This window comes from Pinus tabuliformis, chromosome 4_2 (assembly GCF_031772625.1).
Source record: "Pinus tabuliformis cultivar Carrire ecotype Pingquan chromosome 4_2, CPIR1, whole genome shotgun sequence".
Classification (NCBI taxonomy): Eukaryota; Viridiplantae; Streptophyta; class Pinopsida; order Pinales; family Pinaceae; genus Pinus; species Pinus tabuliformis.
Window position 1 is genome coordinate 1,091,968,324 of NC_142304.1, and position 144,179 is coordinate 1,092,112,502.

Consider the following 144,179-nt stretch of genomic DNA (forward strand, 5'->3'; position numbering starts at 1 on the left):
AACAATGGGAGAGTCTCATTGTAAAAGTTTTCCATAGGTGACTAACTATATGAATGAATTAGGGATAACAAGATAAAGGATCGGGAGATTTTATTATGTTGATGTCTTAAAACAGGAAAAGAAAAGTGGATTACATTTGGCAGCCATCTTAATGAATTTATCAGGTATTACCCAAGTCGGGAAATAGTAACAACATTTCCAAAGTATATCAGTGCTATAGGAGAAAATGAGAAGAAACCACAATGACTGGAGGTGAGAAATTAAAGTCAATTTAATAAAATAGAATGAAGTGAAGAAACTTCCATTTTTTAAGCCAGTAAACATGGAATAGTAGGAAATCAAGACAGGGAGAAAAATAAAAATATATCTATGAATATCAGGTAGGAGGAAATGACAGAATGTTATATCAAGAAGAAAGTTCTTTTAAAGGTATTCATGAGTGGAGTGAGAAACATGATTGGTAATGATCATAGTGATGATCTACATATTTTAAAAAATGTGAAGGTGTGAAGTTGCATGATGACCAAGTGATAATAAATGAGGAAGATATAGGAAGGAATGTTACTAGAAATTTTATAAGGATACCTTGAGAAGGATTGTGTACATAGTGACAAAAGAAGTGAAAGTCAATTAATAGAGGTTGTACTTGACTAATTTTCACTCACTGTTCATGAGTAGGACTTCCCATCAAGTTAAAAGAGGTTTTTTCCACATAACACCTCACATTTAAATTTTTCATGGACAATGATAGTAGTAGTGTTTCCGACTCATGAAAGCAATCAAATGGTATTGAGATATGAACATGACAAACTCGACGAGATAAGAAAATATTTATGTGGATGAAGTGCTAATTGTTAAATACGTTAACATGGATCAACAAATCCTCGTGCAAGTAAATTAAGCATGATATAAAATTAAATCATGATGAAATAATGTTTATATGCAATTGCATATAGCGGTATTGGAATCAGTAAGCCAATGGGTAAATGGATGTAAATCAAGGAATTTTAATTTTGAAATAGATGATGAGGGAATAACTAGTAAATATCTTAAACAATGAATTTCAACAGAATTTCCTTGGGAAAGGAAGAATATATAACAAGAGATTAAGACCCAAGATGATGAGGCTCATGTGAAACTTAATGATGTACTTAGATGATTATATCGTTGGTGTAAATGATCAACTACCTAGTCGAAAGAAGTGGAAATGATTATTGAAAAGTAATTGACAACTTGATGAAAACATATTGACGATGTTTCATGATATCATGGTAGGAGGATAATGATGCACATATGGTTCTTATAGTGTTAATGTATCCATACGATGATAGCGATATGCATAAGTCAAGGTATATTGACATATTCATTTACTACGTGATGATAAGTATTTAATGTTGAATACTCATGATGGATATGATATGCATAATGTAGCATAAGAGTTATGATGCTGTAATATGAGGTTTATTGACATGTGATTCATTTATGTGAAGTTATGATATGTCTTTGATGCAAATACGTTGATGATCTAACTTACGATGGTATTTCATGAGGTGAAGCATGCGATAGTTGCGTACAAATTTATGATATGCATGAGCATGCAGTTCGTTATTAGTCATAATGTTGCCATTAACATTGATGAATGTTCTCATGATGACATGCAAGACTTGGCATGTGGATTATTTCCTATGATACTATGATGGTATGGTTAATGCATTGGTTGCATATTGGGGTGTGATGATTCACAGGACTCCACAAATGGGCCGAGAGGGCCGGTTTATTTGATGATCTCATGCGAGCCAATACACACGAGGGAGAATAAGTAACACCATATGGGCTGGGGACAAAACTCAATCAACACTACATATGCCAGTGGTTCCTTTGTCTTGTTTAGCTCTTGATGGATAGATCTTCAAGGGCTATGGGACCATCTTGAGGAGGCCAAGTGCCTGATGTTCTAGGCTAGGTGCCTGTTATTGGATTGGGATGCTGAAGTCTAGAAGGGATGTAACGGACTTCGATGCCTGTGGCTGTGCGCCTTAGTAGTTGTGGCGGGAGTGGGCCAGCCTTGCGAGATGCCCGGAGTCATTGAGTACTGTATCGGATGCCTACCTTGGGGCAAATGAGGTCTGAGTCAGGCGCGAGCCTTGGGGCCAGCCTTGGACTAGGATACAGACCGGGTCAGGCTTATGCCTAGTACCGAAAGTGGGAAAAAGGACAGAGATTCCTTGAGATTTCTCGGGGTGTTGGGGACTTTCGATGCCTGCTAGTTATACTAGTTCAGTAGAGGGTGTTGGCAACATGAAGTAAATAAAAATAAATGTAACAATCTAAAGTAAATATAAAGTTAATTTCCTAATTAAAATCATAATCAAACAAATAAGCACATACCTATATTACCTGTGATTGAAGTCTGTCAGATGACAACAAGGTTTTGGAGACGTCTCTCCACCCAACCATAGGCTCAATTGTGCAAGGATTTGCTACAACTAGCCACCCCCAAGCCCTCAATCAACCTACCACTGCTAGTGGCTCCTAGGTCTTAGAACACCATTACACATCCTAAAACACAATTCATATAATATTCAATATCTATTTTGTTTTTTCTTTAATAATCTTCTTAATATGTTATAGTTATTATTTTTGTTAATTAATCTGGACTTTCTTATAAGTGATTGATTTGACTTTCATTCTCTAGATGTACATTTCTATCTCGAGACATTAGTTGGTACATTTTTTTATTTAAAACATAAATTTTCGGTTTAGTTTTTTAATAATTATGGTAAAACTCAACAAACTCGTTCACCAATTACTCTGCAAATTGTGAAACACAATTCATATAATATTCAATACTTATTTTGTTTTTTCTTTAATGATGTTCTTAATAAATGTGTTATATATATTTTTTTTAATGATGTTACCTTTATTAGTTAATTTTGATTTTTTGAAAAGTGGTTAATTTAATTTTCATTTTTGAGGTATATTTTTTTATCTCAGAACATTACATTATACATTATATTATATATATTTTTAAATTTTTTAACAATTATTGTGTTGAGAGGTGCTTTCTCTCAGTATGAGAGATGATGTAATGTAATATTTAACATTTTAATCAAGTCAAATTACATAAACATAAAAAAAAATTAACAAATTAATATAATGTAATGTAAATATTTTAACTGACTCAAAATAAAATAAAAAATATATAAATATCAAAATAAAAATAATCTTAGAAAAATAAAATGGCCCATTGTATTGAAAACTTATGGTATTGACCCATGGTATTCATGTGGAATATGGCCTATTTAAAGGGGGAAATTAAACCAGCCTAGATCCATCTTAACTTTGAATTTATTCCTCTCGACACTTGGTAGATCGAGAGTTAAAGATAAATCTAAGCTGATTGTAACAGTCAATATGTGTCTTGCTTTTTTAACAATATTCTCAATAAATAAGTGGATTTTGTTACTTTAGTCTTAACTTTAATAAAAGTGATTAAATTCAATTCAATTCTAACTCTAATAAAAGTGATTAGATTAAATTCAATTCTATCTATGATGGGTTTACTATATTTTTTTTACCCCATGGTATTGAGTGACACATAATATTTTTCCATAATATTTAATATGGCCAAAGATATTTAAAGATTTTGTATTCTGCATTGTAAAATGTTGCAAATAGTAATATACCATAAGTGGCCTATGGTATTTGAAATAGCGAAATGTATATAAATATTTCGTATACTCCATGGTAAGATGTTGCAAGTAGTAATATTGGCAAGAATGAGGAAAGGATATTTACAGTTTTCACATATTCCATTATATTCCAGTGGTTTCAAATGTTTGATTTTGGAGCTGAGAATGAGGTGGTAACATAATGATCTAAGGATATTTAAAGATTTCATATATTTCATTATATTCCATTGTAAGATGTCGCAAGCGGTAATATTGGCCAAGGAGAATGAAGTTATTTTGGAGTAAAAGTTTGCACAGTAAGTTTAAAGTAAAAAGTTTTCATGGTAAGTTTTTGGTAAGTATATTTAATTAATATTTACAAATATATTTTGTATTTTTTATATTTTTTTTATTATTCTCATTTTAATAGTTTAAGTATTAATTATATTTTTATTTTTTAAAATTTTTTGATTTTTCTATTGTTAATTATATTTTATTTTTGGGTTTTTTTATTAGGGTTTGGCAATATAATAGTGGGTATGTGGATCATTTTTGCAGTTTGATGCCTTAGCATCTTATCTAAATATGTATATACCCTAGGATTTACCAGTTGATTATTGGCTATCTTTACCCTTATTGTACTTTGTAACTTTCTTATATGTATATTTATGTATTATTATGCACTTATATAATATGATAAAACATTGTTCGATATATTTTTAATGTTTGTTATGCATTGTGAAATTGTTTTGTTCCATGAACTTTAAGCAACATTCATTTTTATCATAGAACAACCAAGACTTATACAACTAGTGCTAGTAAGCATTCAAAAATTGACCATTTTCATTGTTTCAAGACAAGAATTACAAGGATCTTACAAGAAAATAGAGAACATATAGAATGTAAAAATATAATGATTATCTAGGTGACTTTAATAGGAATCAAACGTGGGGAAAATAATTTGGATGATGAGTGAATGTCATCTTGGCACTCTGTAGAATGAAAAGGAAGATTAGTTTGTTGTATTCAAAATATTCTATTAATAACAATTAAACTAATGTTATAATAATGATCTAAGTATATCTCAAGAAGATGGTGGGAATTCAAACAGGGAAGGTGATCCATTAACATCTACATCAAGTACATCTCCCTCACCATGTCCATAAAAACAACATACTTGTCTTGATCTATTTTGTGCATCATCACCTCAGGATTATTAAATATTAAATAAAATGTTGTGGTGCAAGATGAAAAATGGTCTTGTTTTAATTGGTAATAGTTCATATTGTGTTCCCTGTTTTTGAAATTTCTACTCCAACATTTAATGGCATACATTTATGCGTGAGTTTTGGAATTTCATTTTTTACATGGTTTAGATCTTTTACACAAACTTCATCAGAAACATTAGATTAAAATTCATTAGTATTTTTTTTGTGAATTTTAGTAAACATCCAAACAAATGCATTTGAACTTCTCTATGTTGACTTGTCTATTTGAATATATGTGTGTTAATATATTTAACTCCTTAAACTCTCTCAAAATAAGCTACAAACCTTTATGCAACAATTCATTGGCCTCCCAAACGTAGTGAAGCATAATGTGATGGGAAAACTTAACTTGTAGGTGTGAATATGTGATGGGCAATGAATCTCAATATTTTGAAGACTCTTAGGAACAAGTGGATGGGCCCTTGTCAACAAATACTTAAAAACCAAGCTTATGAGGACAATGTTGAATGAAGAAATGGCATCCTCTAATTGTCTAATTGTGATTAGATTGGTGGGAATGCACTTGAAAAAGAAGTGCATCAACCTTCCTATTATGATCCAACATGCATAGACTTCGATACACCACTAGATGGGTATATTCAATATGTAAGCACTTGGACATTTAAATTACGTTTATGCCCTTGCCTAAAATGATTACTTTGTTTTCCTCTGATTTTTACTTCATTTTATATAATGAGCTTTTTTCATTTATTAGTTTCAGAAGCTAGACCATAACTCGTATAAATAAATTATACATTTTGTTAAATTCTATTTTAATTTATCCAAACTAACTATTGTATGTAATCATTTGCATATTTGAATAGGACATTCATGGAAGCCATTTTGTTTTGAGAGCTCCATATTGTTTATTTTGTGTATGTCATGCTTGAAGACCATTATGTTTTGAAAGGAGTTGGATATTGTTTCTCTGAATAGGTCATACTTGGAGGCCATTACGTTTTAAAAAGAGTTGGATATCCAATCAACAAATTTAATTTATTATTTTAATTTACATGGTATTAAAAGTCATTCAATATCTTCAAATATAATATATAATATTAATTTTGATTTCTTTCTCTAATATATAAATACATTTTATATAGAAAGAAAAACATACCTCCATCCCCGTTTTTATTATCTAAAAGTAATAACCTACCTTGAAAATAAAAATAATAACCTATTTTTAGAGTTACTTACCTCTTCCATAATATCATTAACTACTTCCATAATATCCTTCTCCCAAAAATGAAAGAGAAGACTTGAAAGTCTTGTCCACCTCTTCCATAATATCATTCTCCCAAAATGAAGGAGAAGACTGGGAACTCTTGTCCAAATAGAATAGTCTAAATGACCATCGAAATGAATTAAACTCAAAAAAAATCCAATTCTTACCGTTTCTATCGTCGGTTTTTTAAAGTAAATTAAAAACAAAACTCTGGTGCAGAAATTGGACATTCTTTTTTGGCATTAATGTATTTTCCCAATGGATCTCCATTTAGTCAAGCCGGTTGAACTACACAAATAACATTTTATGTGTGAATTTGGAGGCCTTATTAGGCAATGTCACTGGGAACACTAGAACCAACCACAAGTTTTCAATGGTGAAGTTGCCCCTGAAACAGCGGTCGTTTTGCACAAAATGTCAACATGTCTATGCGCCGTGATTAACTATGTCCCACAGACACAAATTTGTGCCATTAAACAAGGGAACCTTTAATCTCAATGTTAGGAAATTCTTGAAAAGCAAGAGTTAATGAAATGTAATGAGTCTTGACACAAGGAAGAAAGGGATGCCTAGAAAAGGCAGAAAAGATCCCAAGTCCTCTTAGCTAAGCCAATAAAAGAAGCAACGGCCTCTACCCCATCAGCACTAGCAGAGTGGACCATGTCAACTCCATTATAGCCACATCATCTTAGACATAGTGTGGGGGAAACATTGCTAGCGTTCTTGATTAAATGAGAGCTCCAAGTAGTAATGGAAGTAATGAAGATGACAGTCATGATTAGACTGTGAATGTTATATTAGCAACCAAAAGGTTTAGAGCTAGGATTGTACAGCGATGCTGTGATAGTGACAAGTAATACTGTAAACCGAGCTGGTAGTGAGAGATAGCCTAGGTATACCAAAAAGATCAATACTTACCAAGGTAAAAGTGGGTTGCATGTCACACAAATTTCTCAAATGAAATCGGGAGTTTTATTACCCATGAGAGATTTTTTCAGTTCAGTTTTTATTTTTCAGTTGTTAACTGTGCGCATTATTGTTGTCATTAATATCGGTCCTTATTGTTGTCTCTTGTCGAATCAGCCCGAGCTACAAACAAATCAAACACAGAAGTGTTGAATTTTAAATCCTTAAAAATTTGAAGATTGTTTGACAAATTTGTTTGAGTACCCACTAGATACGAGGTAAATAGATCTGTACAAGAGGGATGCACCATGTCTTCCTGCAAGTTTCATTAGTGTTTCTGTACAACAAGGGTCTATGTAGCATGCATGCCAATGATTTATCTACACAGCGAGGCAATTGATTTATATACCAGTGAGTTAGATGGCCTAATCGATTTTTCTGCTTATCATGGAAAGGGTGCCCCTTGGCATACTATCTCCTTGATCTCACTGCAGATGCCCTTGTTATTTTGTTGGATGTCCACTGTTTGCAATGGTTGATTGTTGATGTAGACTTCCAAGTGTTTTTAAAATAATCACTTTGTAGATGACTATTTGTTATTCGTTGTGTTATAGATAGCTTGTCCATGTTTTGCCAATGCCCCAAGGTTATGGTTAGTGACCAAGAGATTGATTACAAATTGGTCGGCCTAGATTAGCCCCTTAATTGTATTCTTCTCACTTTGAGATATCTTAGCATCATTTTTAGTGTGGTGTTTCTCTCGAGTAATTACGTGGTGTTGGTGTTAAGAGTGTTTTCCTTCTACCCAACACTATCACCCTCTTCTTCTTAGTCAATCCTACTCTGATCATAAGATTCTCCCCTTTACCACGAGGGAAGAGATATTTTTCCTTGCATAGGGCAAGTGGATTTTCTTTTCCGTATCTCTCCCTACTCCCTTCGAGATAGATCTCACCAGAATTCCCTTCACCCCTGAGAACAAGCTAATAATAATAATAATGTCCTCAAGATGTTTTTCTTATAAATACACATATGACAAGCATATACTGCATATTCAATGAACTAAAACCATTTTCATAATGTTCTCTCAATCTTTATGTATAGCATCATTTCCTCTCATGTGTCTCACACAGATATCTTTGCATTTTATTTTCAGTCTCTAATTGATGCTTACATGGATATTGACATTAGACAATGCATGAACATACTAACCCCACTCCACTGTAGCTTATCCTATCAATCAATTATTAACAACATCTAACCCTAACCCTTCCTTCGGTTTACATTTGTGGTTTATATATGGACTAGGTGTGTTGGTTAGAGGTGTACCCATGGTGTGTGGATTAAAAGTGTACACAAATAACTGTTGTAAAATATTACACAAACAGTAAACTAACAAATAATATATATATATATATATATATATATATATATATATATATATATACTATTAATGCAAAAAAATAAAATGAAAAAATACGTATAACTACTGAAGTAATCAACAGTATAAACAATGAACTAACGAGTAAAATCAACTTCCTTGCCATTAAAAAAAATACCTACTCATTTAATTTCACCCTTTAAAATATAACTTCACTGCAAATTTTTTCCCAGATATACAATACTTCTCTACGTGAACTTAAATTGAATAAAATGCAATACCCATTAGATGTATACCTAAACGAATTTCAACCATCCATCGAGCAAATTTTTTCCCAGATATACAATACTTCTCTACGTGAACTTAAATTGAATAAAATGCAATACCCATTAGATGTATACCTAAACGAATTTCAACCATCCATCGAACAACCAATCAAAGAAATTATAAATACCAATTTTTATGTAGGGGCTCAACTGATGTATGTTATAGGTTAGTGGTTTAACTGTTATCTCTTGTAGTGTACTTTCAAGATGAAAAGCTGCAACTCTTCGGCAAAATTTGCCACAACTTTCTATTTATGTGAATCAATCTGAATTTCATAATGTTGGAAGGAGATTAGATCTCATCTTCCATATATCGTATCCCCTCCCATAGATGGCTACAAGGCAATGTTGTTGCTCCCTTCTCTTTCCGACGTACCCCACAGGCGGGAGCACAATACCAGGTTTTATTATACTGGGAACCAGTGTAAGAACAGTCAACGAAAAGTTCTTGGTTAACTTCGAGGCTACTACCCTACTGAGCCCTTCTTGGCCTCGACGCTCTCCAGCCAATATGATCAAGGGCTCAGCAATGTAGGATCTGGTCATTCTATATTCTCATTTCTACACAAGGATTTTGAACATTATTGTTCCATGTTTCGGGGGTTAGCCTTTTCCAGTTACCTTATCATGCTATCTGTTTTATACTCCTAGTTTGGATTCGTTAACCAGGAATATATGTTTTATACTTATTGTTTGTTGTTATTGTTGGTTTTCAGAGCACAAACACGATTTAGCAGAACAATAACGCAAAAAGAACTATAATAGTACCCAAGAGTTTCCGTAGTACAACCTGACACTTTGTCAAAGAAACATCCACGAGCAAAGCAAGGCAAAGGTTTTATTGCGGGCGAAATAATACAATCAGGCTTACACCCACACAGCCTCCTAATATCTAGAAATCATATAAAAAATATAGGCACTGTTACAATAATTTTTTATAATTATCTTATGACCATCAGAATGACCACAACAAAATAGCTAAACATAGTTTTACATTGACATTTTCTTTTAACATATTGTTATCATATTCTAACAGTTATTTCTCCTTTCATAAACCATTTTCTATGCCCATTTCTGGAAACTAGTAATTTCATATCATCCAATATGAGACTGATATGAGGGTTTTAAGAAATGACTGTTCTCTATGCATGTTATTGATAATATTACGACTTTATATTTCATACATGCGTTGCAAACAGTGAAATGATTCTGAGTAGTCTATGGCATGCAGAAAGAAAACAACAATAATTTGAACCCTTCAAGGTAACAAGTTCCCAACAATTCTCCAGACTAGTACTGAATTGCACACAGTGGTAATGGCATTCTTAAATATAAATTATAACTGAAAACAGGCAATGACCATATTAGATGGACCCTATTTTTCTGTCTTTCTATATACACTGTTCATATAATAGAGATAAATATCAAAATCAATAGATTGCTAATTTATTAGATGGACCCTATTTTTCTGTCTTTCTATATACACTGTTCATATAATAGAGATAAATATCAAAATCAATAGATTGCTAATTGCTTCCGAAGACGGCAAAAATAGTTGAGAGACCCCACTTCACCAGACTAATTAGTTCATTGGCCCAACTTCGGTGTTTTACCAAGTTGCAGACTGTCATTTTGGGAATATAAATGATAAATTATAATTAAGCAAATGCTGGCACACATGTGACCATACTATATCGGTCCATTTTTCTGTTCCTCCATAAATAGTGCTGATATACTAGAGATAAAAATGAATATCAATAGGGTATTTATTACTTCCGAATTCGGTGAAAAAACTTTTTAACTGTTTATTGATTCCAAATGTAAATCGAAACAGTAAATCTGTAGATGGATATTCAACTCCTTTGAAAACAAAATAGCCTCCAAGCATGACCTGTACAAATACGCAAATTATTAGATACAACAATTACTTGAAATGAATTAAATTGGAATCTAGCAAAATACATAATCTTGTTAAGGGTATTTGACTGGCTTCTGACCTTAACATGCATGAAAAGTTCATCATATACTTCATTGGCTGTTACCAAAGTTCTCTAACCATCCTAAAAGGCTTTCCTGGGAACTGAACTGTGAATCCTACAGAATAATGAAAGTTAAAAAATAAAAATCAGAGGGAAAAATGAACTAGATATTGCAGATGAGGACGTCAAGTAATTTATATCTAAGTACTTACAAATGCAATAGGCCCATCAGGTGGCGTATCAAAATCTAAGTTTGCTAGATCATAATATGAAGTTTGATGCATTTCCTTTTCATGTCCATTCCCTCCAATCCGACCACAATCAGACAAACCAGGGATGTTGTTCGTTTCTTCAACATTCTCCTGACAAGATCCGCTTCCAAGTATCTCCTCGCAAGAAAAATGGCCAACCATCTGCTTCTGTGAATCTTCGAAACACTGAGATTCCCCTGCCAACCATGAAGTCACGCCTTGAATATAGATCTGTCCATCACATTCTGCTTCAATAGGTTTCGAAGGAAAATGAAATTTTGGATCAAGATCTGCAGCCTATTTCCAGAAAGTTTAAGAAATCACAAAACAACAACTGTATCAATAAATTCATATATTGAAGGCCATTTGAAAATGCAAATTGATTTGAAAAAATCAACTAAAATTTATAAATAAGAACCTATTTTTTAGTATAATATTTTGGATTGACACTGTCAACGACCTAGAAGTATATGAACAATGGAATTCCCAAATTTTCTAAACTCAAACAATGTATACCGTCAAATGTTGAAGTGACAATTTCAAATGCCAACATGGAACACAACCATGAACTATTGTCAATCAGAGCAAGACCATGTTATTTAATATTATTCAGCAGTGGTTATACCTGAGGTGATGATGCACGGAACATATGTTCTTCCTCAATTCGATCGAGACAAGAATGTTGCTTCTTTGAACATGGTTGGGGAGTACTTGTTGTAGGTGTTGATGGATCACCTTTGCTGTTTGAAGTCCCAGCATCCTCCTCTTTGGTATGCCTGGAACACTTTTATCACAATGCTTTAATCGTATTTTTGACACAACAAACTCATCTTCTTTTTCATCCTCAGTCCCAAGATGGTATTGGTGCATCACCCAATTTGTTTTCACTGATTTTGAGCCTTTTGAAGGAATCGTATAGAGGACCATTCTTTTTTTGCAACCAATCTGTTCCCCATTTTCACATACCTTCTCTGTTTCTCCTGTCTTGTGCCAACGAAAATTGTCAACCTTTCGACGCTTACGAGTTCCAGTTGTATAAGCCTTGCTTGTCCTGTGAAAGAAATGGGTGCTGCTTCCGTCTTGCTTGACCCCTATTCTTCCAATAAGACAATTGTACAAATGAATATTACATATCAAAAAATAATGGGATATTGAGCAATGTTTGACCCTATTATACAAGTTCATAATAAATGCATACATATAACATGCATGCATAATTAATGCATGCATAAAATATATAAGATAGCCAACAATCACCTGGCAAATTCTCAGGGTGTGTATAGCAAATGCCATCACGTTCCTCTATTGTCAAAATGAATTCATTGATGAGTGGGTGAGGGCTTGATTTTCCTATTCCAACTTTTGCTGCTAAATGTCCTACAAGCTGTTCGTCACTAGGCTCAAACTTTACACCAGAGGGAAGCCCCGGCCACTCTTGAGTCACCTGAAAATAATAGGGTCAGAGCATAGCATATGCAAGGAATGAATTTTCAATAAATAGCACTTCAACTATTTAATCGTGATTTGTTTCAACTTTCTTCTTTGTAGAAGAAAGAGAGCTATCATATAATTCAGCTATAAAAGCAAAGTGATAAAAAGGATCAGCAATTAAGTGCATCATATATTGGCGTATCTCTTTCAGATTTTCATAAAAAATTGGATCAGCAAAACCTTATAAATCTGGGCGTGCTTTGGATTCCTCTACCTTCCCTTCATTGAAATTTGGAATGACGAGGGATTCTGATGTCCGTAGTCTGCACAATGCATAGGGCCTTGGTAAACTTTATTCTAAAATGTCAAGAGATGATGGACCAATTTAAATTTATGCCTATTTATATTGGAGGAATCTTTTCCTTCATTTCCGGAACTTCTTTTTTAAGCTCTGGGCTACATGTCTCAGATTTATCTCAGGTTGTTAAATTTGGCAACTAGGGCCAATCATCACTTTGAGGAATCCAAGAGGTGTAGTATTGATCTAAAGATCATCCCATTCTGACTTGTACAAATGAAGTTATAAATTTATTTTGATTATGGACAAATTGTCAAGGTTGGCCAGCCATCAAATTAGCCTCCTCCAGCCTTCAATGTTGCATATAAATACAAGGTGCCTCCTCATTTCGGCATCTCATTTCATTCATCTTTCTCTCTCATCTTGATTGGGTACGGATTTTTGAGCCTCTCTCTCTCCAAACATGCGAAAGGAAGACTGTCTTTTCTAGCTGCTGCATTGACCAGATTTGACCGAAATTTCAGGAGGCCGTAATTTCAAGACACTTTGACCAGTGTTGACCTTGTTTGACTTCGGTTTTGTGAGGGAAACTTCTATTTGGACAGGCTGCTGTTCTGGGCACAGAAACCGAGGCAGTTTGACCCCTGTGTTGACCAGCATTGACTACCCTAACTCAAGTTGCTGCGTTGACTTTTGTTGACCAGATTTGACTGGTTGTTTTCACACTGTTTTGGGCTGCATTATCTTGCTGTTGGAGGCCGAGTTGACCAAGGTTGACCGAGCTGTTTTGGGTCAATTTCAGCCCTGTTGACCAATGTTGACTTTCTGGTTAGGGCTGTCTGTTTCTGCTGTTTTGACTCATCATTTTGGGCAAGTGAATATTGTAAATTGTACTCTCTTTCTACTGAACTTTTGAAGAATTATAAGAAGAATTTATCAAGGGTTTCCCCACATTGGGGTTTGTCCCTGGTTGGTGCCATATCTTGTGTCCTCTTGTGTTGGTTTGTCTTCTACTGTTATTGTTTATGTTCTATCTGCATTTTACTATCATGTTGATGTGACTGCTATACTGGGTATGATATTGGGCTAATAAAGAACATTGAAGTAAAATTGCTCTAAGCATAAAACATACCATTGTTATCCTAGAATTAACATGGTATCAGAGGTGAGGTGAAGACAAAGCCCAAGCAAGAGTGAAAAGCAATCACTAAGAGGAGCAATTACTGATCAGGAACAAGTCTCAATGGCCTCCACATCCTACTTCAAGTCTGATGATAAGCTTCATGATAAGTCTGATTATCATGCATGAAAGATGTCTCTTGATTTGACTTTAGAAGAGCAAGATGTCATGGATTATGTGCAGGGAAAGATTCTGGAACCTCCTTCAAATGCATTGGCTACTACTAAGACATAGTACAAGAAGGGTGAAGTTAAAGCCAAGAAAATCATGAAGGATTCTATTCATAAGCACTTAGTCGCTTACATCTCTGATTTAGCAATGCAAATAAAATTCTTTTCCTCAAGAACAAGTTGAAGCATATAAAGAAGGGAAAAGGTGAAGATATTCAATCCTACTTCATGAGGATTACCGAGATAAAAAAGGATCTTCTTTCGATTGGTGAAGCTATTGCTGACAGGGAGGGAGCTCACTCTCATTGCCCTTGGAAGTCTTCCTCCTGAATGGCTTGTGTTCAACACTACTATTCTCAATAACGACAATTCCAGGTTTAGAAGAATTGATGACTAGATGTTCTCAAGAAGAAACAAGGATGATGGAATTGGAGATGCCTTCGAATAGGAATAATCCTACCGTATCCTCCGCTTGTGCCAAGAGGAAGAACGATGCAGGTTCAAAGAAGCAAAGACAAGGAAGACTGGGATCCAAAAATGGAAGGAAGGGAAGATGCTTCGTTTGCAACAAGCTTGGTCACTATGCCAGGGAGTGTCCAAATAAAAGGGACACATCTCATGATGATGATCACAATCATTCTAGGGGCAACAACAACAATCAAAGGAATGGCAGGTTCAACAACAAAGGGAAAAGGAATGCTTCCGCTACTCAACTTGGAAATGATCGAGCTTCTAAATTCTAAGCAAAAGGAATTTTATCTTATATCTGCCCTCTTTACTGCCTCTCCTCCGAATACTTTGGGAAATTGGCTGATTGATAGTGGTGCCTCAAGGCACTTCACCCGGTACAAGGAAGCTCTTTCGAATTTGATAGAGAAGGATACAAATTTGGAAAGTACCCTTGGAGACAATGCCACCTATCTTGTGAAGACAGTTGGGAATGTTAACCCTTCAGTTGAATCAACATAACACCATTCATCTTCAAGAAGTACTATATGTACCTGATCTAAAGAAGAATCTAGTGTCTATCTCGGCGATGGAAGACAAAGAGGTGGCATTCATCGATGGAAAGGTACGTGTGTGGAAAAGAAATTTCAAAGAAGCATTTACTCTTGGATTCAAGGTTGACAGTTTATATCAAATTGGAGTTAGTCCACTAGGAACCATGTCTTGCAACACATCACTTCAATTTGAACTATGACATCAGACGTTTGCTCATCTTCACCTAAGCCTCTACTCGATGCAAGGAAGATCGTTACAGGTATGCCTGAATTCAAAATAGAGCATGAAGGTGTATGTCAAGGATGTGCCAAGGGAAAACATACAAGAGGACCATTCCCCTCAACTAATAGCAAGACCAACACACATTTTGCAATTGGTTCATTTTGATCTATTTGGTATGTTGCCTGTGACATCATTAGGAGGATATTTATATTATGTTGTCTTCATGGATGACTTCTCTCGCAAAACTTGGATATATTTCTTGAACAAGAAGGATGATCATTCTCATGGTTTTGTGCCTTCAAAGCCTTGGTGGAAAATCAAACAAGGAAGAAGATCAAGATATTGAGGAACCGATAATGGAACCAAGTATGAGTCAAATGAATTTAATGACTATTGTAGAGAAGCTGGCATTAAGAGGGAGACTACTACTGCATATACTCCTGAGCAAAATGGTGTGTTGAAAAAAAGAATCGTTCCATTATAGAAACCACTCGTGCCATGCTTCATGATTAAGGACTTCCAAAGTTCCTATAGGGAGAAGCTGCCAGCACTGCTGTGTACGTTCAAAATCAATGCCCTCATCAAACATTGGACTCCAAAACTCTTGTAGAAGTTTTCACCGGTAAGAATCATGATGTTTCTCATTTTAGAATTTTTGGTAGTCCCGTATACTTTCATGTGTCGAAAGAAAAGGGAAGTAAATTGAGGCATCTAGGAAGAAAGGAACTTTTGTGGGCTACAATGAAACTTATAAGGGATATAGAATCTATGTGCTTGGTCAAAGAGAAGTAGAGTTGAATCATGATGTCACCTTCGATGAGGATGTTGCCATGAGGGCAAAGAAGCAAATGCAGGAAATTAGGGTGATTCGCAAGATGAGCCAATGAAAACCGATGGATCCCATTGATCCTCCTCCTCCTCATGAGCCCTCCTCCAAAAGGAGACCCTCATGGTTGAGGGAAACTCTCAAAGATGTCGAGAGACATGTTGCACCGAGGGGGACATTTCGTGAAAGCAATAAGCCTAATAGGTACCAAGGGTACATAACTGCTATGAGCACCATTATTCAGTTTGAACCTTGCTCATTCGAAAAAGTTGTGAAGCAACAAATATGGAAGGATGCTATGAACGAAGAGTACGCATCAATTATGAAGAATGATGTCTAGGATGTGGTCCCTAGACCCTAGGACAAATCTATTGTCACCTCTAAATGGATCTACAAGATCAAGCATGGTGCTAGTGTAAGTGTTGAAAAGTTCAAGGCCAAATTTGTTGCTCGAGGCTTCTCCCAAAAGGAAGGTGTATATTATGTTGAGATATTTGCACTCGTTGCTCGCTACACCACCATCCATTCGATTATAGCCCTTGCTGCCTCGCAAGGATGGAATCTACACCAGATGGATGTCAAGACTGCCTTCTTGCATGGTTCACTTAAGGAGGAAGTCTATGTGGAACAACCTAAGGGGTTTGAAGTTCAAGATCATCAGACACATGTATGCAAGTTGAAGAAAGCCCTCTATGGGTTGAAGCAAGCACCCCGAGCTTGGTATGAGAGGATCGATAGCTATCTGATGAAGCTGGGATTTACAAGAAGTGAAGTTGATCTAAACCTTTACTTTAAGGTTGAGAATGATAGACCTCTCATCTTGGTACTCTATGTGGACGATCTCTTTCTAATAGGTGCAGACCCTCTTATTCATCAATTTAAGGGAGATTTGGCTTCTGAATTTGATATGAAGGACTTACAACTAATGCATTATTTCCTAGGGTTGGAGGTTTGGAAAAAGCCAAGGGAGATTTTCCTTTTTCAAAGGAAATATGTTGTGAAGATACTTGAAAGATTTAGGATGGTGAACTGCAAATCTGTGACTACTCCGTTGGAACTTAACTTCAAGAAGTTATGCAGAAGTGTTGTAGGGCCCGATTTGGGAAATCCTTATGAGTATCGTCAACTCATAGGGACCCTGATGTTCTTGGTGAACTCCTGTCCGGACATATGTTTTGTAGTGAACACATTGAGTCAGTTTATGGTCGAGCCTCATCATATACATTGGATGTCTGCCAAGAATCTCTTCAGATATCTCCGGGGCACAATCACTTATGGACTAAGATACATTGTCGGGAATGTGAGGCTCCATGGTTACTCTGATGCAGACTAGGCTGGCAGTGTGGTGGATCGCAAAAGCACATCAGGATGTTGCTTCTCTCTAGGTTCTCTTTAAGGCCCACTTTGGGAATTCCTTCTGAGTATCGTCAACTCATAGAGGCCCTGATGTTCTTGGTGAACCCCCGTCCAGACATATGTTTTGTAGTGAACACATTGAGTCAGTTTATGGTCGAGCCTCATCATATACATTGGATGGCTGCCAAGAATCTCTTCAGATATCTCCGAGGCACAATCACTTATGGACTGAGATACATTGTCGAGAATGTGATGCTCCATGGTTACTCTGATGCAGACTGGGCTGGCAGTGTGGTGGATCGCAAAAGCACATCAAGATGTTGCTTCTCTCCAAGTTCTACTTCAATATCATGGATGAGAAAGAAGCAGGCGTCGATTACTTTAAGCACTGCTGAGGTTGAATACATCGCTGCTAGTTTGGCCCCCTGTGAAGCTGTCGGGTTGAGGAAGCTCTTTAGGGAGCTATTTGGAAGTGTTGGATTCCGTGATCTTCAGTGACAACCAAAGTGGGATTCGTCTGTCTGAGAATCCTATGTTTCATGATCGCTCCCAACATATTGATACCAGGTACCACTTTATTTGGGATATGTACAGCGGGGAGCAATAAGACTCCATCATATTGGGACCGATGAGCAGGTCGTCGATATTCTTACAAAGTCCCTCGGGAAGGTCAAATTCTTAACCTTCTATGAGCGACTTGGAATTGTGGAGAGACCCTCTTATGAGGGTCTTGTATGATAGTGAGCTCTAGGAGCTCTGCGGGGCTTGGGGTACTTCTTGGAGCGATGAGCGACCATAGGGTCACTCACCCTCCGTAGATCTAACCCAGAAATACTATAGATCTGATATGAAAATATAAGAAAATGCAAATAAACCCAGAAATAATATGAAATGATTCTTTATTGATCAAAATCCTTAAGGTAGGGCAACACCATACATTCACTCCTTAAGGAAGGAGAACACTCCACAAGCCATATGTCTGTTCATACAATATTCCTTGACATGGAGTCTCTAGCCTCTATATAGGCATCATACATACAATACCATGGGTCATTACCATGGTTCCCTCATACCATCAACTAATACCATGGGCCCATTACATTATTATTAACTACTTGTGGTCTCTTACATGATATGGGTTAACCACCTTATTTATTACTATGGCCCATCCCATTATTACATTATTACCTTGGGTACCTCCCTTGGTACCCCATATTATCCCCCCTAGGTATATAACATTCCACCCCCCTAAGCATGTTTCATCCCCGAAACATGGGAAGAACATAAATAATAAGATCTACTCAAAAGAGTAGTCCACTGGTACCATGCACGTGCATCTAGCCATCCAAGAGAAAGGTGAACCCTCGATCTCGCTGGTGCCTCGCTCGCTTGAGATGGAAGTTGACCGTGGCAGCTCTTCTGTGTTGATGTGTAGTAGGTGGATCTTCTCTCCTCGCTATCCGTCATACGGGGGTTGTTGTCCTTGTGACTATTTGGTTTCCATCTTGATGGTTGTCTTGCGGGGTGATGTGGGTGATGATATGTTGAAGATTTAACCCACAATGTTTTTTTCTTTAATTCACCCCTTACTGGAGCCCGATTGTTATCTGGTGCATGTTGTGGTGCCTGCTGTGGTGTCTTATCTTTCAATATTACTTCAACCACTGAGCCCTCCTCTGATGTATCAGCACTTGTAACCTTTTCTTCTTCAGCCTCTGTTTGTGTTTGATTGTCGATCATCACTTGCTCATCATCTAATATGTCAGTCCCTGGAACATCTTCTGCATCAACCTCTGTGGACTCTACCTGTTTATTGATGGAAATATCGTGTAATGTAATTTTCTTCTTTTTATACCAGAGCTTCAAGAATTTCTTCTGTACATTAATATTGATAGTACCCACTAATTCCATCCAAGGGTATCCCAAAACAACATCCATGTTATCCATATCTGAAGCATAAAAATCACCATGCAACACATACTTATCCATAGAAATCTTCAAATCCTTATACAATAGAACATCCTCATCATCCACCTGTGTGTTTTCAATGTGTTTTTCTGGAACTTGCAATTTTTTTACCAAATTAACATTGATAAAATTATGCTTGCAACTAGGATTTATAGAAACAATGATCTTCTCTTTCTGAATCAATCCATGAACCTGCAATAAGGATATACCAGTAGGAAATAGCCCCACATGTTTCTCTTTATCTTGTTTTCTGGCATGAGACCATCTGTCTAAAAGTAATTTTTCAAATTCTTCATCGGGCAGGTCGGAACACTTCTTTTGGTTAAGTAATCCCCACCATGTGGCTGCCTCATCTTCAAAATTAAACACTACAAAAGTTCTCCAATGATGTGTCCATAATAACTTGTGTGTTTTTATGCATTCTTCAATAGTAGGACCATTTTCTTTTCCTGTAAAACATAGAGCCTTGCTAGAAGCCATGAAGAGAGTTTTGAAAAAAAAACTTACTTGGCGAAAATTTGAAATTGTCACAGTTTCGTCAATATTTCTCAGAATCCCTATTATGACCTGTTTTCAGAAATGGAACAATCATTCTGCATCTACCCATGTGATAGAAATCTTGATCCCGGCACTTAAAATTTCAGATCTGCGCTGCAACTCTCCCGCCGTCACCAAAATTTCTGCAAAAAAGAGCTGATTTTAAATCAGCGATATCTCCCTCATCCGGACTCTGATTCGACTGATTTTTTTTGAAATTAGGTATTTTTTCACAAAGATTCCAGATCTACAATTATATTTTGCAGATCGTGCACCAAGACGTCCAGATCTGTGCCGCAAACTCGCTGCCCTGAAAAATTGTCTGCAACCCCACTGATTTTTAGATCAGCGATATCTCCTTCATCCGGACTCCGATTCAACCGATTTTTTTTTGAAATCGGCTATTTTTTCACAAAGAATATAGATCTGCAATTAGATTTTGCAGATCTTGCACCAAAACATATAGATCTGATCTGCAACTCGCCGCCCCCGAAATCCTGCAAAAAAATTAAAAAAATTCTCCACTTTTGTGCCCAAGAAAGTGCTCTGATACCACTTGTTGTAGATCTAACCCAGAAATACTATAGATCTGATATGAAAATATAAGATAATGCAAATAAACCCAGAAATAATATGAAATGATTCTTTATTGATCAAAACCCTTAAGGTAGGGCAACACCATACATTCACTCCTTAAGGAAGGAGAACATTCCACAAGCCATATGTCTGTTCATACAATATTCCTTCACTATATTCTTTGACATGGAGTCTCTAGCCTCTATATAGGCCTCATACATACAATACCATGGGTCATTACCATGGTTCCCTCATACCATCAACTAATACCATAGGCCCATTACATTATTATTAACTACTTGTGGTCCCTTACATGATATGGGTTAACCACCTTATTTATTACTATGGCCCATCCCATTATTACCTTGGGTACCTCCCTTGGTACCCCATATTATCCCCCCTAGGTATATAACATGGTGTGTTGTGTACAGGGTGAATGGCTCAATTTCCCCAGTGATACCCCATGGTGGCATATGCATAGACTGAGTGGTTCACCCTCCCCTATCGCATATAAGCAGGATGAATGGTTCACCTTCTCCTATCGGCACATCCTACCCATGCAATTCGGGACTCATGGGAAGTACCTCTCATCTGGTCAATGAGTAAGGAAATGAGGATAAAGACCATAGTACTACTTATGGATGCATCGTGTACTACTGTACTCCTTATGCTAGGATGTTGATATTGATCTAGGATCAATGGACACTGACTATGGGTCAGTTAAGAGTGGTATGACACACTCTCTGTTGTTCGAGACTAACTTCAGGTCAGTGGAACGAAACTGAGAAAAGGAGAAAACAAAACAAATAAGAAAATGGACCCGAAGAAAAAGGGAAAATGCAACCAGTGTAAGGGATTTTAACACAGTTCTTGACACGAAAGGACAGATAAAAGATTGCATCCAAGCGTGGTGGAAGGAAGAGCAATCACGCAAAGAAAAAGAGAGGATCAGGATGGATAAAGAAAAACGAAAGAATCGGAAAAAGAAACACTTGAAAACATTTTTTAGCAAAAGGAGAGAGAGAAAGAGGTATGATATCTCAAAGATGAAACACTGAAGATCCTACAGCTCCTTTACTCGTCAAGGAAAATGAGTTTCAAGATAATGCAGATAAACAAAAAGGAAAAAGAAAATACATTCTGGAAACAAAAATCAAGAGTCACTTGGTTAGGGGAAGGAGACAAAGAAAATTATTTTAAGAAATAGGGGTCAGAATGGGAAATCACGAATCCAAAATGCTAATGGTGTTGTGATGACAGATTGAAGATGCAGCAAGAGACCCTCTACTGGTTATCGTCGAGCAAAATTTGAGGTTATGGAGAAAAAGCTTCCCTTGAAGAAAATGTCATCTTTGATCTAGAAAAGAACAAAGCTACAAGACCAGATGGATTTCCACTTGATTTCCTTCCCTTTTCTACAATATAGTGAAAATACATGTATGAAAATCATCAAAGTTAAAACAATCTAGACAACTTCTAAACTCACATAGGTCCACCAGCACCTTCATTGATCTAATTCCAAAAATGTAGGTGCATACTTTGGACAGCATTTGCACTAAGTTGCAGGAAATGCCCAGACAACCCACATACCATTACCAAAAACGCAGAGAAATGCCAAGAGAGCTATAAAGTCCCTTGGAAACGCCTTCCCTCGAAGAAAAAGGTCATCTTTGATCTAGAAAGGAACAAGCTACAAGACCAGATGGATTTCCACTTGATTTCCTCCCCTTTTCTACAATATAGTGAAAATACATGAAGTAAATCATCAAAGTTAAAAAAAATCTAGACAACTTCTAAACTCACGTAGCTCCACCTTCATTGATCTAATTCCAAAAATGTACATGCATACTTTGGACAGCATTTGCACTAAGTTGCAGGAAATGCCCAACCAACCCACATACCATTACCAAAAACGCAGAGAAATGCCAAGACAGCTATAAAGTCCCTTGGAAACACCCCCAAGTCTTTGGAAAGACTGTACAGTATAGCATTGCCCTAACTTGCAGGAAATGCCCAACCAACCCACATACCATTACAAAAAACGCAGAGAAATGCCAAGACAGGTATGAAGTCCCTTGGAAACACCCCAAAGCCTTTGAAAACCATCATGTTTCGACATGTTTTTTAAGTTCTTCGTGTTCATGCAAGTTCTCACAAGGAGTGTGGGATCCATAGGAGATCTAAAAATCTCTAATATAGGAGCTCCATAGGTGATCCAAGATTGAATGATAGGAATTGCAGATTTAAGTAGTTTTGCCATATGAGCAACACCTCAACAAATGCAACATCTCTCCTTTCAGATGCAACAAATGCATAGAACTATTCTTCTCTAATTCACTTTCTACAACATTTGCTTGTTTCTTTCTTAACTGCCCGCGGTTGTTTTTTTCATCCCACAACCCTTTTCTATAATTTTTTCTAATATGAGCAAATTTATGAACATAAATTCCATTTTATTCCTGTGTTGTGAATTGGAGGGATTGTGTTTCTATTTGTAATTGGAAATTTCCTCCTGCGGAGTTTCATCCTAAATTTCCTAGGGCTCTTTTCTCTGTGTTTATTTCTGGTTGTCTGGGCAAACACTATGGTGTACCTATCACTCTGGTTTAATTCCTTTTTTAAGAAATCTTGGCAGCTCTGTTTGTTTCCCATAGGTTGCAGGAAGGCTTAAGACTTTTGAAGAGCCTTCCCTAAGCATGAAGAGACCATTCATGGCAACAGGGGCTTCCATTTTTCCAATCACCACAAAAGTTCATGAAAATGAACATCAGTGAGCAGCTCAAAACTCCATAATCATGACAACTCTAGCACAACATAACCAGGAAACATATTCTCCGGAAAGGGAATGCAAGATGCTCAGGAATTTGGTAATTAATTTGAGTAAAAGTTCTCAATCTATGGCATCAAGTTTCAGGATCTCTACCAATTCAATTCACTTGCAGGCCAAGGAGGAGGACACTATTCATCGGATGCTTATCAAATCTTGTGGCTGGAATAAGCATAGACTTATCATGCCTTTCGTTAATTTTTATGTTTTACAAAATATTTTGTAGCTTGGGAATCTTTCTATGAAAGTAAACCAGTAAGAAGAATTGGGATATTCTTTCTGAAGACTAAATATATGTATGCAGATGATAAAGAGCAGACTAACTATATGTATGCAGATGATAAAGAGCAGACTAACTATATGTATGCAAATGATAAGGAGCAGGCATTTTTGCTTGAAATCTACAACTAGCAATTTTTGTAAAATCTGTTGTTAAGCCTCAGCTACAGCCTTTTATCTAATATAATTCTATCCTAGTTTCTGTAAAAATAAAAATAAAAAGAGAGAGCTCTCTCAATATCTAAGCATTAGATCAAAAGACAAACAACCTTGACTCTGTCCAAGTATGTATCCTAATTTTCTAAAGAAATAACATATATATTTCATATAATGTATCTGCACCTATGCAAGTTAGTGCAAAAGGCTTTGCTTAGTAGGCATAGGTGAATTAACAAAAATGTTGGTTACAATTTGAATGGTGGCAAATATGGCAACCTTCTTTGATTAGAAAATTTATGTGATATGGAAGCAAAAACATAACAGCCCCAAGGGTTCGATATTGTAGATAAGGAGTATCTGTTGAATATATTGATAACAATCCTTTAGAGGTTGAAACAAGCTCCAAGAACCTAGTATACAAAATTTGAGAAAATTCTTATAGCATCGAGAGTCAAAAGAAATCCTTTTGATCCAAACCTTTATGTTAGAAGCATGGACAATGACTCGTTGATTATACTGGTTTATGTGGATGACATAATCAGCATATGCGGTGAGGTTGACATAGCTCAAAAGGTAAAATCTGATTTGTTCTTAGTTTTTCACATGACTGATTTATGCCACCTTCATTACTGAGGTCAAAACTGTAGAATTTTCTGAAACTAATGGATGTGTAATTGTGTTAAAAATCAAGTATGCCAAGAAGAGTTACTTAAGGCCGAGTTTGAGCAGTGTTTTGACTTGTTGAAGCCTGTCTTGGTCATCTCAAGGACTGCAATTTGAAGCAGAGGTAAGGCTTGTCTCTGGACTTGTTGAACAGCTATTGAAGGACAGATCTCTTGACAAAATCTGAAGCAATCAGTGGCAGAAAAGGCACACCTCTCATCAGCAAACTAAATTAAGGTATGAAACAAGCTTTTGTAAATTGTTCAGTTTGTATTAGTGTTGAATGTTGAGGCAAGACCTGGATAAAAGATTAGTAGGCAGACCTACAGCAGGATACAAGAACCAGTTTTGAAATTTGATATCTCAGGTAATAAGTTTGTAACAGTTTGACAATTTGACAAAGTTGATTGACATTATACCATTACATATCTGACATACATCAGCAGAGACAACAGTAAGGGTTTATTTGTATATCATTGTAAGTGGGTCATTGTCCCTAGTACAAGAGCCCACATTTATTTTTCTATCTTTTATTTTCAAGGTGCTTGGGTGGTGCAAGGCAGAGATTGGAGAATCCTCAAGTTGGAGCCTGAGAACACTTCAAATTGGCAGGGTGGTGCTACGTCAAATTTGAGCTTGCAGGGTGTTGGAGCATCCTTTCAGTCGGAACTGATAAAACCAGTGTGTTGGAACATCCTTCCAGTTGAAGCTGATAAAAGCAAGGTGTTGGGGCATGCTTTCAGTGGAAGTTGATAAATGAGGGGGTTGGATTTTCCTCCTAGTTGTTGGAGAATCTTGGAAGTTGGAACTTCCTGTTGATGTAATTTTCAAGACATATATTAAAAGTGTTCGGTGGTTTCTCTCTTGGAAGGGTTTCCACCTAAAAATCCTTGTGTATTGTTCATGAGATGTGATGCATTATCTTATTTGATTTGTGGTTATAGTATTTAATGCTCTGAAAGAAATTAAATTTAAGTGAAATATTGATTCAAACCCTCCCTAACACAAACAAGTGCACCTTATATCTTCCCTTCATTCATCCGTCCAACCCAAAGAATATGTGGGTGGGAGGTGAGAAATGCACAAGGGTTGATTTTTTCATCTAATTCTTTAGTGGTCATGTTGGGTTCTGTTACTCCTCATTTTTACTTTAGTGTATCTCATTTTCCTTGCCAGATATGACCAACATATAAGCAAATCTTGTGCCTAAAGACATTAACATGTTGAGTAAAAGTTTCAAGCTTTCAAAATTTAGCTTTCACTTTTCCTAATTTTCAATTTTGTAGCTACAGTAAAAACAAATTTATTCTTGTCATCATATTCAAGCATGCAAAACTCGCTAATGTTGTAGTCAAGCTTTTGTCTAGTTTCTTCTTCAATTTGTAGATTTTCCACAGAATTCTGATCTGCTAGTATGAACAATCTGAAAACAATTTTTTTTCCACATAGACACATAATTTCTCTACCAAATAGCAATGGAATAGAACAGAAATAATTGCACAAATTCACACAAGAAAACAACACAATTTTTCTAGGAAACCCAACAGGGAAAAACCTTTGCTTGCTCCAGAATTTTATTAAAGAATAATAAGATACAGATCTCTTACTACTGGCTTGTTTCAATCAGAAAAAATACAATATTCTGTCTGCCATAAACTAGGCTTGAAACACATGCTAGAATACTGATCTGCTCCTCGAAAACTGTTCAAAGCTGAGCTCCAAATTTATGTGCATTCCTTAGGAAATATGTCCCTATTTCCTAGCGCATTCCTAGCTCCTAAAAAATAGGAATTTCCTCCTATTTTTCAGCACACTGCTCAAAGCTGCCTTCCTTCTCCAACTCGCACAAGAGAAAAATTCTTGGCTCGTTCCTCTCACAACCTCACTTGCTCACAAATTCATGCTCAATAAATTATTAATACAAAGTGTGCCTTCGATCTCCTTATAAGCAATTTGATTTGGCTATTGTTAGTGAGTTTCTAAATTAGGAAGTTGAACAAAAGTCAACACACTTAGTTAATTGGATCCTTCTAAAATTTAGGAGGCTAACTCCACTTAGGCATTCAGTTCCCAATTTAACTCACACTAGAAGACAATTAACTTGTTCTACACAAACTCGCACTAGTCAAATTGCTTCTTGAACTCGTCCTCATCACTGGAACTCGTGCATGATTAAGAAGATCAAAAACTTGATTCCATGAATTAAGGCACAAATCAAGGAATCAATTCTTTCACTACTTTTCAACACTCCCTCTCAGCGAGGAAGGAATTTTGTACAACTCCTAACTTATGTATGTGATGAAAAAAAGTGCTTCTTATTAATGCTTGGTTAAAATATTTGTTGTTTGCTCCCCTATTGGAATTTATAGTGGCTTGACTATCCCCTTTTGTACGCAATCTCTAAGATGGTGATACTGGATCTCGATATGCTTTGAACGATCATGAAACCTTGGATTCTTAGAGAGTTTAATGCAACTATGATTATCACAATGTATCATGGTAGCCTCCATCCTTTGTCTAAAAAGTCCAACAAGTAACTTCCTCATCCAAATAGCCAAAAAAAGTTGTCTAGCTAGCAGCCATGTATTCGTCCTTTGTTGAATTGAGTGCAACTGATCTCTGCTTCCTACTGTACCAAGAAAGTGTAGTTGACCCAATGTTGAAGATACCACCTGAGGTACTCTTCTTGTCTTTGGAGCTCCCTGCCCAATTTGCATATGTGAATCCCTCAAGCCTCACTCCATCAACCTATGTGTACCACAATCCATAGTATGTTGTGCCTCTGAGATACCTCAACACATGCTTTGCAGCAACCAAATGCACTCTGGTCAGTTCAACCATGAACTGACTCAACTGGTTGATTGCAAAGGCCATGTGTTGACCAAGTACATCAATGACCCAATGAGTTGCCTATATACTGTAGGTCCACTCGTTCTCCTCTGCCAGCATCCATCTTACACCAATTTGTGATTGGCGGTGTCACCATGGGCTTGTAATCCTGCATATGAAATCTTTGGAGAATATTTGTTGTGTACTTGCCTTGTCCCTCGAAGATCTCACCATCACTCTGCTAAACCTCCAAGCTAAGGAAACAATGCATAAGCCACATATCCTTCATCTCAAACTCCCTTGCAAGGTCCTCCTTACAATCTTGGATCGAGCTCTCATCTCCAGTCAATATAAGGTCGTCCACATAGGGAATTAGAATGAGCGGAAGCCCTCCAACCATGATGTAGTACAGGATGGCATCTGCCTCACTCTTAGTGAAGCCCAATCCTCGAAGGTAACTGTCAGTTCAAGTCTACGATGCTCTTGGAGCCTACTTGAGCCCATAAAGAGCTCTCTTCAAAAAAGCACACATGTGTGTCTCTATTGAACTGCTTGAACCACTCTGGCTACTTTATATAAATCTCCTCCTCAACAACTCCATTGAGAAAGGTTGTCTTCATGTCCATCTAGTGGATCTTCCCCCCATCTGTGTTGCAAGTGCCAGAATAGTCTTGATGGATGAATATCGTGCTACTAGGGCAAAATTATCCTCATAGTTTATGCCCTCAATATGTGAGAAGCCCTTGGCCACAAACCTGGCCTTGAACTTCTCCATGGTCCCATCTACTCCATGCTTCAACTTGTACACCCATCTGAATCCAACTATTGATTTCCCCTCAGGTCATAGAACAACCTCCCAAACATCATTCTTCATGATAGAGGAATACTCCTCCACCATGGCATCCTGCCAAACTTGCTGAGAAGTTGCCTCCTCATAAGAAGGCTCAGTGTCCACCAACTTAGTCATCAGTGCCATATAACTTGTGTACCTCTGTGGTTGTTTACTCTGCTTAAACATGGTGCTAGGAGCCTTGACCTGCTCCTAAGCCTCCTCGATCAACATCTCAACCCACTTGACCTTCTTCCTCCCTGTGGTGGGTGGCTCTAGCTGATCTATTTGCTCTTGGCCTGTCTTGTCCTCCTCATCCTGCTGCAAATCCTCTTGCCACTGGATTGTGGTTGTGGCTAACTTTGAGGTGCTTGTTGTGACTCCTATTTGGGAGCAAGTAGCTCCTCAGGTACTATAATTTTCTCACGCTCTAAAGAAACTCTCATAGCCTAATCCTCCTGGAATCTCACATCTCGCCTGAGAATTGTATTCCTAAGTCCTCGAAGATACTCCCCGTATGCCTGAGATGTCTCACTATACCCCACAAAGATACCCTTCTATGTTGTGGCATCCAACTTCGTCATGTTATCTTTGGACAAATGATAGTATACCTCTGTGCCAAAGACCTGAAAGTGTGAAACATCAAGTTTCTTGCATGTGAAAGCCTCCTCTAGTGTGACTCGTCCAAGCACCCTGTGTGGGCTCCTATTCTGCAGAAATACTGCAATATACATGCTTTTGCCGACAAGAATATAAGCAAATCTTGATCATGCAACATATCCCTAGTTGCTCCAACAATGCTCTTGTTCTTCCTCTCGGCCACCCCATACTACTGAGGGTTATGAGGTGCTATCAACTCTCTGCTAATACCTTCCTTTGTCACTTCTCACTGCCTTGATTTTCTTCTCGGTCTACTTCTCTACCAGGGCCTTAAACTCCATGAACCTATATAAGACAACATCATTCTTTTTCATGAAATAAATCCAAGTTTTTCGAGAAAAATCATCAATGAAAGTAACATAATACATATGCCATCATCAATGATGGAGAAGAGAAGGGCCCGCACACATCTGAATGCACCAGCTCCAAAATACCTTTGGCTCTGCTATCCTAACCATGGAAGGAAGACTTGGCATACTTGCCAAGTGTGCACCCCTTGCACATTCCACCCTTGTCAAGGCCTCTTGTTGATAATCATGTGGCAATCTGCTAAAGAATCTTCAGTGCCCCATGAAGCAAGTGTCCCATGCGCCTGTGCCAAAGTTCACCAACATTTGCACATCCTGCCTTGATGCTCAAGGTTGCATCTGTCTCTACCTGCAACTTGTAGAGATTCTTCACCCTCTCACCTATTTGTTTCTTATATCCAGAAGCCAAGTGATAGAGGCAAGCCTTACCTCTGCTGAAGATGACATCATACCCTTTATCCTCAAGGATAGCTACTGAAACCAAGTTCTTCTTCAACCCTGGAACAAAAGGAACATCTTAAGGAGAGTGCTCCCAGAGTCCCTCTCAAAGCTGAGAGTATCAACCGCCTTGGTCGCATACTTGCCATTATCTCCAAGCTCGACATTCACTGGCATATCCTTCTCATCTAACTGGCTGAAATACTCCATGTTCCCAGTCATATGGAAAGAGGCCCCCGAATCAATATACCATATGTTGATCCCTATTGAGTTTTCCATGCAAATTATCAATGAGAAATCCTTCTCAAACTGAGAGGCAAACTCATCTACCTCAATTGATGCAGCGACATGCTCTTTATTCAACCCCTTCTTCTTCCATTTAGGACACTTAGAAGCATAGTGTCTGAAAGTATGGCAACGGAAGCATTTGATCTTACTCAAATTTGTTTCTTCTTGTCACCCTTTTGATTGTTTTCACTTTTCCCTTTACCTTTCTTGCCTTTAACTTTACCTGCAAGAGCAAGATCATCTTCCTCCTTCTCAACCTTGGAACCATTGCCATTACTACTAGAAGTCTCAACTAGCCTAAGCCTTAGCTCCTCCCGCATGAATCCACTCCATAGGTGTTCCCAATTCGACAACTTATCTCATCTAGTAATACTTTGAACAAAAGTATGACAATCTTTGGTAAACCCATACAAAGCCACGGGCATTAACTCTGTGTCCATGGGTTTTTCTCCAAAAGTTGCTAGCTCATCACGGACTTCCTGGATTTTGGTGAGATGGGCAGCTACACTCTCACCCTTCTACATCTTGATTGTCCTTGGCTTCTCTTTGAGGACCATCTTTTGATTCTCTAAAGAGTTTTGGTAGAGCTTGATTAAGGCATCCCACATGTCCTTACCTGCAACATGAGGAACTACATGATATCCAAGTCCATCCAAGATCATTCTCTTGGTCTTCGCCATCTATCTTTAGAAGAGCATCAGCTCGTCTTGCAACACCTTTCTTAGCAAATTCTTTCAACCCAAACTTATCCAACAAAAACAATATGCGGACCTTCCAAACACCAAAATTGGAGGAGCCATCCAGTCTATCCTACTCCCTCAATCCTAGTCTTGTGTGAGTTCTCATCTTGAAGACTATATGCTGATTGATCTTTGTTCGCAGCTTTAATACTGTGCAGATTTTCCACGAAATTTTGATCCACTAGTATGAACAATCTGAAAACAAAATTTCTTTTCACAGTCACAAAATTTCTCTACCAAATAGTAGCGGAATAGAACAGAAATAATTGCACAAATTCACACAAAAAAACACAGAATTTTCTCACCCAACAGGGAAAACCCTTGCCTGCTTCATAATTTTAATAAAGAAGAATAAGCTACAGATCTCTTACAACCAACTTGTCTCAATCAGAAAAAATACAATATTTTGTCTACCTTAAACTAGGCTTGAAACACCTGCTAGAATATTGATCTGCTCCTCGAAAACTATGAAAACTTGAGCTCCAAATCTATGTGCATTCCTTAGGAAATACATCCCTATTTCCTAGCGCATTCGTAGTTCCTAAAAAATAGAAATTTCATCCTATTTTCAGCGCACTTCTCAATGCTGCCTTCCTTCTCTAACTCACACAAGAGAATACTTCTTGGCTTTTTCATCTCACAAGCTCACTTCACAAACCCGTGCTAAAGAAATTATGAATAAAAAGTGTGCCTTCGATCTCATTATAAGCAATTTGATTTGGCTATTGTTAGTGTTGAATTGGAGCTTTTCAAGTTAACAAAATTCAACACAATTAGTTAACTAGATCCTCCTAAAATTTAGGAGGCTAACTCCACTTAAGCATTTAGTTCCCAATTTAACTCACACTAGAAGACAGTTAACTTGGTCTTCCACAAACTCGCACTAGTCAAACTGCTTCTTGAACTCGTCCTCATCACTAGAACTCGTGCATGATTAAGAAGATCACAAATTCGATTCCTTGAATTAAGGCATGAATCAAGGAATCCATTCCTGTGCTACTTTTCAAGACAATTCTCTATAGGATCAAATCGTCTTCAGTATGGACTCCCTCACTAGCCAAGGGATCATCCTCACAATATAAAGTGTTTCACATATTCCAATAATATTGGAATTATCGCAATACTATCAAATTGCCAAAAGACCCTCTACAATTATTATCGCCGAAAATGTCCTTCATATCTATTTCTCTTTCAAGATCTTTTACATATGTTATTGTATTAGACATTTGATCAATTATCGTTTGTTTTTGCTAAGTGAGTAAGAGCTTTGCAACCAAAAACCTAATGGCGGCAAGGCGGTAAACCTTCGAGGAGCGAAGGATCGGCTAGGGAGCAGACATCAGAGTGCTATTGCAGAAGCAAAGGCTGACATCTGAGAGACAAAAGGCATGATAGAAGATGTCAGGAGGGGAGAGATCCCCTCCTATTGGGATACTATGACAGGAGACGGTCAGAGCAGTCAGGCTACAAAGGAGAAACAGAGCGTTGGACCAATGCTGGGAGCAACCTGGCAAGTCGGCCGAAGGGGAAGATGCCTGCCATGTGCAGAGGAGAGACCCAGGTTCGTGATCCCATCGAATAAACTGGAAGGGTACAGAAGTTATATGAAGGATCATGCCCTTATCTGCAAGTTCGTGGGCGTTTGGCCGTCAGAAAGAGAACTTACCAAGTGGATTCAGCAAAAATGGCAGCCCCAAGGCCACATTGAGCTCAAGCTGGGAGCGAAGGGTTTCTTTACGGTAATCTTCTCAAACCTAAAAGATAAGGAAAAAGTTTTTGAAAATGGCCCTTATTTTTATTATAATGTTGGTCTGTTTATGCGTTATTGGGAGGAATGTTACAACCCTGATAAGGAAAAATTTCTAGCAGCGCTAGTCTGGGTCCGACTATTCGGGCTTCCTATAGATTTCTGGGACTCGGAAATATTGGAGGGGATAGGAAACTCAATAGGAAGTTTTGTAAAAATAGCAAAAACCACGAAGAAAGGAAGGTACACCTCGTTCGCCACGATTTGTGTCTACATGAACTTAGCAAACCCCATCCCAGATTCTGTGGAACTAGAGTATCATGAAGAAGTCTGGCAGCAAAACTTAGACTACGAGCACATCCCATTTAGATGTCGTAGGTGCCATGACCATGGCCATCTGGCTAAGGAATGTCCGATTACACGGGAAGAAGAAGAAAGGAAAAGTAACCTGCAGAAGAGAGGGCCAGCTGACCAAGAAGGATTCCAAGAGGTGAAAAGTAAACAGAAAATGAACAAAGAAATCTCTAAGGAAGACAGGAAGGAAAAACAATCAACCCCAGAGAAATCAAACAGCTTTGAAATATTACAGGAAGAGGGCGAAGAGGAGGACCAAACCATGGAAAATCAAGAGGAAAAGGAGTCAGACAATAGCGCGAGTAGTGAAAGAAACCACACAAAAAGGAAAGCCCCAAGCGAGACCATGGACAAAGGTAAGGAACAGGAAGAACTAACAGAACAGATGGAGATGGACTTAGAGACAAACATGGAAGATTTAAGTCAAGAGGAAGAAGTCCTAAGAAAACTCCTGAATGAATGGAGGAACTTGGATGAAAGGTTCATCCCGGAAGATCAAAAGAGGTTGTATGCAGAAACCTTTCAGCAGTATAAGGCTAAACTAGAAAAAGGTAAAGCTACGCCAGAAGAATACCCAGAGAGCCAGAGGGAAAGCAAAACAGATCGGCAAGGTCAAAGAAAGGGGGGGGGGGAGAGGAAGGAAAAATCTTAAGGACTCCATCCAATTAATGGGAGAAATGTTGGTGAATACTGTCAGCGGTGTTTCAAAACCTATCCCAAAGTAATCAATGATTTTGACATCATGGAATATTAGAGGCCTAAACAACAGACGGAAACAGAGACATTTAGCAGCAAGACTGAGGAAGGACAAACCCCAAATCATGCTTATTCAAGAAACTAAAATTTCAGGACAGAAACTAGAGGAAATTCTTAATAAAATAAAACCAAGATATGAACTAGTTACCATAGACGCCAAAGGAAGTGCAGGTGGGATAGCAGTTATCTGGAATCCAGCAGAAATCCTATCAGACTGGTGGATAGGAATGCCAAGAATCATGACTGGAAGATTCAGACTCATTGGGCAAAGTGAATGGGTGGTGGTGTCGGCTATCTACGGGCCCCATACCCAGGCTGATAGGAGCCTATTCCTGACCCATTTAGAAAAAACTAAAAACATGCACCAGAAGCAGCGATGGATTATTGCAGGGGACTTTAACCTGATAACATCAAGAGAAGAGAAGAAAGGAGGAATAAGTAGAGAAGATCCAGAGATGGAAAGATTCAGAGATGTTCAAACAGAATTAAGGCTGATAGATATTCCCACTATAAACGGGAAATTCACCTGGAACAATAGAAGAGGTGGGGCCAAACAAATCGTGTCAAGATTAGTTAGTTTCAGAGCTCATAATAGGGATGGATATCTTCTATGAAGCCCTCTATCCTACCCTCTATAGGGTCCGATCACTGGCCAATCAAGCTAGAAATAGCTTTGAATGATCAAAATAAAAAGAGACCCTTTCATTTTGAATCCTTTTGGCTCAGAGCCCCAGATTTCTTGGACAAAGTAAAGATCTGGTGGCAGGAAAGTAAGATGGGAACGGAAGGCCAGAACAAAATGCATTCGTTCCAGCTCAGACTTAAGGAAATAAAGAGCAAAATCAAGAAATGGAACAAGGAAGAATTTGGCAATATACAGCAGGAGAAAGGTAAACTTCAGACTAGAATGGAAGAAATACAACAACAAATCATTAAAGACAGAAGGAATGAGGAAGTAGCTAAGGAGGAAGGCAAGGTAATCAATCAACTGGAGGAAAGACGCAAACAGGAAGAAATTCTGTGGAAACAGAAATCTCGTGTCCAATGGCTAAGAGAGGGAGAAAAGAATTCCAAATTCTTCCACAAAGCGATGTTGAATCACCGGCATCACAATAGAATCTTCTCCCTGAAAGATAGTCAAGGAAACAGAGTGATGAAGCAGAAAGATATGGAAAGGCTCTTGGTGGAGCATTTCAAAGGCATCTTAACAGAACCAAACATTAATAGAACAGAGGAAATAGACAAGGTGTGCCAACACATCCCTAAGAAAGTCACCAGAGAACAAAACATGGCTCTGCTCAGGGTAATCACCAAGGATGAATTAGAGGAAGTGGTTAACAAAATGGCAAAGAATAAGGCACCGGGCCCAGATGGCTTTACCATTGAGTTTTACCAAGCAGCCTGGAGTTTTATAGGAAATGACCTGTTGGACTTGGTGGAGGAATCAAGGTGTTCTAAACGAATGCACCAGGGATTGAATGCCACTTTCTTGGCCTTGATCCCGAAGAACGGCAGTTCAAAGGAACCGCAGGGATTTAGGCCCATATCCCTGTGTAATGTAGTGTATAAAATCCTAGCTTCAATTATGGTAAATAGACTCAAGTCGATTCTGCCGGAGCTCATAGCGCAAGAACAAACAGGCTTTGTCAAAGGGAGACAGATTACGGACGGAATCATAGTGGCCCAGGAAGTGATTCATTCCCTGAAAAATTCCCGAAACCCAGGTATGCTTATCAAATTAGACTTGGCTAAGGCGTACGACCGCATTAGCTGGAGATACTTGGAAAGCATTCTGAAAGCCCACGGATTTGATCAAAGATGGGTAAATTGGATCCTGTCAATGGTAAGCTCCCCAGTAATGTCAGTCTTGTTGAACGGTACCCCCTCTGAAGCTTTCAACCCATCGCGTGGATTAAGGCAGGGAGATCCCCTATCTCCTTTCCTCTTCATCCTGGCCGCGGAAGGTTTGGGTAGGCTGGTCAAGGCCCAAGTAGCCAGGGATCAGATAAAGGGGTTACGAATATGTGGGAATGATCTCCCTGTTTCGCACCAGCAATTCGTCGACGATGTTATGTTATATGGCCAGGCCACGCTCAAGGAGGCCCAAAAGATTGTTAAAACATTATCAGAATTTAATCAAGCGTCTGGGACAGAGATTAATAAGGAGAAATCTGAAGTTTTCTTCTTTAACACCCAACTAGCGATCCAAAGATTCTTGGCACGCACCATGGGGTTCAGAATTGGAACCTTCCCGACCAAATACCTGGGCATTATGTTGAATGAGCACCAATACAGGGTCATTAACTGGGAACCCTTAATTAAAAAAATCAGGAACAAGATGGAAAATTGGACCTTTCGCTCGTTGAATGCCCCCAGCCGGCTAATTCTATTAAAAGTTGTTCTGCAAGCTATCCCAATCTACCAGATTTCGTGTCAAGCTATTCCCAAGTCCATTAGTCAAAAGATGGTCGCCATGTTCAAGAAATTTCTTTGGCAAGGAACCAGCAAGACTAGGAAATGGGCCTTAATTTCGTGGGAATGGCTAAGCAGGCTATCCAAAGACGGAGGGTTAGGATTAAGGGACCCCTTTGTTCTCAACCAAGTGATGGGGGCGAAGCTTTGGTGGAGATGGACTCAGGGTGGCCAAGATCTGTGGAAGGTGATATGGGAAATGAAATATGAGGTAACAAGGGAACCCGAAGATAAAATGAGAAGCCAGACAGAGGCTAGAGGCTCCGCAATTTGGAACCTGGCAAGGGGCAACAAAGATCTTATAAAAGATTATAGTTTTTTGGAGATAAGAGCTGGAGATAAAGCCAGATTTTGGGAGGAATCATGGCAACAACGTGAAAGGCTCATCCATAAGAAGAACCTTAAAGTCATCCATGATTTCACGTCCCAGACAGAGGAGAAGGCTGTTGGCAAATTCTGGAAACCAAGGGTAGGAGGATATTGGTGTAATTGGAAGCAGAAAGAAGACTGGGAAAGGGCCCCTGCCACAGACAGATGGCAAGATTATTACAAAGAGATGGCCTCTCGAAAACTGGCAAGGAAAACGGGGCCAGATATTCTAAGATGGGGCACCCGAATTCAAGGCACTTTCTCAATAACGGAAGGATATTATCACAAAGCTAAACAAAATCAACAGACAGAGACAAAAAAATGGAAAAATCTTTGGAAAATTAAACATTGGCCGAAAGTATCCTTCTTCGTCTGGACTATGCTACATGGCAGGGCGCTTACCTGGGACCAGATACAGAGGAAGGGGCGGCAAGGTCCGTCTCGCTGTGCGCTCTGTAATTCACAGGAGGAGACTATGGAGCACTTGATGAACCGATGCATAGTAAGCAACACCCTGTGGGAAAGCCATTTCAAATTGTTTGAGCGCCACCACAGAAATTATCAAAACATCATTAAAACCATAGAAAACTGGCCGAGGAAACCTTACCAAAACCTAGTGGTTAATCGTGCGTGGATCCTCTCCGCTGGTTTCATGATCTGGAACATATGGAAGGCACGAAATAGTATCATCTTCAAGGCAGAAAACCGAGCTCCAGTAGACATATGGGAGCAAACCCTCAAGAATATGAGAGAAACGATTTTAATGGAGAGTTGGAAGGACGAGGACTGGCAGGCATCACAAATAGAGGAGAAAATTATGAAGAGATTAGAGGTAAACCAGAGTATGGTAAGCGGGAGTGTCCAAAGAAAAGTCCAAGTCAGAGAGGTGGCAGAAATCACAAAGTACAGACGACCCCCACAGGGATTCATGAAACTAAATTTCGACGGTGCTGCCAAACACAACCCGGGAGAAGCAGGTATCGGGAGAGTCTTCAAAAATGACTATGGAAACACCCTGAAAATATATGCAATGGACTGCGGGGAGGCGACTAATAATGAATCGGAACTGCATGCCTTGAAGCAAGGCCTGGAAATTGCGGTACAAGTAAAAATTAAAAATCTCCAAATTGAAGGGGACTCAAAATTGGTGGTAGACATGGTAAGGTAATTACAACAGCAAAAACCAGTGGAAAAAATCAGTAAAAGCTGGCGAACGGCGTGGCTCATCGGAGAAATAGGGAAACTCCTGACCAAGATCGACTATCTCATCCCGTCCCATGTTAGGCGCTCGGGCAATAAACCAGCTGACTGGTTGGCGAACTGGGGTAGTCGGAATCGGGGCAAGTCGATTGACAATGAAGGAATGGATGTGCTACTCCCGGAGGAGCGCGAAAGATTACAACAATTACTTGACGATGATAAGGGTGGCAATGGTAATCTTGGGGCCATCGGCCAAAATCAGATAGGACGTAATAGTTGCAGGGAAAGATTGCAGCGAAAGGACAGTGTATTCGTAAGAAAGGACAAGAGGGAAATAAGTGATGGAGCAGGGCAGATGACGGGGCAAGGGCCACCTAACGGGGAAGTAGAGAGGACCGAGGGAGTGTGGGAAGTCGGGATAAACGGAAGAGGAAGGACGACAGGTGGCATCAGGGGTACAGAAAGGGTACGGCAAGAGCAGCCGGGAGAATGTAGGAGTAATGAAAAATAAAGGAGGACAGACAGGTATCGCCAAATCCCGAGGAAGGGTTGCGGGGATGAGAGCCAGGCAATCAATTGGCCAAGTGGCGGTCAAGGTGAAAGGACAAAGGAGAGTTTACAAGCAAAGGCCGAAGGTGGCAAATAGAAAGTTCATGCAGCATAGCACGAAGAATGAAGGATCGACGAAAGGTGGCAGCAAGGCTCAGCATCCAGCCCTCAGCTCAGGTCTTGGCGAAGAAAGGTAGACAAGCCACAATAAATTCAAGGTTTAAGGACCGCAGCACGATGGCTCCGAAGAAGGTAAAGCAAGCTCGAACCAGGGAAGAAGGCACAAGCATCAATCCAAAGCGGAGAGGAAGGCAGCCAGACTCTGAGAAAAACGTGTTCATGATAAATGCGTATATGGCAGGGAACTCCCTGGAAACTCACGCTCAAATCCATGGGTGGGAATGGGAGCTGAGGTCCATTAGTGAGAACAAGGAAATCCCCAGATGGGAATGGGAAGATCTAATTCCAGACCCCGAGACAACTAGGGGCAAAAATTCTTTGTTCAATAAGACATTACAACAGTATTGGATAATGAAACACGTGGTTGCCCGAGCTATGGAAATGAACCAGGCAGTCTAAGAAGAAGAGGAGGAGGACAGAAAGCAGAGAGAGGAACAGGAAAAAGCCAAACAAGGGAGGAAACAGAAAATCTAAAGGCTTCCCTCCTGAAAGAGATTGTGGCCGTCCAAGTCCAGACCGCGAGAAACCACGTGCTGCTGCGAAAGATGGAACAAATGTTACAGGAAATGAAATGGACTATGGAACAAAAGAAGGTGAAACCTGGGTGCAGCGCCACGGCGCCCGCCCCGGTTAATTCGTCAGATGAGGATTGACAGAGATGAGTCTCTGGTTTTTGTGCTTAAAATGATGTTAAAAAAGAATTGTGCCTGGATATTTTGTTATGGTCGTGTAGTAAGTTCAGTTAGCAGTAGTCAAAAACGTGGGTATGACAGTATGAAGGAGAAAAACATTTTTAAATTTTGGTCTAGTTACAATGCTGATAGGTGGCGGTCTGGTTTCCTGTAGGCAGACTAGCCACCTGAACAGTAGTTTGTTGTAAATTTCTATTATCGTAATATAGTAAGAGGAATGCCTAAGTTTACAAAAAAAAATATTATCGCCAGAAATTATTGCGGTAATTTGCCATGGTCAAATTATCGCAATAACTGCGGGCAGACTAGCCACCTGAAAAGTAGTTTGCGGTAAATTTCTGTTATCGTAATATAGTAAGAGGAATGCCTAAGTTTACAAAAAAAAATATTATCACCGGAAATTATTGCGGTAATTTGCCATGGTCAAATTATCGCGATAATTCTGATCCCAAGCCAATGGGAAATTATCAGCATGCTAGAAAAAAACATGAATATAAGTTGCGGTTTGGGTTTTTTCTGGGTCATTTTTGTTTTTTCTTGTGTTAAGATTGAGCTTTGAGGATTGTGTGAGTCTTGTGACCATTTTTTATTAAGCAAACAAGAGGAAATCCGTAGTTTTCTTTGCCATCAATTGAGCATTTCTGGAGTGGAGATTTACTCCAGTATACCATATCCATATTTATTATTTCCAAGTATATAAAAAAATATCTTGCTTTTCTTTGTTTTCCAAGATTAGTATATACTATAAATTTAGAGTATACCTCTTCTTACCCTTTTTTGAATTTCAACATTTGTTTTGTGTGATAGGTCCAAAACTTCAACATTTAATCAGAGCTCTACGAAATGACAAAGCCATTGGACCAAATGTGGGAGTATAGTGAGCCCATGTGAGAATGATAATAGAGCAAAGCTGAGATTAGAGGGAGGAACTAAGGAATTTCATGGGAACCACACGCTTATCAGATTATCGTTATAGACTTATAGTATCTAGAATTTGAATGCCTCGTGATGATCATCTCATGAGATACATTTATTTTTGTTTTAATGTGATTTTGTATTAAGTTTTAACTATTATCTTGTCAATACTCAGAACTTATGACTAAGAAGTCAAGACAAAATGACAAATATCATATTTCAGACTTTAGTATCTACATCTTATACATTTTGTATTGTAGTTTTATTTTCATATTTGTGTGACAATGTGCTTGTTAATTGTTTCATGTTGATGTTTGCTTTAAAAGAATAAAAATTTGAAAAAATGTCAAGATTCGAACAAATATCATATTTCAGTATCTACTATCTACTATCAATGATTGATGTACCACTTGACATCTTATACATTTTATATTGTAGTTTTATTTTCATATTTGTGTGACAATGTGTTTGTTTGATGTTGATGTTGCTTTAAAAGAATAAAAATTTGAAAAACAAAAAAGATTATTTTTGTATTTTTTTCAAGTTTCCTAATAATTTCCGATATTTTCCCCAATATTGCCAATAATTTATATTTTGGACCCTTAGCTATAAATTGTCGATAACGACACATGTAACATTGTTATAAACTAAATGTGTTTCACTCTCTTTAATTTGATGGGTGTTATGTCAATCAAGATCACTAATCTTTTCAATTTTTCTCTTCTTCAAGGAACCAACAATTCCCATGGCATGCTTCTAGGTCTTTTAGAGTGCTTAGGGATCACCATCATTGCCAGCTCCCTCACTTCCATAAATATCACTTTTTTTAAACAAAAAGAATGGAATTATGTTCATTGGCATACTATTTGCTCCAATGGGAGTAGTAATATCACTAAAAGAACATGTGAAGCTTCCAAACAATTCTCCCATAGTGGGCTCATGAGTAGCTCTACCTAAGAATGTAGGGCCAAGGATGTCTCTCCCTATAAAAATCTCAGTATTGATAGTTTCTTGCATCCTCGAAATGATTGGCCTAACTAGCCTAGCTAAATAAGTCTTGGATATAGTGGCAAAAATAGTTGGTTGTGTTTGTAGGGAATTAGGCAAATGACAGGCTAGAATGTTAAAGGCAAGGTAGTTGTGTTTGTAGGGAAGTAGGCAAATGACAAGTTAGAATGTTAAAGGCAAGGTACCTTCCTACTAATAGAGTAATAAGAGGAGAAAAAGTAGAGGATTCTACCTATGAGTACTCGTATTGCTATTGTGATACTTCTTCATCCCTTAACCTACAACCTTCATAACTTGCTTGTCTGTCGCCATTTCCTCTTGTGTTGCTTGAGGTTGTAAGGTTGTCATCTTCATCTCCTAATTCGGTGAGGTTTCTCCTTCAACTTTGGACCATTTCATAGCCATCAATGTTTTTATCCCTCTCATTTATAATACAATGAATAACCTTCCCTTCCAAAATAATTTTGGAATGTGATATCAAACATGGAATTCAAAAAATAATCAAACTTGGTTACATTATCCAAGTGCCATTTGTTACCAACACAATAACTTTTTAATCCAAACAGGATGGTTATGAATTCTTTCTACCCTTCTTGAAGGCTACATCATGCAAATGTTTAAACAAACTTGCAAGTTCTTGAAGAATATATTAATCACAAACAAATCTAGGAAGCTTGTATGGATTGACATAAGATCCATATAATGTGATATAGGTATTTTAGTTAGCCACAAAGAAATTTGTCGTTCCTTGTAGGAATTTCTTGGCATCTTATATAATCCTATTAGTGAATTAGCCAATTATTATTTCCTTGATAGAAAAATAAACATATCCTGCATTGTACAAAAAATTTTGTTTTCCTTCCACGACATTAAGTGACAATCTACATAGGGATTCTCTTTGCTCTCACCCCAACTTTGTAGGAAAACCCTCATAATCCAGAGAGAAAAAGCATAAAAAGGTCGTGCTTGCAATCACTTTTGGATTACTCCAATGCTCCTTAAGAAATAAATTCCCTCCAAAGAAATAGAACTCTCATCCACTTTTTCAGATACAATTGGAACATTTGTGTGTACCAATATCTCATTGCACTTTACCATGATCCTAGCTAACCCCTTATATGGATTCCGCAATTGTTTCATCTCAAAATTCGTGGCAAGGATCATGCCATCACCCACATGATTTTCTATACGACAGATTAATCATAATAGTGATTCCATGAGCGTAAATGTAACAATGCGGTGCTTGACTAAAGTAGTGATTTGTAGCACAAGGAAGATAGGACATCTATTTTATATCACAGGGTTGACAAAATATCACACTTACCTCCTTCCAATGAAGGAATCCTTCTAGTGGTACAACTTTAGCAATGAACACATCAGCACACTACTTTGTGTTTAATGATTTCAAGTTCACGTGCATTATGAACCAACCCAAAATTACACAAGCAATTCTTTACATCTCTCTTCACAACATTACAATGCACTTGTAAGTTGTAATTCATATCAAAGCCTTTCCTAGTATCCTCATTATCTCCTACAAATGGTTGTCCCTTTTGTGACCTAGTAGTTGTTTCTCATAGTGGATAGGAGAAGTACAGCGAAATCTTGACTCACTTATAAATGCAGTGAAGACTACAATTCAAACTCAAGAACAATATCAAGATAGCTCAAATGCAATGAAAACGGAAAAACGCTATTACTTTACAAAAGTTACATGATAGATAACAATGTTATTCCTTTTAGTACCTTGTATTTTATATCTTGAAACACATATTATTGCATTATTACTATTGTGATTTCACTACATTTGATTTGAAGAACGAAAATCAGATTCTATGTAGATTTCCATTTGAAACTATGCCCAAAAATCATGCCATGTGAACATGTATCAAAGCCTTTGGCAATCTAAGAATATATGTAGAAAAGTTCTAATGGGGTATATCAAGGGATCCACATATATATAGACTCAAAATTTCATAATTTCTAGCAATGGAAAATGTTGAATGTACAACACTGTGAAACTTTAGGCTCCATTCACATCCAATGATAAGTGGACCTAAAACTTTATGCAAAAGGGCTTGACCAAACATATAATGTCCAAAGAGGAAGCAAAGCCAAACAATAATTCCATTCAATAACTAGCAAACCCTAAATTTAGTAAATTCTAGTTAAGTGTCATAAGGTCCAAAACCCCAAGAATTGGAAAATTTCTTCAAAAGTTTCAAGATATTACTAAGTTGGGATTGAATCCATTGTCGCATGGCGCACCATAAGAATGCCACATATCTACATACATTAGCACCTTACTCATTGGATGAAAGACAGAAGGGGCAATCAAGGGGGTAGGGGTTCTTCAAAACAATGCCTTTCCTTTAACTTTGCCAATTTGTTGATTAAGCTTTAATCAATTGTAGCTCGACAAACATTTAGTATCCAATGGGAGAGTTTAGGTATTTATCGACCCATAAATTACTCAATGTACCTTGATAAGATGGTTGACCTCCAAAATAAAGGCATGCAAAGGAAACCTTATCCAGGTCAATGATCTACAATCCCAAAATATTATACACTACAAATTAAATTCCCATTGGGTCTTGTTATCGCTCGAATTGTACAGGCTAAATGTGACAACAATCAAGGTGTGGGTTGTCACTTTGATCCCCACCCTCTCCGTTCTAGTTGTCTCCCTACAACAAGCTATGGGGGCTATTCCCTATGAAATGTGAAGATGGAAAAACCCGTTGACAACCGACAAGTTCGGGAGACACCACTGAATGGCCTAGCAACTTGGTTACTTTAACAAGTTTAATGATTAGATTAGATTATCTTGAAAGACTACCGCTAGCAACTTCGTTACCTTAGCAAGTTTAATGATTAGATTAAATTATCTTGAAATATCAATGCCTTAATGGAGTTAAATAGTTGCTTTATGTTAATTATATACCAAGCCACCGGATGAACCACTATTGTTTTAGGATGTTTCACTATCCTATATGAAATGTAACACCTAAAACAAATTGAAATGCAAGACTTTGATTAATTTTAAGTTAGATGCCTAACTAGATGAATCCTTTCCCTTGGCTATTTTGAAACTAATATCTAGAGTAGGTTGTGGAGGGAAACCCAAGGAAAGATAGCAATGGCTATATAAATGATACCTCACTTGGAAATCTAACCACTCGATGCCTCCAGCGCTGCAGAGACTGTGGCTTTGATGACTACAAGGTCACCTTGTAAATTAATTAAATGCAAGGCTAATCCTAAGATGCAAATGCAAAGTGAGAGATTACCTTTAGTGAGATTTGTTAAAAGTCTCAAGCACTTAGAGACAAATTACAACAATATTTATCTTAGAACCATGAAGTACATAAACCAATGTGTAATGACAATCTTCACTAAAAGCAGAAATATTCAATGATATAAGATAGAAGGTGCCAAAATGTTGTCAAGACCAAGATAGACAATTGCTCATGAAATAACCATAAATACAATGTTTCTCTCAACAATTGGAGCATTACAATTAATAATAAAGTGTCGATGTGTCAATTAGATACACAAGATAGAGAGCTTAAACACAATTAGCAATATTTGGATTACCACAAGACTACTCTTATTAGGATTAAGATTATCAATTGAATTGATTAGCAAAAATGGAAACTTAGATATGAAGTTCGCTTGCGATACACAATATCAGCGATACTTGTCACAAAAGAAAGACTTCCACAAGAAATGCTTATTCCACCAATTCAATTAGCCTTTGAGAGAACTTGCATGCAAATTTGTAAAGATGCCAAAGATGAATGCAAAATGTTTGTGCAGAAGTCACAAGACACTAATGAACCTTTGACCAAATTGCAAGTCCAAATCACTTCAATAGTGAATGTTCATGAATTAGATTTGTTCCTTAGTTACGTTTAGAGCCTTTAATGCAATTTATTACTGCTGCAACCTTGTATTCAGAGGTCTGCAATTTTATATCAGACTTTGAAATTATTATATCAGCCCTTACAAAATGATGTGAGATGTCAAGAATGAGCAAAAAAATCAAAGCGAGAGTTATAGATCAGACTTTTAAAATTCAGATCAAACCTTAAAAGAGCATATATCATACCCATACCAACTCAAAAAATCAATGATTCGGTCCTCCAAAAAAGCCAACAAGGTGCCAAGAAGTTAATGGTACATGAGCTCCAATGATTAGTTAGTGAAATTAAGTGATTATTTGATGATCTTTTGTCACTTTTAATATATTTTTTTATTAGTGTTATGGGACTGAATAGATGGCTGTAGCAAAATCAGAGAAGAAAAGGAGGGATAGAGGAGCAAACCAAGAGGCCTAAAGGCTTAGTTGAGGGCTAGAAGGCTTGGAGATGACTTCCACTTCCTGCAACCACAATATTAGCAAGAAAATCACTGCAACACAAGATGTTAGTTTACTAAAATAATGCAAAAATCAGAGATGACTGAATATAGGGCTAGGGCAAGGCTATAAGGCTAGAAGAGGCAAAAGATGAGGCTAGAGGCTAAAGAAAGGCAACAATGGAGGGAGAAAAGCCTAAAAGGACCGCGGATGAGGGAAAGAGTCCCACAAGGGCTAACATCAAGCCCTAGAAGGCTGACACAGGGCAAGGGAAGGCCCCTAGAGCGCCCGCAGCACAAGGAAAGGCCTCCAAGAGGCCACGGAAAGGGAAAGGAGGGTATGAGACCCGTCTAAGGGCACGAAAAGCCAACAAAGGTATGCGACCTAGAGAAAAGGCCCTAAAAAGGGCATACGAGAGCCTAAAAAGGCTTGACAGCAAGAGAACAAGGCCGAATGGGCCTGCGACCCTAAGGAAGATGGCCAAAAATGGCTTGTGGCAATCCTATGAGGGCTAGCGGCTGACCTAAAGGAGGAAGGACCACAACTAGGATGGAGGAGGGGACAATTATGCCTTAGAAGCCTTAAATGATTTTCAAAACCCTGCAATCACAAAATTTCTCCAAAAAATTGCCCAAAAATCACTTCCTTGGGGTCTCAAAAAGTTGGACAACTTTTCTCTTCAACTGGATGTTGAGTTGCTAGAAGTTTGGGAGGCTAGATCTTACCCTCAATGGCCTAGATCAGCCATCCTTGCTTGGATGAATAGCCCAAAAATGATTTGTTGCTTCAAACCCTTGAGCTATCACCTACACAAATGAATAAAAGAATTCCAAACCCTATATATATATATAAAATTTTAAAACCCCAAATACCCATGTGCTACAAAAAAAACAAGGGTTAGAAAATAATTTACAATATTTTACAAATTTAAAATTACAAACTCTCATTAGCAAAATAATTCATTTTTTAGCCCAAGATAAAATAAAAAAATTTGAAAAAAATATTTTTTAAATGGATTACAATGGATGAATAATTTCGAAAGAAATATTGGCCAAAACCCTTTTGCAAAATGATTCACCACAACAAAAGCTTAGAGCCCAAACAAGGTCAGCTCTTCCTCACAATCTATGAGCTTGAAGCCTAAGGGCTAGCATACCTATAAATCTTTATAATTTCTCAAGATAAAAATGTTAGATCATATAGTGAATCAGATCACCTAAAATAACTCATATCAATAGAATGTTCTTATCATTGACAAATGAAACAACAATTTAAAAATTATTCTACACAATATAGGATAAACAAATAGCTAACACATACCACAGATCAATAGATAGAAGAACACCATGAACTGAACCCCAAAGTCTTTCTATTATGATAAAAAATATGTTCCCAACAGAGCAGTAAATCAATACCAGCTTTACAAAATTACCTCATCCAAATAATGGAAAATAGAAGCTCAACAATTTCTTTATATAGAGAAACCCCTCCAAGTGGAAAATAACGGCTAGTTGGCCTGATCCTCATCAAAATAATCTCGACCATAAAAAATAACTTGATCATCTTTTAATCTCCATTGTCGAATTTTTATTTTTGAGGAAAAAATCGAATTTTCTTAAAAAACATTTTTTATTAACCCAAAAATTAATATTTTGAATTAATTTCCTCAAAAGTTTGACTTTGACTTAACCACAAGATCCAAGGGCTCAATTTTTCTTAAAATATCCATTTTTCCTTTGGTGAGGAACCTCCAAAAATTGACTTGTTTTTTGCCCACGAATTTTTTTATTATTTTCCACTTGGAGAGAAATTAATTTCTCTATAATTATTTTTTGACTCAAAATTAATTAATTTACTAGCTTAAGATTTTAATTCAATTTAGCCAGAAAAAATTAATTAATTGACTCTAGAGGGGATTTAATCATTTTTCCACCCTCAAATATTTTAGCCATGATGTCTGACTGTGAGGGACCATGCACTAAAATATTTTTACATCCAAAATATTAGAATTCAACCCTTGAAAGGGAAAACACCTTTAGACATAGACCCTCAATAATTTACCCAATTTTGCAACACAATATCATCTAGTATGAAACTAAATGTGCTTATAATAGAATAATTTAGCCAGTGTCTGACTGCAAGGGACCATGAAATAAAATTATAACACACTTTTACAATAGACTCGATAGAATACTAGGACTCACCTAAGACCTTGTCAAAGAATTCCACCTTAGCTTTAGGGTTTAAACTAGAAGTAAAATTCTGGCGATTAGGCGTGTTTACAAACACACATAATTTGGGGAGGTTAAAAAACTTCCTAGGATGAAATTCTTTGCCAAAACCATAGGCCTACCTAAGTGTTGTTACATAATTAAATGGTCATAATAGCATCATTACAATAAAACTTGCAGAAATTGGGTTTACAATGATATATGTTGACACTTAATCTTTGGGATTAGGTAAATCCATGTAAAATAGTGTAAATATAAAATAAGGATAGAAAATAAGAAGAGTTGGAATATGAAGAGACACTAGGAGATGAACCCCAAGAGTCTCTCCCTCCGTGCATATATCTATCATCAACCTTAATGCAAAAACACAATTCGTTTTGAGGAGTTACCTCTTGGCCTAACATGGTATCAGAGCACAGGTCCCAACCTCTATTTTTGGCTTCCTTTCTATCCTTGTAACTCCCTTCTACCATTTTTTTGCAATTTGTCATATCTGTTTTTATCTCTGTCATTATCCTCTGTCCCTTTGCATTCTATCTAACTGTGCGTTAATTCCAATTTTGTGCATTCTATTCTAACGATTGTTGCGTCGAATGGTTGCCTGGAGATGCAATGTTGCACGACTTGTACTCGTATAAGACTCGTGACGGCATCGACTCGTATAAGACTTGGGAACGACCCTTATAAGACTTGTATAAGACTCATCAAAATACACAACAACAAACAAACAAAGTAACACAACAAGAAATAAACACAACCAACAAAGAAAGAAAAAATACTTAAAATGTGGTAAATTTTAAGCACAAAAAAGAAACTAATGACAATTCCAATCCTTATAAGTTATAAAAACAACAATATATGCAATAATTCATAACATCATCTCATATCTATAAAGGTATGTCATAACATATTCGATTTTTGTAAGCAAAACATTAAGATACTGAATAAGAAAAGGACTCATGATTCCATAATTAAAATAAAAAATATCAGCAAGTTCAAAATTCAAATACATATGTCATAAATGATAAATGATTGTCTCATAACAATCTTGAGTCTCGGCACTCATGGACGACCATGCCTAAAATAAGCCCTCGTGGAGCTAGTGGTAACATCGGAAGACTGAAGCAACTATGAAGCAGGTGTATTTGTAGTCTCCATTTGAGATGACAAACTAGAGAGATCCTCAGTCTCTTCATCAAGCCAACTCAAATCAGGGGCCTCCTCCTCCATAACCCAATCAGACTCTAAATCAATAGTATCCAATAAAATTGGATCTGTATCCTTCGGTCGCACTTGTTTTGTGAGCATTCGAAGGTTGTAGTAAGATGAAAACCAACTTCTCCAACCTCTCATGCTCCAACTTGTTTCTCTTTTTGTTGCGGATGTGCTCAAACACTGACCAATTGCGCTCACAGGAAGAAGCACTGCACGGTTGACTTAAAACTCTCATGGCAAATTCTTGTAATTGTGGTGCCTGAGTGCCACAATCTATGGATACCAATGAGCTGTAAAAAAAATAACAATAAAGATTATCAATTTGCAATGCCAAACATATAAAAGAGAACTAGCAAAATTACAGGCTAAGTTCTAACAATTTGCACTTACAAGGCATTTTCTTATCCTTGAGACGTTGGCTTGAGTTGAATCCAAACATGCCAGATACTTCCTTGTACATATCTCATTGTAAGTTGATTTTGTCCTGAATATCTACATCTGGGAACATCTTCTCAATGCATATTATGACACCTCTCATCACCTCAGGATCTCTTTGAATGCTAGACCCCTCATTATAGAATAAGTTTGGATTGAGATATGCTCCTGCTACATGCAATGGTGAATGTAGTTGCATGTCCCACCTGGAATCAATAATTTGCCATATAGAAAGAAATTTAGATTCATTTCCCTTATAGAAAGTCTTGATGGTCTCTTTGGCCCTGTCCATGCCCTCATAAATATATCCCATTGCAGGTTTCTCTCCATCCATCAATCTCAAGACTTTCATAAGGGGCTCAGTGAAGTTGACAATCTCAGTCACTTTGTCCCACAAACTATCAGCAAAGATAGAGGTTTTCATAGACATTGCTTCCGGTTTTGTGCTATCTTTCCAGAATACCCATTGCTGGCTACAAAACATTCTTCTCAAAGTTTGGTACTCATACAAAAGGCTTTGGAGGGAAAGAAAGTTTGTAGCAAACCATGTGACAGTTGGGCGACTAAGCTCACCCTGTGTGAATTCCCTCATAAGGTTCAACACCCAAGCATGATTATAATATACTTGGTAATATGCTTGCATTCTTGCACAACGCCTTGCACCCACTCCAATTTCCCAATGTCCTCTAGCATCAAGTCTATGTAATGGTCAGCGCATGGAGTCCAAAATATGGTGGGATATTTGGCACAAAGCAACCTTCCAACTGCCACATAATTTGTTGCATTGTCCTTGATTACTTAGACAACGTTTGCAACCCCAACTTCCTCCACCACATCAGTCAACAATGAAAAAACCAAATGTGCATCGTTTACACTTGTAGATGCATCAATGGATTTTAGGAACATGGTTCCTTTAGGGCAAGCTACAACAAAATGTATTATTGTTCTACCCCTCTGATTTGTCCACCCATCAGACATAAGTGTACAACCTGTAAACTTCCATGAGCTTTTAATGCTCCCCAATTGTTCCTCGACACACTCAAGCTCCTCATCTAGCTCTTTCCCCCTAAGTGCATTAGAAGATGTGGCTTTGTATACAAGGCCAGCACATGCAATGGCATCCACCATGGGCTGATAAAAATAAGACTTTGCATAGTTGAATGAAAGAATGTTATGGTACCAAAACCTCTTCATTGCCATATCTACCTCCTTCCTCTTCTTATCATTGAAACTATCCAAGGTTGGTTGAGATCCTGGAGTTGGACTGAAAAAAGAAGAGGTTATACTCCTGTTTGCCATAGCAGTTGAAGAGGAGTTACCAATACCTAGAATTTGAAACTGTATTTCACTCTGAGATGAAGATCTACCTATCCCAACAATCTCATCCTTCCTTGTTGCCCTCTTAGAACTTGTTTCTTTAATGGATTCCAAAGCAGCTACCATTTCAATAGTGACTTTGTCAGGGCAAATTTAAGAACATTCCACACCATGCCCAGGAATTCTGGCTAGGTGGTATTTCAGCCTATTTATGCCTACATGCATTGTGGCATTGCAATAATTTCACTTGTTATTGTGGTTATTACTGAGAATGATTCATTGACCATGTGCCCATGTCAAATCACGATACTGTCTGTAACCCTTTGGTGGCATGGTAACAAAATCTGGAAGAAAAAGAAATAAATTTAAGTTTTTTTTTGCAGAATTTTTTAGTTGTGTGGGTGGGTCTCAGCCACACAGGGCCGCTATGTCGACGAGTTTCTCAGCCACACAACGGCCCTATGTGGCTGAGAAACTCAGCCATAGGCATTCCCAAACAAACAAACAAAAATTGCAAACATAACAAAAAAATAAATACATGGAAAACATTCTAACTAGGTTCATGAAGCCTACCTGAACCTTAGTCTGATCCGATGAAGCCTCCTTTAGCCTCCTTCACGCTCCTTTAGCTTCACTCTCAAGTTTCAACATTCACACAAATTAGCCAAACACACAAATGACAAGTGAATGAGAAATGGAAAAGAGAGAGGTGCTTATAAAGCTTTTTTTCCCCTCCAATTTCCCTTTTCCTCCACCTCATTTCCAAAAAAGAAAAAAATCGAATTTCTAGACAGTTTGGGTGTTTTGATGCATGGAGGGTCTTATAGGGGTCCGATAAGAGTTTAATAGGCTACCCACGGGTTTGATGTGGGTACTCGGGTCTTGTACAAAACCCGTAGTGTAAGGGTAAAGACCATGGGTTCTATGCGGTTCACCCGTTCTTACCCGCAGATAACCGCAGGTTTCATAAGTATGGTGCTTCACTGCGGAGATGTTGAATGTGTGATTACGGTTCAATAAAGTTTGAACATGGCGTGTGAGGGACCCATTTGTTCCGGTAGTTAACACGTTGAAGTCGAAGGTGTTGTGGCTGGTCTGCACGCCATTTGGTATGTTTGTATCGACTCCCCTTGTGTTGTAACATATAACGCTGCAAACCACCATACGCCGTAATAATACCGCCACTTCAATTATCCTCTCCCAATGTCTCTTACCACCGATTTTCCCTTACCACTGTCCTCGTCTCGTCCATCTTGCGGCATCAATTATCACAGTTACCACCGCAAGAACGTTGCAAGAACGATGGTGTAAGAACGTTGTAATTGGCATATGTATTGGTCTTCCCCTCGGTCGAGCTTGTGGTGCAACGGGAGATATACCATTGCATACCACCCATCGTGGCCCCATAAACTACCTCCTCCACACCACATATCGACCATCATACCACTCCTTCCCCCGTACGTTAAATAGCTCATGCAATTACGTATCACCTCTGGTATACTCCCCAATATCGTATCACCACTGGTATACTCCTCCCCGGTATCGTATCACCTCTGGTATCATATTACTCCGACAGTCATAATATACGATGAATGGTATTACGTAAAGTTGAATAGTATTACCTTTGGTAATGTTTTGTGGTGGCTGACAGTCATAATATATCATAGTTATATTACCATAGTTACGTTGTCTGCCTCACCTCCCCTTCCCCATATAACCCTCCCCCATATATCAATTCTGCTATATATATATATATACACACCAGAAGTGGATTTTTTTACACACATTACCACTCAAAGTGCAATTTTTTATTTTTTTTACTATATATTGCCAACAGAGTACATTTTTTACACAATACACAAATTTTAAAATGCATTCACTAATATCAATTGTTGGAGTACTTCTCTCTAGAAAAGAGAACTATTGATCCAGGAGCATGAGACTTGGAGGGAAAATCTTCAAACTTATTCCAAAAACACAAAAAAAATCTACAAACAAAGAAGTGGGATCCTTTAGCCATCAATTTCCATGTTTTTCTAGTTTAGCCTAGAGATAGGATTTAGGAATAAATCATGATATAATAAATACTAAATAGTTAAGCCATAGTGCAGGTTCTCGGGGGGATGTCCTCGCTGAACAGATAGGATTAGTTAAGCATAGTGGAGGTTCTCGAGGAGGATGTCTTGCAGAATTGGTAGTTGTATTAAATAAAGCCCCTGTTTTAGGAACTAGTTGTTAACATGAACCAGTACATATGTGAGTTTAATGTTATTGTAATAGGATTTTGACCACATATCTTTATCACATATTTTTCCAAAGGAAGAGGGGTTTTTCTCTGTGTATTGGTCGATCCCGGAGGCGTGGTGACCTCTGAAAGCCTTTTTGTGCATCAGAAGTTTGTTTGTTGTTAACTGGTATTTGTATGTGTATTTGGTTTCAGTTCTTTTCTTCTGAACCTTATTAATGGTGATTCGGCCTTGTTTTCCTATTAACACTTAGATTTAAGCCTGTTGGAGTGATTTCCTTTCATATCGGCATGCCTGTTTCCCTTACATGCATTGTTGAGTTCCGTGGCGAAAACTCTGTTTTACACAAGAAAATGGTGAAAAACCTTAGCCGGAACTGAGTTTCAGACTTGAAACTCTATCAAATAGGGTTGATACCCTTATCGGGTCCGCCCCCATTATCGCATCACTGAGTTGAAGCGGGGAGGAATGAGCCTTTGAAGTGCCGAAGTCTGAAGTGCGCCTTTCAAACCCGAAACCTTATGCGAGAGGCTTTAATAATATATTGGATCCGCAAGGCTTGTCGCATCGCTAGCCTTTAACGGGAAAAGCTTAGCGTATCGGAATCGCCGATTGCGATTTCCGACAATACACGTGTTATCGCATCGGGTTATCGGAGCGTTATATTATTATACTGTTCCATGTGGAACTGCCGATAGCGATCGCCGATAGTGCCTTTGAGTACTAGCGCGTCCCTTTAGAAAAACTGTGCCGATAATGTATTTTATATGTTAACGCTTTCCTTTGTAAAAGTCCGTCGATAGTGTATTTACATGTGGAATAACATTTCGGCAGGGAAACTCTGCCGATAGTGTATTTCCACGTATAATCACATTATGGTGATTTCAACCCGCCGATAGTGTATTTTATACACAATCGTGTTAATTCCATTTAAAACCCCTCCGATAGTGTATTTTATAATTCCTATGGAATTATAGTCCCGATAGTGGAAAAGACGCCTTATTGTGAAATTTGTTCCCACTAACAAGGGTTGGGGTGATTAAGAGGGAAAGAGTGGCGACTGATACTCCAATGAGAATAGAAGAAGGGTTTCCGCCAAAATTAGAGGAAATTATATCTGGATTTGGGCATTTGTCTATATTGCCTGCACCCAGGCCACCATTAGTGGTATCAGAGCCAGGTTTTGACACTGAATTGAATCTCAAAAGTGGAAGAAGAAAAGCTAATATGGCTTTCAAAGTTGGAAGAGGACGTGGTAGAAAAGGACGGCCAATTGCAAATGCTAAAGTGATGGAAGCTATGCAACAAATGCAAGCAAGATTAGAAGCATTAACAACAGAGAGAAATATAGACGATGGGGATGTTAGTGAGCCTAAGGTTGAAGCTGGAGAAGAGGAGGAAGCTGTAATAGTTACTCCTGAGATGAGATTCTTCCAGTCAGTGTTGAGATCCACAGCTAGGCCAAAGACTAAGGTTTCAATGTATGAAGGAGCACTGAATCCAGAAGAATTGATAGACTGGATTAATGACATGGAGAAATTCTTTGACTATGAAGAAACAGAAGATGAGAAGAAAGTAAAATTTGTTGTCACCAAGCTAAAAGGCCATGCAGCACTTTGGTGGGATGGAGTGCAGGTAGAAAGGAGGAGACTTGGCAAGCAACCAATCAAAAATTGAGGTAGAATGGTAGCAAAGCTAAGAGGTAAGTTTTTACCAAGTAATTATCAGCAAACCTTGTTCAGACAGATGCAGAATCTTAGACAGAGGTCTATGACAGTGAAAGAATACACAAAGGAATTCTATAAGGTAAGCATAAGAGTTGGACAAACTCAGGATACAGATGAGAAGGTGGCTAGGTATGTGAATAGTCTTAGGATGGACATTCAAGATGAGATAAATATATTGTCTCCTAAAACAATAAAGGAAGCTTATCAGATGGTACTGAAAGCTGAAGAAAAACTCATGAGGAAGCAGTCTGCCATAGGAAGAGGTACTTTCCGAGGAAGGAGAAGTCAAGGTGGTAGAGAAAGATCTACAGCACCTAAAGATGGAGCTAGCAGCAACTCAACCCAGCATGGTGATGCAAGTGGCAGAGGGAGTTTTTCTAGAGGAAGAGGAGGCAGAGGAAGAGGAAAAGAAGTAAGATGTTACAGATGTAACAAACTGGGACATAGAGCTTTTGAGTGCCCAGAGAATGCAGGAACAAGCTAGAGGAATGCAATTGTTGCTCCAATTGAGGAAGAAGCAACAGCAACAGCAATGGCAGAAGAAGAAAATATACCAGAGAGAGGAGAATCTTTGGTAATCAATAAAGCCTTGCTCAAGCCAACAAAGGAGATAGCTGAACCATCACAAAGAAAGACCTTGTTCAAAATAGTGTGTAAGGTTCAAGGGAAATGTTGTCAAATGATCATTGATAGTGGCAGCACTGATAATTTGGTCTCTACAGAGGTGGTGGAGAAATTGAAGCTAAAGACAATGAAACATCCAATACCTTACAAGGTGTCATGGCTACAAAAGGGACATCATCTGTTAGTGAATGAACAGTGTGAAGTAGAGTTGCAGTTGGGCAAATATAATGACAAAATTATATGTGATGTGATGCCAATGGATGTGTGTCACATATTGCTTGGAAGACCTTGGCAATATGACAGAGGAGCTATGCATGATGGAAAAAGAAACACCTATAAGTTTGGTAAAGATGGTATCAATCATACACTGCTGCCTATGGAAGAAGAAGATGCATCAGCAAAGAAGACTGATCCAAAAACTCTATTACTGGGAGGAAAGGAATACTTGCAGCAGATTGATGAGAATGGGGTAAATTTTGCTATAATTTGCAATCCCAAGGTAATAATGACTTCCACTAAAGTTTCTGATTTACCCATTGAAATTCAAGAAATGTTGGACAACTATTGTGATATAATTGTTGATGATTTACCTAATGAGTTGCTACCCATTAGAAGAATCAATCATCATATAAATTTGATTCCTAGAGCAAGTCTACCTAACAAAGCAGCTTACAGAATGACTCCTACAAAAAATGAAGAGGTTAGGAAGCAAGTTCAAGAACTGCTTGACAAAGCGCTGATCAGAGAAAGCTTGAGTCCTTGTGCAGTACCAACAGTGTTAAGTCCAAAGAAAGATGGAGGCTAGAGAATGTGTACAGATTCAAGAGCCATCAATAAAATCACAACCAGGTAGAGTTTCCTTTACCTAGGATTGAAGATTTAATGGATTGTTTGAGTGGAGCAAAGTATTTTTCAAAATTAGATCTTAAAAGTGGGTATCATCAGATAAGGATAAGAGAAGGGGATGTGTGCAAAACTGCCTTTAAGAAAAATGAGGGATTGTATGAGTGGAGAGTAATGTTTTTTGGGTTATCAAATGCACCAAGTACGTTTATGAGACTCATGAATGAAGTACTTAAAGAATTCATTGGTAAATTTGTAATAGTATATATGGACGATATATTAGTGTACAGCAAGTCTAAGAAGGAGCACATGGGACATCTGAATTATGTCTTATAAAGGCTATAGCAAGGAAAATTATTGCTGAATTTGAAGACGTGTTCATTCATGAGAGAAGAGCTAGTGTACTTGGGTTTTGTTATTTCTGTTGAAGGGCTGCATATGGATCCAGAGAAGATCAAGGCAATCATGGAGTGGCCTTCACCTAAAAGTGTCTTTGAGGTAAGAAGTTTTCATGGTCTTGCTAGTTTTTATAGAAAATTCATAAAGAATTTTAGTAAGATCAATGCACCTATTATTGAAACCATAAAGAAGGACAAACAGCCATTTAGATGGACTGCTGAAGCAAAAAGGAATTTCCAGCTGTTGAAGAAGAAAATCACTGAAAAGCCTATTTTGGTTCTACCTGATTTTAGTAAGCCATTCCAAGTGAAGTGTGACGCCAGCGGAGAAGCAATTGGAGGTGTTTTAAGTCAGGAAGACAGACCTATAGCCTATTTTAGTGAAAGGCTGAATGATTCCAAAAATAAGTAGTCTTCTTATGATAAAGAGTTCTATGTAGTTGTGCAGTCATTGAAGAAATGGAGGCATTATCTAATGTCAAAGGAGTTCATACTTTATTCAAATAACCATGCACTACAATTTATTATCTCTTACAAGATGGACAGTTGTTTAGGAGAAATCAGCTGTGCATACCAAACTGTTCTATGAGGGAGAATTTAATCAAGGAAAAACATAGTGGAGGACTTGCAGTTTTGGTATAGAGAAAACTTATGAACAGTTGAATAGATTTTATTTCTGGCCAAAAATGAGGTCTGATGTGGAAAACTATGTAAGAACTTGTAAAATCTATCAATATGCAAAGGGAAGAAGCAAAACACAGGTTTGTATGTTCCATTACCAATTCCAGATAGGCCTTTGTAAAAGTTTGCCGATAGTGTATTTACATGTGGAATAACATTTCGGCAAGGAAACTCCGCCGATAATGTATTTCCACATATAATCACATTATGGTGATTTCAACCCGCCGATAGTGTATTTTATACACAATCGTGTTAATTCCATTTAAAACTCCTCCGATAGTGCATTTTATAATTCCTATGGAATTATAGTCCCAATAGTGGAAAAGAGGCCTTATGGTGAAATTTGTTCCCGCTAACAAGGGTTGGGGTGATTAAGAGGGAAAGAGTGGTGCTTTTGAAGGTAAAGGGGTATTTATAAACAGTCAGCCTAGAAATAGGTGACTGATACTCCAGTGAGAATAAAAGAAGGGTTTCAGCCAGAATTAGAGGAAATTATATCAAGATTTGGGCGTTTGTCTATATCGCCTGCACCCAGGCCACCAACTGTCCTGAATGGACAAGGAAGATAAAACACACTCTCACAAAGCCCACTTCAGATAAAGAGATTTCCATTTGGGAAAACAAAAACAGCAAGGCCTATGCCTTAATCGCAACATCTGTAAATGAAAAGGTGAGTCACCATATTTCACCATTTTCAAATGCTTTTGAAGCCTTAAAGAAGCTGAAGGAACTGTATGACTCACACTCTGAACTTGAAGTTGTCCAATTGATGATTAAATTGTTCAATCTTGAATTAAAAAATGATGGCCCTCTTGCCTTAGCATCAGAAGTAAGATCCATTATGCATGATATAAAAACCACTAGTGTTGAAATAGACATTCCTCTCATAGCGTATGTCACGGCGCCATATCCCACCTATTCACATTATCTTGTGTCATTGCAAGCAAATGGAAATTTCAAGAAGATTACCTTTGAATCCCTTGAAAAGAAGTTTGTTGAGAGAGAGAAGATGTTTGGGAAGAAGACAGCTCCTCAGTCTTCTGAAGAAGTCATGTGTCTTGCACATAGAGAGAAGAATCATGCATGAGATTCTTCTAGAGGAAGAGGAAGAAGGAATTTTAGAGACAGGGGGGTAGAGAGTTCCAAGGAGAAAAGTTTGATCTTCATTGCATACGTTGCAATAGAGTTGGACATGATGCATCCACATGTAAGTTGCTTTGGGACAGAATTGAGCAAGAAAGAAATGAAGGCAACGGTTAAACCAATGACAAAGGGAAAGGTAAACCACCCAAATCCGCTCATTATGTTGTGGCACATTGTAATAATAATGGAGTAACTGAAGACTTGTTTAATGCTTCACTTGCTTCTTGGAAAGACGATTGGTTGCTTGATTCAGGACCAACTTGCCACATGACTCTTAAGAGAGATTTTTTTGAAGAATTCACTGACAATGTTGATGGAGCTGTATATTTTGCAGACAATTCAAAACTCAAGCCATCAAGGCTTGGCACCATCAAGCTCAAACTGCCTGGTCTTCCAGACTTTCTTCTGCAGGATGTTTTATATCTCCCGAAGCTAAGGAGAAACTTGTTGTCTTTGGTCCACATCCATCAACAAGGACACTCCATTCATATGTTTGATGGCAAGGTTGAGGCCAAAAAAGCATCAAATCACTCACTTGTCATGACAGGGATAGAAGAAGAAAGACTTCAGAAGCTGCAAGGAACCTTTGCTCATGCACAGAACTTCTCATACAATTCTCACTATGATGAAGGTACATTTCCATCAAATCTTTTACGGCATGCTAGATTTGGACACTTGAATTATGACAACCTTCGTTTGTTGAAGAAAAATGGTGTTACTGGTTTGCCTACAATTCCTAAGAAACTTAAGCAATGTGATGCTTGTATATTAGGAAAGCACAACAAACAATATTTTCATGATTCTCATTCCCAAGCACATAGAAAACTTGAACTCATTCATTCATACTTATGTGGCCGAATGCATATGTTCCTTCTGCAAATGGTAATAAATATATGATGACATTTATTGATTACTACACCAGAATGTGTTGGGTTTATTTATTGAAGAACAAGTTTGATGCTTTTGAAATATTCAAGAATTTTCATGGATGGATTGAAAATGATGCACAATCTAATATTGGCTCTATTCGCACTGATAATGGAAAAGAATACACTTCAAATGAATTTGAAAACTATATTCGCCAGCATGGTATCAAACATCAGACAATTGTGCCTTATAATCCCCAACAGAACAAAGTAGTTGAAAAAATGAACAAGACAATTTTAAATATGGTACATTCGATGATGTTTTTCAAGAATGTTAAACTGATGTGTTGGGTTGATGTTGTTCTATATGTTGTGTATATAAAGAATAGGTGTCCATCTAATGCTATTAGAAACAAGACTCCTTATGAAATATGGTATGGCCACATTCCTTCGGTAAAGCATCTCAGGGTCTTTGGTTCCACCTGTTATGCCTTGATACCTAAGGAACAAAGAAATAAACTTGGTGCAAGGAGTCACAAGTGTATCTTCTTAGGGTACTCAAATACCTCCAAAGCATATCGTCTCTATGATGAAGTTAATAAGAAGTTATAGTGTCTAGAGATGTGATATTTCTTGAATCTTCCAAGACTAACAATGTTGTTGAGCAGCAGCTTGATCGCTTGGATAGATTCGGACATGTAAAATCTTTTCAAGAATTTGATAATGAGATTCCACATCTTGAAGGGGGGATCCCTATACTGGATCAATATGTGGAATCTTCTTCTGAAGCACTCTCTCCCCCACATGAAGTTCCACCCACTGAGGAGCCTGGGCCATCTTAGAAAAGTCCTCCAAAATGGCTGACAAAGACACTGGAAAGTGTTCATTCTAATGAGGTTGGAAACACAGGAACAAGAAGCTCAACCAAACAGAATGGAGGTGATGTAGACGATTCTAATTCACCTGTTGATATGGATGTCTCTTATGATTGTGAACTGAATTTGTCTACAAATTTTGAACCAACTTCCTTCAAAGAAGTCGCTTCTCATGATGAATGGAAAGAAGCGATGCAAAAAAATATGATGCCCTGATAAATAATGGCACCTGGAAGCTGGTTGATCCTCCATTGGGAACCAAACCAATAGGCTGCAAGTGGGTCTACAAGAACAAATATAAAGTTGATGGCTCACTTGATAAGCACAAAGCCAATCTTGTGGCAAAAGGTTTTGCACAAAAGCAAGGGGTCGACTATGAGGAGCCTTTTGCCCCCACAACAAAATGGGCTACCATCCGGACACACTTTTCCTTGGCAGCACAGAACAATTGGAAAGTCCATCAAATGGATGTAAAAACTGCTTTCTTAAATGGAGATCTGAAAGAGAATGTTTTTATGCCCCAACCAAAAGGATTTATTGTGAAGGGTCGGGAACATAAAACATGCAAGCTTGTAAAATCCTTGTATGGCCTCAAGCAAGCACCGCAAGCCTGGTACGAGAAGTTAACTGAGCATCTTCTGAAACCCAACTTCAAACATTATGATCTTGATGATGCAACCTTGTTTGTCAAGAAAGTTGGCAAAACAGTTGTATATATTGTGGTGTATGTAGATGATATTTTGATGACAAGGAACAATGAGAGCTATATTGCATCCATAAAGAAGGAATTGAGGAAAGGTTTTGAAATGACAGACTTGGGGTATGTTCACTACTATCTTGGTATTGAAGTAACTCAACATCCGAAGTTTATATTCCTCTCTCAGAAGAAGTACGTTGGAGATCTGTTGAACTAGCTAAGTGCAATCCTTCGACTACTCTAATGGAACAAAACTTAAAGCTCACATCCACTGAAGGAAAAGAATTTGAGGATGCAACAAAGTATAGACAGCTTGTAGGAAGTCTCAACGACCTGACTACAACCAGACAAGACATTTCATTTTCTGTTGGAATCCTCTCCAGGTTTATGCAAAAGCCTTGTGAGGGACATTGGTCTGCTGCAAAAAGAGTTTTACAGTACTTGAAGGGAACTCAAGACTTTAGACTTAAGTATACACAGGTGGGTGACTTCAGCTTGATTGGATACTTTGCTTCAGCTTTCAATGGAGATAAGGAAACAAGGGTATCTACTTCAGGTTAATGCTATGAGTCATGGATCAGGACATGTCTCCTGGAGGTCACGCAAACAATCAATTCTGGCAAATTCCACAATAGAGGCAGAATATGTGGCAGCAGCTAAAGCAACAAAGGAAATTGTGTGGCTCAGGAAAATTCTGGCAGATTTGCAGGAGAAACAAGTGCATATTCAACTCCTCTCATGATTGACAACACTTCTACAATGAAGTTGGCCAAAAACCCAAAGTTCCATTATCGAACAAAGCATATCAATACAAAATACCATCTGATTCGACATCATGTTGAGGCCAAAACAATTCACCTACGTCATTGTTCCACAAATGAGCAGATTGCAAACATCTTCACCAAAGCACTTGGAAGAGAAAAGTTCGAAAGATTCAAAACGATGCTTGGACTCACCGACATCCCTTCAAATCAAGGGGGGAATGTTGACACCTAATCTTTGGGATTAGGTAAATCCATGTAAAATAGTGTAAATAGAAAATAAGGAGGATTGGAATATGAAGAGAGACTCTCCCCCCATGTATATATCTATGATCAACCTTAATGCAAAAACACAATTCGTTTTGAGGAGTTACCTCCTGGCCTGACAATATATTTATGTTGGCTAATGACTTTGATTCTTGAAAAGATTTGTACACTGCTTCTTCAGACTATTGACAAAATTGAGGATAGCAGGTCTAAAGTCCCAACACATAAATTTTACAAAAACCTTAAGAACTCCCTTTGTCGAGCTCAATCTTATTGCCAAATGGCATAACCTAAAGCTTCCACTTGTCCCCTTGACTTGTACCCTATTGATGCCATGGAATCTCATGTCAACACTCTTGGTCTATCTCGACATCAACATAGTATATGACAGATTTTGAGGCTACCACATGTTATACTAATATCAACTCCTCTATCAAGCCAATGTCATCTACTTGTTGTCTATGCACACAACAATACTTTCAAATTTGTCCTTTCAATTTGGTACAACCTACTTGGTATTCGAGCACACACAACACTTTCAAATTTGTGCTTTCAATTTGGTACCACTTGCTCAAATTTGCTAGCCCCTTTGTGCATTAGAATGTTTCATAAGCATCCCTAAAGTATTGTGGACACAAACAACGGCTTGTGGATCTAAATTTTTTATCAATTGTAGCTTAAGCAAGCATATGGCATCCAAAAGGAGATTTTAGGTCCCAAAGTTCAATTACCCAACAATACAAAACCTTGAAGTTTTATGTAATGCACATTAATCAAACAGCTAACCTTTGGAATAGAGGCAAGTAGAGGCACCCCTTCCAACTCCAAAAATCCATGAACTCAAAAGATTATGCAATGCAATTTGAATTCCCATGGGGTGTGCACTCCAACACCTAGAAATTTTCATGAAAACCTTGAGGACATTAACATGTCAATCATATGGCATCTAAAAGGAGAGTTGAGGTTCTAAAGTTCAATTACCCAACAATCCAGAACTTTGAATATCTATGTAATGCACCCTTGACCAAACATCTAACTTTTAGAATACAAGTAAGTAAAGGCGCCCTTTCCCACTCCAACAATCCATGAACTCAAGCAAACATATGTCATCCAAAAGGAGAGTTCAAATTCGAAAGTTGAATGGCCCAACCAAAAGAAGAATTTAGGTTCTAACATTCAATTACCCAACAATCCAAAACCTTGAAAATTTACGTAACGCAACTTGATCAAACAACTAACCTCCAGAATAGAGTTAAGTAAAGACATCATTTCCAAGTCCAACAATCCATGAACTCAAAAAATTACACAATGCAATTGGAATTCCCATGGGGTGTGGGTTCTGACACCTAGAAATTTTCATGAAAACCTTGAGAGCGTTAACATGTCAAGCTCAATCCTCCTATCATATGGCCTAACATGAAGTTGCCACTTATTCCCTCACTTGTAACTTGTGGATGTAATATGGTCATGCATCAATACCTCATTGGTCCACATCCCTACCCCATTATCCATGTTGACATCATCATAATGACGTGGCCTCTTTTAGGATTGTCACATGTCCTATTGAGACCATCTCCTTTGTTGAGTCAGTGCCATCTAGTTAATGTTCTTGCATTCATGGTACCTTCAAGTTTGTTCTTTCAAAAGAATGCAACTTGCTTAGACAAACATACCTTTCTATACATTTGAATATTTAGCAAGGCTCCTCAAAGCATTTGCGGACATGAAATATTATGGGATACAATAGTGGTAGAGATTAGACATTTGCCACCACCTTGGGGAGAAAAGGAACAAACAAACCCTCCAACCATCTACAAGCCAAAAACTTTATAAAATGCAACGAGTGCAAAACTTTGGGAGCAAAGAAGCCATTATGACTTCAATTTTTCATATTATTAGAGGTCCAAAGAGTTTTTCATCATCATGACATTTGACCCAAACTATTACAAGATATCAATGGCAAACGTTGTAAATCCACCACCTTGGCAACCAAAGGCACAAAACAACTCGTCCAACCATCCATAACCCCAAAAATTTGTAAATAATAGAGTAACAAAGCCATTCAGTATTTAACACATCTAACGGTCCAAAAGGGAGGTTTTTCATCATCATAATATTTGATCCAAAAATGATTTGTGCAAAGCACAATCAACCCCAAGACCAAAAGGTGAGGAAAATCTACAAGATTAAAAACAAGTCCAAACAAAAGACACCCTAAACCAAAATTATAGAAAGGATTGCTAAACTTTGGAAGGTAAAGATGGAACTCACATCAAAGGAAAAGTGTGTTATTCAACTTGCATTGAAACTCCTCAAAAAAATTAAGAAACAAAGCATTCCCTCAAATATTGGGGGTAATAGGTGCTTCCACACAAACAATACATATCACATGGTCCAGCTAGCCCAATCCCATTTTGTAGATTTCCTCCTTCCTACTAATCTCAATGCTTACAAGGAACAAGTATCATTCAAACACCCTGACTTTAGACACACACAATACCATATTAGTGAAACCATCCAAATCCTCCACTTCAATTACCAACAAACTTGCTTCCGCAAGACTATAGAGTGGAACCAACAATCAACCAATACTTGTCTAGCACCCTAACTTCTATTACTAGATTCTTCTCAATGACATCACATGTTTAAAGAATTTCTATTTATTGCATATGGTTTCTTCTTAGGATCACCTAGCTAGACCTTCTCAAACCTCACAATGATTAAGGCAACAATAGAGGCGCCAGCAAAGCAAAGGGAGTGAGCATTCATCCTACACTTCTACATCATACTTAATGACAAAGTCCCTTATCTTTTTTATATTTACTTTACCTTCTTACTTGCTAACATTTTTATTCTTTCATCAAGAGTACCGTTAGCACTTCCATTGTTTGTTATTATTGGTTGTTTTTCAGTCCCATTGACATATTTTTTTGGGTTATTCCTCCTTCCTACCTATCTCAATGCTTACTAGGAACAAGTATCATTCAAACACCCTAACTTTAGACACACGAAATACCATATCAATGAAACCATCCACATCCTCCACTTCAATTGCCAACAAACTTGTTTCCACAAGACTATAAAGGGGAACCAACTTTTAATGTGGAGAAATCGACCAATACTTGTTTAGCACCCTAACTTTTACTAAATTCTTATCATAATCTTTTTTTGTGTAAATTTGGCATTGGTGAGGCTACATCATGGTCATGTCCAAGAATAACACCTGAATAGGGTGGGGAATTGAATCAGTGACTTAACATCTAAGAGTGCCTTAACAGCGCACCCAATCCCTTATCTTTTTTATATTTACATTAACTTCTTGCTAACATTTTTATTTTCTCATCAAGAGTACCCTTGGCACTTCCATGGTTTGTTAATACTGGTTGTTTTTTAGTCCCATTGACCTATTTTTTTGAGTTATTCATGGTCATTAATGAAATTATCTTATCTCATCTATTCTACAGAAGCCTTATCATCATAGCTCCAACTTCAATTCTTGCTAAAATAGACAAAATTAGAATAAATTTTCAGAATAACAAAACAAGGGTACAAGGGAACAAAGATTTGGATTAATTAAAGCACATCCTCATTTTTTTCAGGAGACAACAATAATATCTATCTATATATATAGAAACAAAAAATGCCCAAGGGGTCAACTCAATCAACTGCGACCAATGTTGCCAAGCATTTCACTAGTTCCAAGCCAACAAGTGCTCAGCTCAAATCCCCTCAATTAGGTGCACTAGTCTATGTCAAAAAGTTTACTAGGGATGTCATCAATGAATGTGGGGAAGCGTCCCTTAGGTTTTCCCCACAAGGTTTTCATTGGAAAAAAAATTATATACAAATATAAATATATAAATATAAAACAAATTGCAACCTACACTTATATAATCACCAATGACAAGTCTCAAAAGGTTACACTTCGAGGTGAGAATCAAATCAAGGTTGAGATTTGAAAATGTAATAAACCAAACATTGATTAAACATTCCATTCTAATTCCACGAGAAACCATCAAAAGCTTATGGTCCATGACTCCAATCACTCCTAGCCTTATTCCTCCCAATTCTATTCAAAGCAAATGTTGATTGATATCTCCATCAATAAATATAACTAAAAGAAGTCAAGCAAATTGTACACAGTGACACACTACTTTAGGATTGGGTGAAACTTGCAAAAATTTCTAACCCAATGTCTAAGTAACACCATTATTATATTGCACAAAATAGTAACATGATTGCAACTAACCTTGAGCAATATTGTTTAAAGAGGTTTCATCTACTCAACCATTATTTAACCCAATCGGAAAGCTACAACATGAGGGACATGTGGATGATCCCTTAAAATTTTCCTAAATTTTTCCTAGAACTTCCCCTAAAAGACCTCATGCACCCAACAAAGTCCTTAAGCATTCTGGAATGTTTAAAGTTCCAAAATCCCCAAATGTCGAAACAATGGAAAGATGGGTTTTAAAGGTGGGGATGTGTCCCATGCAATATAGACAAATTCGAGGTAACTTTCTATGGCAAGGAATGATAGAAACTATTGAAAAGTCACAACCCCTAAAGGGTGCTAAAAGATGTGGCGAACAAATTTTTTGAGGCTAAGTTGTACTAAAAGATGTTAAAGGATCCAAAGCTTTAGAGTAAAATTTAGAGATCAAATTACATTATCAATGCACCAACAAAACTTATAATCAAACAAAATCCTCTTCTCAAAGGGGTGAGTATTTGGAACGTAATTCAAACGAGATACCTTAATAGACAAATGTCTCTTTTGGGGACTTATAATTACAATATTGTAATAGCTCAAATTGTTGGGAGTTAGTTCTAGCACTCTCCACACCTAGGTTCAAATCCCTAATGAGACATTTTGATTTGACCCATTGTGGATGTGTCTTCAAACATTTCGACCCTTGCTAAGTCATAAGTTATTGGCATATCTGTTGCAAATATTTGGATATACTCTTGAGTTGTAGTGGCAAGAAATTGGTTTAACCCTAGGCCTGGCCCAACATACTATAACAAGTTATCAATTTCCTGGTGTTTTAAAAAAAATTATAATTCCAATTCTAGCCAGAGTCAACTGGTGCTATGTATCAAAAAAATTTATTATTTCAAGCAAGACTAACCTACAATAAGTGATCCCATGGGAAGATGTAGACCAAATTCAACCACAAAAAATTATCCTCCCCTGGAAGCTTGACGGGCTCAATATGATAACCATCCTAGCCCAAGTCAGTTATGATAAGACAAAATTTCGAAGAGCCCATCGATGTTGAGACCTCAATTTAGATCTTATTAGAGGATGAGGAACCTCCAAGTTGCCCAATGGCAAAACACTATCATCACAACCAATAAGATGTCTCGATTATCTAATTGGTCTACAAACAACTCTCAATTTTGTTATCTTGAGTGTGGAAATTTTGATGTACATCTTTTGTAGTTCACTGAGTCCTCTAAAAGTTGGGCAGCTAAGCACTCTATGTGTGGTGATAGTTTGGACACGGTTGCTTTTGGTATGGACAGTCATGGTGAATATTCTATGTACAACACTATGGTTACAATAGGTTGGAAAGCCAATCTTACTCTTAGGCATAAGCGGATATTTCCAATGATAGAGAGGATCTATGTACAACACTATGGTTACAATAGGTTGGAAAGCCAATTTTACTCTTAGGCATAAGTGGATATTTCTAAGAGTAAAAGATGCAAGATTCGGTATTGGAACTAAAGAACATAACTAATCTCCCTAAGCAACTCTAAATGAACTTAGAGAATTGCATTAGATGGGCCATTTATAGGGGATGGAAATTGAAATTTGTAGTTTTCTGCTTAAGTTAAAAATATTCTCAATTAAAATTTGAATAGTTATAATATAAATATTAAAAACTATTGAAACGAGCAAATCGAGATAGGCAATAGCGTTGAGGTGAATCAAAACATTTGCAAAATCTGCATGCCACTTACATTTTCCTCAATGTTGAAAGAGAAATGCGAGCAGTTAAATTTGCAACCCTCATCATTATCCGTGAGCCCAAATAAAGAAGTTATATCAAACTAATAATAATCTCAAATAGCCACATATACCTCTGATGGAATTTCATAGTCAAACTAACACTAAAAGCTTATATCCTTGTTGTAAAGCGACCTCACCCAACAAGTTTCAAACTGTGATTTATTTAATCAATTTGGCAAAACTGACGATTCGAGAACGAGATGAATGATTTGAAACTAGTATTTGTGATCTATTATGTCACTAAATGTATAGAATTGGAGTTGTTTACTTGCACTCCATGTAAGAATATATGTTTGTGAATGACTGAAGCTAGTTATACTGTCATTTTATGGCATTGAAGTTTATTTTGTCAATAATTGGCCATATTTAAAAGATCAAGCAATGACCTTTTACTCTATAAAAAGCACAACATAGTTGATTAATCCCCTTACCTGGGTATTCTAAATTTCGATTCTACACCATACATCACAAAATAGATAATTTACTGTTGACAAGATAGACTCGTACTCAAGCTAGTTAAGAGACCTCTTCGTAAAGCTATTTCATCAAATGATTGAAATAAGGAAAATAACGTCAATGATGAACAAGCATCGTTATTCAAAAACCATTGCCATCAGCAAGTAGAGTGCTCAGTGTAGTACATGGCTATTGTCAATTTCATAATCGCAATTGGGGCAAGCTATCCTGACATCATTTCTCCCGTTCTCGTTTTCGAGAAGTTGTGTTGGATTTCTTATTTTCATTGCGATTCTCCTACCATCAGTAATCCATGGTCTGCATTCACAGAAAAGAGATTGTTAGACTCCCTTTTATGGAGCATAATAGAACATAAACAAGTGCAAATTTTGAAAACCAGTTACATTGGCTATGCATTAAAACAAATACGAAAACAGCAATTAAATATACCAAGCAATTTGTATGCAAACTTGGTCGCCATAAATTATTGGAAGCCAACTCCTAGAAAGCAGTTTTAAGCTGGATATTTTACCATCACAGAGACGTTGAAGATTGTTTTATGCCAAACTCATAAGCAACTATAGAGGTGCTCAAGTGGAATTTCAATTTTCATTGTATTGCAGACAAAACTCTCATGTTTCAGTAGACATGGAAGGTTGTGGGAGTTTTACCCAACAAACATCCCGACAGAGTTTTAGAAACCAAATCAAAATGGTGGCGAATGACCAAATTCCAATCTCAGTTGGCATTTAGCCACCACAAAGGTGTTCAAATAAAAGTGTAATGCTCATAGAAGCGGATGTGTAATGATTACATGCCTTTGTTTAATGCTCATAGAAGCGGATGTGTAATGATTACATACATTGTTTTAATGCGCTCATTGAAGCGGATGTGTAATGATTACATACCTTTGTAAAACAGAAAAACAAAGATGATTCACAAAAAATAATGTACTCCGACAGTTACATTAATGGACTTGAAATAAGCATTGGTAAAAATCATTTACCAAAAAACTAATTAAAATTTCGAAAAAAATCAAATTAAAAATATAGAATTTTGGGTCTAAATTTAAATACGCAACATATTTTTGAAGTGAGATTAGAAATAACAAAATACGGCAATGTGATTAATAAAATTAGAAAAGCAAAAGGAATTATGTGGGTTTTTTATTCACAAATTTGTCCACTAACAGTGTTGACATGATCATTGCTCATGAGATTTGAATACATGTGGATAAAGATTAACCGTACCAAATGCACTACCTCATTATAAGAAAAAAATATATATATTAAATAATTTTTAATTAAATAAATATGAAATAAATTTATTTTAAATTGTAAAATTAACAATCTCAACTCTCTTAATATAAAAAGTTAAATGTAAAAATTAAGAAGATAAAATTCGGTACCCTATTTTCAACCCCACAGCAGAAGCACTTCCTTTCACCATTGTGGTGGGTTCTTAACTTTTAATGTTTGAATCATTAAGAACAAACGAGGAAGGATTAATTAAGTTTAATTTTCAACACCCTGTTAGGTTTCCTTTTCACCACCGTGTAATAGTGAAGAGGCCTATCCCCACTTTTTCAAAGATCTGCGTAGACATAGACTTTCTGAAGTCGAATTGCAAGACACCCAGCCCAAAAGCTAAATATTATCTCTGGATACAAAATCTCGATTACGAGCAAACTGCCTTTTAGTGTAGATCATGTTTCAAAGTAAGGCATGTGACAACCCTCTACGCTAACCAAAAGTCCAAAAGGCTTCATGCCCAAAAGCGGGGCAATCGAAGACCTACCAAGTGGCAGAGTGCCACTGAACAATACCACGTTGTGCAAACACAGACACCCAAGGAGGAGATCCTGGATCTTAACAATACCATTACTAATAATAATAAAAAAGCACCTTTGCCATTGAAACACGAAAAAGGAGCAAGATGCCAAGGTTTCTAGCTCTCTATGGGAATAATCACAGATGTCAACCAGAAATACAGATTTTTGTATCTAGCAAGAAAACCACCACACAATCAGAAAAAGCACTCGTATTCATTTGCTAAGTAGACCTTGGGACCTCAAGATCTTGCAACTAGTGAGATGACATACAAAATGGGAAGTAGTAGCCAAGATCAATCTAGCAAGAGAAGCTATTGGATCTAGCGAGGAAACTCCAACATGGGCGAGGAAGTTGTTACTCCTGTCTATGCGCCAACCATTCCATTTCCGGATAAACATGTGGAATGGACCAATGAGAAATTTAAAAATCATCAAAAACTGACTTTCAATTACATGAACAAATCCCAGAAGGAGAAGAATTTATAAATAAATGAACAAATCCCCGCAAAGATTTTATTTTAAATATATTATTTTTACATATTTCTATCACCAATTTATAGGGATCTACTTTCTTTATCTTAAAATTTTGAATCATCCCTATCCCATTTGGAATGGGATATAAGATAGATTTTAGAAACACCTATGAACGAGGACGAGGAGTCCATACCCAAGTGAGCTTTTTAATTAATACAACCAGAAACAATCCAGCGTGAAGTTAAATTTAAGAATGGATTTTTTAAACACCTATGAATCTAGTAAAGATATTATAATGGACGAGGAGCCCATACCCAAGTCAGTTTTTTTAATTAATCCAACCAGAAACAATCCATCACAAAATTAATTTAAAATTTTATTTATAATAAAATAAACTTGAAACATAAGATAAGTTTAATAGGTCATGACACTTGCTCAGTGCATAAGTGATAAAATGGAGTGGAAGTAAGAATGCCATTGTCATAAAATGGAAAAGCAAAACTGATCTATAAAATATAAGCTCTGCACCCAGGCAAAGAGGATTTATAAACTGAACAGTAGTTAGCATAGAATTTGTTTAAAATAAGTAAGAAATGGAACTGGAAAATAACTATAATGTAACTGAGTGTGGTTCCTCAACAGTATGAGGCTGCCAGCAAATATAAATAGGCAACCCAGAATCAAAAGTGGGGTGGCTGCCATCTAGATGAAAAAAAGGAAAGAAAGCATAACTCTGAACAATTTTTTTTTTTATGAATTTAAAGAAAGCTTACAGGTATTCACTGTTTCAGAAGCAACAAGTATAAATTACTATGCATAGCAATTAAACGACAAATTGTGTGATAAACATTCAAACTGCACACCGACACTGAAAGGATCAAATACGACATGGCCAAACCATCCAAGTACATTACCAAATACATACTATTTGATTTAAATTAGAAATTTACAATATATATATAATCATTAGGTCCACGGAAGTACAGGACAGAACTTCCAAATTCCACACAGGCCTCAAGACACAGGGCCCTCAAAAAAATAACCAACAATCCATACAAAGGAGATAGGCCAAAGAGGGTTTCCACAACCCAGATAGACCAAAGCAGTACACAAACGAAACAATAGACACGACAACCAACAGCAAAAGGCCAAAACACATTCCCAGAACAGAAAACAAAATCGACAAGATGGGCTCGTTGCACAGGAGGCAACCAAGTATCGACAGACCAACAAACTGAAACCCCAAGGATTAAACAACTATAGCCCAAAACCAAAATGCAACCACAGAGCGCAATCAAGGAAGGACCCTACGCGATTTAAGCACATCGGACCCAAATCTTCAAGGACGAGACCATGGCGTTTCATCCCTGAGAGCCAGCCCCTTTACAGAGGAGAGGGATATCTGCACAGTGACAAGAAGATTGTTAGAAAGCAAGCATGGCTATATAGCACACAACAACACCAGAGAAAAAACAAGGAATTTGACCCACGACGAATACCTGAAGGGGAGGTCGGACTCCACAACCGAGCCACGAGTTGAAACCCCAACCTGAGCGCAACCAACGGCCGAAGTGCCATGATACCACAGCCTGCTCACCAAGAGTAAGGCAGTTAATAAAAACTACGAGAAGGCGAAACAGTGGAATTAGAACAAGGTTTTTACCTGTCAAATAAGTAGCCAAGCCATCGACGAGAGTAACAGGCGGAGGGCCTGTGAAATGTGACCAAAACCCAGTTAGAAAACATCACCTGCAAGTTGTAAAAGAATCGTTCACAGACAGTCGAAATAAGGCATACCCAGAATGACAAACCAAACCTGAGACCTCCACAGAAAACCAAGTGTACAGCAGCCACCAAGTCCAACGAAAAACATTCATATAACTAGCAAACGATAGAGGACCGGAACCAGAGAAGAACCAAGAGGATAGCGGGCAACAGAGACCCATATTCTTCCAGAACCAAACTAGACGAGCCACAGAGGAATGGAAGCATAACTCAAACAAACAACACCGCAAATGAGCCCAAGTCGAGCCATACCATAGACGTCGTGCTCACACAAAACGAGACCAACCTCGGGCCAGATGCGCATTGAAGGCGCCATAAACCCTCACCAAACCTCGATGTGTGCTAGCACGAGAAGGACCAAGGATGGGCCAACTGCCACGTAAGTCTTGCCACGCAACTGTCTCGGGATCGCCATCAAATTTTGGTATCAGAGCAGGGTCTTTTTTCAAAAGAAAAAAAATGGAAGTAAGAAGAAGAGATCGAGGTAGAGCTATCAGGAGAGTAGCTAATGAAGCGTTGCGAGAAGAAATCAAGATCCTAAGTGCCTAATTGGCAGTAGTGGAAGCAGGGAGGCATAGGGATCCAGAAGGTGGGGATGATAGTGAAGAAGAAGTTGCAGCCACGACGGAAAGGTCAGACAAAGAGGGACCAGAGATAAAATTATTGAGATCAGTTTTGTTGGCAAGTAGCAAGCCGAAGCCAAAGCTTTCGAATTATGATGGCAGTTTATCTACGGAGGTATTGTTGGACTGGATTAGTGAGCTGGATAAATATTTCGAGTGTGAAGAAATCAGTGAAGATAAGAAGGTCAGGTTTGCAGCCACCAAACTGAAGGGACATGCAGCACTATGGTGGGACAGTGTGCAGGCAGAAAGGAGAAGGTCAAATAAACCATTGATCAAAAAGTGGAACAAGATGATTGCCAAGATGAAGAGTAAGTTTCTACCCAAAGATTATCAGATTGCTCTGTGTAGGCAGGTGCAAAACCTGAAGCAAAGAGCAACGACTGTGAAGGAGTATACGAAAGAATTCTACAAAGTGACCCTACGAACAGGTTATGTTGAAGATACCCCGGAAAAGACAGTAAGGTTTGTGAATGGCTTACGGATGGAGATACTAGATGAGATTAGTAATCTTTCCCCAAGTCCATAGAGGAAGCCTATCAAAGTGCTTTGAAGGCAGAAGAAAAGATTGCCAGAAAGCAGAATGCCAAAAGAGGACGTGGATTTGGCAGAGAAGAGGACAGTCTTTTGGCAGAGGCAGAACTGTCAACAACAATGACGAGGGCAGCAGTTCAAAAACTGCAGGACCAACTGAAAAGGAAGGTAACACTAGAGGAGGAAGGCCTTACCAACAAAGAAGAGGTAATGGCAGAGGCAGAGGAAATGCCTATCAGTGTTGCAAGTGTCACAAGTGGGGACACAGGTCTTTTGAATGTCCTGAAAGTGATCAACCAGAAGAAGCAGAGGCACCGCCACAAGAAGTGGAGAACATGCCTGAAATGGGAGAAACCTTAGTGTTAAACAAGGTATTGTTGAAACCGGCTAAAGAGTTAGTTGGCCAGACACAGCGGAAAGCACTGTTCCGAACTGTGTGTAAATCACATGGGAAATGCTGCAAATTGATTATTCACAGCGGGAGAACTGACAACCTAGTAGCCACTGAAATGGTAGAAAATTTGAGTTTAAAAAGATTGAAGCACCCAACACCATACAGGGTGTCTTGGTTACAAAAAGGACACCAACTGTTGGTTGATGAGCAGTGCGAAGTGGAGTTTCACATTGGTAGGTATAAGGATAAAGTAACTTGTGATATCATGCCGATGGATGTGTGCCATATACTGCTGGGCAGACCATGGCAGTATGACAAGAAAGTTGTCCACGATGGGAAGACAAACTGTTACAAGTTTGCTAAGGATGGGATAAAGCATATGCTAGTACCCATGAAAGAGGAGGATACGGAAAAAAAACAATGGAACAAAAGCATTACTGTTAGGAGGAAAAGAGTTTCTACAACATATTGGAGATGATGAGGTAAAATATGCAATTGTGCGAAGGCCAAGAGCGGTGTTAATCCATACTGAGATTATTGACTTACCTGAGGAGATACAGGATATGCTGCAGGAGTTTAGTGACATTGTGGTGGATGATCTACCAGATAAATTTCCACCAAAAAGGAGTATCAGTCACCATATTGATTTCATTCCAGGGGCTAGTTTACCAAACAAAGCTGCTTACCGGATGAGTCCAAAGGACAATGAAGAGATCAGGAAGCAGGTACAGGAGTTGTTGGATAAAGGGTTGATTCGGGAGAGTTTAAGTCCTTGTGCGGTCCCAATTGTTTTAGCTCCCAAGAAAGGAGGTGAATGGCAGATGTGTACTAATTCTCGAGCAACTAAAAAGATCACTATTAGGTACAGGTTTCCTTTACCGCGTATGGATGACATGATGGACTGTTTGAGTGAAGCGGCATATTTTTCGAAGATTGATTTGAAAAACGGATATCACCAGATTCGGATTCATGAAGGGGATGAATGGAAGACAGCTTTCAAGACCAATGAAGGCCTGTATGAATGGCTAGTCATGCCATTTGGACTGAGCAACGCACCTAGCACATTCATGTGCTTGATGAACGAAATGTTGAAGGAATACATTGGAAAGTTCGTGATTGTATATCTAGATGATATCCTTATTTTCAGTAAGACGGAGGAAGAACATTTCCGACATGTCAGGTATGTCCTGGAAAAGTTGCAACAAAACAAATTGCTGTTAAATTTGAAGAAGTGTACTTTTTTAAGAAAGAATTGATTTATTTAGGATTAGTGATTTCAGAAAACGAATTAAAGATGGATCCGGAAGAGGTTGCATCCATAGTTAGCTGGCCATCCCCCAAGAGTTTGTTTGAAATGCGGAGTTTTCATGGGTTGGCAAGTTTTTATCGAAAATTTATAAAAGATTTCAGTGGGATTTGTGCACCCATGGTGGATACCATTACAAAAGCAAATCAACCTTTTCATTGGACGGAGTCAGCGGAAAAGAGTTTTCAGCTGCTGAAAAAGAAGATCACCGAAAGACCAATTTTGAGGTTGCCAGATTTCAACAAACTTTTTCAAGTTTGTTGTGATGCCAGTGGGACAGCCATTGGAGCAGTACTCAGCCAAGAGGACAAGCCAGTGGCCTATTTCAGCGAGAAGTTGAATGAGAGTAGGCAGAAGTATACGTCTTACGACAAGGAATTTTATGCAGTGGTCCAAGCACTGAAACATTGGAGACATTACTTGATGGCGAATGAATTTGTTTTGTTTTCAGACAATTCTACATTGCAGTATGTTATGCAACAGCACAAGCTGAACCATAAACATGCGAAGTGGGTGGAGTACCTCCAGAGTTTTACATTTGTATTGAAACACATCAGCGATCAAACCAACAAAGTGGCAGATGCGTTAAGCAGGAGAAATTTGATTTTACAGGAAAGCAAAGTGCAGGTGTTAAGATTTGAGCATCTTAAGGATTAGTATGAAACAGATGCAGACTTTAAGGAAGCATACGAAGCTTGCCAGAATCCGTTGTTGAGAGACAACAGTTCATGGCTAGACTATAACATACAGGAAGGATTGTTGTTCAGGGGAGGATAGTTGTGTATTCCGGAATGTTCGATGAGGGAAAACTTAATCCAGGAAAAACATAGTGGGGGTTTAGCCAGACATTTTGGCATTGATAAGACTTTGGATCAAGTGAGCCACTTCTATTATTGGCCAAAAATGCGTAGAGACGTACAAAGATTTGTGGCTAGGTGTAAGATGTGTCAGCTTGCAAAGGGACACAGTCAAAATATAGGATTATATACACCCCTGCCTATTCCAGACAGACCATGGGACTCAATCAATTTAGACTTTGTCTTAGGTTTTCCAAGAACACAGAAGGGGTTCGATTCAATCATGGTGGTGGATCGCCTCACCAAAATGGCGCATTTCATTCCCTGTAGGAAGACCAGCGATGCCACACATGTAGCACACTTGTTCTTCACAGAGATTGTCAGATTACATGGCTTGCCGAAGTCTATTGTTTCAAATCGAGACGTGAAGTTCACAGGTCATTTTTGGCAGACTTTGCGGAAAAAGCTAGATACCAAACTAAACTTCAGCTCAGCTTATCACCCACAGACTGATGGGCAGACTGAGGTGGTGAACCGAAGTTTGGGGAATCTGTTAGGTAGTCTAATTGGTGAAAATTCTCGACAATGGGATCGCACTCTCGGACAAGTAGAGTTTGCTTATAATGATTCACCCAACAAGAGTACGAGCAGAAGTCCTTTCCAGATCCTATACGGGATGCACCCCCGTGGTGTGCACGAGTTACGGGATTTGGATCGGTTGGAACGAAGGAGTGCTAATGGTGAAGACTTCGCGAAGGTGATCAACGAACTTCATGAACAAGTGAAATCTAAATTACAGGACAGCAGCCAAAGGTATAAACAGAAGGCAGATTTAAAATGGCAAGAAGTGCAATTCAATGTAGGGGACCTGGTACTGGCACATCTACGCAAAGAAAGGTTTCCTAAAGGCGAATATAACAAACTGAAATTGAAAAAAATAGGACCTTGCAAGATACTGCGAAAGTTCTCTGCAAATGCATATGAACTGCAACTACCCTCGACTATAGGGATCTCACCCATCTTCAATGTGGCAGACCTGTGCCCTTACATTACTGCTAATGTGGAGACAGTTCGACAGAACACACACGGGACACCCAGGGAGACACTGAGTCATGGGTCAAACAAATACCTCCAGCCAAACCTCTAGAGATCGAACAAATATTGGATACTCAGGTGGCCAGGCGGACTCAACGGAAAGAGTACTTACAGTACCTAGTCAAATGGAAGGACCGTCCAATTGAGGACAGTTCTTGGTTGGATGCAGGTCAGATTCAAAGTGTTGACTACTTGATTGAAGAGCTCATGGACAAGAGCCATGAGATTCATTCACCCCGGGAGCCTGATGCAGGAGCATCCAACTAGGGAGGTGACAGTTGGACAAGCTGTTTTGATTAAGTTCACTTTTAGTTAGTTTTATTTTTATTTTTAAATGAAGGTTGTTACAACCAATGTTTTTATTTATAAACTGAATAGTAGTTAGAATAGGATTTGTTTAAAATAAGTTAGAAATGAAACTGAATGAAACTCGAAAATAACTATAATGTAACTAAGGGTGGTTCCTCAACAGTATGAGGCTGCCAACAAGCATAAATAGGCAACCCACAATCAAAAGTGGGGTGGCTGCCATCTAGATGAAAAAAAGGAAAGAATGCATAACTCTGAACAATAATTTTTTTTATGAATTTAAAGAAAGCTTACAGGTATTCACTATTTCAAAAGCAACAAGTATAAATTACTGTGCATAGAAATTAAACAACAAATTGTGTGATTTAACATTCAAACTGCGCACCGAGACTGAAAGGATCAAATACGACGGATCCAAACCATCCAGGTACATTACCAAATACATACTATTTGATTTAAATTAGAAATTTACAGTATATATATATATATATATATATATTCATCAGGTCCATGGAAGTACAGGACATAACTTCTAGATTCCACACAGGCTTCAAGACACAGGGCCCTCAAAAAAATAACCAACGGTCCTTCATACAAACGAGATAGACCGAGGACGGTTTCCACAACCCAGATAGACCAAAGCAGTACACAAATGAAACAATAGACACGACAACCAACAGCAAAAGACCAAAACACATTCCCAAAACAGAAAACAAAATCAACAAGATGGGTTCGTCGCACAGGAGGCAACCAAGTATCCACAAACCAACAAACTGAAACCCCAAGGACTAAACAATTATAGCCCGAAACCAAAATGCAACCGCAAAGCGCAGTCAAGGAAGGACCCTACCCGATTTAGGCACATCAGACCCAAATCTTCAAGGACGAGACCACGGCATTTCATCCCTGAGAGCCAACCCCTTGTAGCCACAGTAAAGAGGAGAGGGATACTTGCACAGTGACAAGAAGATTGTAAGAGAGGAAGCATAGCTATATAGCACACAACAACACCAGAGAAAAAACAAGGAACTTGACCCATGGCGAATACCTGAAGGGGAGGCCGGACTCCACAACCGAGCCACGAGTTGAAACCCCAACCTGAGCGCAACCAACGGCCGAAGTGCCATGATACCACAACCTGCTCACCAGGAGCAAGGTCGTTAATAAAAACTACAGGAAGGCGAAACAATGGAATCGAAACAGGGTTTTTACCTGTCAAATAAGCAGCCAAGCCATCGACAAGAGTAACAAGCGAATGGTCTATGAAATGTGACCAAAACCCAATTAGAAAACATCACCTGCAAGTTGTAAAAGAATCGTTCACAGACAGTCGAAATAAGGCATACCCAGAATGACAAACCAAACCTGAGACCTCCACGGAAAACCAAGTGTATAGCAGCCACCAGGTCCAACAAAAAACATTCATATAACTAGCAAACGATAGAGGACCGGAACCAGAGAAGAACCAAGAGGATAGCAGGCAACAGAGACCCATCTTCTTCCAGAGCCGAACCAGACAAGCCACAGAGGAACGGAAGCATAACTCAAACAAACAACACCGCAAATGAGCCCAGGTCGAGCCATACCATAAACGTCGTGCTCACACAAAACGAGGCCAACCTCAAGCCGGATGCACACTGAAGGGGCCATAAACCCTCACCAAACCACGGTGTGTGCCAGCGCGGGAAGGACCAAGGACAGGCCAGTTGCCACGTAAGTCTTGCAACACAACTATCTCAAGATCACCATCAGATTACAATGCTGTCAAAGAGGGAACAGATAAAGGAGCCTCGATGCTCCAAGTGCATGTCATCAAAAGGAAGAAAAAGAGTGTTGTACAAGTGCATGTCATCAAAAGGAGGAAAAAGAGTGTTGTCCTTTTCTAAAGCTGAATATGCTGCTCTTACTATCCCAGGCCTAGTTTATCTCTAAATAAAGGGTTGGCTGGAAGAGTTGTATCTTGCTCGCTATTTGGAACCTGGGGGAGTGGTGGGGGAGAGCCACCTCCTAGTCTGGCTCAACCTACTATTGGAATATAAATAGAAAATAAGAGAAAAAAAAGGGTAAATATAAATAAATATTGGCAATCTGCTTTTGTAAAGCTTGTAGTTCAAATTCAACTGAAAGTCTTGTGGACCAATGTTATCAGAACTGGAGTGGAACCAGTCAATTCTGCAGTTTTTGGCCCAAAACAACCAGGCTCCGAAGTGGAATAATCCGAACCGGTTGGTTCAGGACCCGGTTCCATGTAGATTGTACTTTCTATGGTCTTCACCTTAATATTCAAGCCTATGGTCTTATTATTGCTATGCAATTCATGGTCATGTTTAAAAGTGACATTCTCTTTAATTTTTCATTTCCATCTTTTTACTTAAATTTTTAACATTACCATGAAATGACTGAGGATGTTTGAGAGTGGTTCCAAGTTCCAACCTCACTGGATTTCATACCGACAAAGTAGAATTTTAGACACTCAAAATCCAACAGACTTTTAACAGCTTTCCAAGATTTCAAGATTGCAAGGATTTCAACATTTCCATTGATTTTGTCGTGTACGAGGGTAAGAAACGAGTGTTTGATAAAGAGCATCAATCCCTCTATCTACTTTGATGTTAGTGGCACTATCATGACTACTAAAAATGTACCCATCACTCAAACAAAATCTTGACTTTAAATGCTAAGTTTTTTCTATCTTATTTTAATGCTTAGAGAGTTATATTGACAGACTAAGATCTCAATATAGGGATTGATTTTGATGATATGTAGGTATTTGTTGTAGCATGATGTATTTGTTGATGTATTTTTGGTTTAAGGATGGATTTCACTCAATACTATTTTGGTTATAAGCACCCTTACATGCTATAAATGAGAACTTCTACTTATTTGTGTATAAATGGTTTGGATTCATATGGATGCACACACACACACATATATATATATATATTTTATGTATTTTTGGTCAACTAATATTTTGGTTTTTTTTTATTTTTTTTTACTACTTCCGACAAGTTCCTGGTTCACAAGATTTATCAGTTCGATCACCAATTCAATTCTAATAACATTGTGTGCCATCAATAAAACGAACATAGATTTACCTAGAAGTTTAATGAGCCTAAAATAAATGTCATTAGACACCTTGTCTCCAGACATCCCAAATCGTGATGACTCCACATCATACTACTATTTACATACATAAAAAAAAAAATTATAATACAATGGGTTCGCACCTTTATTCATTCTATTTAATAGCCATAACTTTAATCTTTACTGTAGATGAGATGACTACATTTGAATCTCCATGTCACAGGGTTCTCCTATATAGTTCTGGTTGCCAAACCTATAATTCTGGGTTTAAGTGCCAACATTGATTTGAGTCAACATTAAATGTCTTTGTCCTCGCATTCCTAATCCATTACTGGTTACTGCCCTCCGCACTCAAGTTGTCTCTGTCATCAAGCTACCACTGTTTTTTCTATTCGAAGGAAGTGATATTTGTTTTTTATTTGGCATCGAATGCCCTACTTTGTCCTGGTACATGGCACGGGCAGGTCATCCCACAACAGCTGCTCCTCTTGGGCTTCCCGTTATCTCAACGGTGGAGGGATTGCGAACCTAATCTGACGGCTGAGCTGCTTTGGGGATTAATCACATTCTCACTTGCGATGGCAGGGCTTTTCATTTGCTCCATTCTTCCTCGGCGCCGCTCCGGTTCCTCATTCTCTCTTGCGGGCCTGTCATACCAGAGTTGCAACGCAAGGCTTTGCTCAGGGACGGGGTTATGGTTTGGTTTAATGCAGGTGCTCCTCAGGTAAGCTCGCATACACAGGCGTAATTTTTACTTGCTTACAGAAAATCGTTTTGCACAATTTCTATTACCCAGTTGCTAATGTATGGTTTGGTCTACAGGAGTCTCGGCTACTGGCTTGGGGTTTATGGCGAAGCCCGAAGGATGGTCGCTCCACAAACTCTTGGTCGCTTCAGTACTCCCAGGTAAGATTTAACTCTAGATTGAGTTGTTCTGCCCGAGATGGAGCTCTCATAGGTTGCTTGGGTTAGAGCTTCAACTCTCTACAAAATAAGTTTTCTCAATATTGTTTAAATGATGCGGTCTCTATATAAATTATCTTTAAGGTTTTTCTCGAGCGATTACCACCGTTGTTCTGAGGTGTATGTAAATATATCCCGCTGTAGGAGTGGGGGTTTTAATGTCCGGCTACAGACCCGCGTTGATGGCTGCGCCGGTGGTTGTTTGCATGTTAATTTCTGGATTTTTAGTGGAAGTTTTATATTTATGGGAAAGAGGAACTGTTATCCAATTTTACAGCTTTTGGGGTTTGTAGCCGAGTCGTCCCTCTTATATATGAGACTCTGGTTCTATTTATTAATCAATGACCAGATTCAATGTGTAAATCTCTTATGTTACATGGAAATACTTTTGAACTTTAGTCGATATTAAAAATGTATTTGATTTATCAATCTCTGCATTTACCTCGGATAATATTACTCATAAGTTTGCAATTTGATTGGTTCGATTAGGACCCACTGTAGAAGAACCCGAAACATGGTTTTCTTTGTTTAATTTCTCTGTTTACACAACACTGTGTCGAATATGTTTGGTTAATGTCTGTTGCGTGTTTGAATATATCCAATTCTCTGCTTTTATGGGATCATTTGGTACTTTAGTTATTACATTTGTTCGATGATTGAATTTTGTCAAAGTTAATAGTTTGGCTTCAGCCCCTTGTAGGGTTTTAGGAGTCTTCAAATTAATTAACAAACCTTTCTCGGGACAAATGAGGCCAGGTCGGCACTAGGGTTTTTCTACCCTTAAGCCCCTGCCACATCAACCCTCCTAAGTTTCCTTCTTGCTTCGGGTATAAGGTATTTCCAGCTTGTAAAATTATCTTCCTAATTTGTCTAACTTTCGCTCTAGCAACAAAGAGCATCTACTTCTAGTTCTTTTCTACAGTATTTTAATATAACCCTCTTTTCGTTTATGTTTAAAAGATTGGTACAAAATTGTAACTCTATAGTAACTCTCTTGCATTAAATTACCTATACAAATGCTATTTACAGTAATTCTAGGTTAATCAATTCTGCATTGAAAGATCTGAGTAGAGTATTTTCTATAAATAATGTGTTTCAGATTTACAGGGAAACTCCCTTACTCTGTCTTTTAACGATTCTTCTGTAAAAGATTACTATACTAGTTTTCTGAATTTCCGTAGATAGAAATTATGAGTTCTTTGCATTCACTACTCTATCTTTAGACACACCTCTACATCATCTTTCATTCACAGTAATAGACACAGAATTTAGATTGTGCAGTAGTCTAATTTTCAGATGGTTTCACATACCTGAGCTGCTTAAAGAAAAATACTCCAGTGATAGAGATCACCTCTATTTTTTGTTGCTAGTCAAACCTCCCGACCATGAGATTGTCTTTCAGGACCAAATCTCCCCCCTAGCTTGCTTACAAGACTTTCTGTCTCCTGCATGTTGCTCACACAACGTGCTCTTGCTATCTGGTCATCACCAGACTTAGCAATCCCCCTTTAATGTCTGTCATTACAACACAATCCTCTACCTTCCCTCCCCCTTGCTTCCTTTTCCTTGGAAGCATTTTTCCAATTAGGAAAGGTAGTTAGGGTTTCTTTTCCAGCAACAACCTTTCCAACTTCTTTTCTTCCAGAAGTTACAAGATCCAATGGTACTTTAAATCATTACTCATTTTCAATAAATAAAAATATTATTCAATTCAAACAGGTAATAACACTAATTATTTAATCTGTTCTTACTGCGGTAAATAAAATATTTACATCTTTCTGGGGACATTACATTCCCCCTCCTGAAATCAAACATCGTCCCGATGTTTTTCGACCTCAAACAATCTTGGATAAGCTTCTCTCATGAGTTGTTCATTCTCCCAAGTGGCCTCATCTGGCCCAAAGTGTTGCCATTGCACTTTAACCTAGGTGATGGCTCGTTTCCGCAGCATTGCTTCTCTCCGATCGAGTATATTCAGCGGCTCGACCAAGATTTCTCCTTCCGGCTCGACTTGAAGCACACAATATTTTAAGTCAGTTTTTTCTTTAACAACAAAACTGATTGGTCTACCTATGACACTTTCTTACCTGTATGTCCTGCCAACTGATTACGTGCTTAGGATCATAAACATATTTTTTTAATACAAACACATGGAAGACGTTGTGGACCCAAATGTGACTTGGCAAAGCGAGCTGGTACACTATGGGACCAACTCTTGCTAAGATCTGAAAGGGTCCACAAAACCGGGGTGCCAGCTTGGCACACCCACTCCATTGTGATGTGCTCTTTTTGGCTCGAATTCTCACATACACATGATCCCCTACTTGGTATTCCTTAAAATTCCTCTTCCGGTCGACGAAGTTCTTTTGCCTATCTTGGGCTGCCTTTAAATTGGATAGTACCTTCTTGACCATTTCTTCCATTTCTCTAAGCATTTTGGGGCCCAACATCAACTTGTCCTCTAGCCCTCCCCAACTTGCGAGTGTTCGACATTTCCGTCTGTACAACACCTCAAACGGGCTCATCTGCAGGGATGTACGATAGCCATTGTTGTACGCAAACTCAACCAAGTGCAAATAATCTTCCCACTTGGATGGTTGCTGCATAGCATATGCTCTTAACATATCTTCCACAACGTGATTCACTCGTTTTGTTTGCCCGTCGGTATGCGGGTGATAAGCGGTACTGAAATTCAATTGAGTCCCCAATTCCCCAAACAGGGTTCTCCAAAAGACCGATGTAAATTTTACGTCACGGTCAAAGATTACAGTTTTTGGTAACCGGTGCAGCCTAAAAATGTTTTGCAAAGACATGGGCAATCTGCACCGCTCTAAAGGTGGATTGTACAAGTATAAAATGGGTTGATTTGCTTAATTTGTCCACCACCACCATGATGGAATCGTTGTTTCTTTTTGACTTGGGTAATCCTGTTATGAAGTCCATAGAGATGGTTTCCCATTTCCACTCCGAGATTGGCAACAAATGCAATAACCCAACAGAGTGCTGGTGTTCCGCTTTAACTTGTTGGCCTTCCAGGCAACGCATCAAATATTTTGTTACATCCTTTTTCATACCCGGCCAATAATACTCCTTCTGAAGTGCAGTAATCAGCGTCTGATGCCCCGGGTGTCCAGCTTAATGACTTTTATGAAATTCATCTAAAATCAAGTTTTTAATGTCATTTTGGTTGGGCACATACAGCCTTTTTTTGTAATTTAGCGTGCCAGCAGCATCCATAATAGCATACTCTTGCTGATTTTCTTTGCTGGCTGGATTCTGAACTTGTTGTCTCATTTGTTGATATTTTGAATCTTGTTCTGCAGCCTAATTTTTCACTTCTCCGAAGGTACTCTGCCCTTCACTGTAAGAAATTTCGTAGAGACATTGTACCTTTTGACTTAAAGTGCCCGCTACCCGGTTCTCTTTCCCTTTCAGATGCTTAATCTCGAAGTCAAAACCACTTAGGAAATCCACCCACCGTGCCTGCCTAGCATTTAAGGTGGGCTGATTAAAATAACTAGTCAAACTGTGATGGTCCGTCATTAATAAAAACTTTTTTCCCATCAGGTAATGGCGCCACATTTTTAAGGCGTGAATAACAACTGTCAATTCCAGATCATAAGCAAAATATTTCTGCGCATGTTCCTTTAATTTCCTAGATTCATAGGCGATTACCTTTCCTTCTTGCATCAGTACCACCCCACCCCTTCCTTACTCGCATCTGTGCATACCACATAGTCCTTACCTGGATCTGCTATACTTAATATAGGTGTTGTGGTAAGCAGATGCATGAGTTGCTCAAAACTTTTTTGGCATTCTGCGGTCCATTTAAAAATTTTCCCTTTTTTTCTGCAAGGAAGTGATAGGGTAAGCCACTCTCGAAAAGCCTTCCACGAATCGCCTATAGTAACCTGCTAATCCCATGAAGGATCTTATATCTGCTACATCCTTTGGCACTGGCCATTCCATTATGGTCCTTATCTTCTCGGGATCCACAGCAATCCCACCTTTATAGATTATATGTCCCAAGTACTGAATTTGTCCTTTAAAGATGTCGCACTCACTGTATTTGGTGTATAATTGGTGTTCTCAGCAGTGTTGCACACATCGCGATCGGGATTTAATCGGCGCCGGGAAAAAAGCGGAAAAAATCGTTAAAATCGGGAAAAAATCGGAAAAAAGCGGGAAAAAATCGTTTGGCACAAAAATATTCATTTTTTTTCAATTTTTTTAATATCTAAACCATCTACAACATAAAATAAATACATTGACACATAAATATGATAAAAAAACTAATATATAAGATGTTTAATATCATTTCTAGCGCTAAAATGATAAATCACACATAACATTGAATCATGTCCTGAATAGTAAGTCCTGAGTCCCAAGTCCAACTCAGCCTCAAAATATCAACAAAAAATATGATAATGTATCTCATCATGTCATAATGTCATATACAATAAAATGAAAGTCTAATCCTATTGATTTCCTCTGCCCCTCTTGCGAGAAAATGGCACAACTTTCTCTTTCCCTCTAGATGTAGAAGCTGGTGCCTGTGGTGGTGGAAATGGCAGTGGAGTCTGACGTGCTCTAGAAGCTGAAGAACTAGTAGTAGCAGCTACAGGAGGCAGAGGTGGACGGAGACCACGTCCTCTGGTAGTGGTAGCCCGGGTAGCCCGGGTAGGCGGTGTCACCTCCTCCTCCTGCTCCTCCAACTCCTCCTCCTCCTGCTCCTGCTCCTGCTCCTGCTCCTCCTCCTCCTCCTCCTCCTCCTCCTCCCCCTCATCCTGCACTAACCAATCCTCAGTGGGATCCATGAGAGGCCTCTCGGTCTCAACCCTCCATTCAGCAGTGGTGTCAATCCCATCCAATGAGATGGCTTCCGTATCAGGTGTCTTCTCTAGTTGTTTCACCCACAATCGAAGATTGTAGTAGACATAGACCATGTCATTAAGTCTATGGGACTCCAACCTGTACAAAGTTCATGAAATAATAAATTAATAATTAATAATTAATATTATAAAAAAAATATTGTTTAAAACTTTAATGAATTCAAAAATTTATTTGGAACTTTGCAATATTTTAAATGTTTAAGTGTTAACCTATTGCGCTTCTTGTTGTGTATTTTTTCAAATACACTCCAATTGCGCTCACATCCCGAGGAGCTGCATGTTTGGCTGAGGATGCGTACGGCAAGATTTTGCAAAAGGGGTACTCTGCCACCATACATCTTCCACCATGCGTCTACAACAAAATTACAAATAAAATTTTAAATAAACATAAGAAAAAAATGGAATTTGAAGAAACAATGAAATTTGAAACAAAGTTACAAAGTACAAACTAAAAAATACCTGGCATTTTAACCGTCCTATCAATGACAGCCATCTCAAAGCCAAATGTGCCACCTGACAACTTATATTGCTCAATTTGTCTAGAGATCTCCATACGTTCTTCTGAAGATCTCACCATCTTCTGGACACAGGTTAATAATCCTTCCACGACCTCAACATCAAAATTAAACCCACATGCATAAGAAAATGCAGGGTTCAGGAAAAGCCCCGCAGCATGAATTGGACGATGGAGTGTGTTGTTCCATCGCTCATCAATGACCTTCCATAGAAGGAGTTGTCTCTGGAACCCATCATCTCCCTTGTCATCATAGTAGGACCGAATGGCTTCTTTGGCCCTGTCCATGGCTTCATACAAATAGCCCATTGCGGGCTTCTCACCATCAACCAACCGAAGAACCTTTACCAAAGGTTCTATAACAGCGCACACCTCCTGCACTCCCGCCCAGAAGTCTTCCTGGTATGAAACTAGTCTGCAGACGGCCTCTGCTTCTGGTTTGCGGCTCATTGACGAAGCACGCCACTCCTCTGAAAGAAACATTCTCTTCAAATCCCACATAGAATTCACGAGGGATTGAAGAGATATGAAACTCGTCGCAAACCGTGTAATGGCGGGGCGCACCAACTCTTTGTTGTTGGTGAATCTTCTCATCAAGCTAAGCACAGATGTGTGATTGTAAATAAATTTTGTGATGCTTTTTAATGAGTCAACAACCTCTTTGACAAAGGGAATTTTCCCAATGTCCTCTAACATCAAATCAATACAATGGGCAGCACAAGGTGTCCAAAATAAAGCAGGATGCCTGTCCATAAGCATTCTACCAGCAGCAACATAATTTGCAGCATTGTCCGTTATGACTTGGACAACATTTTCTGCACCCACCTCCAAAATAAACACATCCAACAAATCACATAAAGTTCTTGCATCTTTGATTTGATGAGTTGCATCAACAGATTTGATAAACATAGTCCCCTTGGGACAACTAACCAAGAAGTTTATAAGGGTTCTCCCCTTTTGGTCAGTCCAACCATCTGACATAACAGTGCATCCTGTTTGTGCCCATGATGCCCTAAAATCCTCCAATCTTTGGGTGCAGTCATGCTTTTCATCTTGAAGAAGCCGCCCTCTGAAATCATGAAGAGAAGGGAGTTTGTACCCCGGGCCAACACTGGCAATAGCATCAACAGTAGGTTGGAAAAATGGATTATTCCTTATAATGCTGAAAGGAATATCACTCCAGAGGAGAAATTTTGTCATCAACTTGTCAGCTTTTTCTTTTTCAGTTCTTTTTAGCATTGAACCAATACTTGGTTGTGAACCAGGTGTGGTTCGAGGAACAAAATATGATGATGCAGCTACCGGATTGACTGACGCTGCAGTAGAACCTGTGCCACTTGGCCCACTTCCGTCAGCTGACCTTTTTAGTTGCATTTTGAGTTCTTCTTTGGCGTCTCTAGTGTGCTCTAATTCTCCCAATGCTCTCATGGCTTTTTGGATAATTTCAGCATTTGTCTTTAGACAGGGCCCCACATCACGTCCAGGGATTTGTGCAAGGTGGAACTTCAACCTGTACACCCCCCGAATATTTCCTTTCCACACAACTTGCAATACAAGTTTTGTCTATCATTCGGAGTTTTAGGGTCACCATATTCCCAGAAAGGATCCAATTTCCTTGGCATGTTTGTTTTTGAATTTTGAATTTGCAAACCTATGGAAAAATAAGGATTAGGAAATAGGAATTTAGGATTACATAAATGATAATACAAATTACAATTTAGCATTTGCAAAATTACAAGCTAATTATTTCCAAAATCCCAATTTCTAAACCCAAGTTACCCAACCAAATGCCAAAAAACAATGAAAATTCAAAAAAAATAAACAATGTTTAAAAAAAATGAGAAAATAAAAATAACAAATTGGTTCTCATAGTCATAACAAATTACCCATCCCAAATCAATGAAAAATTTCAAAAAATTCTTTAAAAACAATGAAAACCAAAGTTTTTATAGAAGCAAAACCAAAAAAAATTAATCTACATACCTCTTTTATGGACAAATTGGTGATCTAGGCTTGGATTCCTCTTAAAAACGCTTCGATTCGCTCCCAAATCCGACGGAAACCCTTCAGCTCCTCTCCCTCACCTCTTCTCCTCCTCCTCCGCGCGCAAACAGCAAGCCCGCTGCCCCGACGGCCTGCGATTTTTTCCTTAAAAATCGCGATTTTTTCGAAAAAATCGCGATATTTTCAAAAACTCGCGATTTTTTCGATAAAAATCGTTATAAAAAAAAGTGGCGATTTTTATGCATAAAAATCGCGATTTGAATCGGGTAAATGAAAAAATCGCGCTTTTTCGATAAAATCGTGATTTTATCGCGATTTTAACAACACTGGTTCTCAGAGAGTTTGCAATACCAATTTGAGGTGCTCCTTGTGCTCCTCCCAATGTTGCACGAAGCGGGGACGTTTTTTGGAAGCGGGGATGCGGAAGCGTCATTTTCCAAAAATCTAGGAAGCGGAGCGTCTGCGGAAGCGTCTTATATATATATACATATATATATAGTTTTTTGCATTTATACTCAAAACAAACATCCCAAATACCAAATTAGTTGTAGAAGACATGAAAACATGCATATTTTTGCATAAATCAAGATAGATATAACATCCATTGTACATTAATGGTTAATTATTCGAGCATCAACCATCTAGAATATAGATTCTTCTCCTCTTGTCTAGCCTTTGCCTCTACCTCGATTCTCTAGGGATATTAGTTAACATTCCCCAATTTTGATCAAACTACCTAATTCAAGACTTAAAATATGGTAGAAAAAGCTTAACATGCTTGATCGATGATTTTGACTTGATTGAAAGGTAATTTTTTGCTAAGGGCGTGTCGCGTGACAAAGGAGTTCAACAATTAACACCACCAACACTAGGGTACATATAGGGCTTGGTGCTCTTGATTAAATGCTAATCGCATACCTTCATACTTGATATAATCTAATGAAATGCCATAATCCCATTGATCCTGAATTCCTGAAAACTGTTAAGTCTGCTAAATTTTGAATAGGATATGAAATTCTATTTTCTCCATATGAAGTACAATGAGGCTGGAACCACTCTCAAACATCCTGAGTCATTTCATGGTAATGTTAAAAATTTAAGTAAAAGGATGAAAATGAAAAATAAAGGAGAATGTCACTTTTACTTTTAGAATTTAACATTACCATGAGGGAGCATTTGCTATATTTATATTTTTTTTATATTTTTTTTGTCTTCATTCCTCATCCTAACCCAAGGTGGACCCAACTCCAACAAGCAAACTCACCTAAAATTGAACAACAACAAAAAAGAAAAGAAAAAAACGATTTAACTTCCGAAATTTACAGGAAACGTCCAAAACAAGCGAAAGCACACTTCCGAATTTTGGAAGCGTGCTTCCGGGGACGCTTCTTAGACGCATCCGCACTGGGCGCGCTTCGGGCCTTGGAACCGAGGGGGTAACGTTTCCTGCAACATTGGCTCCTCCATATTCCGGGAATATATCAATATATCATCAATAAAGATTAACACGAACTTGTCCAAATACTTATGAAATATGATGTTCATTAAGCACATGAAGGTCATAGGGGCGTTGGTTAACCCAAAGGGTAATACCACAAATTCATAGTGTCCATATCGAGTTCTAAAAGCAGTTTTGGCTATGTCTTCCTCTTTAATTCTGATTTGATGGTATCCTGATCGTAAATCAATTTTTCAAAATACAATTGCCCCTTTCACCTGATCAAAAAGTTCATCAATACGGGGTAAAAGGTACTTATTCTTAATTGTCAATTTATTCAACTGACGATAGTCCATGCACATACGAAGGGTCCCATCCTTCTTTTTAACAAACAGCACAGGGGCTCCTCAGGGCGACACACTGGGGCAGATGTAATTCTTGTCCAACAGCTCCTGCAACTACATTTTCAATTCTATTAATTCTGGTGTGCTCATTCGATAAGGAGCTCGGGATACCGGGGCTGCCCCTGGCACCAATTCGATAGTGAAGTCTATGTCTCTCTTGGGTGGCAGTCCTGGTATCTCCTCCAGAAACACATCTGCAAATTCTCGTATTACTGGGATACTTTCCAATGTGGCAGTCTTATCTTTTGAGTTGGCATAACCCACTTGAATGGCATAAATCTGACATCTTTTCCTGATACACTTTGCCAATTGAGAGGCAGTTATTGGCCGAATCTGCATTGGCCTCATAATACCTTGCATCTCCTTCTTTTCCCCGAGTTCATCCTTGTAACAGATAGTTTTTGTTTTACAATTTATAATGGACCAACGTTTTTCCAACCAGTCCATGCCTATCAATACATCATATGATCCAAGGGGAAGCACGTTTAGATCTGCCATCACCGATTGACCTGCTATCTTCAAGGGGCAATTATTGACCTTAGCTAACACACGTCTCTTTGCCCCTGTTGCCAGCTGTACTAGCCAAGGGCTTTTAAACTTAACAATTTGTAACTTACACTGTTCCACAATCTTAGGGCCTATATAACTTAATGTAGCTCCAGGATCAATACAATTACAATATGATTAAAGATCTTACCTTCAAACTCCACCATAGTCGACTGGTATTCTGCCTGACGGTCTTCCAAAGCAGCATTAATTCTTGGTAAACTTCGGGCCATGTCGCCAACCCTAGATGCTTCATGGATCTGCGAAACCTGTTCATTACCCTTTGGGTGAGGACAATTTTTAACGTAATGAGGCCCTCCACAACCCCAGCATTGTATTAGAGGTCTCGCTGTCCCTTCATTATCAATTTTACCTGATTGTTCACTGATTCTGGATTCAATGGGTGGCTTCAATCTGAGCGGGTTCTTATGCAGATTCCTGTTATTTTGTCCTTTGGGAACTCCTTTGCTAACACTGCCCCGATTTCCTTTAGTGCCTACACCCTAAGTCACCAAGTTCGTGTTCGAGTTTGAGTTCGGAGACCATGAAATTCGAATAAAGTTCGGCAACTAAAATTTTGTCAATAAAGTTTGACATATAGAAATTCGAAAAAAAAATGTGTGTATCTATATATATATAGATATATAATCAATTTAAAGTCAAATTCAACTAAATTTTTGGCTTAGCAAGAGAACAAAGACTAGAAAAGTTGAGCATTTTCAAAAGGATTGTTGGCATAACAATTTAGAATTTTCATATGACAGTGATGTAGTATCCAGATGATATCATAGTGGATATCTGGTTGACTAAGCACTGTATTTGTTATAGTTTCTGTTTTTTTTCAAGACAATTTAATAGCCTAGTGGATATCTCATTGACTAAGCACTGTATTTGTTTCTTCTTTTCTGGATGACAAGCATAACTGTTGTTGACATGGTCATTGAGTCAGTGTTGTGTATAAATATTTCTCATAAAATTTAATACATATTGTTTCATCATTTTTGTTTTAAGACATGCGTATAGGACTAGTGATATGTCTGTGATCTTGAAATGGTCACAGACAAAACAGATAAGATGTTGTCATAGTCATCAACTCAGTGCTATCACTGCTATGTTTATCTCTCAGAACGTAGGCTAATGTTTTTCATTTTTTCCTTTTTAAGACACGGGTGAGTGATGTAAGTGTCTATGATTTGGAAATCACAGACAAAACAGATAAGATGTTGTCATAAACTCAGTGCTATGTTGATCTCTCCGAACGTAGGCTAATGGTTTGCATTTTTTCCTAATTAAGACATGGGTGAGTGATGTAAATGTCTGTGATTTGGAAATGAATACTAATCCCGAGATTAATCTATGAACTAAATGTCTCAAGATTGTTGCTCTGTTGTAACTTGTATCAATGTGTTCTAGGGTTTGTCAAGTATCTGAAGGTGCTAATGGACCCAAAACACCTATCATCCTACAAATCTTTATCCTCCAAAACAGATATCAATATTTCCAATATTCTTCCATTGAGATCAGGATATATTTTCCTCATTTTGTTTATCAATGGAGTTGGATATTCTTTGTTGTCTTTCTTTGACACAGCACTGTCTTAAGATCTTTTGACAAAATACATACCTGTTCTAGGATGGATCATGGAGCAGGTCAGATAATATGTTTCGCACAGACATCAACCCATACATGTGTTAATGTTCGTGTACATGCGTCTTAAAATTTAGTATTGAGCTCAGTACTGTGATGAAATTGTTTCTAATCATATATATAAACTTGCACTGATTTCTATTACTAATCCAACCTCCAACCTGCGTATGGAACCATTCGATGAACCTATTGAGGTTGCTCAGTTGAATCCTAAACAATCGGAAAGCTTTGATGCTTCAACGGACTTAATAGAGTTGCTCAATTTTGGTTGTGAGAGTTGTAGTCTTAGGCTCTATGTGACAGTCGTGACTACGTCTTACAAATTAAACATTATTTATTATGCGTCTTGCCCTCAGAGTCTCATACGAAGCATTGAAATGTAATTTCATGCATTGGTTTAAAAAAAAATAAAAAATTGCAAGCCTACAGGCTACAGGCTAGCCGCTACATCATACATGATACATGATACATCCACCCGGGCCTGAGTTGAACATTGACAACCTACAGCCGTGACAAGGAAATTAGGCTCGGATCACTTACTTGGAAGTTGGGATTCGGAACACTGGTGACTGGACTGCAGACAATGAAACCCTTCGGCGAAGTTGCGATTAGCGAACAATGAAACCGAGCAAAACGCGCGTAAAAAACGAACTTCAACGAATTTTTTTCAACCCTAAACGATTTTTTTCGAACTGCAAACGAACTTCAACGATTTTATTCGCCAAAAAATTCGAATTCGTCATTAAGTTCGAGTTCGCCATAAAATTCGGCGAACTCGAACGATTAAATTTTCCTTTCAAATTCGGCAAATTTCGAACTTCAATGATTTTGTTCGCCAAATCTGGTGACTTAGCCTACACCCATCTTATTACCTCTCTTGTCTACCCACCTCTTTCTTAGGACTTCTCCCTTCTGCTTACTCTGTTGATAGCATATCCTGGCCTTTCGTATCACCTCATCCATTATTTTTGGGTTATCGAACTTAATTCGTTCCCTCATCACCAAGGGTAGACTACTGACGAACCGCTGTACCTTAGCCTTCTCATCTCATATGTAAGGCACATAACGGAGTAACGTGGTAAATCGAGTGATAAACTCGTCCACTGTTTGCTGCCCAAGTCGCAGGTCATGGAATTCCCTTGCCTTTTCATCGTAGAATCGTTCAGTCAAATATCTCCTTGAAGCATTTTTGAAATTTTTCTCAAGTTATACTTTGCTCACTTACAACTCGTACAATCTTGACTTCTTCCCACCACAGGGTAGCCTTCCCCCGTAATTGAAATATGGCCAGCCACGCTTTGAGGTTTTGATCATATTCATACAATTGAAAATATTTGTTCATGTTAATCAACCAAGCTTCGACTGCCTCTTCCAGCTCTCCATCAAAGTGTGGTGGTTTTATTTTCCAAAACTCCCCTTGTAATTCTATCCGCTGCCTTTTCGATGTCGGGTGTTCAGAGGCATTATCCTATTTTTCCTCTCGATTCTCTTCCCCTCCTTCGGTTTCTTCCTGATCCGTGTGGTGGCCTTGTTCCTCTGACACTCATATCTGTTCGGGACTGGGATTCGGCTGGCGCTAGTTCTGCTTATCTGATAGGCTTTTTATGAGTTTTTCCTACTCCATAGTTAATCTTGCGTTGTCCTCCCGCAGGCGGGCCATTTTATTCTTAAATTCCTAAATTGTCTCTAATATCGTAAGGTTAGTGTTGTGGGCCCCCTAACCTAACTGCACCCATATCTCAGGATTAGTCTCAGGGCTTGCTGCAAGTTCTGGTCCAGTCACAATCCTGTGTGGAACACTATCCGTTCTCCTCATTCTGTTGTTGTCCATTTCCTGTTCTTAACACAAGTAAAAGCAAAAGATTAACACAATAACTGTTTTTTATCAAATATATTTGCCAGAGGCCACAAGTTTTGTAACCTGGGCTCTGATACCACTTGTAATGACTCCACATCATACTACTATTTACATACATAAAAAAAAATAAAATAAAATAAATAAATTATAATACAATGGGTTCGCACCATTATTCATTCTATTTAATAGCCATAACTTTAATCTTTACTGTAGATGAGGTGAGTACATTTGAATTTCCATGTCACAGGGTTCTCCTATATAGTTCTGGTTGCCAAACCTATAATTCTGGGTTTAAGTGCCAATGTTGATTTGAGTCAACATTAAATGTCTTTGTCCTCGCATTCCTAATCCATTACTGCTTGCTTCCATCCGCACTCAAGTTGTCTCTGTCATCAAGCTACCACTGTGTTTTCTATTCGAAGGAGTGATATTTGTTTTTTATTCGGCATTGAATGCCCTACTTTGTCCTGGTACGTGGCACGGGTAGGTCATCCCACCGCAGCTACTCCTCTTGGGCCTCCTGTTTCCTCGACGGTGGAGGGATTGGGAACCTAATCCGACGGCTGAGCTGCTTCTAGGGATTAATCACATTCTCACTTGCGATGGCGAGGCTTTTCATTTGCTCCATTCTTCCTCGGCGCTGCTCCAGTTCCTCATCCTCTCTTGTGGACCTGTCATACCAGAGCTGCAACGCAAGGCTTTGCTCAGGGACGGGGTTATGGTTTTGTTTCATGCAGGTGCTCCTCAAATAAGCTCACATACGCAAGGGTAATTTTTACTTGCTTACAGAAAATCGTTTTGCACAATTTTTGTTACCCAGTTGCTAATGTATGGTTTGGTCTACAAGAGTCTCGGCTACTGGCTTGGGGTTTATGGCGAAGCCCAAAGGATGGTCGCTCCATAAACTCTTGGTCGCTTTAGTACTCCCGAGTAAGATTTAACTCCAGATTGAGCTGTTATGCCCGAGATGGAGCTCTCATAGGTTGCTTGGGCTAGAGCTTCGGTTCTCTACAAAATAAGTTTTCTCAATACTGTTGAAATGATGCGGTCTCTATATAAATTATCTTTAAGGTTTTTCTCGAGCGATTACCACCACTGTTCTGAGGTGTATGTAAATACATCCCGCTATATGAGTGAGGGTTTTAATGTTTGGCTATAGACCTACGTTGATGGCTGCGTCAGTGGTTGTTTACATGTTAATTTTTGGATTTTTAGTGGAAGTTTTATATTTATGGGAAAGAGGAACTGTTATCCAATTTTACGTCTTCCGGGGTTTGTAGCCGAGTCATCCCTCTTGTATATGAGACTCTGGTTCTATCTATTAATCAATGGCCGGATTCAATGTGTAAATCTCTTATGTTACATGGAAATACTTTTGAACTTTAGTCAGTATTAAAAATGTATTTGATTATCGATCTCTATATTCACCTTGGATAATATTACTCGTAAGTTTGCAGTTTGATTGGTTCGATTAGGACCCACTGTAGAAGAACCCGAAACATGGTTTTCTTTGTTTAATTTCTCTGTTTACACAACACTGTGTCGAATATGTTTGGTTAATGTTTGTTGTGTGTTTGAATATATCCAATTCTCTGCTTTTATGGGATCATTTGGTACTTTAGTTATTACATTTTTTTGATGATTGAATTCTGTCAGAGTTAATAGTTTGGCGCCCCTTGTAGTGTTTTTGGAAGTCTTCAAATTAATTAACAGACCTTTCTCAGGACAAATGAGGCTAGGTCGGCACTAGGGTTTTTCTACCCTTAAGCCCCTGCCACGTCAATCCTCCTAAGTTTCCTTCTTGCTTCGAGTATAAGGTATTTCCAACTTTGTAAAATTCTCTTCCTAATTTGTCTAAATTTCGCTCGAACAACAGAGAGCATCTACTTCTAGTTCTTTTCTATATTATTTTAATATAACCCTCTTTTCATTTATGTTTAAAAGAGTGGTACGAAATTGTAACTCTATAGTAACTCTCTTGCATTAAATTACCTATACAAATGCTATTTACAGTAATTCTAGGTTAATCAATTTCTTACATTGAAAGATCTGAGTAGAGTATTTTCTATAAATAATGTGTTTCAGATTTACAGGGAAACTCCCTTACTCTTTCTTTTAACGATTCTTCTGTAAAAGATTACTATACTAGTTTTCTGAATTTCCATAGATAGAAATTATGAGTTCTTTGCATTCACTACTCTAGCTTTAGACACACCTCTACATCATCTTTCATTCACAATAATAGACACAAAATTTAGATTGTGCAATAGTCTAATTTCAGATGGTTTCACATACCTGAGCTGCTTAATGAAAAAATGCTCCAGTGATAGAGATCACCTCTATTTTCTGTTGCTAGTCAAACCTCCCGACCATGAGATGGTCCTTCGAGACCATATCTCCCCCTAGCTTGCTTACAAGACTTTCTGTCTCCTGCATGTTGCTCGCACAACGTGCTCTTGCTATCTAGTCATCACCAGACTTAGCAATCCCCCTTTACTGTCTGTCATTACAGCACAGTCCTCTACCCTTTTCCCCCCTTGCTTACTTTTCCTTAGAAGCATTTTTCCAATTAGGGAAGGTAGTTAGAGTTTATTTTCCAGCAACTGCCTTTCCAACTTCTTTTCTTCTAGAAGTTACAAGATCCAATGATACTTTAAATCATTACTCATTTTCAATAAATAAAAATATTATTCAATTCAAAAAGGTAATAACACTAATTATTTAATCTGTTCTTACTGCGGTAAATAAAATATTTACAGCTTCCTGGGGACATTACACAAATGTATCGTAAGAGGGTTAGCTAACAAAAAAAACAGATAGGACATTAGGCAACCATGTGGTAAGCTACGTATGGAGGTGACAAAAGTAGGGACTGAAGCTATAATCGCTTCATCCTACACCAGCGCTCCCATTCAATGGTTTAAACACAATTTGACGTGGGTAGGACTTCTATTGATAATAGAGAGACGCGGCTTGGATAGCTAGGTCTCTGTCAATCTTTACAAGGGTTAGCTAGCGAGGAAAACAGATGACAACATTAAGCAACCATGTGGGAAGGTGATGGATAGGTGACACCTATGGAGATGACAAAAGCAGGGAGTCAAGCCATAATCGCTTCATCCTATGGTTTAATCACAATTTGATCTGGGCAGGACTCCCATTGATAATAAAGGGACGCGGCTTGGATAGCTAGCTCTCTGCCTATCTTTCAAAGCAGCTATGATCTAGGTCTTATGGGTCTAAGTCTAAATTTAGGGCTTTAATTTCTAGTTTGCAGCATGTAACTAATTTCCCAATGAAGGAAAGACAAAGCAGTAAACAATGCATAACATTTTTCCTTTGAGGAACAACTTACAGACTGGACTAGTATTTCTTATTATACAGATATTTCTTATTGTACGGATGTAATATACAAATAGTTAATTTGAAAAAACACATTAAAAATCATAAGAAACAAAATAAGAATATTTGAATTAAAAACAAAAACATTAAAAATCAATGGAAACAAACTAAAAAATAAAATTTAAAATTTTATTTACTAAATAAATAAAAATTCTGGAAAAAAAATTAAAAATAAATCCAAAAAAGATATAATATATAGATAGTTAATTTTTTTTTTTAAATTATTAAAGATTAAAAAAAAATAAAAAAACATAAATTCAAAGTTGTTATTTTGAGTTGTTGAGGAAAAAAAATTGAATCCTTTCCCCTAAAAATAATGAAAAAAAATAATAAAAACTAAAAAAATATATACAATGCTAAATATAATTAAAAATTCATATTTATAAAAATTATAATAAATATAAATGAAAATTTTGTCAAAACAGTATAATGACTCATTTTCTCAAAACAATATAATGATTTGTTTTTAAAATGGCCCAATGCTAGTAAAACCCAAATAAACAAATATCAAAACAGCAAAAGATTATCACGGAGTATAGATATCATTTTAAAAAAAAACTTTATCACGGAGTATAGATATCATTTAAAAAAAAAACTTTGATTTAGAGAATTGTGGCGGGTCCGAAAAATCTGTATTCAGAGTGGATTTGTTTTTAAATATGGTAAAACAGTAATTTGATAGAGCAATCTATATGAATTTTATGGATATACTTATAACCATTAAAAATCTTATGATTCTGTTATAAGCACATTCATAAATAGGATGGACCGCTCTCCGTCACGTACAAAGCTTATGATTTTTCTTCCGGGTTCTAATTCAAATGGTTGGGAGTAAGATTGGCTTTGGTTTTTCACATTGTTGGGAGTAAGATTGGATTTGGTTTTTCACATTGTTGGGAGTAAGATTGGTTTTTTTTACTAGTGTTTAAATTTTGTCTATAAAGAAATATGTTAATTAGTTGTAATAAGGTTAAAAAGATAGATGTTTTTATTATAAATAATAAAATAGTATAATGATTTCTAACAGTATTCCCATACTGTTAAGGTTAAAAGAGTAGATGTTTTTACGTCAATATTATTAAAGTTAAAAATAAATGTTTTCACTAAAAATAAAATAAAACAATACAACAATTTTTAATATTAGGTGAATATCATTAAAAATGCTAAAATAAAATCTAACTAAACAAATAACTTAATCATGAATGATTAAAACATTGAAAATATCTTGGAGGATAGACATCATTTAGAAAAGAAAAGAAAGAGACAGAGTAGGGGACAATTTTTTTAACCATGGTGAATTGTTTTTTGTTGGGAAAAATTGTATTTGCAATGCATTTATTTTTAATTATACTAAATTAATAATAGTAACTTGTTAGAGTAATCTATATTCAAGACAGATTCTATTGGATATCTAGATCTTGGGACAAAGGGTCCCTAAGTTAAAAAGTTTATGATTCTATTATAAGCACATCTATAAATTTTTAACTATACTAAATCAATAATAGTAACTTGTTAGAGTAATGGGATACCCCTTTGCCTCGAGGTACAAAGTTTATGATATTTTTGCTGGGTTTTAGTTCAAGTTGTTGGGAGTAAGATTTGTTTTCACCATCACTAATGTTCAATTCCTACAAAGGAACATGTTAACCCCGTTATAATAAAATTAAAAGGTTAGACACTGAATTTCAAACACTGACACTAACCTAAAAGTTATAATGACAACCTCCAACTTTGCTACATTGTAAGTTACATATCAAACACTGGCACTAACCTAAAAGTTATAATGACAACCTCCAACTTTGCTAGGCCATAAGTTACCCACTAGACACTGAATTTCGAACACTGACACTAACATAAAAGTTATAATGACAACCTCCAACTAACCCACTAGACACGAACCCTGACACTAACTAAAAGTTATAATGACAACCTCCAACGATGCTACCCCATAAATTACCTATTAGACACTGAGTTTCCGACACTGACAATAACCTAAAGTTATATGCCTACCATTAGATTTTGGTAGGCCAGTTGTCCAACGAATATGCCCATCATTAAATTTCAACCAGCCATTAGATTTTGGTAGGCCAGTTGTCCAACGCATGTGCCCACCATTAAATTTGGGCAAACCAGTTATCCAACAATAAGCATATATAACAACAACTCATTCAATACCCATTGACAACCCACATATTTATTGCTACACTGTAAATTACCTATTATACACTAAATTTTGAATACTAACACTAACTTAAAATTATGATAACCACCCGTGGAACCAACCTCCAACTTTAAACCTAGATCTCACCTTGAAGGTATAATGAAAACCTCGGACTTTAAACCTACGCCTCGCCCAGGGAATTTAGAAGTTACCAATTCCCCTATAAGAAGTTACCCATTCACATATATTATTAAAGAAAAAAAAAAAGCTCCTCTGCTTTGTAGATGATATTTATCACCGTCTCATGCATCGTTCGCGACACTTGGGCAAAATCGTAGCCAGAGCAACGTGAGAATGAAGTGATCGGAGAACTGCGCATCCAGCTTCACGCGGCATTAATTAGCAGTTTTAGAACAGACAAGTCTAGTGGCAGAGTCGACAGCAGCAGTAGCAGAGTTGACAGTCGCATTGGCAGAAAAGCAGAGGGTGCATCGGCGCAGAGTTTCCTCAAATTGGAGAGGGATTTCGCACAGCAGGCATACCCATTACAGGAAGCAGATGACGGGAGTTCAAGCCCAAGCACCCCATTTCAACGAGCATCGACAGGACATGGATACGCGCATCAATGAGGGTTGGAAGAGAAGGGTCAGTTAAAAGGATTTGAGAAAGAATTGATCGAGGAGGACTTCAAAGAGGAATCCAGAGTTGAAGTTGAAGAAGGCCTAATGTCCTAGGCATACAGCAGAAATTATTGCAACACATGCGGTGAATGAGCAAAAGCTTCAGAATAAATTGAGAAGCGTCAAACAACAATTAACACGGCAACATTTGGGCAAAATCCTAAACAGAATACCATAACAATGAAGTGATCGGAGAACTACGCATCCAGCTCTCGGTAGAACTCATTAGCAGTTTCAGAGCAACCAGTCTAGTGACAGAGACGACAGCAGCATTGACAGAGAATGCAGCAGAAGGTGCAGCGGCGCAGAGTTCCCACTAATTGGAGAGGGATGTCGCACAGAAGGCATACCCATTACAGGAAACGGCCCACAGCAGTTCAAGCCCAAGCACCGCATTTCGAGGAGCATCGTCGGGACATGGATACATGTCGCATCAATGAAGGTTGGAAGAGAAGAGTCAGCTTAAAGGATTTGAGAAAGAATTGATTGAGGAGGACTACAAAGAGGAATTTAGAGCTGAAATTCAAGAAGGCCTCATGTCCTACTCATGCAGCAGCATTTATTGCAAGACATGCAGTGAATGAGGATAAATTGAGAAACCTGCAACAACAATTAACACAGAAATACAGCGAGGCATGTTGAAGGAATGAGAAGCAAATGGGATTCTCCCTGAGATCCTTCCTTTCCCCAGAGGCTTGACTTAAGATGTTTACAGCTTTCGTAGTTTTGGGGAGCATTAACAAGTTAGTACAACATTTTTAGGGGCCGAGAAACCATTCAACCGCTGTACCTTTAGAAGACCAAGAAACATTCGAAAACAGCACAAACATTGCATGAATGCGACCCAAATTCAATCACAACACAGTCGAAATGCTCTCAAAATGAGCAATTTCTACACTAAACAATCCATGGATGTGAATCAATGCACTTGCTTACCTCGTCATTGAGATCTGGAATCTGCAATCGGTATGAACTTCCAGCTCTACCGAAGGACGGAATGGTGGATTTGGACAAGTTGAACCCTTACTCAAAACCCGCAGCAAAAGCAAGTGAACTTTCTCAGTATTTGCTCTGCTCAGAGTTTCCACTTTGACAAGTATTGTGATGTCGGAAGGCGGGAAACAGCTTCTTAATAGCCGTTGAGCAGGCTCGAGGATACTGAACCTGAGGCTCGTGGGGGTAAGAACATACTCCCCAAGTATGCTCTGTTGGCTTGGGATAGGCCCGGATGCGCGGCTTGACTTGGGGATCTAGTCATAAACCACATCAGAAAGCGACGTGGGGATTAAAATAATATAAATATTTTGATTGGTTGACACATAATTACGGATTATTTTAATTTAAAATATAATTGTAGCTAACTTGGTTTGGATGGATTAAAACAATACAAATATTTTAATTATATGGGACACACTTACTTAACTTGGCTTTTAATGGGGGCGTTAGTGAGGCCAATTTTGGGATCTCAATGAATGTGAAGGTTAGAGTTTCAATATAATTTGAAGGTTAGAGTTATTGATCTTGATTGTCATTGATGTCAATATGGCAATATTTTAGGAGAAGTGGAGCAAGAAGCCATGAGGAGAAATCAAAGGAAAGCCAAGACAGTCAAGCCATTGGAGAGAATATCGGAAGTCATAAGAGCTATCAGAGCAGAACTATCAAAGCAGGGAAGAAGTTCATTAGAAGGAACAAAGAGAAACACGCATCAGGAGGAGAAGCCAGCAAAAGAGTAGTTAAGGGAGGAGCATCACATGTAATATATGCCAAAGAAGAACTATCAGAATCCAAAGGGAAGACCGATCAGAGAAGCAAGAGAAGCATAGAGGAAGAGTCATTTGAAACCACAATAAGCAAAGAGCGGAGAGTCGTTACTCTGTGTAACCGCGTTCAACAGTTAACCGGCAAGTTTGTAATAGTGGCAGTGGTTATCGAGTGGACGCTAGGCGATAAGTGGTATTTAGAGGAGAGTGCTTGATTCCATTAACCGAACGACACATAGCACTCGGGTGGAAAGAGAAAACCACTTTTTTGGGTGGTTATTTCTCTTGCAAGTGGCTCACCCGAAATGCATGAAGGTCGTTGGATCTAGCGCGGGTTGATCGACGGCGAAGGATCAACGGACGGTTTTGGGTTGATCGGGTTAAGTCGGGACCGTTAGATCTGGAGAGAAGATCAACGGTGGAGGATCACCAAGGAATACCACAAGAGTGTAAAGTTGTGTCATGATAAAATATGTGATTGTGATATATATATATATATGTGAACCCAAGGGACCATTACAATATGATGTAATATAATATCGCGTCTGTCACAATATCACAAGCCTCTTTAAAAGCCTTGCCACATTAAAATGCCGATTGCGATACGTATGTGGACCCGCTACAATGTTATAACATGCCCTATTGTAATATCGCGTCCATCGCAATATCGCAAGCCTTGTTAAAGTTTTGCCACATTGAAATCCGCCGATTGCGATATAATTGCGGACCCGACTACACCATTATAGCATGGCTTAATCAAATGTCGCATCTGTGGTAATCGCAATGTACAAAGAAATGTCAAACCGGTGATTGCGATAAGGATGTGAACCCGGCGGACTTATTAATAACTATTTAATACCATATCGCATCTGCTCCGTTGGCAATTGGGAATCGGCTATGTTATGTGCGAACCTCCAGAAGTTGTGATTGCAATAAAAGGATGATGTGGCATGTGGGACCTCTATATGGGTATAGCCTATTCTATATGATTTCCATAAATATGGAACACTCTTCACTATGTTTTTAATATTCAAGTCAGTCGGCCTTCTTCCACTAAACGCGTCTTTCCATTGCTGAATTCAAAGAGATAGAGGAAGCCAAAGAGTGAGCGCAAAGAAAGTTGAAAGATCAAGCAAGCGTTGAGGAAGTCGAAGCTCAAGCAAGCAAGGAGGAAGCCAAAGGTCAGGCATATCAGAGATATAAAACAGAGAACAAGGAAAGTTTAATGTTGCTGGTGAATTGTAAGAAACAAAGGAAGCCGAAGTTCTGGCAAAAGTGGAAGGAACAAGAGGACAGAAGTAAGTCATAGGTCCAACAGGGTTGGGAGCAGAGAATTACAACCAAACAGATCTAGACAGTTACAGTAGAGGGTTGGAGCCCTTGAGGTTGGTGCCTCAGAACTAAAAGGATTGGTGTCTTGGGAGTTGGTGCTCCTAAATTCAAGGTTGGTGCCTTGACAAGACAGAGTTAGTGCTCTGGAGGTTGGAGCCTCACAAAGAGTCCAAGTTGGTGCTTGGCAACTAAATGAAACCATATATATATTACTTGACTTATTGCAAAGATCACATTAATAAAAGCATCTATTCCTGTTATCTATTTTGTGTTCCAATTATAAATGTGTTTAACTGATAAAAATAATAATTGAAAAGAAATACTGATTCACCCCCTCTCAGTATTTCCAACAAGAATTTCAATGAAATATTGTGGATATACACCATATGTATGTATATATTTTATTGTTAGTTATGTATATATCAGTTTTTTTTTTTGTTTTTTCATTTAAGTTTTAAAGAGGATTTTATATATAATATTATGTAATGTGTTATTGAATTTTGAATAATTTTGTGATATATATATATCACTTGGAGTGGGTGAGTTTCAAGGTAATGGGATGTAAAGGATAGTGAGTTTCCATTACGCCGCATGTGTGTATTGTTAGTTATGTATATATCGGTTTTGTTTTTTTGTTTTTTCATTTGGGTTTTGAAGAGGGTTTTATATATGATATTATGCAATGTGTTATTGAACTTTGAATAATTTTGGGATATATATATATATATAAAATTTGGAGTAGGTGAGTTTCAAGGTAATGGGATGTAATGGATATGTATATATATTGTGGATGTGTATGTATGTTGTTGATTTTTTTTTTAGGTTTTAAAAATATTTAGGGTTTAGGGAATTGTTGTGTGATATTATGTAATGTTTTGAGAATTCTGAAGTTTTATTATGTTTGGATTTTTTTAAATATTTAAGGTTTAAAAGTTAGGTGAGGAAGAGTGCTATGCAAGATATTGTTTTATGAAATTAATAATGGTCTTTATGTTTTAATGTGTTTTTTTTAATTTATATTTTTATTATTTAAATAATAATTTTATTATTATTAAATAATTTATTTATTTTCATTTCAGGTTATATTCTTAGTTTAATTAATAGTTGAAATGATTTTTTTTTGTTTGGTAGTAGTTTTTTGCCAAAAAGAATTAGGCGATATAATTTTTTTGGAAGATTGTGATTTTTTGTAATTTAAAGTGAACTTTTGAATGTATAAATGGATTACGCACTCTGAGAAATCTATAAATTACTTAAAGTTTGCAAATTAAACAACTTAAACTTATTATTATTATTATTATCCCAAGTCAAACACCAATTGGTGTATGAGACTCCCTTGTTTGTGAGATAAGGGACCCACATCCGCCCAGCCATTTGACTGATATGTCTACGAAGGCATATATACTCTACCCCCTTTGGTTTTGAGTTTGTGAGCTCTTAAGAGGAAACACATGCTCTTAGCCATTGTCATTATTAAAAATCTCTGCAAAATTTTGAATGTAACCAAAAATAAAATTAAAAACAAACAAACATTTAATTTATTAATTAAACCAAAAAAATAAAAATATACATTTATATATTTAAATTTTATTTCACAGTAATATTTTACCTATAAAATAATGCAAATTGTAACGTGTCATCATATTTAAAAGATGTTTGAAATGGTCCACAGGGTTTTGGATAGATGGTGATCCATTGCTTTGGTTCCCATCCCAATTAAGTGATATATTAAATATGATGAAGATATAATCCTACCAAACATACAAAAAAAAAAAAATGAAATAACTAATTCACACTTAAAATTTAATGAAAAATAAAAATAACTTATTCCCATATTAAGGTTTTGTTTTGTAATAATATTTTTAAAGAAATAAAAAAATAGAAATAACTTATTCACATATTAAGATTTTGTTTTGTAATAATATTTTTACATATGAAAAGTAAATTATAATATATAATATTTACTTACCATGTTCATAATTATATTCTAAACTTTTCCACGGAGCAAAGTGTTCCCGAAGGCATTTTTAAATCATTATTTTAGTTTCTCCATTTATTTTTGTTAAGAGGTTATTTAGAATATATTAAAAGATTCGAATTTTTAGCTTTAAGATAAGACACTATTTTATGGTTATGAAATTTGGAAGTGGTAAAATTATATATATATATATATATATATATAAATTAAGATATTTTATTTTATTATTTTATAAGTAAGTTATTTTTATAGATATTATTATGAATAAATATTTAATATACAAAAATAATATTGAAAATAATAGATTTTTCAAGATTACATTAAAATAGTTAAAATTATTTTCTTCAAGTAAAGTTGTCATAAAGATGTAAAGTCTTAGTTAAATTATTGAAGTACCGAGAAAAAGGTCACCCTACAAAAACACAAAATTATTAGAGTAGTCATATAAATTAAAGGTGTAGTCTAACTTATGGCCGAAATGGTCTTTTATTAAAGGTGTAGTCTAACTTATAAAGGAAATGGCCCAAATGACCTTTTTCACCACCATTTTTTGGTTAATTTTAATCAAAATCTGAACAGAGGTTTTTAAAAACTTGAGTTTAAGTTGTTTAGTTCGAGTGCTCTAGGGGTTTTCAAAGCTGTTGAACCCATTTATGCATTCAAAAATGTATTTTAAATAACAAAAAATCTTGAAATTGTATTGTGGGATTTTGGTGATGGTGAATTCAGGTGAAAAATGCTATTTAGTCTATAAGTTAGACTATGCATAAGTTAAATAGTTAGTAAAAGTCGATAAGCATCATTCTATTGTACGTGTCTCGCAATAATATCATAAAAATAAACTAAACAAGTGACACCCATATAATTTAAATGACTAGTAAATGTTTAGAGACATCAATACATAATAAATATCAAAACACTTACTACATCATACATTTTAAGTTGTTAAAAAATAATCATAGAAATTAATTAGATTATGACTTTATTTAAAGTTATTATTATTATTATTAATGATAAAAATAATTAATGTATAAGTTGAACATATATACATTTTAAAAAATCATGTAACAAGATTCTTAACCATGGAGATTCACCCCACATTATCATGGAGATACCTAATTTGTAAAAAGGCTTTGTTATAATACCATCCCTTATCAATACCACATGCCCAAAAAATAATAACTCATTTCATATGACACTTGTTCATATAACATTTTTTTTAATTAATGAATTTATTTAAAAGGGTAAAAAAGCATAACTATTTTGGAAATAAATTCAAAATATTCTATGAAGGTTAAATCTCTACCATCCACTTAATAATTATTGATAATTAAATTAAACTTAAAACTCTATTACAAAATAGGCATATTTATTGAAATAATTATAACTTTATTTTAAATTCCTATTATTATTATTATCAATTATAAGAAGAAATAATAGGTATGACAAGAGGGGAAGGAGTGCTTTATAGCCTCGAGGAAGTTAAAGTTACAGAATATTCATGGGGCTTAAGATGCATGACAAACAACGAGGCTTAACCTTATGCCCTCTATCAGGGCATTCAGATAGCCAATGAAAAATAAGTAGCTTGTTGAATTGAGGCTTATGTGATCCATATTAACTTTATGAGAGATTTTTTGGCATACATCACAAGATATTTCATTTGTGGATGCGTTTCGAACCAACTAGTGTGGTTCATCGTCAGGACAAGTTAAATGACGGCTATAAAACGGCTATATTAACAACAGCTCAATTTGACTGGATTAGTTAGGACCAGATTAGGGTTATAACCATTATTTAATTAAAAAGTAACCTTGGTTCGTTAGATTCTTATTAGAACAAAGGTAAATGGTCCATTTTTAATACTAAATATATATTAGAAAATAAATTATAACCAAAACCAATATACATTAATAGTCAGTTAGTTAAAAAATTATTAAATATATAAATATGCCTAAATATCTAGATTCAAACATAAGTCAAAAGGGATGTTCCATATATTAATATATAAATAAATATTAAATCAATTAAGAACTAAATTAATATTAAATAATAGTTATTTATAGAAGTTCAACAAATATATATAAATAATAGGGTAATTTAAGGTTATGATAACCTTAGATTATAATATCATAATTTAAGGTTATAATATCATTAGATTATAATATCATAAATTATGATATTATAATCTAAGGTTATCATAACCTTAAATTACCCTATTATTTATATATATTTGTTGAACTTCTATAAATAACTATTATTTAATATTAATTTAGTTCTTAATTGATTTAATATTTATTTATATATTAATATATGGAACATCCCTTTTGACTTATGTTTGAATCTAGATATTTAGGCATATTTATATATTTAATAATTTTTTAACTAACTGACTATTAATGTATATTGGTTTTGGTTATAATTTATTTTCTAATATATATTTAGTATTAAAAATGGACCATTTACCTTTGTTCTAATAAGAATCTAACGAACCAAGGTTACTTTTTAATTAAATAATGGTTATAACCCTAATCCGGTCCTAACTAATCCAGTCAAATCGAGTCGTTGTCAATATAGCCGTTGGAGTTTCTGCTCTATCTATTTAACATGCAAAGCCTGATCTGCTCATTCAACTTGTCCTGACGATGAACCACACTAGTTGGTTCGAAACGCGTCGACAAATGAAATATCTCGTGATGTACGCCGAAAAATCTCTCATAAAATAAGTAGCTTCTCTCACTATTTTGGGAGACTCCATCATTCTTAATCAACATTTGGTGAATGTCTCCTCTCCAAGGGAGAAAACATTAGAAAGTCTTATGAAAATAATTAGGAAAGTAGTGGAAGGGTTCTCTTCAATAGCATATTTACATGTTCTTCTTGGTCTCAATAAAGATGCGGACTTGTGTGCTAATGAAGGTTGTAGATTAAGATTGGCAGATTTAAAAATCAATGGCCTAATCAGGCCTTCTCCTATTCCTTTGATTTAAATGGGTTGGCATTACACATTTATGAATGATTGCATTTTCAATCAGTTATAGTATGACATGTAAATTTTCTGTTTTGGTGGGTCATTTTTGTAACGTATATGTTGAGAAATCAGGAGGTTTATTAATTTTATATTATATTTTCTCTTTCATAGTAACTGCTTGTGAATTAGTTGGCTTCTTGCTAATATTTATTCTACTTTGTTTCATCAAACAATTAGTATAGCATGAACATGAAAAACACTCTCAGCCAGGGAAAATCCCCTCTCCTAGGGGAAAACCCAGTCAAAATGTCTTCTTATAAATCAGATCAAAGTGAAACATCCAAGACCCATGATCATAGAAGAACTTCCACCTCTAGATGCCAAGTCAAACCTTACACTCTGCTTAACAAATTCATCATCATGATATCAACGACAAGAAAAATACCAAGGCAATTTTTCACATATTCCATCTAAGAAAAAACTCTTCTTCCATTTCGAACTTTGTCCCTCCACTTCATCTCTCTTCTTCTACGCAATTTTGGGCCAAATACACATCAAAGTGTGTGTCCAAATGAGCTCATATCATATCCTATTTATATTGTCCATAGGGGGCGAACAAACATGTCCATTGGGGCAGGGTTGACTTGGCATCTGGAGGGGTTTAGACCCAAAATTACATATTAAAAAAAATTCCTTTCAAGCGGTCCAAATAGGACTTTGACTCTTTGACTCAACAAAACCTATAAGCATGAAGAACATGCTTATTTAATAATAATAATTCTTTTGAGCATGAAACCCATGCTTGAAAACATTTTTTTTTTCTATTCTTTTTGCTCTTTTTTACATAAAATGCATAATTATGATGACTGAAACTAGTTACATCTTTCAACATTCTCTCTTAACTAGGGAGGTATTGATAATGGTACAAGGATTACCTCAAGTTGAAATGTTCCAAGAAGAGTATCATAATTAGCATATACATTACTAGAGATATTGATACCATCTAAGCTAACTGCCAAGGTATCAATCCATCAAGGGATCTAGGCACCATCTAGGCTACCTTCCAAGGTACCAACCCAATAGGGACCCCAAGTGTCATCTAGGCTACCTACCAAGACACCAACTCAACAAGGATTCAGGTGTCATCTAGAATACCTACCAAGACACCAACTCAATAGGGATCCAGGTGTTGCCTAGGCTACTTGCCAAGACACCAACTCAGTAGGGATCCAAGTGTCATCTAGGGTACTTGTCAAGACACCAACTCAACGGGGATCCAAGTGCCATCTAGGCTACCTGGCAAGACACCAACCCTAACAAGGATCTAGGTATCATCTAGGTTACCTGCCAAAATACCAACCCCAAGTACCATCATACGGGCTAATTAGCCTAAGGTGCAACAACTCATCATCATGATTTGGTCAATGCCTCAACCTTATGGTAAACATATTAGTACATATTTGTCATTATCAAGATCAAACTTACAGGAACATCTATCCTCAAGGAGTATCAGTCTCAAATGCTTATCCAATCCTCCACCATTCTCTCTCCATTCTCTCTTTATGGGTGCAAAAGTTGGATTATGAAAATATTTCTTTCCATTGTAGAGCTTGTTATGAAACAGGGCATCCCTTCAAAAATTGTCCCAAAGCTAGGAATAGTAGTTGCAAAACAAGATGGTGTGATGGTGCCAAGTCAGAACATTATATGATCTTTAAAGATAGACTACCCCTAGATCTCAACTATGAGGAAAATGAGCAAGATACATTAGAATCCAAGAAAGACCCCCACTAGGTTCATGAAAACTCAGCAGCAAGGCAAGTTGATTTGGAATGTATGAAGGAGACCTATGAAAATCCTAAGAACTCTAGTTCCCCAAATTCTTCTCTTGAAGAAAATTATGAAAAAAATAAATTACTCCTTGGGTTAATCTTCCAAAAGTGACCAAGGTCAAGTCAGATATTTTTGGTGATTCCTCTGTCTCTTCATAAATCATGACTAAAAAGACAACTTTTTGGGCAGAAGAGGAAGAACCGCATAAGAATCCTAAAGGTGCAAAATTTGATATAACAAGCAGAAAAATGATCCTCAAGATATAGTAGATAACACAAGTTGGATCTAAGTGAGGAAAAAGGACATATATACTTCACCAAGGAAAACAAGAAGTCAAATGAAGCTAAACAAAAACGAGAAGCGAATCAAAATTAAAATGATAGAAAATTAAGAATGGGATGCAAATGTATATGGATATTATGGGTCTTTTGGAAAATCTTTAGCTGGAATGGAAACAAACTTTTTGTTTTGCAGAGCTCTCGAGTAAGGTTTTGGATTGATCATGTGTGTTCAATCTCAAATCCTCAAGGAATTTTGGCAACATTTTTTTTAAAAGAATTGTAACAATTTTGGGCCAAATCATTGTTATTTTAATATATTGCAAAATACTTGTTTATATATATATATATATATATATATATATATATATATATATAGAGAGAGAGAGAGAGAGAGAGAGAGAGAGAGAGAGAGATGAATGTGTCATTTCTAAAAGTTATCCACTAATGTTGATTGACACATAATGTTATAAAGAGAACAACTACACCACTTGAATTTATTAAGTTGATGGTCTATAAGTGGGTATGCTTTCACTCCTGCCAAATGCACCAGGGTCTTGAATCATAAACTTGTTTCCTTAAGTCGTTTTTTTAATTATAAATATTGTAAATCATAATTATAAAAAAATCATAATAATAAGATTAAATATTCAGAACCTCGGATTTGGGTTTCCTCACATCAACCTCGGCACGGTAGAATTCACGTGTCAGTGATGCATGACTCATTGATGAGAAGGGTGACCATTCTCTGTGAAAGAGGTCAAGCCAAGAGAGGTGGCAAATGACATGGGCGTCAGCTTCTCCTTCCCTAGCATGGTCAAAGTGAAGACCAATTCAATGAAGACTTGTCGATGCACATACGTCGCTTAGTCACTACCATGGAGGCATTTGAGCGAATAAATATTGGCAATGGCCATTGGGTTGTCCGGAACCTACTAGGCAGACATCTTCAAGAAGAGGAAGAAGGTAAGGAGGGGGAGGAATGTCGAATCACAAAAATAAACTTCTATCTAGTTCATACGTGCACAACCTTATGGAATTTTTCCAAAGCATTAGGAATTCCTTTTCCCCCTCCTTCCCCTCCTTCAAATTCCTCAAATTCACATGACAGGATAGAAGCCATTGATTCCACTAATTAGGGACACATACCGTTATGTCTTGCCCACCCATTGTCTTAAGCAAAGAAACAAAAGCTCGCTAGAAACCACAACTCCCTAGAACAAGTGGAGAAAGCAAAAAACTTGGCCAACCAGACTGATGTTGTGTGCCAAACCAAGGGAGAAACCTCATAAAAGTAGACATACACCTACACCTGGACTATGTATGTTGAGTGGGAGCGCCCTTCATGCCTTCGTTAAGGATTTGACGACCCCTTCCTCTACCTTGACCAGCATGAACATGATCAGAGGGATAAGGCTCAAAAGGATCAAGCTCCACACAACCATATCAAGCACGACTAGGCATGGAACCAACTCAACTAGGCTCACTAAATTCCCAAGAAAGGCTTACTTAGCCTCTATCGCTTGCTAGTTTTCCATGATGTTTTGTTGTTCTTGTCTTCTTACTATTAGTAATCTCTACTTTGCTATGGACCAATATTGTTTTAATTTGGGCTTAGAACTCTTTAGAGACCACCTGGCTTCCCTCTCATGCACAGTTGGTCTCTCTTACACTCTTCTCATGACAGAAATGCATTTTTGCAAACAACACCACATCCTTGATACTCTCTACTATAGTTTTTACATGATTGTACTTTATGTAAATTTCTGAAAATATAAAGAATTTTGGCTTGCTTAAAAAAAAAAAAAATTAATTAATTTATCGAAACTAAGACAAACATAATCAAGAAATTTTTTTTGTAAAGTTTATAATATGAAGAAATCATTTTCTTTGGAGTAGCTTCATTGGTTGACTAACAACTTCAAAAAATACAAAAAAATGTGTTATATACACGTGCACACACACATATTCAATACTTACTTATGTAGTTGCATGATATTTGTTTGCCTTGATAATTCATTTAGGCATTTGAATTTGATGCAGTGTAAGAAATATATTAAATGATTTTTTTATCGGAATAAAAAATTGTTGAGGCACTCAACCTTTATAGGTTAAACAACTTAAATTTATGACTTTTAAAGTTTTATGTAGAATTTTAGACAATATTGACTAGTTAAAAAAAATGAGAAAATAGACATAACATATAATGAGAAAGCAATTTTAATAGCTCAAAATACTATTAAAATAATGAATTGTATTCATTTTTTTATTTCCTAAACCAATCGTAATAAGACCATAGTCATTATGACTTGACTCTTATAATTTTGTAAGCTAAATACAAAAAAGGAAACAAATACCTCAACACAAACCCCACTCTATAAATTAGGTACAAATTAGGTACATCATTTCTCTCTCTATATATATAACTACTAGTATGGCTTGAGTTTAGTATGGTTTGAGTTTTATATAAGTTATATAAATTTTATTTTGTTTAGACTAAATAATCTAGATAATTCTATGAGTGCACCAATTAAAAATTACTTCACATAAGCCCTAAGAGTTAGCTCAATTGGTCGACTTCCTATTGCTAAGTACCTTGCCAATTAAACTTAAATAGTAACCAAAAACAATAAAGAAAAATATTTTATATATTTAATACTTCCTATCACCAAAAACCAAGCTCCCTTTTTTGTTTTGCCCTCTACCGAGCCATTGTTAAACACTAATTTGTTTTCTAACAAATGTTTCTCAAAGAAAATCCTCCCCTAAAACCCTTAAGCTATTTGAGCTCACCCTCGGGTCTTAAAGAAAATTCCAATATTTTATAGCTCATCTCTTTGCTATTATTCTAATTTCCCTAAATATCTCTTTGATCTAATTCCTCCCCTACTCTCTCTTTAACTATTGTATTTATAAAACCAGGTAGAATTGGCATCTCATTTTTGTTAATGCAAATTTCCAATTAGTAGACATTCATTTTTTTATGCATTTTTTTTCTTTTTCTTTTTTTAGATAAAGGTGTATTGTATTAATGGGGCGTAAAAATCTGATGGTAAAATTTTGATAGAGATTATGATTTCTTATTATTTAAAATGTGTTTTTAATGCATCAATGAATTTATCACCCTAAAAAACCCATGGCAACTAGATTTTGCAAATTATATAGCTTAAACTTATGAGTCTTGAAAATATATATAAAATTTTAGCAAAATTAACTGAAAAAAATACCTAAAAAAATAAACCATTGTATTTATTAATTAAATAATATTGTAAATTTTTTATTTAATAATTAATTAATTAATTAAACAAAAAAAATAGACTTAAAAATTTAAGATACTATTTTTTTTTAAAACAAACCTAACATTACCATAGCCCCGACTATTAAGATTTCATAGAAAAAAAAAAAAAACAAATACCTGAATACAAATCTTACTAAATAAAAAAGTACAACATTTAAGTCAAATCAATGCCCTGCTCAACAAATATAAATCCAAAGTGCTACATCAACTACAAATAAAATTAACTCTATCTATATGATTTCAAGAGTGTACAAAATAATTTCACATAAATATTCCATTATTGAGACAACCATAACTCCAAATTTTAATTAAACATGTAATAAGAATTAAAACAACATAAAAAGATGATACTTATTTGGCCACCTTGCCTAATGATGGTTAGGCATCAACTCATTTTCCACTAACCTTTTAAAAAAAAAACTTTCTCTAAAACCCCCCAAACTACATGAGCTCACCACCCTCAGTGAAAACTATCCCCTAAAACCAACCCTAATATCCTTTCTTTATTTTACTAGATAAAATGTGAACAGAATTGAAAAGAAAGAGTTGTAGCTCTCAGGTGTGGCCTGCACTTGGAGACTACACTCACAAAACTTGAGAGATCACTCTCGTCCACTCTATTTATTAATCAATCAAAGATTACATCAATAAATACAATACTAGGAAATAGGAAGTTGCACCCAAACCCCATAATTATAGGAACTAATCCTAAACTAGGGAGAAAGTTACAACAACGTAACTATTTTCTCCATTAATAACAAAATAATATTAATTATTCTCAACTCCCCCCCTTAATGGAGAAAGGGTTCTCCTGAACTCCTAGCATCTTTCTAAACAATTCAAATTTCACTCGTGCAAGAGGCTTTGTAAAAATATCAGCCACATTGTCACAAGTTTTACAATATTCGACAGCAATTTCTTTTGTCTGTATTTTTTCTCTAACAAAGTGAAACTGGGTGTCTATGTGTTTGGTGTTTTTATGAAACACTAGATTGTATGCTAATTTGATAGTGCTCTGGTTGTCGCTTTTGATAGAAGTGGGTTGCTTCTGTTCTTTTCCTGCATCGTTAAGAAGCCTCCTCAACCAGATTGCTTCACATGTTGCTGCACACAATGCTTGATATTCAGCTTCACATGACGACAAAGCTACAATACTTTGTTTCTTGCTGCTCCATGCAATTACCCCAGAACCTATCTTAAATGCACAACCTGTGATGGACCTCCGATCATCCAGGTTACCTGCCCAGTCTGAGTCTGAAAAACCTGCTAGAGTAACATCAGATACATCAGTGTATAAAATACCAAAATGAACAGTACCACAAAGATACCTCAACACGCTTTTTGCTGCTGTCCAGTGACTTTCACGCGGTTTTGACATGAATTGGCTTAATACACTAACTGAGTATGCCAAGTCGGGTCTGGTTGTTGTAAGATATATAAGGCTGCCAACCAGCTGTCTGTACATTGTGGCATCTACCTCCTTAGTGCCATCGTCACTGCTCAATTTCAAATTTTGCTGCAAAGGTGTCGCTGCTGATCTACACCGATCCATCCCAAACTTTTCCAACAGATTTCTCGCATACTTCCCTTGAGTAAGGAAAGTTTGCCCAGTATCTCTGAATACTTCTAATCCCAGACAATAGTTAAGGCTTCCGAGATTTTTCATCTCAAAAACTTGTGCCATGAGCCTTTTGATTCCTCTAATTAAATCCTCTGCATTTCCTGTTAAAATCATATCATCCACATATAGAGAAATCAAAATAATCTGCCCCTGATTATTGTACTTGGTATACAAATTTGGGTCATTTAAACTTCTATGGAAACCATACTCTATAAAGAAAGAATCAACCTTTTCATACCAAGACCTGGGTGCTTGCTTTAAACCATATAAAGCCTTTTTCAATCTGCAAACAAGATGTTCCTGCCCCTGCTTTACATATCCTTCTAGCTGTACTAAGTAAATTTCTTCTTTTAAATCACCATTTAAAAATGCAGATTTAACATCAAGCTTGTGTAATTCCCAATTACATTTAGTAGCTAAAGCAATAAGCATTCTAATTGTATTTAGCTTTGCTACAGGTGCAAAAGTATCATCAAAATCTATACCTTCCTTCTGTGAATATCCTTTTGCAACCAACCTAGCTTTTAACTTATCTATACTTCCGTCTGCATTCATTTTTTGTTTAAACAGCCACTTGCTTCCTATAGGTGTTTTATTTTTAGGCAGCTCAACTAAATCCCAAGTATCATTTCTAAGAATTGATTCCATTTCTTCATTCATTGCAGCTCTCCATTCCTCAAATTGACTATCTTCTTTGTAATTAGAGGGCTCTATAATGTTCAAAAACTTTGACATCAACGCATAGTTTCTCAACTTCAATGGTAATTGAGTCTTCCTACCTGACCTCCTTGGTAGGGGACTTACCTCAAATTTGTTTTCCTCTGCAATAACTGGGCCTGCTTTTTCACCTTCTTGCTGTTCTACTTCATTATCTTCTTTCTGCTCCTGTTCCTGCTCCCTTTCATCCTCGCTGCTTTCCTCCAACAGCAATGGAATGTGCCAATCATCTCCAACATCAGCTTTCCTTTCCTGTACCTGTTCATGAAAGACTACATCTCTACTTGCAAATGTCTTACGAGACTCAGGATTGAACAGTTTGTATGCTTTAAACTTTGTGCCATAACCAACAAAGATGCATTTGACTGCCTTAGGGTCTAGTTTCTTTCTATCAGCTTTGGGTACATGTGCAAATGCCTTTGACCCAAAGACTCTTAAGTGATTTACTGCTGGTTTAAATCCATACAAGGCTTCAAAAGGAGTTTTGAAGCCAAGAAACCTAGTAGGACTTCTATTTTTCAAATATACAACAGTATTTATCGCTTCTGCCCAAAAAGTATTAGATAGACCCTTACCTTGCAGCATGCTCCTTGCGCACTCTACCAGGGTTTTGTTTTTACGCTCTGCAACACCGTTTTGCTGTGGTGTGTGCGGCACTGTATACTGCTGAACAATCCCGTGAGATTTGCAGTATTTCATGAATTCCTTTGATTTGTATTCTCCTCCTTGATCAGATCGGAGAATTTTAATACTTTTTCCAAACTGTCTTTCCACCAGGGTTTTGAAATCTATAAAACATTAGAAAGTTTGACTTTTCTTGTTTAAAAATAAATCCATGAATACCTAGTGCAGTCATCAGTAAACAACAAAAAATAGTATGCTCCCCCTAGCGACCTTGTCTGCATGGGACCACATACATCAGTGTGCACTAGCTCTAAGATTTCTGTTTGCCTCCTCCTATCATGCTCAGGGAACTGTTCTCTGTGCATCTTTCCTAAGTCACAACCTTCACAGTTTAACTGAATGTTACGAAAGATGGGGAGACCTTCAACCATACCTTTCTTTTGTAACAACATGAGATCCTGCAGATTCAGATGACCAAACCTCTGATGCCAGAGTTGTTCAGCTGTCGACTCTCCTGCAACCATGGCTTGCTTTGATATACGTTTTGCATCCAATCTGTATAGGCTTCTAACTCGCATGCCTGTTGCAACAATTTCATTCCTGCAATCCTTTATCACACAGTGAGTCTTGAAGAATTCGACATGCATATCTTGATCAGCCATCATGGATACAGATATCAGGTTTTTCTTTATTCCAGGTACATATAAAACATTTGAAAGGTGACTAATTTTTCCATTTGGTAACTTAACTGAAATCACCCCATGACCTTTAATCTGATATCCATTATCATCCCCTAGATATATTTTTGATCCATTTATAATTTCTTCAAGACTGTCGAAAAATTCTTTATTACCTGTCATGTGAGAGGATGCTCCGGAATCGACATACCAGATGTCATCTTCATTTGATGCAGAAAGGGCACAGTCGACTGTGAACAGTCGAAATTCATGACTGAAGTCTTCTTCTTCAACAAAATATCCTCTGTGTTTTGGATTTGCCTGTCTCCTCCTTGCCTCATCAGCTTGCCTCTTATAATAACAATCTCTCTGTATATGACCCTTCTTTCCACAATAAAAGCATTTCTTTTCAGAATGATTTGCAAGCATACCTTTATGACAGTGATGTTTATGTGTTGTTCCTCCTTTCTGGACTGATTGCTGCTGTGACTGCTTCCCTTTGGATAGTCGTCGTTTTGCCACCAGCGCAAGATCGTCACTTTGGGGGTTCAGATTCAGATTCTGCCGTCGCTCTTCCTCTTGCTGCAAGATCGCAGTGAGATCATCAAAAGTCGGTGTTTTCTCCCTTGCCGAGACTCTAGTGATGAAGGTTTGGAAATCATCACACATCCCATTCATTGTAATTGCAACAAGATCTTCATCAGCCACTGCCACTCCAATGGCCACCAATCCATCTTTAACATCCTTAATTCGCGCGACAAATGCAGTAGCAGACTCCCTTTCGTCCATCCTCATTGAAAATAGCTTGCTTTTCAGAGCCAAAACTCTGTTTGTATTCTGGGTCTCATACAGATTCTTGATTTTCGTCCAAATCTCTGCGGACGTTTTACAGTCTCTGATGTGTACAATGACATTGTCTTTCACAGACATCTTTAACAGGACCTTGGCCTTGTTTTCTCGTTTTTCCCAGTCTTCCTTCTGCGTGCTCACAGTCGGCTTCTGCTCATCGCTTGTCACTATAGTCCAAGCGTTCGCACCTTCGAGCAGGGTCTGGATCTTAAACTTCCAATTCGTGAAGTTAGACCCATTGAGTTTACCAGACTCGTTAAGGTAAGATTCCATCATATTACTCATTGTGAATCTACTTAACAACAAAAACAATACCTGTCAGATCGATCTGTCACCTCTGCCACTGATCTGCAGTGTCTGGCACTCCCGCTCCAATGAGCAAATTCGGCGTTTCCAACACAGCTGAAACAATGATCTGATCACTATTGATCCGATCCACCTCTCCCGGATTGATCTGGCACTTCGTCGATCCTGCTCTCCCTGCAGATCGCCAAACGAAGTCGAGGTTTCCCGTAGATCTCCTTTGGCGCTTTCCCGATCTGTCTCTCCCGGACGGATCTACAACTCCGTCGATCTACACCGTTTGCAGACCGCCAAACGAAGTTCACGCTATTCACAGATCCCCTTGGCGCTACCTCGAGCGAAAAATCCGCGCTAATTCAAAATCGCTTAGAGTATTTTAATTGGCGCGACTTTCCCGGTAAAATCCCGCGCCAATCGGGCTTTTTGGCGCTCTAGCGCAGTTTATTCCTCAATAACCGTGCTAATTCCTCTATTGGCGCGACTATCAGCGCAAAATCCGCGCCAATCTGTGAAAAATCTGCGCCAAAACTTTCGAGTCCGAGCCAGGTGTTCTGCAGTCCACCTGCTCAATCGAGCACACACCTCTCGTGTACACACAGCCACAAAGGCACGTCAAGCCACACAGGCTATTCCAGCCACACAGGCAAGCTAGCTACTACAGGCACTTCAGCCTCACAGGTGACAAAAGATCAGGCTCACTCACTCTGAGCTCTGATACCAAGATAAAATGTGAACAGAATTGAAAAGAAAGAGTTGTAGCTCTCAGGTGTGGCCTGCACCTGGAGACTACACTCACAAAACTTGAGAGATCACTCTCGTCCACTCTATTTATTAATCAATCAAAGATTACATCAATAAATACAATACTAGGAAATAGGAAGTTGCACCCAAACCCCATAATTATAGGAACTAATCCTAAACTAGGGAGAAAGTTACAACAACGTAACTATTTTCTCCATTAATAACAAAATAATATTAATTATTCTCAACTTTACTATCACCTCTTGCTACTCTCCCATGCATCATTTTATTATAGAACCACTTGCAATTGACATCCCCTCTTTTCCATGCATATTTCCAATTATTTTACACCTCATTCTTCATGCCATTTCCATTTATTTATTTATTTTTTATTCAAAATAAAATCATCATTTCTAAGGACATGTATCCCATTTTTTATTTAATTAATGTGTGTATGATTACATTTTCATATCTTTTTTAATTGATTAATTAACCATTATCCATAACTTTTTTTAAGAATTATTGGTTTTGCTTTGTTTAACTTAGGAGGTTGGTAATGGTAATTAGCGAGTTAGTGATTTTAGAAGATTGTTGTGGGCAAAACATAAAATTAAATTACGATTGTCACTATTCACCTCAATAACAAGATATTGAAATTAAACTCAATTAGTAACTATCACTAGAGTTATTATCCTTTCACATTCACATACACAACAATTTAATAAAAAATAATGTTACCAAAATATTTAGTCAACTTAAACTTTCATTCTTGCTAAATATTTATAAATATTAGGCCATTAAAATGTTTTTAGTTAAAAAAAAACAAATTCATAATCAATAAAAAATTATTTTAAATCTCATTCTTAAATGACTCTCCCTATTTTTCAATCAAGTTAAAATTCAAATTTCCAAAATTCAATGGGTGATCTCAGTTTCTTATATCATATCTTCAAAATATCTAAAAATGATTTATCATTTGCACACGTGCATGGATCAATGGTTGGCGCAGTCCGCTGCCACGCACCCCACCATCAATCGAGTCCCAATTTGTGTCGTTGCGCAGCACCATATAAAGTTTCATTGAGATTGTAATGAGAATGTAATGAGATGTGACGGATGTCAGCTTGTCTGACATGTATATATGTACGAAAAAAAAAAAGGCCCAATAACGCTTCTTCTGGGAACTAGCCCCTCCCATTAAAAAAATGATTTATCATCAATCATCATTAAAATTAAATATAAATTATAATCTAATTATATATATATATAAAGCTAAGATGAGATATTATAAATAAATTTTTAGAATTACAGCTAAAACATCTCAGCAAACAACTTGCCATAAATATATATTTTTTAAATATAAAAATAATTTCTACCAAAAATATGTAAAATATTTTAACCCTTATTTATCCAAATTACAAAATTACGATTTTGACTAAAAGGAAATCATAAAATAAAAGTATTTATTGGTACTCCTTAAGAGGAGAAAAAACCCTTTCCGGCAAGAATGGGCCCGGTTCACTTTAATAGAGGGTACAACTCGTCTTAATAGTTGACTGGAAAGGCTTTACTTTTCATATCATTAAAAAAATTATAAATATTCTAACAAATTTCATTAGAAATTAACTTTTCATCATTTAATTTAAGCTTAACATTTTATAATAATTATAAAGATTTTTAACCAACATTTTTTACTTGATTATTGTTTTCCATTATTTTTATATATTATTTCATTTATTTTTATTTTTTCATTATGATATTTTTAAGTAATCTCTCTAGAACATAAATTGTTTGTTTGTGTTTTTTTTGTTTTTTTGTTTTTTTTGAGAAAGAAAATCATTATATTATATTGAAGGTATATATACAAAATATTCAGATAGATCTACATATAGAAATACTCTTGCAGATGGCCGATAGAGTATAAAGCATATCATGAAACAGATAGCCAAAGGATTTATAAGAGATCGCCATCAGATCATCAAGTAGAAAATAAGTTGTATCCATTTATTTGATCTATATTTTAATTTTTACGCTCAGTAATGTTATCCCGTTTATTTTTATATTATTATTCCATTTATTTTATTGATTTTATTAATTTTTACTCTCATTAATGTTATGCCGTTTATTTTTATATTATCATTCCATTTATTTTACTGATTTTATTTAATTTCTTTAAAATGTTTCACATTCACTGCTTTTCATTTAATTTCTTTAAAATGTTTCACATTCACTACTTTTCGCTTCCGTCTATTCCTGGACCAAATCCTTATATTGCGGTGTATTTTCAATATTTTAATTATTTAATCTACACAAAATATGTGTATTAGATAGGTAGATTATTTTGTGTATTAGATAGGTAGATTTATCAAAGTGTGGAAAGAATTGAATACACGATTTTTCAATCGTAAAAGTGTTTTAAATATGAGACTCAACTAATTGCACTAACTTTCAGAGTTAAATGTTCTTAATAATATATACAATTCGAAAGTTGAATTTTTTTTTAATTAAATTAATTAATTTAAAAAAAGTTTAATATGAGGAAGTGTTATATGAAATGTCTTATAATTTTTTGGGCATGTGGTATTGATAAAATCATAGTATTGGCACATGGTATTGTAACAAACCTTATTTACAAATTAAGAATCTCCATGATAAAGTGAGGCTAAATCTTTATGGTCAAAAATCTTGTTATGTTGTTTTTTTTAAATGTATATATGTTTAACTTATATATTAATTCTTTTTACCATTAATATAGTATAATTATTATTTTGAATAAAGTTATAATTTAGTTAATTTTTATATAATTTTATTTTTATTTTTATTTTTTATTTTTTTAAATGTGATATCTATGATGTATGATAAAGTAAGTGTTTTGGTGCTTATTATGGATTGAAGATAGAAGGAAGCATTACTCTAGTTTGTAGGACATTTAATGATTATAGATGCAACACCTCCCCCCACATTTACCTGCTTTTACTAGCTCTCCATGATAAACATGGGTTGATTGTTACTATGACATGGCCCGACCTCCAAGTTCCAATTATGGAAGTGGGGCCTACTAACTAGAACACATAGTGCCACCCCTCAAGGACACCAAATCACTAAAGAGTCTGATAACCACTCTTGGTGATCAATCCCTGAGCTGGAACTTCTTTTCACAAACTTTACATCCCAACCGCACCCATGACACATTGTGCATGCGGTTGGAAGGCTCCAACCGCATCCATAAGCCTTCTTGCATGCGGTTATAAATGAAATATGTCAGTTTTGTGCCAGCAGTTGCGAGATTTGTGCCACTTTTTCAGGGCTAGCCTGCAGGCCATTTCCTAGAACTTTTCATAATCAAGTCTAAGATGATAATGAGTCTAAACAATCAATACTAGGGCTAGAACTTGCTTAAAACACGTCAATCACATGATAAACATATCGTCAAACATATGGTAAACATAGTAGCTACATGTCATGAGTGCATATATGATCACAGACTTTTGAACTTCATCAAAGAATCATCAAGAAGGCTCAATGCATTCTCAAGATAGTTGCAACAACACTTGTTAGCCCATACATTTATATAACCATTCAATGACACATCAAATCATGAACAAGATCCATGGCAAGAGAATATCATTTAACAATGCATGTAACCAGAATAGAATACATGACAATTCAGCCATAAAATCAACAAAATAACTAGTATATGTGCTTGTCAATCACAATGAGAGAATAACTCATATTAACATATGCAAAATCGAACCAAGTTAGGGACTTCCATGTACCACCTAACCATAGATTTGGCTGGACCAAAATCTCTCTTTCAACCAATCACCCATGTGCCATATTCCAAGCAAGAATGTGGGATCATATGGGTTAAAGCAATATAGAACCAATCAAGGCTTCTAGAGGCTAAACCACCTCAACCCTCTACCATAGTGACTTCACCTAAACAATCCAAAAATCACTAACATCAAAGCAAGCTTGGATGTCTCTAACATCCTTCCCAACTCCAAAGGAATTTTCCTGTCTCCACCCATCCGTCAAGAGTTCTAGGAGAAACCCCATCTCCACCCTTAACCCTTGGGAATTTTCCCGAGACCACCTCAACCAGGATCCAAGTCTAACGACCATCTAAAGCTTAAACTAAAACAAGGAACCCACAACACCATGACTATCCAGGAAATGGCAAGGCAAAGATGAAACCACTATCAATCTTATCAAATCCCATGCCAATGGTAACAAACATAAACAAATAACCAATGCATGCACCATGCATTCGAATCCCAACATGCTAAATCTCACATGAACATTGTTACATGCAATCCACAACTAATTTATGTCCTTACTTGCCATTGTCCAAACTTCCTCTTGCTTCCCTTGCTTGCTTGTCCAAGTGCTTGCTCCTTCTCCTCTTGGAGTTTGATTTTTGATACTGATAAAAAACTGAGCTAAAAGTTTTCAACTGTTTCTGGGGTGTCTTTTATCATTGATGTCTAGTCTCTTCCTTTCCTTTTTACTTTTTTGTCATTTTCCTTCACTTTCTCTCTAATTTCCCTTGCATGCATATTTGTGTCTCTTCATCTCCATTTTCTCATATTTTTCTTTATTTCCTTAATTAAATGTCCATGATTGTTTCTTTGCCCTTTGCCAATTTCCATAGCCATTAATTAGCCACAAGTGACCCCCAATGTGATGTTATCTCACCATTCAGCTTGGAATATGTGCCCCATGACCTTGGTCTTATTTTTTTTACATGGAAAATCAACTAAGGGTTGTTACAATAGAGAAAGTCATTGATGTCCTTAGGGTGGATGCCAACAATATTTTCTAAACTGAAGTGTTTATAATCATTAGGAACTTGCACGTTTTGTTTGTTTGTTTGTTTTGTTTTGCTTTGTTTTTGTTTTGTTTTTGTTTTTTGCTTTTTGTTTTTGTTTTTGTTTTTGTTTTTGTTTTTGTTTTTTGTTTTTTGTTTTTTGTTTTTTGTTTTTTGTTTTTTGTTTGTTTTTTGTTTTTTTTTGTTTTTTGTTTTTTTTTGTTGTTGTTGTTGTTGTTGTTGTTTTTTGTTTTTGTTTTTGTTTTTGTTTATTTGTTTGTTTGTTTGTTTGTTTGTTTTTTTTTTTTTTTTTTTTTATTGTTTTATGTTTCTCGATTGGTAGAATCGTGTAGTCTAAACATGCCACAATGAAAATTCCGACATTAATTTGAGAAAATTTGGCATAAATTTTTGAAAATTTGGGTTCCGATTGTCAAACTTCACAATTTAGGGTACTCAAGGGTTCTTGAAGGTGTTGAATTCATTCCCACTATGAAAAAATGATTTGAACATTGCCATAGTCGGATTTATGAAATATTTTTTTACCGGATTCTGGCAAGAAATTCACTGTCCAAGCGAAATTGTGGCCTTGGTAGACAACACTTTGGTAGAATTCCATAGCTCTTGGCATAAATGTCTAGGAGGTTGTAAACAAACAATAATTTTATACTTTGATTTTAATGAAGCAATAAGTATAAAGATTTTTACATGGGAAAAACAAAGGATTGATGTTTATCAACATTCATTAGTCATTAAATTATATCAGTATTCAAGTTTTAAAGTTAAGAGAAAGTTATAAAGTTGTATCGTTAAGAGAATTTTATAACTTATAGCTTGACCCCAATATTGCGTTTAATTTCTTCTAACCAACCCTCGGTGGTCCTAAGATTGACAATAACATTCTTGTATAGCCTAGTTGCAACAACCCTCAACTCGAGAGGGACCTTTATCTCTTCTAATCTCTTCCATAGTTTATCGCGAGGAACGATGTCGAGAGCTTTTCTAAAGTCAACAAAACAACAAAAGAGATCATTTTTATTACTGCGATATTCCTCAACAATTATCCTAAGAGTGACAAGATGGTCTATAATTGAGTGATGTCTCCTAAATCTAGCTTTCCCTTTAATTCTTTCACCATGGATTTAAAGCCAAAGACTAATCTTCTTTTCCAAAATGAGATGATACAACTTGGCTAAAATTTGCCTAACCATAATGGTCATGTAGTTAGAGGGAATGTTTTTATCCCCACTTTTAAAGACTCACACAATAGCTTTATCTCCAACGCTTAAGGTAGCCTTGTTTCACTACCCAATTGAGGAGCTTGTGTATATGAGGAATAAGGACAAACCTTCCAATTTGGAAAATTTCAACTTGGTGGCCTTCAATGTCCGTCGCTCTCCCATTAGCGAGTTGCTTAATCTTGGACTCAAAGTCTTCCAAAGAAAAGATATCCTCCTTTATAGGAGTGTTCAAGATGGTGCGCATGGTGTCACAGGAATCATAAAGATTCTTAAGATAGATATCCTAGTTCTTTTAGGGATCGAATCATTCTCTTTCATTTTAGGAGTAATAAAGTTCCACCAAAACTTTATAGGTTCAACTTTAAAAAGGTGAAGAAGATGTTCTTGCCTCCTTTTTATATATGATATTTTCTTCTTTTTGATAAGAGTTTTTTACATATTTATTTTTTCAAACTTTAAGAGTTAGTTAGGAACATCTCTAATCACTTTCTCAATAATTTTACAATCATTATCATATCAATAATGAAAAATCATATTATCCAAGTAAAAAACTTATTAATGACCATGAAAATAGTTACAATGAAAATATAAAACTAATTTCTCCCCAATATAATATATATAGAATATTTTATATCTAATTTATCCCAGTTATAAAATTATGATTTTGACGAAAAGCAAATCATAAAAAAAAAATTTATTTACCGGTACTCGTTTACAGGAGATAAAACCCTTTTAACTCCTATTTAATAGAAATTTGTATATGTGATAGTGATATTTGAGGCCAGAATGGGGCCCGGCTCACATTTATAAAGGGTGAAATTTCACCTTAATATTCGGAAAGGTTAGCTTTTTATACTATTAAAAAATTACAAAGATTTCTACGAAACTCGTTAGAAAAAGTATTATTTTTAATTATTAAAAAAATTAACTAACTTCGTTGGAAAAGAAAATTTTGTTCATTTATTATGATTACTGATTTTATATTTTACTTTACTTTTATTATTTTTTAATGTTATTATTCTATTTAGTTTGTTAATTTCAACTTTTCATAATATTATTTTTAATTATAAATTTTATAAGCAATTTTTTTTAATTTTTTTTTCATTTATTACAATGTATAATTCAATATTAAGAATTTATTTTATTTTTTATTATTATTTGTGATTTTTTTTTGTTAATTTTCTATTATTATTTAAATTTATTTATGCCTAAGGTGATTGGTTGAAGTCTTATTAGTCCCTGCCTGGGACTATATGCGATCGCTGACCGTTGGTTGACCGACGTGATTTTTCATTATAATAGCATTATAACCTAAGTCGAACCAAAGTTTTGGGGTGGAAAGGTTTTGGGGTCTTATTACGGGCTTCGCATCGTTCGAGGTGAATGCGTCTGTGAGAAATTAAGTGGCTGGTACCAGATGGCATGCTTCGGCTCAGTGTTTGACATTAGTATGGTACACCTGGTTCGAACTTGCAACCTCCGAGCAACATTCACATTCACGGATTATACAAAAAAACGTTGATCCGTAAACAGTGGGCTTATGCACTGTCCTCTCAACGCGGTTCCCTCTTCCGTCAACACGAAGTCTTTCTGCAATTGAATGCGCTACATATTATACCTTATATTGAATAGTTAGCGCACACCTTCGTCGGCACACTGTCCTTACAAAAAGGATATACTATACCAATTGCATTTATCACGAATATCACATTGTCCTTACAAAAATGATATACTTTAAAAATGCCATTCAATAGCAGTCTGTGTTCCCGGTGGATGTAGGACCCAGTGTGTAACGCCCTGGCGAATTGGGCAGAGGCGCGCCTTCACCCGACGGGCGACCCGAGTGGGCAACCCGTGGGCGACCCGTGCACGACGGGCGAGCGACCCGAGTGGGCGACCCGTGCACGACGGGCGGGCGCCCCGGGCGCCGCGACCCGTGCACGGCGAGCGATGACAGGTTTGGCAAGCTGCGACATCCGGCGAACAAAGGACGAGTTGCGGACGAGCTGCAGCAGATTTGGACGCGGGTGCAGCTACCCGAACCGGCGGACAGTTTACAGTTGAGGCTCGGGCGAGCCGAAACGGAGAGTCGACCCAAGGGCGACCCGCGCCCGACGGGCGGGCGACCCATGGGCGGCCCACGCCCGATGGGCGGACCACCGAACAACGACATGGCAAACAGCACGGCAAGGGCGCGAGTTGGTTCAACACGGGCGTGGCACGGTTGGGCGCGTAGATGTGGACGAAGGGAAGGCGACCCGGGCGGGCGCCCCTCCATGCGGCGGACGAGCAGAACGCGAGCACAACCGGACGTGCGACAGCAAACGGCAGTGCGACAAAGGGCGGACAGGTGCGACGTTCCTACGAGCCGGCTGCGACGGTTTGGGAGCACTTACAAAACACTTAAGAAATAATGCAATGGAGTGCAGACTTTATAAGGGCGTAGGGAGGCCTTGCCCTTAGGCAAGGGCCGAACTGCCCATAAGTAAAGAGGGGGCTCCAACGTATGTATTTTGGGGGTCGGCCTAAAGAGCTGACACCCCTTCATCATAGAGTTGAGATGGCTATATATTCATGGCGCAGAAGGCTCATTTGACAACAAGCACTTCGCTCTCCTCTTGGTCATCGATCTAGAGATAAGAGGACGCAGAGAAGTGCGCATAAGAGAATAAGTGCGCAGTTCTACCGGGGATTGGGTTTGAGGACGACGGTTCACGGTGAAGGACGATTTGGTGCAGAATTGATTTGGTAGAGTTTTGGAGGCTCGGGTGAGCTCGCTCTTACCAAAGGTAATTGGTATCGAATTGTAAAAGGCTCTCTTGCCTCGTTGTAAAAGTTCTAAGTGTTGGCCGTGGGCTTGCCCGGCACACTTGTGATTGTATTATTGAAAAGAGATTCATAATATATATTTGGGCGAACTCGTTCGGGAGTTGCCCCTCCCATTATCATTGTGTGCAATTGTTATGTGTTCGGTTTTACATTGCATATTGGTTATGATTGTATATGAAGATTAATGCCTTGTCTTAATTAAAGAAGATGAATTAAGCATGTTAATGTGTAAGGCGTAGTCTATATGTACAAGTATTACGAAAAAGAAAGTACATGGTAGTGCCGCACCCCGCCAGATAACGGTTGGAAGACTACCGTAGACTTGGGGGCGTGACAGGTGGTATCAGAGCTCGGTCTAGAGCTGGTGAGCAGGGTTGCTCACACACTTGAAGTTGGCAGTTGACAAGGTTCTTGCAGGTGACTTGGGGAAGCCGATGAATGGTCGAAACAAGGTCGCAAAAGAAGATGGCCGCTAACTCTCAAGCTGGGTCTAGCCATACAATGAAGGACCCCGTGAAGGATCCTCATCTTGAGTTCATGGGAAAGGTGATTGAAAGAATGGAGACTTTGGAGTCTTCTTGGAACCAAGATGTGGACTCGCTTACTAAGGAACGAGAAGCCATCTCGAAGGTCAGAGAAGAACTTGGAGAACTCCGTACACAGCATGAGGAGCTCAAGACACAATATGAATACACAGATCTTCTGTGTACACAATTGGAAGGAAGGGTCAAGGAAGTTGAAGAATCAAGAGATCAGGGTCTTGCAGAAATCACGAACTTGAGAGGGACTCTTGACAAGGTAAATAAAAGTCTTGATCAAGCCAAGGACGAGATTGCGGTATTGAAGAGAGCCATGAGGTATAACTCAGGTGGAGGAGTACCTCATGTGAAGGTCAAGGAGCCGGAATCTTATGACGGTACAAGGAGTGCAAAGACTCTTGGTAACTTCTTGTGGGACATGGAGCAGTACTTGGAACGGTTAAGTCTGCCTGATGGGGAGACACAAGTCAAGGTAGCCGCTCAATTCCTGACAAATGATGCCAAGATGTGGTGGCGAAGGAGGGTGGATCAGATTATCAATGGAAATGCTGATGACATCACTTCGTGGGACGACATGAAGAAAGCTTTGCAGACCCATTTCAGTCCTCAGGATGAAACATGGGAAGCAAGGACGAAGATCAAGTTCATCAAACAAACCGGAAGCCTACAAGCATATCAGCGAGAGTTTTCAAGTGCAGCTCTGGAACTTCCCGACATGGCGGAAAGGGACAAGGTGTTCAACTTTATTATTGGGTTGAAGCCTTGGGCACGCAATGAGGTGAAGAGGCAGAAAATTAGAACACTTGAGGAAGCTTTTGCTGCGGTTGACAGGTTGGTGGACCACTATGATGAGACTTCTAATGAGAAAAAGAAGTCCGACAAACCAAAAGACAAGAAGAAGGAGGATGCTCCGAAATCAGATGATGGTGCAAAGATGAAGAAACCTTTGAAGTGTTGGTTATGTGAAGGACCACACACGGTGAAGAATTGCCCATCTAAACCAAAGTTGACCGCTGTTACACAACCTGCCGAGGAGGATGACAATGCTTCTGTAGGGATGATGCAGATACTTGGTGCAGCTGCTACTACGGAAGTGGCTTCTAGAAGGGATCCAGAAAGAAACAGGTTGGAGTATGTTCAGATGAAGATTGGTGGGGCCGATGTACTCACTATGGTCGATAGTGGGGCTTCACATAACTTCATGAGTGAAGACACCGCAAGGAGACTTGGGCTGAAATTTGTACCTGTGAAGGCACAAATGAAGACGGTGAATTCTCCTCCTATGGCAATCCTTGGTATGGCCGAAAAGGTGGACACCACACTTGGTGGATGGACCGGAAAGGTGGACTTCACCATAGTGCGGATTGATGACTATGAGGCAGTATTGGGGATGGAGTTCATGAAACAATTTGAAGCTATGGTTGTGCCACATTTGAGGAAACTCTTCATTTATGATGGAAGGGAAGATGTGCCCATTGGTGTAACAAAGCCCGATCATAAGTTAGGAGGAATGCAAATGGAGGACAAGGTAAAGGTAGACAAGCGGTTGTCTACGATGGAGGCAAAGATTGCAGAACAATCTGTGGTCATCCGATCACTTTCAGATAGCATCTTGGACTTATCAAGAAGGCTAGAGTTGGTGGAGGACGATGATGATGATGATGAGCTATATGTGAGGCCGAACATCCAGAAGGAAGATCGGGAAGCATATCTACAAAGGATGGAGGTTGAGGATCCTGATAGATGGATCGAGCTGATTAGTGAAGGAGAGCCTCCAGGCTCTTCTCGCTCCACATCTTCTTAGATGACATAGAAGATGGGGCTCATTGTTAAGCTGCTCATGGCAGTGAGCCCTCAAACTTGGTTGAGCAGGTATGGTGATCACAACGTGCTGCAGAAAGATGGGGTTCCCATGGACCTGAGCATGGGATCGTGGAGATAAGTGTTGACACATGGCTAGGATGTGTAGCACTTGTTATACATGGGCAGTTGGCACATGGAGATGACTTGGTGGAGACGGGACCTTATATATGTTGCAGAGGTGTTGCCTTATATGGAGGAGTCTACATCATGGTCGATATTAGTCTTGGTGGAGAATCACTAAGATGGTATGTTGTCGGGACGACAACGTCTTCAGGTGGAGGAGAGTGTAACGCCCTGGCGACTTGGGCAGAGGCGCGCCTTCACCTGACGGGCGACCCGGGTGGGCAACCCGTGCACGACGGGCGGGCGACCTGGGTGGGCGACCCGGGTGGGCGACGGGCGGGCACCCGGGCGCCGCGACCCGTGCACGGCGAGCGATGGCAGGTTTGGCAAGCTGCGACATCCGGCGAACAAAGGGCGAGCTGCGGACGAGCTGCAACAGATTTGGACGCGGGTGCAGCTACCCGAACCGGCAGACAGTTTACGGTTGAGGCTCGGGCGAGCCGAAACGGAGAGTCGACCCAAGGGCGACCCGCGCCCGACGGGCGGGCGACCCATGGGCGGCCCACGCCCGATGGGCAGACCACCGAACAGCGACATGGCAAACAACACGGCATGGGCGCGAGTTGGTTCAACACGGGCGTGGCACGGTTGGGCGCGTAGATGTGGGCGAAGGGAGGGCGACCCGGGCGGGCGCCCCTCCATACGGCGGACGGGCAGAACGCGACCACAACCGGACGTGCGACAGCAAACGGCAGTGCGACGAAGGGCGGACAGGTGCGACGTTCCTACGAGCCGGCTGCGACGTTTTGGGAGCACTTACGAAACACTTAAGAAATAATGCGATGGAGTGCAGACTTTATAAGGGCGTAGGGAGGCCTTGCCCTTAGGCAAGGGCCGACCTGCCCATAAGTAAAGAGGGGGCTCCAACGTATGTATTTTGGGGGTCGGCCTAAAGAGCTGACACCCCTTCATCATAGAGTTGAGATGGCTATATATTCATGGCGCAGAAGGCTCATTTGACAACAAGCACTTCGCTCTCCTCTTGGTCATCGATCTAGAGATAAGAGGACGCAGAGAAGTGCGCATCTCTCATGCGCATAAGAGAATAAGTGCGCAGTTCTACCGGGGATTGGGTTTGAGGACGACGGTTCACGGTGAAGGACAATTTGGTGCAGAATTGATTTGGTAGAGTTTTGGAGGCTCGGGTGAGCTCGCTCTTACCAAAGGTAATTGGTATCGAATTGTAAAAGGCTCTCTTGCCTCGTTGTAAAAGTTCTAAGTGTTGGTCGTGGGCTTGCCCGGCACACTTGTGATTGTATTATTGAAAAGAGATTCATAATATATATTTGGGCGAACTCGTTCGGGAGTTGCCCCTCCCATTATCATTGTGTGCAATTGTTATGTGTTCGGTTTTACATTGCATATTGGTTATGATTGTATATGAAGATTAATGCCTTGTCTTAATTAAAGAAGATGAATTAAGCATGTTAATGTGTAAGGCGTAGTCTATATGTACAAGTATTACGAAAAAGAAAGTACATGGTAGTGCCGCACCCCGCCAGATAACGGTTGGAAGACTACCATAGACTTGGGGGCGTGACACAGTGCGTCCCTCATCAAGAATGCCAATGGGATCCCGGAACTTTGTGACTTATGAAACACCCATTGCCTTGAATAAAGGTAGGAACTGTGGATGTGAAAGTGATCATCCAATCTCCAATCAAAGCACGTGACATGGTTGATGAATCGAATGTGAAAAAAGAATAACAGATGACTAGAATCTTTCAGTAATAAAAGCTTAATTAAAAAATAATTTTTTCAATGTTAAAATTTTTCACATATTTAATATAAGGAAAAAAAATAAATTGACTTTTATATACTTTTTAAATATGCTACCATCTTGAAGTTAAAAAAAATTAAAAATAAAAATACGAAATAATAATAATAATAAAATAATTTTAAATTTAAACTTTTTAAAAACATCTAAGAAATGTTGTACTTTTTAAATAAATAACCACATCTAATATTAAATACTGAAATAGCTTATATTTCTCACTTTGAAGTGTATATGAATGGGGAACGAGAATTTTTTATCTATTTGTAATAGTAGAATTTTATAAGTCAGTCAAATTACATTTTGGTAATATATGATATATGATCCATTCAATAAATATGATGAAAATGTTAATTGAGTAATTATTATTGTTAATTGGATTTCTTTGTTTCGATGAATGTTCATTAGAAATATACTTATTATAAAATAGATACACTACCTATGAATCCATATGTTCTTGATGATTGATGGCACCAAAATGTCGAAAAACTCTTTCCAGGATTCCCCATCTACAAATTTTCAAATACTTAATTATATACTTGTCATATCATCCATAACCTTTTAGTTGTCATTTCATTTTCAAATAGAAACCTATCAGCATAGTATGTTATAATGCATTATGTGCATTTGGAAAGATCAACAAGATTGCTCTTTTCATTTCTAATTGATGCATTGCATCATTTAAACTTTATTTTTTCTATTTCTAGAAGGTCAAGTTAAACGGGTTATGAATATGTATGTGATAAATGGTTTTGTTACCAAGATAAGTTAATGAGACTTATTAGTCCCTGCCTGGGACTATTAGCGATCGATCGATCGTTGATCGAGCATTAGTTTATACTTTGACCGATTTTTTTCAGTGATTTGGCATTTTAACCTAAGTTTAATGCTCCCAATTTCATTCAACAAACTTTTAAGCAAAGTTTTTGGTTCGGAAAACAATTGAGGTCTTATTACAGCCTTCACGTCGCCTGATGCAAAAATATTGACGCAATATCATCTTATCCAAAGTAGGCTGTGGAGGCAAAGTTTGCAATATGATCTTATCCTAAGTAGGTTGGTTGAAGCGGCAAGTTATTTTATCCAAACTTTGGTTGCCGACTTCCACAACACATCATATAGGCAAGCCACAACACGTCGGGCAATAACACGAATTTTGCATGGCAGTAGCCACTTGTCTTCAGTTGGCCACTTGTCTTCAGTTCTTATTCAATTCTAAATGCTATTGCCCCCGAGTCATTCCTCTTGCCCCTCCATGCTCATGTTAGCCCATTGTTCTCTGCAATAGTTGAGCCCAGCCTATTCAATTCGCAGAAGAAAAGCAGAGAAAGACAAGAGCTCGACTGTTTCTCCGGTTAATCTGCGCCTGTAGGTACAATTTAGAAATTGAATTATATTTTTTTGTCAGCTTGGTTTGTTATGCTTCTTCAAAATTGTTTTCGTTATAAAAATGATTACAAGTAATCAGTAACAAAAAAATAAATTTCCCTAATCAAATTTGCTAGAATGCTAACCTGCTGCAGTGCTGCTAATCAATTTGCAGAAGAAAAGCAGAGAAAGACAAGAGCTCGGTTGTTTCTCCGGTTAATCTGCGACTGTAGGTACAATTTAGAAATTGAATTATATTTTTTTGTCAGCTTGGTTTGTTATGCCTGCAGTGCTGCCGAAAATTAATGATAAATCACCTCTGTGGAAGCCGCGTGCAGAAGACTGGTACTGATATTCTGATGGTCATTCAACACGCCCTCCTTGAGCTGAAGGTGAGAGCTAAAATCATTGACAGTCATTCTAATATACAAAGAGTAGTCGGTAAGGGTTATTTTCCATTAAGTATCAGGTAAGAAAACTATTTCTTTTCCATGGATAAAGAGCTTCCCGCACTCGGCCATAAACTAGCATCTCGCCTTGAAATTTCATAATCAAACTATACCACAGGTAGACAAATGAGTTCGGAGAACAACACCCATGAAAACAATTAGGATGAAACTTCCTTAACCATATCATTACGCAGATAACAAGCCAACCCAGAACAGGTTGAAGTAAAAATAAATAATCTGAACAACAAGAACGGCACGACCGTGACAATAAATCATTCATATATTAACATTCGAGACTGAAAACGTGTCTCCATTTGACATAGTCTAGTGGTAGGACGAAAAAACAGTTAAAACTTGGGTTCACACAACTAGGGTCTACTGCTGACCTTGTAACCTCATATGCCGAGCTAAGCCAACAAGGGTTTAGGGCAAACCCAGTTTGCAATAGGACCCAGAATGTATCAAAACTCAGCTTGCAATAAAACCTACTATGTATCAAAACCTAGTTTGCAAACGCCTTCAGCTCATGTAGTACTCGGTAAGGAGACTAGATAAGTTTCAATTCATATCTCTAGCTTTTGCTCCGTCTTGCAACCCAAAATTTCTACCTCGCCAAGATTTAAAGACCAAATATCAACATCGATACTTCTGCAAGAAATGTAAATTGATACAATAACTTAAAAACCCTAGGATGAGGACAAAGACCTTACCTGAGATGCAAATCACGTCTAGGGTTGCCCCCGCATGGCTGTGCATGGTGTAGGAGTCCATAATTCTGTAGAGACCAGGCCCATCGATAAGTAAAGGCATCAACCAGAGAAGTAAACCCATTATCTATGCACAAAATGACCATGTCAAATGATAAGATAGAGCAGAAAACCATTCTCACCATGAAGGGCAACGATAACCCAGTATGGTGTATGCCGAGGAGATAGACGTGCAGTGGAGACATCAGAAAGATGAAGATCAAGTACCGAGGCTAGGAGGGCCAGTTGGCGATAAATGCAAGCTCCGTGGAAAAAATGAAAGGTGGCGCATGCAGAGAAGAATACGTGGTAATGGTGATAAATGCAAGGGGTGCATGGAAACTAAATATGTGGTTATAAAATTGAAGAAATTGAAACCGTGTATATAACTTTGAAGGAAGATGCACTTAGAATATGTTGAATATGTTGGGATAAAATGGAAAAGATACAAAACCAAGAAATTTTGAAGGCATATAAACTTTGGATATAAGTGCGAAGGAATTTGCATTTAGAATATGTTGCCATAAAATGAAAAAATATAAAACCGGGAAATTTTGAAGGCATATAAAACTTTGGATATAAGTGCGAAGTGGAAAAAGTATAAAATTTGGAAATGTTGAAGACATATAAAACTTTGGCTATAAGTGCGAGATGTGGAAAAATATGTTTCGAATGGAGCGAAGCCTCCAATAAGAGCTCAAAACCTTTCGCCCAATCAAAACTCATGAAAATAAAAAGTAAGTAATTTTAAATTTGAAATTTTATTGAAACATTGGTTAAACTGTACCATATGAAAAAAGTCAAAGCAATTAATATACCGTCAAACATCTATCGATCGGTGGATAGAACGCTCTCTGTACTAGTCGTGCTAATTGAAGGACCTGTCTGGGAAGATGGCAATGGCTCTAAACAATTCAAAAACCAGAAATTCAATTATAATTACAATTTTGTATTGTTGTTGTGGCAAACCTCGGCAGGGACAACCGCCAACAACTCCTTTGATAGAGAATACTGATGCATGGGATTTGTTCTATGCAGCGGCCGGCGAAGTTGTCAAGCTGGAGATGGATGGAGCTAATCCAATATCCATGCCCAAGGGTTTCAAGGGCATGTTAGAAGGCAAAACTTCTCTGCATCACAGTCTCCAGCTTTTCTAAGTAAAGACCTTGCGGGAAAGAGCTGTAGTTTCTCTGCACTCTTCCAAGGACAGAATCAACAGTTCCCAAATTCTCCAGAGAACAAATTACACACTTAATTTGTAACGCCATGCAGACAGCAAGATCTTTCAGGTAAGGTAGCAAGTTTGTTTGACGAAGGCAGGTTTTTAGCGAAACAGAAAGCTTAGACATGTTGCACAGAGCGTTTGTATTGTGTTGTTGTGGCAGACCCCGGCAGGGACTACCGGCTGCATGCAGCACTTGTTATAGATTGTTTAGCAATTTCCATTTTTATTAGTTACTAATTTTTTTATTTTAGTTTCATTTATTTTTTATTTAACTTTTTGTTTTTCTTTTCCTTTTCTATTTTTATTTTCAAAAATTATAATTTTTTCTCCACATTTCAATTTAAGATGACTTACTATTATATTAAAAAATATTCTAAATATATATTAAAATGTATATATTAATATAAACAGTATTAATTAATTATATTTCTTAATTTATAATAATAACATTCCACAATACAATATTTTATTTTTGCCATATATTTACTATTTTTTAATTTAATTAAAATATATTTAAATTAAACCATACGTACTAGGGGAGGGTCGCCATTACCTGTGCGCCCTCCCCGCCACGTTGGAAAACCACGTGACAAAGCGCATGGAGCTGGTACGATACCTATCCACCATGGAGTTCCACGTGTTGGGCATCATGTCATCCCATAAAACTTTCACTCCCGTTTGTTTGGGGTCATTGCTGCGATGTTCCATTTTCCCTTTGTCTTTCTGCTTGGGGCCGGTTGTTGGGCGAAGCCCCCCGCCGAAGATGGCATGGGACGGCCCCAGAACCTGCGCGCTTCATCCTGTATTCATGTGCTGTTGCAAGCGTTTGTTCGATTGATAGGGTTTGTGGACCTGCGCGCTTCGTCTGGTATGTAGGTGCTGGTGCGAATGTTTGTTCGTGGTTTAGTGTTTGTTGTTGGAACATTGCTTCTGCTTTTCTTGTGGTTTTCTGCCTGGATTTCTTGGTTGTTCTGGACTGCTGGTTGTTTAGGGTTTCTCTGGTGGTGGTCTTATTCGCAATTTTTGTTGTTTGGGGAGGAGCCTGTTGCAGTTTTACTGAGCTCGAGGTAATTGTTTAAATTGTTGTTTTGTGCAGGTTTTTTTACTGGTTTTATGTTGTCTAATGGCTTTTTCTTCTCATTGCAGGTGTGGAGGTGGTCTGGCGAGCTCCAGGGAAGGTCGGCGACTGTCACCGATAGGATTTTAATCCTACCAGCAATTTCTCTGTGTTTTTCAACACAAACAACTCTGTTTGGATATTTTGTAAACTTTCTATGGCAGGGTTTAGGGTTTTGTGGATAAGGGTTTAGGGTTTTTGTGGATATTTTGATTTTTTCAGTCCCCATCTGTGAGTTTGCCTGACCCAAACTCGTCTCATCCGAGTCTGCCTCACCTTATCTCCATCCTTCCTCTATGCTTTATGCCTGTGCCTGACTGCCTTGCCTTCCATTTATGAAATACCCCCTCTGAGTAGTGACAGCCTGCCCATTGGCAAGACCAGCAAAAGACTACTAGATTTGGCATCCCGCCTAGCTGTGTTAAAGTAGCGAAATGGAATTCCAGCCCCGAGCAGAAAGACAAAGGGAAAATGGAACATCGCAGCAATGACCCCAAACAAACGGAGGAAACTTTATAAACTTTCTATGGCAGGGTTTAGGGTTTTTGTGGATATTTTGATTTTTTCAGTCCCCATCTGTGAGTTTGCCTCACCTGAGTTTGCCTGACTTGAACTCGTCTCATCCGAGTCTGCCTCACCTTATCTCCATCCTTCCTCTATGCTTTATGCCCATGCTTGACTGCCTTGCCTTCCACTTATGAAATACCCCCTCTGAGTAGTGACAGCCCGCCCATTGGCAAGACCAGCAAAAGACTACTAGCTTTGGCATCCTGCCTAGCCGTGTTAAAGTAGCGAAATGGCATTCCTGCCTCGAGCAGAAAGACAAAGGGAAAATGGAACATCGCAGCAATGACCCCAAACAAACGGAGGAAGCCCTCTTGATATGTATTATCATCCAATATAAGATATTAATATTTGGTAGTCCATCGTAATGCCAAAATTGGTTGAAAATTTGAGTTCATTATGGAAGAGGAAGGGATAATAATTGTTACATGTATCCATATCTGACTTTGAAGATTGAATTTCCCCATCCCCTTTAAGCCTTAGATTGAATATCCTAAGGATTGCATCCACCTAGGATTAAGAATAATTTTGAAAGGGGAGGTAGTTGACTGACTTGGACATTATTTAGACTGGCAAGCATAGTTTTTTGTTCTTATTTGTTGATGCTTGTCTGGCCTGTTGAAACTGCAAGTTAAGCCTTGCATGTATGTTATGCTGATAGACATGATTATTTTTTCAAAATTTATGATTCATTAGAAGCTGGAAATTACTGCTTAGTTCTGTGAGAAAGAAGCTTATGATGGATATTGTCTCATAGTTGTCTTAAATGGGACGAAATGGGAAAATTAAAGCAGAAATACCAATATTTATTTTATGTTTTCAATACTCATTCTTGTACCATAAGCACAGATGTTCATGGAAAGGGATATTCAGGATGATGATAAATTATTTTGGCTTGGCACCATTCAGTTCTTTCACAGATGGGTGAAATTTCATTTACCCCACCCATGAATGGTTGCAGTTGTGTTTGCTTGTGAATGAAGGATATCCATAGTCCTTTTCTGCTGACGTTTGACTTGCATTAGAGTACTTTGGTAATTGAGTACGAGCTTCCACAGGTGTGGTTGCTCATTGACCAACTTTATAAAATTTTACTTAGAAAACACTCAATTGTTATTAGTACATTATTTGTTATTTTTAGTTAAGTTTTCTCTATTCTAGTGCTATGTACCTTCAGAAGTATATGGGAATGGAGTGTCGAATCTGTTATTTTATTGTAAGAATGAGATGTTGGAACTATCTTTCTAATGGCTTGTTATGTGTTACATTTAATAAGGTTGTGTCCATGTAACAACAGTTGCGAGTTATGCTTGCCGAGTCATGAATCAACTCTAACTAAGATCAACATCAAAGCAATTTTCTTTTTTTGAAGGAATGTTGCAGATATATTTGGTCATTGTCAAGGCCTCATTGACCACCTTTATAAGATTTTACTTGGAAAACGGTCATAAATGTTATTGGTACATTATTCGTTATTTTGAGTAAAGTTTGCTCTTTTCTAGTGCTGTATATCTTTAGAAGTATATGGGAATGGTGTATTGAATCTGTTATTTTATTGTTATGGCCTGTTATGTGTTGCATTTCATAAGGTTGTGTCCATGACTCCATCTAATAGGAATTGTGAGTGAATCATGAATCAACTCTGATTTAGATCAACATCAAAGCAATTTTCTTTTTTGGAGTGAATGCTGCATATGCAACACTGTCAAAATTGACCAACAACTTATTTTCCAGTGCTCTATTCCTGCTCTGATTCAAACCTCGATTATTAACATGGAAATTCCCTGTCTCAACACTTTAAGCCTTAGATTGAATATCCTAAGGAGTGCATCCACCTAGGATTAAGAATAATTTAGAAACACTAGGCCACAGTGGTTAGGGGAGATCCCTTAAAAACCATCCTTTCCATCAGCCTAACTAATTTGACCATGAGGAAATAACAAAAAAATAATTTATATTGTTATCACCCATTTATAACTTAAGAGGATTCAATTCAATATTAGTAATTAATGGTTTGTTCCCCATGACATTATCATTCCAAATCTAGATATCTTTGTTGTTTCTTGGAATCCATGCCCTTGGAGTGAGTTACATGTGCACCATCTCTTAGAAACTCCCAGATATGGGAACCTCTTTGATTTTCCTCCATATTGGTAATATGTCTTTTGTTGCTCTCCTTGAAATATTTTTTCAATGGTAGCCACCGCAATTGAAATTTTTGTGTCCTGTTTATTTTTGGGGATGAGAAGATGATTAAATGATGCCAGTTTTACTCAACTGTTGCAGTTTGTAGCTACCTCAATTGAAATTTTTGTGTCCTGTTTTTTGTGGGGTTGAGAAGAGATTTGGGTTTAGGTATGGTTATTGGTCAGAAATGCATAGGAGGATGATTAAACTTCATTTGCTTAAGGATTTAGGTTATTCTCATATTTATAGCAATTATATTTACAACAATTATATTGAGATGGGGTGTTGTTATTTTAGTGTTCTATGTTTGGACATGGAACTAGGATTTTGAATATTTGAATTTAAATTTGAAGGTTTTTTCCTACTCTATTTAATAATGAGTGCTCTCAAAAACTTATTATGAGATAAGACTGTCTGGTCATGTGATTTTTGTATTTAGCCTTTTTCATATGCAACTTGATAATGAGTGCTCTCAATTTCTCAAGTGTCCCCTCAATGAATAAAATTATCAGTGGCTTTTTGACATTTAATAAAACTTATTATGAGGTAGATTGCCTCCTCATTTGAGACTGTTTGGTCATTTGATTTTTGTATTTAGCCATTTTCCTAAGCCTTTGGCCATTATCTCTTGTCCAGAGTTGGAATGGAATGTTATTATTGAATTCCCAAACATCGCAGCAATGACCCGAAACAAACGGAGGAAATGGCACAGACACAAAATTTTGTGATGACACGATGCCCAACACGTGGACCTCCACGGTGGACAAGTGTCGTACCGGATCCATGCGCTTTGACACGCAGAATAACTTATAGAAATAGTTTTATCATAATTAATATTTTACAGAAAGACATATTCCATTGAAAATTTCTTTTCAACACACAGTTAGGTTGCCACAATAAATCACTACTAGGTTGTAAGCCAAAATGTTTCTGTGACAAGAAAAAGATACAATCTAGTGTTGTAAGCCAAAATGTTTATGTGATAAGAAAAAGATACAATCTAGTGTTGTAAGCCAAAATGTTTTTGTGTCAAGAAAAAGATACAATCCATCCAAAATCCACATCATAATGTGGTTAGAACCAAAAACATATGACACCCCTATTCTTTATGGCCCTGAGAATCTTGAGTGCCAAAACTCCCCGAGTTACCTTCTTGAGCCAGGTAGGTTGGCCTACCAGTCAAGGGCTGATTAGGAAATGGTTGATTGCTGCCATATCATTGATTCCAATTTGCAGCTTCCAACCATGGAGGTATTGAGTACCCAAACCTCACATTTGCACTACTGACCCCTCCATTAAGTGGAGGTGTGTAATGAGCATACAGAGAATTGACACCAACTCTGGTAGGAACAAGGCAAGTGGGTAAATGTTACAGGGAAAAGTGTCTATATAGAACTGCTCTATCCCACTAAGGTGTGACAGTTGCCTTAGAAACAAACAGAGAAAAGCTACTTTTGTATTTCCTTTATGAATTATAGATAGAGAGGAATAGAAAGAACCAACCTCTGTCTTGCGCTAATCCTTTGATCCAATCCCTCTCTTCTTTGATAGTCTCCAGCTACCTGCTCCCTAGCACGCCTAGCTTCACAAAGTACCTGCAAGATCACAGAAGCATAGCACTATACAAAGACATGGATCTATATTCATAAACAACTTAGGATCAGATTTAAATTGACCATACAAACGTAACAAGCATCAATGCTACAAAAGCATGGAGGAAAACTCAGATAGCTTTTATTGATAAACAAGAAAAGATCCAGGAGGAGTTACAACCAGTGGTTCCGACCCAGCATCAACCTCCCAGCAAAGAAGCCCCTCTTCACCTCAAACAAAGCATAGATCACCCAACAATCTGATGTTTGTCTCTAGAAACCAACAACAATTCCTTACAATATGCAAAATTCCAGCCTCTGGATCTCTGGGATGAGGGATCCATATATAGATATTTGTAAGGAGGATGAGTCAGCTTGTGATTTGATTAGTGTCTTCTCTCTGTCAGTTCTTGCTTCCACTTGGAGACTGAGGGCCTCTTACTCATCCTTGGTCGAATTCAGTGAGGCAAGTGTCACAGGAGAAGATTCTGGAAGCTTCCATTGCCTCTCCACCTCGCGGAATGACACTACCATTTGTCATTTCTCGCCCATCGCACCCCACAGAAGGGAGTTTTGAAATGCAACGCACCCTCACAGTGCATTTGGGTGAGATGCAACGCACCTAGCCAATGGAGCAGCTGTAATGATCCTGTTTTGACCAATTCTGAGCAGTTTCTGGGGGAGAACTTCTGGGAGAAGCTGTAATCTGTTGACCTTGTTCCTTTAGGGGTTAGAACAACACTTTTAGGGACTTAGGAGCCCTTGGTTTATGGACATTTCATGCTTGGAGTTGTAGGGCACAAAAACGTCTATAACAGTTTCCCCCTAAAGTATGAAGTCGTTAACCTTTTGGTGTCGGGTGAAATGCTTTATTATGAGGATCCGAAGTTCTTTCAATGCTGGGAGGATACCTGTAATAAGATACAATACAATACATTATCTTCATAATATTTTCATGACCTAGCTGAGGCGGGCATTCCCATGCTCAGCTTTATAAATTCATTTTCATGTACATAGGACAAACAACCGTCTAAGCGTAGACTGATGATTCTGATAGAGCCATCATCCTTTTGGTAGGATGATTATATGTGCTGCAATGTTGTACATTTAATTCCTTTATTTCCCTGAATATATATCGCAGCCCGGATGGATGAAACTAGATCCGGGGTCTTCAATCTCGTCCGATCTTCACTCGAAGTACAAGTCGATCCATGTGAGAAATGTTTTGAAGTCGAACATGGAAAGACATCGCTTGATTACCAGTCAATGATGTAAATTGTTAACAAGCGCGAGAGGAATCATCGATAATGATAATGACCCTCAAGGTACTGCAGTACAATTCACGTGGTGTGAATAAAGGACTTGGCATCAAACACCACGCAAAATCTTTCGGTCGAAGGCCATTGATGTAAACCTGTCGCCGGAAGTGAGAAACTTGCCATTGAGGCATGCAATCTTCAAAGTACTGAATGGGGTGTTCCTAGATCAACTTCTTGGATAATGAGCTGATGTCGACAAGAAGTGATCCGTCACAGGAGGGCCTTAATGAATCCCACATCAATGACACAGAACGGAGCAAATGATTTTGATGGAGGTGAAAACGATCTGGTGATATAAGATTCAGGGTGGCGGTCATGAAAGAATGGAGTATAATGTATGGTAGTGGGTGAGACACAGGTGACTTCTCTGGATGACTTCTCTTGAACATATCGGCGACACTGATGTGATGGATTGGTAGCATTAACCCCAAATGTGGATGGTATGGCGTGACCATGGTGATGTGACCGGTGAATGAAACAACCCAACCCGACTCGGACACGGAGTGGAAGTGTCATGTTCAAGAGCGACTTGCTACCAACAAAGTTTCTTTGAGTTTTCTTCCCAATTTTTCCCCAGTCATTGCTAACCAGTACCTCTTTATTTTTGTCAAGCTTGAGGAGAATAACATATGCTTGTTCTATAATTTGCCCTTCGGGCAAACCCATCGCTATGTTTTAACGAGCCTAGCGATAGTGAAACTCGTTCTCGTC

At 37.7% G+C, this 144,179-nt stretch overlaps 1 long non-coding RNA gene and 1 pseudogene across 2 annotated transcripts; both read right to left on the minus strand.

The window, feature by feature from the left end:
• Nucleotides 1–10,312: 10,312 nt before the first annotated feature.
• Nucleotides 10,313–101,860, minus strand: LOC149173448 (SUPPRESSOR OF GAMMA RESPONSE 1-like; annotated as a pseudogene). The gene is made up of 7 exons (XR_016259682.1): nt 101,674–101,860; nt 68,182–68,314; nt 12,265–12,451; nt 11,633–12,098; nt 10,969–11,304; nt 10,775–10,871; nt 10,313–10,668 (listed from the first exon to the last, which is right to left on the minus strand). The product of XR_016259682.1 is annotated as an SUPPRESSOR OF GAMMA RESPONSE 1-like (transcript).
• Nucleotides 101,861–135,428: 33,568 nt separating this feature from the next.
• Nucleotides 135,429–135,676, minus strand: LOC149173449 (uncharacterized). The gene is made up of 2 exons (XR_016259719.1): nt 135,608–135,676; nt 135,429–135,493 (listed from the first exon to the last, which is right to left on the minus strand). It is a non-coding gene; the product is annotated as an uncharacterized LOC149173449 (long non-coding RNA).
• Between the last annotated feature and the right edge of the window lie 8,503 nt (nt 135,677–144,179).